The 144,179-nt window shown below is 46.3% G+C and overlaps 2 protein-coding genes and 4 long non-coding RNA genes across 13 annotated transcripts; 3 read left to right on the plus strand and 3 right to left on the minus strand.

Annotated features, from left to right (window-relative positions):
* Window positions 1-34,736: 34,736 nt before the first annotated feature.
* LOC120994245 lies at window positions 34,737-35,542 on the plus strand. The gene is made up of 3 exons (XR_005777368.1): window positions 34,737-35,084; window positions 35,164-35,230; window positions 35,320-35,542. It is a non-coding gene; the product is annotated as an uncharacterized LOC120994245 (long non-coding RNA).
* A 2,218-nt stretch (window positions 35,543-37,760) lies between these two features.
* On the plus strand, window positions 37,761-51,936 carry LOC120996637. The gene is made up of 2 exons (XM_040426696.1): window positions 37,761-38,159; window positions 50,648-51,936. Exon 2 carries the CDS (start codon window positions 50,673-50,675, stop codon window positions 51,798-51,800), a length of 1,128 nt encoding a protein of 375 aa, XP_040282630.1. The 5' UTR covers window positions 37,761-38,159; window positions 50,648-50,672; the 3' UTR covers window positions 51,801-51,936.
* Window positions 51,937-53,533: 1,597 nt separating this feature from the next.
* On the minus strand, window positions 53,534-113,047 carry HPX (hemopexin). Of its 2 annotated transcripts, XM_040426697.1 has the most exons (10): window positions 112,860-113,035; window positions 92,626-92,696; window positions 91,598-91,675; window positions 84,324-84,466; window positions 67,495-67,648; window positions 60,436-60,651; window positions 59,093-59,209; window positions 58,824-58,954; window positions 54,320-54,473; window positions 53,534-53,864 (listed from the first exon to the last, which is right to left on the minus strand). In XM_040426697.1, the coding sequence occupies exons 1-10, from the start codon at window positions 112,922-112,924 to the stop codon at window positions 53,647-53,649; spliced, it is 1,347 nt and encodes a 448-aa protein (XP_040282631.1). In that variant the 5' UTR covers window positions 112,925-113,035; the 3' UTR covers window positions 53,534-53,646. The 2 variants fall into 2 exon arrangements, with proteins under 2 accessions (XP_040282631.1, XP_040282632.1); XM_040426698.1 differs by lacking the exon at window positions 60,436-60,651 and having other exon boundaries at window positions 112,860-113,047.
* LOC120996639 lies at window positions 85,307-88,122 on the plus strand. Of its 5 annotated transcripts, none has more exons than XR_005777824.1 (4): window positions 85,971-86,714; window positions 87,282-87,643; window positions 87,677-87,865; window positions 87,968-88,122. It is a non-coding gene; the product is annotated as an uncharacterized LOC120996639 (long non-coding RNA). The 5 variants fall into 5 exon arrangements; XR_005777825.1 differs by lacking the exon at window positions 87,968-88,122 and having other exon boundaries at window positions 85,973-86,714; window positions 87,282-87,559; window positions 87,594-87,643; window positions 87,677-87,695; XR_005777827.1 differs by lacking the exon at window positions 87,968-88,122 and adding an exon at window positions 85,307-85,630 and having other exon boundaries at window positions 86,162-86,714; window positions 87,282-87,719.
* Window positions 101,670-107,870, minus strand: LOC120996641. Its single transcript, XR_005777831.1, has 3 exons — window positions 107,678-107,870; window positions 103,076-103,084; window positions 101,670-101,680 (listed from the first exon to the last, which is right to left on the minus strand). It is a non-coding gene; the product is annotated as an uncharacterized LOC120996641 (long non-coding RNA).
* On the minus strand, window positions 108,069-112,853 carry LOC120996640. Of its 3 annotated transcripts, none has more exons than XR_005777829.1 (4): window positions 112,338-112,853; window positions 111,636-112,177; window positions 110,856-111,553; window positions 108,069-110,149 (listed from the first exon to the last, which is right to left on the minus strand). It is a non-coding gene; the product is annotated as an uncharacterized LOC120996640 (long non-coding RNA). The 3 variants fall into 3 exon arrangements; XR_005777830.1 differs by lacking the exon at window positions 112,338-112,853 and having other exon boundaries at window positions 108,069-108,355; window positions 108,516-110,149; window positions 111,636-112,210; XR_005777828.1 differs by lacking the exon at window positions 112,338-112,853 and having other exon boundaries at window positions 111,636-112,216.
* Window positions 113,048-144,179: the final 31,132 nt, after the last annotated feature.

Below are 144,179 nucleotides of genomic sequence, written 5' to 3' on the forward strand. Positions count from 1 at the left end.
GTAATGCCCGTCACTACAGAAGGGTCACTTGTGTGCTGTCGTTTCCCCTTATTTATGGGGAGGTTGGTATAAGTCATCTTCATATAATGTAATGTAATGTAATGCTATGTACTTCCCTGTTACTGTGAAATGTGCATTTGCAGGCCTGCTAGGGGTGTCATTCCAGCTCTTAGTCACTAGAGGGAGCTAGGGAGCCCTAGTTTATATAAGGCCCAGTCAGGGAGAGGAATAGCAGAGAGATCTAGACTGTGTTGGAGATCAGACTATGTCTGAGTTAAGTCCAGGCCATGAGCCTGTGAAAGCAGAGCAGGCCTGGAGCCTGCAGACTAGGAGAGGGTATTGCAGTCCCTGTAACCGGGTTCCAGATCCAAGGAGAAGGTTCCCCTCCTGAGTCCATATTTGCAGAAGCAGGAACACCACGGTTAACCAGCCTGGGGAAACTGAGAGAGACAGAGGCAAGTCTGGGAAAGCAAGAGGTACTAAAGACAGCAGAGGAGGTACTTGATAATTACAGACCCAAGGATATACGCCAGAGCTAGGGCATTGGGCCTTGGGGAATAGTTTCCATGTTCCAGGATCAGTCAGGAATAGAGTGCAAGCCGCCTGTACTGCAAGTCCTGTATTTAACCCTCTGAGATCACCTTGCTATATATATTGCCTGCATTAGATGTACCGAAACCAACTGTCTTCAAAGGAACTGCGCTTCCATCTATGTCCATGTATGATGACTACTTAAGATCAAGTAAAATCCAAGTTCTGTTTTATCATCACGTGGTTCCTCAGTTATTCCTGCTATCAGCAAACGGCGTGCCACCGTTCAATTGGCACTGGCGTCACGAACACTACCTATCACTACCTGCCCTTGCAGAGAGTCAGCTGTCCCAGGTTAGTGGTCACGATTGCACTACAACACCCAGGAACACTATTAACCCTAACTTGAGTACGCTGCAGCTCTCTTTTGGCGTCACGAACAGGATGCGCACGCTTTCTAGTGCAAGAAGCGTGAACTTTGTGCCTTATCCAGTTTGCCCTGTGACCAAAGTGACAAATTGCCTGTTTATTTAAAGTGGACTTTGTGGACTGAAAAACATACAAAAAGTGTCCCTAAAACCTCCAAAAAGCGCTGTGCAGTGTTGCGCTATGAAGAGGAAGAAAATCGCCACATCAGAGTGTGTTTTTATGGACTTTTTATCATCCTGCTTGCTGTCACTGAATAGCTGCATCATGGCACCCAAGATGGCCGCCGGTGCCGTTGGACTTCTTCCTGCGCCATCACTGTCTGCAGTGGCGCGAATATTTGGCGCCAAAACCCTCCAAGAGGGAGGAGAAAGCTGCCCTGGGACACCACCCACCTTGATGGATTATAATGTGGCCGCCGTCCCTATTGTGTTATGCCTAGGGGGCGGGCCTGTGACCAGGAGAGATCTGCCCAGCCCGAGGGAGGAGCCGGTGTTTGAGCTGAAAGAAGCTGGTGAGAAGATGGCGACGCCGGACGCTAGCATGCCCGAGCCAGAGCCCATTGGAGAGTGGGGCGCCACTCCACCAGACTCCCCTACACTGGAGCCGCCTGCAAGCGGACCGTCGGCTGTGGAATTGCTGCAGAGAAGGATATACCGGGTGGAAAGACTCGGTTACGCTGGGTGTGTCCAGTGGGTCCCTTTCCCCAGAACCGAAGCAGAAGTGGAAGCTATGCTGGATAGACCCCCTCCAATCAAAATAGTACGGGGAGACGGCTTCCAAATATGGCCTGCTAGGCCAGAACAATTGCTGCTGGAGCCCAGTGATTATTCCTCTGAAGAGGAGTCAGAGGAGTTTGACACACGCCTGTGAGTAGGCCTGCTTGGCCATTTTGCATATCCTCACAGAGACCTTACCTTTGTTGCAGGAACTGTCCCTTACGTTTGCCAGGCTGGTGGAGCTTGCTGCCAGTTCTCCACGGCCGGTGGCATTTTCGTGAAGCCAAGTTGCCACTGTGAACCACTGCTCCCAGTCTGCCCTTTTCTGTTCTCGGGACACCCTGCCTGCATCTGAAGATCCCAGTTGTGCCTTTGATTGCACCTTTTCCCCTTTTAACCCCCATTACAGGTTGAAAGGGCTCTTTTATGTCAGCACCGTTTTAAAAGGTAAGCAGGACTTGCCAGGATAACGTGGCCCTGGTATTGTCAGAGTCCTGTATTGTCATTTTATAGGTGAGCTGCTGACCGTATTTATTAACAGGTGTTATTCAAGTCGATGTGCCCCGAGATGGACTTCCTATGTGCGAGCCTCTGAGATGTTGCTTTTATTATGGACTTATTCATTGTCATGGACTATCCTGGTTATAATGTTACGCTGTGCCAGGTCAGCGCCCCCGTTCCACTCACTATCCTGAGAGAAGAGAACGACGCCCCTTGTCACCACCCTTCACCTTTGCCAATTGGACCTGATATGAACGAAAATGCAGATGAATTACATGTATGTATGCCTGCATGTCTCTTTTTCTGTTTCAGGTGAAAAATTCCAGTTGGGCGACCCATGATGGAGTACGAGGTCGTACTCAGCTTAAAGCAGCGGGGTATGTAGTGTACGGGGACTGTAATGCCCGTCACTACAGAAGGGTCACTTGTGTGCTGTCGTTTCCCCTTATTTATGGGGAGGTTGGTGTAAGTCATCTTCATAAAATATAATGTAATGTAATGCTATTTACTTCCCTGTTACTGTGAAATGTGCATGTACAGGCCTGCTAGGGATGTCATTCCAGCTCTGAGTCACTAGAGGGAGCTAGGGAGCCCTAGTTTATATAAGGCCCAGTCAGGGAAAGGAAGGAGGAGATCAGACTGTGTCTGAGTTAAGTCCAGGCCATGAGCCTGTGAAAGCAGAGCAGGCCTGGAGCTTGCAGACTAGGAGAGGGTATCGCAGTCCCTGGAGGTGCAGCGTACTCAAGTTAGTTTTAGAAATGTTCCTGGGTGTTGTAGTGCAATAGACACTAACCTGGTACGGCTGACTCTCTGCAAGGGCAGGTGATGATGAGAAATGTTCGTGACGCCAGTGCCAATTAAACGGTGGCACGCCGTTTGCTGATAGCAGGAATAACTGAGGAACCACGTGATGTTAAAACAGAATTCAAACTTTAGTAGTCATCATATAGGGACATTGACGGAAGCACAGTTCCTTTGCAGACAGTTGATTTTCAATACAGTTGATGCAGGCAATATATATGTATATAGCAAGGTGACTTCAGAGTGTTAAACACAGGACTTGCAGTACAGGCAGCTTGCACTCTATTCCTGACTGATCCTGGAACATAGAAACTCTTCTCCAAGGCCCAATACCCTAGCTCTGGCGGATATCCTTGGCTTTATAATTATCAAGTACCTCCTCTGTTGTCTGTAGTACCTCTTGCTTTTCTTGACTTGCCTCTGTCTCTCTCTCAGTTTCCTCAGGCTCTAGAAACTTCTGAACTCCCTTCCTAGGCTGGTTAACGGTGGTGTTCCTGCTTCTGCATATATACCCTCAGGAGGGGAACCTTCTCCTTGGATCTGGAACCCGGTTACAGGGACTGCAATACCCTCTCCTGGTCTGCAGGCTTCAGGCCTGGACTTGACTCTGACATTGTCTAATCTCTGGTTAGACTAGACAACAAACCTTAGTTCGACTTTCCCTTCCCTGACTGGGCCTTATATAAACTAGGGCTCCCTAGCTCCCTCTAACGACTAAGAGCTGGAATGACACCCCTAGCAGGCTTGCACATGCAAAGTTCACAATACAGGGAAGTACATAGCATTACATTACATTACATAAAAGATGACTCATACCAACCTCCCCATAAATAAGGGGGGGAACGACAGCACACCAAGTGACCTTTCTGTAGTGACGGGAATTACCGTCCCCGTACACTACATACCCCACTGCTTTAAGCTGAGTACGACCTCGTACTCCATCAGGGACCACCCAACTGGAATTTCTACCTGAAACAGAAAAAGACACATGCAGGCATACTTATATGTAATTCATCTGCATTTACATTCATATCAGGTCCAATTGGCAAAGATGAAGTGTGGTGACAAGGGGCGTCGTTCTCTTCTCTCAGGATAATGAATGGAACTGGGGCGCTGACCTGGCACAGCGTAACATTAACACCAGGATAGTCCATATGTGCACATTGTCTTTAATAGAACAGCAAGAAACAGTAAAACAGTATAAAAGTTCTTGGAGGCTCAAAGAACAAATATGAGTCCGTACCCAGGTACCTTCCTAATAAATCACAGAGGCTCTCATGCGGTGGAGTCCATCTCTGGGCACATTTCCCTTTAAAATAGCAAAAATCTCAGAGGCTCAGGTTCTTTTGAGTCTATCTCCGGGCACGGTTCCTTAATATCAAGTTGCACAATCAAATTGCATAATATTAAATAAGTGCTGTAATACCCCTGATCAACCTGAAAAGGGGGTTAGGGTAAAAGGTGCAACAACGGAACAGGCACAACGTGGTGTGGGATAACAAAAGCAGGCAGGAGATCCTGGAAACAAACTTGGCTTTGTTGACTTTGATATTTCAGTGGCTGTCATCTACCACTGAGCCGTGGATGAACTGGCAGCAGCAACAAAAGACCAGGAAACATAGGACTCCTGTCCTGGAAGGGTTAAATCTTTTTAGCAATCCCTTGGCAAAAAGAACAATCAAAGGCCTAGCAGGCTGTTTCACAGAGGCATGTCGTAACTACCCGGCTCTGCTGGCAAATATGGCCTGTAGTAGTCCTCTACAGGAGGATGTGCCCACATTACAGTGTGAGGGAGCAGCTGCAACGTGAAGGGACCCCTAATAGGTATTGGCCCCATAGGCCTAGGGGTAAACACTCTTGTGGACCGTACCGGTCCCGGCATAATGATTGTGGGTTGTGCTGCATTGGGTACCGCCGCCGCAAGCGGTCCGGTGGGCTCTGTGCAGCAATTCACAGGAATAGTGGGTCTTCTTTGGGGCCTTGGCGGAGCATTATTATCAGACGATGGTTTACGGGTGGTGACAGGCACCCTTACCTCGTCCCCTTTAGGCGGCGTCTGGATCCTGGTGGTGGCAATCTTGCGCAGCTCCCGCAACTTCTCCTCCAGCCGGACAATCTGGTCACCGATGCTTTCCGTGTCGGAATCGCTGTCCTCTGCTGGCGCCGCCGGCGCAGGTACAGTTAACGATGCGTCGGACGCGGCCGCGTCAGGCTCCGGTGGCGCATCGGGTCGCCTTCCTTTATGGAGATTCTCCAGGGTAACACGGAGTCCCTTGAGATTTTCCAAGTCCTGGATTGTCTTCTGCCGACGAGGCAGCTCGGGGGAAGGATAGGGGCTCACCCATTTTTCCAGCACGGTTGGCTGCCAAAATACATTAGGCCCAATGAAGGAGCCCCTCTCTTGGAAAGCGTGATGGGCCGGTTCTGGAGAGCGTCCAGGTTCCCGCTCGCAGCCAGAATAGTCCTCTTCTGCCTCCCAGTCCTCAGGTTCTCTCTTGGGACGGGTCACAGCAGTTGCATATGGGCCTCTCAGGCTCTCGGCAGGGGTGAACTCCACTTCCTCTCCCTCGCGGAGATTATGTAGATGCGCAGGGAGGTAGTCTCTTTTAACAGATCTCCGATTGACGTATAAATCTCTGCCGGTTACATAGTCCTGTATGAACCCGTAGCCACGGGTCTTGTCAAAGGACACCACCAACCCCTTTCTCCTTTCCAGGCGGGGTTGGGTACTGGTGTGGCGCTCATGAATAGTCTTGGTTAGTTCCTCATAGTAAATTTTAGTTTTTGTGTTCCTCTTTATAGCGGCCTCCCAGATTTCTGCCATCAATGAGGACCACTTGAAAGAGGGCTGAAAGAAGTCTCTCCAAGAGCCATAATGGTGCTCTGGTTCTTTCCCCAGTGGCGGGCAGGCGGGTCTCTCCGGTCCCGGAGAGTAGGCCGGTGGAGCCTCCTCTGGCTCGACACCAACGACATCCGTCTTCAATAGCTCAGGCGCAGACATTGTAGCAGAGCAGTCCTCACTCTCCAACATGCTCGATCCTTCTCTGGAGAGCGTCAGGGTGGCGCCCATGAGTTCAGCCAGATCCTCCCATTGCACTGGGAGGCCGCCCCCCAGGTATTCCAGTATATGGAAGGCGGAGTCCATGCTGGCAGACATGCAAATGTCCGGACAGGCTGTGGCGCCTGACCTTGAACCCTTTCCCGCTTTTTCATCAAAAAGGCGCCAACTTTTCCCGCATTTTCGGGATGAAGATGACGCAGCAGTAAATTCAGCAAGCTCAGCGGCCATCTTTTAGCAAGGAACGCTGTCGATTCACTGACAGCAAGCAGGATTGTAGAAAGTCCATAAAACCACACTCCGGTGTGGCGATTTTCTTCCTCTTGATAGCGCAACACTGTACAGTGCGTTTTGGAGGTTTTAGGTACACTTTGGGTATGTTTTTCAGTCCACAAAGTCCACTTTAATAAAACAGGCAATTTGTCACTTTGGTCACAGGGCAACTGTATAAGGCACAAAGTTCACGCTTCTTGCACCATAAAGCGTGCGTATCCTGTTCGTGACGCCAAAAGAGAGGTGCAGCATACTCAAGTTAGTTTTAGAAATGTTCCTGGGTGTTGTAGTGCAATAGACACTAACCTGAGACGGCTGACTCTCTGCAAGGGCAGGTGATGATGAGAAATGTTCGTGACGCCAGTGCCAATTAAACGGTGGCACGCCGTTTGCTGATAGCAGGAATAACTGAGGAACCACGTGATGTTAAAACAGAATTCAAACTTTAGTAGTCATCATATAGGGACATTGACGGAAGCGCAGTTCCTTTGCAGACAGTTGATTTTCAATACAGTTGATGCAGGCAATATATATGTATATAGCAAGGTGACTTTAGAGTGTTAAACACAGGACTTGCAGTACAGGCGGCTTGCACTCTATTCCTGACTGATCCTGGAACATAGAAACTCTTCTCCAAGGCCCAATACCCTAGCTCTGGCGTATATCCTTGGTTTTATAATTATCAAGTACCTCCTCTGTTGTCTGTAGTACCTCTTGCTTTTCTTGACTTGCCTCTGTCTCTCTCTCAGTTTCCTCAGGCTCTAGAAACTTCTGAACTCCCTTCCTAGGCTGGTTAACGGTGGTGTTCCTGCTTCTGCATATATACCCTCAGGAGGGGAACCTTCTCCTTGGATCTGGAACCCGGTTACAGGGACTGCAATACCCTCTCCTGGTCTGCAGGCTTCAGGCCTGGACTTGACTCTGACATTGTCTAATCTCTGGTTAGACTAGACAACAAACCTTAGACCGACTTTCCCTTCCCTGACTGGGCCTTATATAAACTAGGGCTCCCTAGCTCCCTCTAACGACTAAGAGCTGGAATGACACCCCTAGCAGGCTTGCACATGCAAAGTTCACAATACAGGGAAGTACATAGCATTACATTACATTACATAAAAGATGACTCTTACCAACCTCCCCATAAATAAGGGGGGGAACGACAGCACACCAAGTGACCTTTCTGTAGTGACAGGAATTACCGTCCCCGTACACTACATAACCGGGTTCCAGATCCATGGAGAAGGTTCCCCTCCTGAGTCCATATTTGCAGAAGCAGGAACACCACGGTTAACCAGCCTGAGGAAACTGAGAGAGGCAGAGGCAAGTCTAGGAAAGCAAGAGGTACTAAAGACAGCAGAGGAGGTACTTGATAATTACTGACCCAAGGATATACGCCAGAGCTAGGGCATTGGACCTTGGGGAATAGTTTCCATGTTCCAGGATCAGACAGGAATAGAGTGCAAGCCGCCTGTACTGCAAGTCCTGTATTTAACCCTCTGAGATCACCTTGCTACATATTGCCTGCATTAGATGTACCGAAACCAACTGTCTTCAAAGGAACTGCGCTTCCATCTATGTCCATGTATGATGACTACTAAAGATCAAGTAAAGTTCAAGTTCTGTTTTATCATCACGTGGTTCCTCAGTTATTCCTGCTATCAGCAAACGGCGTGCCACCGTTCAATTGGCACTGGCGTCACGAACACTACCTATCACTACCTGCCCTTGCAGAGAGTCAGCTGTCCCAGGTTAGTGGTCACGATTGCACTACAACACCCAGGAACACTATTAACCCTAACTTGAGTACGCTGCAAATATTGCACAGATGTGCCTTAGACTGCCCACAATAAAAGGCCACTCTGAAATGTGCACAGTTTTACCTTACTGGGGGGGGCAGAAAACCAGTCAGTATCTGGTGTGGCCACCATATGCCTCACGCAGTGCAACATATCTCCGTCACATAGATTTGTATCAGGTTGTTGATTGTGGCCTGTGGGATGTTGGTCCGCTCCTCTTCTGTGCGAAGTGGGTGACATGTCCGGTGAGTATGCTGCCATGCAAGAACTGGGATGTTTTCAGCTTCCAGGAATTGTGTACAGATCCCTGCAATATGGGGCCGTGCATTATCAGGCTGCAACATGAGGTGATGGCCGTGGATGAACGGCACAACAATGGGCCTCAGGATCTGGTCACGGGATCTCTGTGCATTCAAAATGCCATCAATAAAATGCCCCTATGTTCGTTATCCATAACATACGCCTGCCCATACCATAACCCCACCGCCACCATTGGCCACTCCATCAGCAAACTGATCACCCACACGACGCCACACACGCTGTCTGCCATCTGCCCTGAACAGTGAAAACCGGGACTCCTCCGTGAACAGAACGCCTCTCCAACGTGCCAGACGCCATAGAATGTCAGCATTTGCCCACTCAACTCGGTTACGACGACGAACTGCAGTCAGGTCCAGACCCCAATGAGGACGACGAGCGTGCAGATGAGCTTCCCCGAGTCGGTGTCTGACAGTTTGTGCAGAAATTCTTTGGTTATACAAACCGATTGTTGCTGCAGCGTCCGGGCGGCTGGTCTCAGACGATTATGGAGGTGGACATGCTGGATGTGGAGGTCCTAGGCTGGTGTGGTTACACGTGGTCTGTGGTTGTGAGGCCGGTTGGATGTACTGCCAAATTCTCTGAAACGCCTTATGGTAGAGAAATGAACATTCATTGCACGGGGAACAGCTCTGGTAGAGATTCCTGCAGTCAGCATGCCGACTGCACGCTCCCTCAAACGTTGCGACATCTGTGGCATTGTGCTGTGTGATCAAACTGCACATTTCAGAGTGGCCTTTTATTGTGGGCAGTCTAAGGCACACCTGTGCAATATTCATGCTGTCTAATCAGCACCTTGATCTGCCACACCTGTGAGGTGGGAAGGATCATCTCGGCAAAGGAGAAGTGCTCACTGACACAGATCTAGACAGATTTGTGGACAATATTTGAGAGTAATGGGTCTTCTGTGTCTGTGGAAAATGTTTCAGGTCTTTGAGTTCAGCTCATGCAAAATGGGAGCAAATCCGTAAGTGTTGTGTTTATATTTCTGTTCAGTGTATATATAGATATAAATGTACTGCTGGATCCCCTGGTATAGTGTATGCTTTCTGTGCACTGCGTCATCTTCTGCCAGTTTCCTGATGTATGTGTATATTACATGTGTGTATATATGTTTGTCTCCTGGCTGTTCACACAACCCGCTAGGTGTTATCTGCACTCCATTCACTGCCGCCACCTGATCGCACTGAACTGTAATACTTCCTGCTGATAACACGAGCGGCGCTGGTTCTGTATCACTGTATGATACTGGGGGAGGGGTGTAAACTTGTCCGAGAATTGAATTCTGCATTTTGCAATTAATTTCTTCATGGCATAGAAGACTGCTGCACATGGGATCCCCTTGGATTGAAACCCATCAGTCGACATTTGTGTGGATTTCGCAGTGCAAGCACTGTCTGAGTAGAGTCTTAGGGTTTGTGCACACAGCAAAATCTGCAATGGATAAAATTGGGGTGAAAATCCACAGAAGGAAAAAACCTTCTTCAGGCCGTTTTCTGTGCTGATATTTTCACACCAGGTTAATCTCATCCAGTTTACTGCTACTGTAACACGCTGGAGATTTCGTACCCACACATCGGTACAGAATTCACGGTGTTCACCTTCTGATGTAGACGGTGATCTGTCTCTTTCATATACTGTATGTCACATTCTACCACCATGAGCCAACCTGTCCAGCGTCTGGTCATCCAGTTTAGGATTTCCCTCAGTCCGTTTTATTTCAGCCCACATTAACCCCTTCAGGACACAGCCTTATTTCACCTTAAAGGGAACCTGTCCCCAGGATTGTGTGTATAGAGCTAAGGACATGGGTTGTTAGATGGCCGCTAGCACATCCGCAATACCCAGTCCCCATAGCTCTGTGTGCTTTTATTGTGTAAAAAAAACAATTTAATACATCTGCAAATTAATCTGAGATGAGTCAGAGCTTGAAAATATGACTCTTCTCTGGTCACACAAGTAAGATATGACTCTTTTATGTTAATTTGCATATGTATCAAATCGTTTTTTTTTTACACAATGAAAGCACACAGAGCTATGGGGACTGGGTATTGCGGATGTGCCAGCGGCCATCTAGCAGCCCATGTCCTCAGCTCTATACCCAAAATCCCGGTGACAGGTTCCCTTTAAGGACCAGGCCATTTTTTGCAAATCTGACCAGTGTCAAAGGGCTTCTGTCACCCCACTAAAGTGCTTTTTTTTTTTTGGGCTAGTTAAATTAGTTATATTGCGATATATGAAAATATAATGGTGTTACTTACTTTGATTCAGCAGTTTCTTCCAAAAACGAACTTTTATAATATGTAAATTAGGTCTCTACCAGCAAATAGGGCGTCTACTTGCTGGTAGCAGCTGCAGAAAACCGCCCCCTCGTCGTGTTGATTGACAGGGTCAGCCGGGATCTCCTCCTCCGGCCGGCCCTGTCGGCATTTCAAAAATCGCGCGCCTGTGTTCATTCGGCGCAGGCGCTCTGAGATGAGGAGGCTCGTCTCCTCAGAACTCCCTCAGTGCGCCTGCGCCGATGACGTCTTCTATTTCGGTGATGTTATCGGCGCAGGCGCACTGAGGGAGTTCTGAGGAGGCGAGCCTCCTCATCTCAGAGCGCCTGCGCCGAATGAAAACAGGCGCGCGGATTTCTGCTGCGGCTACCAGCAAGTAGACGCCCTACTTGCTGGTAGAGACCTAATTTACATATTATAAAACTTCGTTTTTGGAAGAAACTGCTGGATCAAAGTAAGTAACACAATTATATTTTCATATATCGCAGTATAAGTAATTTAACTAGCCCAAAAAAAAAAATCACTTTAGTGGGGTGACCGAAGCCCTTTAAGTGCTGATAACTTTAAAACACTTTGACTTATCCAGGCCATTCTGAGATTGTTTTATCGTCACATATTTTACTTCATGACACTGGTAAAATGAAGTTTAAAAAAAACTTTTTTATTTATAAAAAAATACCAAATTTTCCAAAAATTTGTACAAAATTGCAAATTTGCAAATTTCTATTTCTCTACTTCTATAATACATAGTAATACCTACAAAAATAGTTATTACTTTACATTCCCCATATGTCTACTTCATGTTTGGATAAATTTGGGAATGATATTAAATTTTTGGGGGATGTTACAAGGCTTAGAAGTTTAGAACCAAATCTTGAAATTTTTCAGAAATTTTCAAAAACCCACTTTTTAGGGACCAGTTCAGGTCTGAAGTCACTTTGTGAGGCTTACATAATAGAAACCACCCAAAAATGACCCCATTATATAAACTACACCCCTCAAGGTATTCAAAACTGATTTTACAAACTTTGTTAACCCTTTAGGTGTTCCACAAGAGTTAATGGCAAATGGTGATAAAATTTCAGAATTTAGATTTTTGGGCAAATTTTCCATTTTAATCCATTTTTTCCAGTAACAAAGCAAGGGTTAACAGCCCAAAAAAATGCTATATTTATTGCCCCAATTCTGTAGTTTGCAGAAACACCCCATATGTGTCCGTAAACTGCTGTACGGGCACACGGCAGGGCATAGAGGGAAAGGTGCGCCGTATGGTTTTTGGAAGGCAGGTTTTGCTAGACTGTTTTTTTTGACACCATGTCCCATTTGAAGCCCCCCTGATGCACCCCTAGAGTAGAAACTCTATAAAAGTGACCCCATCCAAGAAACTACACCCCTCAAGGTATTCAAAACTGATTTTATAAACTTTGTTAACCCTTTAGGTGTTCCACAAGATTTAATGGAAAATAGAGATACAATTTCAAAATTTCACTTTTTTGGCAGATTTTCCATTTTAATAATTTTTTTCCAGTTGCAAAGCAAGGGTTAACAGCCAAACAAGACTGTATCTTTATTGCCCTGACTCTGCCGTTTACAGAAACACCCCATATGTGGCCGTAAACTGCTGTACGGGCACACGGCAGGGCGTAGGGGGAAAGGTGCGCCGTATGGTTTTTGGAAGGCAGGTTTTGCTGGACTGGTTTTTTGACACCATGTCCCATTTGAAGCCCCCATGATGCACCCCTAGAGTAGAAACTCCATAAAAGTGACCCCATCCAAGAAACTACACCCCTCAAGGTATTTAAAACTGATTTTATAAACTTTGTTAACCCTTTAGGTGTTCCACAAGATTTAATGGAAAATAGAGATACAATTTCAAAATTTCACTTTTTTGGCAGATTTTCCATTTTAATAATTTTTTTCCAGTTGCAAAGCAAGGGTTAACAGCCAAACAAAACTCTATATTTATGGCCCTGATTCTGTAGTTTACAGAAACACCCCATATGTGGTCGTAAACTGCTGTATGGGCACACGGCAGGGCGCAGAAGGAAAGTAATGCCATACGGTTTTTGGAAGGCAGATTTTGCTGGACCGCTTTGCCCGCCGGCAGATAACAAAGAGGGCAGAGGGGGGGGGGTTAAACATTAAAATAAAGCTTATTTGAAGTTTCTGATCCCCGCGGTCACAGACCGTGGGGATCAGAAGCTTCCGAAACCGCAGCAAACCGCAGGTCTGAATTGACCTGTGGTTTGCTGCGATCACCGACATGGGGGGGTCACAGGACCCCCCGGCGCATTTAGCCAAGGTGCCTGCTCAATGATTTGAGCAGGCACCGGGTTCCGATCACCGCCCGCCGGGTGGCGGTGATCGGAACTATACATGACATATATGTGTCCTTAAGAGGTTAAAATACAGGGCTTTGATGAAAATTCACTCAGTTCATCAACGTCTGTCGCGGTCCCCCAGTGTTTATACAGGCAGTATACTTGGGAGCCATTGAGAACCTTACACAAATCACATCCTGTTTCTTCAAGGTTGCCCAGACCCCACAGGACTTCTCACGTGCAACCTGCCGATTCCATATCTTGTTAGTTTTGGCTGGATCTCATCATGAATGACGCTACAATGTCCTCTGTGCCCCATGTCCCAGGGCGTCTCTGCCTAGAACGTTAAGTAGGGAGAGTTGTGTGGTCTTTCCATCCAGACCCTCATTGTATGCAGGGCTCCAGACTAAAAAAAATATCAAGGAGCCATTGGCCCCTAACCTGAAAAATGTAGGAGCCAAATGAAATTTTTAGTCGTCAAATTTAAAATCCATATAATACAGCTGGGATGCTTGGGAGCCTGGGGTTTCCTAGGTTACAGCCCCCGCAGTTAAAGGGGTAGTGCACTCATTTCCACGGCCTGTCAGACCAGCCAGATCTGCGTTGGTGATCCCTCGGTGCTGAGTCCCGGCTCATCCGCTGCTTGTCGTGGGTTTCTCCATGAAAACGTTTGGCTGCAGTGGCATCAGGACAATCACTGGCCGCAGCGTGAGGGCGGATCTTCACCCAGCAGACGTCTGCAGCGTGTGTCAGCTGGGTGAAAGCGGCAGAGCAGCGGAGGGTCTAGGCGCAAATGGCGACAAGACAACAAAGTCTTGTCGCCATTTTGCAATTCTAAGTCGCATTGGCAACCATTTTGGTCGCCATCTGGAGCTCTGGCATCCGCAAATTGCGGATCCACAAAACAAAACAGATGACGTCCGTATGGCATCTGTTTTTTTTGCGGATCCATTGTAACAATGGATCCGCAAACAATGGATCAGACAATTTCTATCCTTTTGGCAGGGCTAGTTAACGGACATACGGACACGGAAACAAAATACGTTCGTGTGAATGCAGCCTAAGGGTGTATTCACGCGCAGCAGATTTGTTATAGAAATTTCTGTGACCGAAACGCACTTCCAATCATCTGAATGGGGTTGTTCCTGCAGCAGGTGCATAGTTTACCGCCTTCAGTTGAATGAGACAGTCACAGAAATGTCTCCAAGAAATCTGCTACGTGTGAACACGCGCTTAGACACCAGACTTACTGTAAAGGATTTACTAAGATCTTAGGGGGTTCATCAAACTGCTGTAAAGTAGAACTGGCTGAGTTGCCCATAGCAACCAATCAGATTCCACCTTTCATTTTCCAAAGGAGCTGTGAAAAATGAAAGGCAAAATCTGATTGGTTGCTATGGGCAACTCAGCCAGTTCTACTTTACACCAGTTTGATAAATGACCCCCTAAGGGTTTTTCTAGAATCATAAAACCTTGATGAGGCCTCATGCACACGACCGTTGTGTGCATCTGTGGCCGTTGTGCCGTTTCCCGTTTTTTTTTCGCGGACCCATTGACTTTCAATGGGTCCGTGGAAAAATCGGAAAATGCACCGTTTTGCAGCCGCATCCGTGATCCATGTTTCCTGTCCTATTTTTTTGACGGACAACGGTTCACGGACCCTTTCAAGTCAATGGGTCCGTGAAAGAACACGGATGCACACAAGATTGGCATCCGCGTCCGTGATCCGTGGCCATAGGTTACTTTCATACAGACGGATCCGAAGATCCGTCTGCATAAAAGCTTTTTCAGAGATGAGTTTTCACTTCGTGAAAACTCAAATCCGACAGTATATTCTAACACAGAGGCGTTCCCATAGTGATGGGGACGCTTCTAGTTAGAATATACTGAGAACTGTGTACATGACTGCCCCCTGCTGCCTGGCAGCACCCGATCTCTTACAGGGGGCTGTGATCCGCACAATTAACCCCTCAGGTGCTGCACCTGAAGGGGTTAATTGTGCATATCATAGCCCCCTATAAGAGATCAGGGGCTGCCAGGCAGCAGGGGGCAGACCCCCCTCCCTACCCAGTTTGAATATCATTGGTGGCCAGTGCGGCCCCCCCCCGGCCCCCCCTATTGTAATATCATTGGTGGCCAGTGTGCGGCCTCCCCCGGCCCCCCCCCTCCCTCTATTGTAATATCATTGGTGGCCAGTGTGCGGCCCCCCCGGCCCCCCCTATTGTAATATCATTGGTGGCCAGTGTGCGGCCTCCCCCGGCCACCCCCCCTCCATTGTAATTTCATTGGTGGCCAGTGTGCGGCCTCCCCCGGCCACCCCCCCTCCCTCTATTGTAATATCATTGGTGGCCAGTGTGCGGCCCCCCCGGCCCCCCCCTCTATTGTATTAATATCATTGGTGGCCAGTGTGCGGCCTCCCCTCACCCCCCCCCCCCCCCGATCATTGGTGGCAGCAGAGAGTTCCGATCGGAGTCCCAGTTTAATCGCTCTGGGGCTCTGATCGGTAACCATGGCAACCAGGACGCTACTGCAGGCCTGGTTGCCATGGTTACTTAGCAATATTACAATATTAGAAGCATCATACTTACCTGCTGCGCTGTCTGTGACCGGCCGGGAGCTCCTCCTACTGGTAAGTGACAGATCATTAAGCAATGCGCCGCACAGTCCTGTCACTTACCAGTAGGAGGAGCTCCCGGCCGGTCACAGACAGCGCAGCAGGTAAGTATGATGCTTCTAATATTGTAATATTGCTAAGTAACCATGGCAACCAGGCCTGCAGTAGCGTCCTGGTTGCCATGGTTACCGATCGAAGCCCCAGCGATTAAACTGGGACTCCGATCAGAACTCTCCGCTGCCACCAATGATCGGGCGGGGGGGAAGGAGAGGGGAGGCCGCACACTGGCCACCAATGAAATTACAATAGAGGGGGAGGGGGGCCGACGGAGGCCGCTCACTGGCCACCAATGATATTACAATAGACGGGGGGCGGGGGGGGGCCGCACACTGGCCACCAATGATATTACAATAGAGGGGGGGCGACGGAGGCAGCACACTGGCCACCAATGAAATTACAATAGAGGGGGTCGGGGGGGGGGCCGCACACTGGCCACCAATGATATTACAATAGAGGGGGGGCGCACACTGGCCACCAATGATATTCAAACTGGGGAGGGAGGGGGGTCTGCCCCCTGCTGCCTGGCAGCCCCTGATCTCTTACAGGGGGCTATGATACGCACAATTAACCTCTTCAGGTGCGGCACCTGAAGGGTTAATTGTGCTGATCACAGCCCCCTGTAAGAGATCGGGTGCTGCTAGGCAGCAGGGGGCAGTCATGTACACAGTTCGTAGTATATTCTAATTAGAAGCGTCCCCATCACCATGGGAACGCCTCTGTGTTAGAATATACTGTCGGATCTGAGTTTCACGATGTAACTGAAATCCGACGGTATATTCTAACATAGAGGCGTTCCCATGGTGATGGGGACGCTTCAAGTTAAAATATACCATCGGATTGGAGAAAACTCCGATCCTATGGTATATTAACTCCTGACTTTACATTGAAAGTCAATGGGGGACGGATCCGTTTGAAATTGCACCATATTGTGTCAACGTCAAACGGATCCGTCCACATTGACTTGCGTTGTAATTCAGGACGGATCCGTTTGGCTCCGCACGGCCAGGCGGACACCAAAATGACTTTTTTTTTCATGTCCGTGGATCCTCCAAAAATCAAGGAAGACCCACGGACGAAAAAACGGTCACGGATCACGGACCTACGGACCCCGTTTTGCGGACTGTGAAAAAATACGGTCGTGTGCATGAGGCTGTATGCAGGTTTCAGTGTATTATGCGGCAGTGCACACATCACCACTTAGGTGCACCAAAGACTGCAGGTGTCCAGCCTAAACAGTCACCCCCAATTATGCCACCAGACAAGAACATTTTGGGGTGTCATATCCTCTGTGCGGCAGTTGCCCATAGAAACCAGTCAGCCTGCAGCTCAGAGAACATGAACAGTTCTGAATGGTTGCCAAGGGAAACTGCTAACAGTCCTCTCCTACCTGCCGCAGTGAGCGCCTCACACGCCGCCATCTGGAGCTGTCACCGGCTCTCCTCGTGTCCCGATGTGAGCGTGGCGGCCAGGACTTCAGCAGTCACCTTGAAGACGGTGCGGAGGAGGGAGAGGAGAGTGGACACCGCAGACCCGGCACACACCAGGCCATCCTCCGTTATCGCCTCCTGGCCATTTACCTTACTGCCAGGCAGCATAACCGCCCCGACCACAGCGCCCCCTGCAGGCAGGCGCTTACCGATATCCCTCAGTATTTCCTGCAGCTGGAGCTGTGATGCTGGAAGTACCAGCGATTCCGGGCGGCACAGGAAGAATACCAGTCCGAAGCTAACAGTGGGTAGGCTGCGGCCGGTCTGGGCCCGGTTTCTTGCAGTGGTTGTCATGTTTCGGGGTTCCATGCTGCGAGGCCCCCTGTTTAAATATATCTCCTCCATTTACCAGCTCGGCCGGTAAGAACTCCCGCAGAAAGTGTCACCGCCAGTTCTGTGAGAAGGTCTGGCAGACGTTCTTCTCTACCTCTTGTATGAGGTTCTTTGTTTTGGTTTCACTTTCTCATCTCTTTTCCTTCTGCCAGGTGTCACTTATTTCGACTAATCGTCTTCCTTTATATTCCCTCCCATACTGCCTCACTTTGAGGTTTATACTACTTCCTGGATGAAGTGTTCACTGCTGGAGGCTGCTTCTGCTGTTTGCACAAAAAAGTCATTTACTTTTTTGTGTTTGCTTGCTGGCTTGATTCTATGTGACCCTGACTCCCTCCGTATTAAGTGTAGGGAGCCGGTGGTCGTGTCCCCTCACTATTATAGGGTTTTCAGGTGTCACACAGCCTTAGGTACGAGGGCATGCAATCGTCTACCATACAGAGCCTTGCATGGGCATAGCAGTCAGGGAGAGCTCTTAGGGTTTTATAGGGCTCACCTATAAGCTCCTTAGTTTGGGATCAAGCCAGTCGCTCATTTATTTATAAGTTCCAGCTATCTGCAAACTTCATCCGTGACATTATAAACCGCCCTAACCGTCTTAAGCATGGATCCGGTTTCAGCCTTGATTGACCGCATGCAAGGTCTTTCGCTGGAGGTAGCAGATCTCCGTAAAACTGTGTCTCAGTTTCAGGTGACCGGTTCTGCTGGCGTTTATGGAGTTTGTTCCGAGCCTAAGATCTCGCTTTCGGATACGTCCTCCGGGGTAGTGAGAATTTTGTTTGCTTTAGAGAGGCTTGCAAACTCCATTTTCGCCTACTTCCCCATTCCTCTGGTGATGAGGAGCAGAGGGTGGCGATCATCATCTCGCTGCTCAGGGATAACGCTCAGTCTTGGGCCTTTTTTTCCTCCGATCGGTGGATGAATTTTTTGTAGCCCTGGGGCAGATATATGATGACCCGGATCGTATTGCTCTGGCTGAATCTAAACTGCGTCTTTTATGCCAGGGTAAACAGTCAGCAGAGATATATTGTTCAGAATTTCGGAGATGGGCAGCTGATACTGGTTGGAATGATGCTGCACTCCGAAGTCAATTTTGCCATGGTCTTTCGGATGGATTGAAAGATGCATTTTATTTTCATGAGAGACCTGCCTCGTTGGAGTCTGCCATGTCTCTAGCTGTTCGTATTGACAGGCGTCTTAGAGAGAGAGGAGAGACCACTTCTTCCTGTCATATTCAGCCCAAGGACAGTGGGGCTGTCTCATTCAGTGCGCAGGGGTCTCAGTCTGTCTCAATCCCCTCTGAGCAGGAGGCCATGCAGCTGGGTTTGCTTGCCTCTGATAGTAGAGGATTCAGCTCTCAGAGGAGGGTTTGTTTCTGTTGCGGGGGTATAAATCATTTGGCTAATGTTTGCCCCTCTAGGAGATTCATGAAGTTTTCTGAGGGTAATAAAAACAAAAAAAAAACTCTAAAAACTTTCCATTTGCTACTATTGGCAAGGTTGATGCTGAAATTGAAGGTTTGCCGTTTGCTTGTAGTTCCCATTTTCTCCTACCTGCCAGGGTGGCGCTAGACAGCAAGAACATTGTTTTTGAGATTTTTTTAGATGGTGGAGCAGCTGTCAATCTCATTGATAGTCAATTTGCTATAACACATGTTTTCCAGGTATGCACTTTGGGAAAGGATATACCTGTTTTTGCTATCGATTCCGCTCCACTTTCTCAAAGATCGTTAAAGGGCATAGTTCACAATATCCGTTTGACTGTGGGTGACGCTCATGTTGAGGATATGTCATGTTTCGTCTTAAGCGGATTACCTACTACTCTAGTGTTGGGGCTACCCTGGCTCACTAAACATAACCCCACCATTGATTGGCAAGCAAGGCAAATAAATGGTTGGAGTGAGTTTTGCAGAGAGAATTGCCTCACGGCGTCTCTTTCAGAGGTTTCTACCAAGACTGTACCATCATTTCTCTCTGAATTTTTGGATGTGTTTTCCGAGAGTGGTGTCCAGGAGTTGCCCCCTCACCGGGAGTACGACTGCCCTATTAATCTCATCCCAGGCACCAAGCTGCCAAAATCCCGATTATACAATCTCTCCCAACCTGAAAGAGTCGCTATGCGTACTTATATCTCTGAGAGCCTGAGAAAGGGACACATCCGACCCTCGAAGCCATCTGTTGCCGCTGGGTTTTTTTTGTTAAGAAAAAAGATGCTTCTTTAAGACCTTGTCTGGATTTCAGGGAGCTGAACCGTATCACAATTTGTGACCCATATCCGCTTTCTCTGATCCCGGACCTGCTTAACCAGATTGTTGGGGCTAAAGTTTTTTCTAAGTTGGATTTAAGAGGGGCATACAACCTAGTCAGGGTCAGGGAAGGGGACGAATGGAAGACGGCCTTCAATACCCCTGAGGGTCATCTCGAGAATTTGGTTATGCCCTTTGGTTTGATGAATGCTCCGGCCGTCTTCCAACATTTTGTGAACAGCATTTTTTATCATTTAATGGGGAAATTTGTACTGGTGTATCTAGATGACATTTTGATTTTTTCTCCTGATTTCAAGACTCATCGGGACCACCTACGTCAGGTCTTGCTGATTCTGCGGGAGAATAAATTATTTGCTAAACTGGAGAAATGTGTGTTTGCGGCTCCGGAGATTCAATTTCTTGGTTTTCTTCTCTCCGCTTCTGGTTTTTGCATGGACCCTGAGAAGGTCCGCGCTGTGCTTGATTGGGAGCTTCCTGAGAATCAGAAGGCACTGATGCGGTTTTGGGGTTTTGCCAATTATTACAGAAAGTTCATTTTGAATTATTCCTCTGTTGTTAAGCCACTCACTGATATGACTAAAAAGGGGGTAGATTTTTCCTCATGCTCGGTAGATGCGCTTAAAGCCTTTTCTAGTATTAAAGAGAGTTTTGCTTCCGCTCCCATTTTGGTACAACCTGATGTCTCTCTACCTTTTATTGTTGAGGTGGACGCTTCTGAGGTGGGTGTGGGTGCGGTCTTATCTCAGGGTCCCTCTACTGCCAAATGGCGACGTGTGCCTTTTTCTCAAGGAAACTATCAGAGAGAAATTGCGATGTGGGAGATAGTGAGTTGTTGGCCATCAAATTAGCTTTTGAGGAATGGCGGAATTGGTTAGAGGGAGCCAGACACCCTATTACTATGTTTACCGACCATAAGAACCTGGCCTACTTGGAAACGGCCAAGCGTCTGAACCCGAGACAGGCCAGATGGTCTTTGTCTTTTCTAGGTTTAATTTTGTTGTTACGTTCCGCCCTGGGGTTAAAAATGTGAAAGCGGATGCCCTGTCACGTTGTTTTCCGGGAGGGGGGAACTTTGAAGACCCGGGTACCATTTTGGCTGAAGGGGTGGTCGTCTCTGCTCTTTATCCTGATTTGGAGGTAGAGGTTCAGGAAGCCCAGGCAGAGGCTCCTGATCTTTGTCCTTCTGGGAGGTTGTTTGTGCCTCTCGCTTTACGACACAATGTTTTTAAGGAGCACCACGATACTGTCCTTGCTAGGCACCCGGGGAGTAGAGCCACAGTGGATCTCATTGCTCTGAGATTCTGGTGGCCGGCTCTTCATAAGACGGTTGAGGGTTTTGTGGCAGCCTGCAAGACCTGCGCTCGTGCCAAGGTCCCTCATTGACGGCCATCGGGTTCTCTCCTCCCGTTACCCATTCCTTCCCGTCCTTGGACGCATCTGTCCATGGACTTCATTACGGTCCTGCCTCGTTCCTCGGGGAAGACTGTGATTCTGGTGGTAGTGGACCGTTTTAGCAAAATGGCACATTTCATTCCCTTTCCTGGATTACCCAATGCTAAGACGCTGGCGCAAGCATTTGTTGATCATATTGTTAAATTGCATGGCATCCCTTCAGACATCGTTTCTGATAGGGGCACGCTATTTGTTTCCAAAATCTGGAAGGCCTTCTGTTCTCGCTTGGGGATTCGGTTGTCGTTCTCTTCTGCTTTTCACCCGCAGTCGAATGGCCAGACAGAGCGCGTCAATCAGAATCTGGAGACATATCTGCGCTGTTTTGTGGCAGAGAATCAGGAGAATTGGTATTATTTTTTGTCCCTTGCTGAGTTTGCTTTAAATAACCATCGCCAGGAGTCCTCTGATAAGTCACCATTTTTTGGTGCATATGGGTTTCATCCGCAGTTTGGGACATTCTCTGGAGAGGGGTCTTCTGATTTACCTGATGAGGAGAGATTTTCCTCGTCTTTGTCATTTATTTGGCAAAAGATTCAGGGTAATCTGAAGAGGATGAGTGAGAGATATAAGCGTGTGGCGGATAAGAGACGTGTGCCTGGTCCGGACCTGAATGTTGGTGATCTGGTGTGGTTGTCTACAAAGAATATCAAACTGAAGGTTCCCTCCTGGAAGTTGGGTCCTAAGTTTATTGGGCCTTACAAGATCTTGTCCGTCATCAATCCCATTGCCTTCCGTCTTGATCTTCCTCAGACTTGGAAGATCCATAATGTTTTTCACAAGTCCCTATTAAAACCTTATGTCCAACCCACTGTACCCTCCTCTTTGCCTCCTCCTCCGATTATTGTTGATGGTAATCTTGAATTTCAGGTGTCTAGGATTGTGGATTCTCGCATTATCCGCGTTTCTCTTCAGTACCTCGTCATTGGGAGGGTTATGGTCCTGAGGAGAGGATGTGGGTCCCAGTGGTGGACATTAAGGCCACTCGTCTCATTAGGGCTTTCCATAGGTCTCATCCTGAGAAGGTGGGCTCTGAGTGTTCGGAGTCCACCCGTAGAGGGAGGGGTACTGTCACCGCCAGTTCTGTGAGAAGGTCTGACAGACGTCCTTCTCTACCTCTTGTATGATGTTCTTTGTTTTGGTTTTACTTTCTCATCTCTTTTCCTTCTGCCAGGTGTCACTTATTTATACTAATCGTCTTACTTTATATTCCCTCCCATACTGCCTCACTTTGCGATTTATACTACTTCCTGGATGAAGTGTTCACTGCTGGAGGCTGCTTCTGCTGTTTGCTCAGATAAGTCCTTTACTTTTTTGTGTTTCCTTGCTGGCTTGATTCTAGGTGACCCTGACTCCGTCCGTATTAAGTGCAGGGAGCCGGTGGTCGTGTCCCCTCACTATTATAGGGTTTTCAGGTGTCACACAGGCTTAGGTACGAGCACATGCAACCATCTACCATCGAGACCCTTGCATGTGCATAGCAGTCAGGGAGAGCTCTTAGGGTTTTATAGGGCTCACCTATAAGCTCCTTAGTTTGGGATCAAGCCAGTCGCTCGTTTATTTATAAGTTCCAGCTATCTGCAAACTTCATCCGGGACAGAAAGTTCTCCAGCAGATGCTGGCTCTCCGCCCGGTCGCACAGTGGCTGTCCCTATTTTTCTCACCCTATAGAAAAATCCTCCAAGTATCACCTGGACTGCATCTATCCAGTGGGTCTATCCAAAAGAAAAGTGATTGTGCTTGACGGTTATCTAACCGTTACCTTATCAGACTATATACCCCTGATGAATTTGACGGTATCTACTGTCAGAGGAAACGCGTCGGGATTAAAAGATAAAACGACATCTGGCTGCTGATACTTGGAGGATTTTTCTATAGGGTGAGAAAAATAGGGACAGCCACCGATAAGTGGGGTCGCTCCTTCTGGGGTGATTCTCTCGCATTTAGGCGGGAGACCTCTCTGCTTTCAGGCAGGGTTACACTAGTTGTATAGGGATATTCCTCCTGTCCTAGTGTCCCGGGACCCAGAGTGTATGGTACCTAACAACAACTGATGTTACCTTCCAGCACACCAAGCCGCCTCTGGAGACCGTATACAGCCCTATATTTGCCTGGACATCCGGAAAGAAGGACCGTTTATTTCTTACTCAACTAACCGTGAGTTATAAAGATAGAAATAATCCAACTGTATCCTCACCCAGTGTATAGTACCCTCCATATGTATCTGTATATACAGTCTATTACAGCCTGATGCATCATACGCAGTCTAACAATATTATATATGTGGGACCTATTTTTAATTGAAAATTATAAAAGCTAAGTTTTAGTAGGATAATTAACCAGTGAAACAGTATATATATATTCCTACAACATTCTTTAATCAAACCATTACTGTGAATTCAGAAGAAAATAAGCAGAAAGCACAGCTGGAGATACAGTTAAAACTGGCAGAGACACAGCAAGCAGCCGTAAGTTCCCCCAGCGGAACCAGCAGCACTGGGGACTCCAGAAAGGTTCCCTTCAGTGCATTTAAAGCATTTGACGAAAAGGACTGTGAAATTGATGGGTACCTGGCAGACTTTGAGCGCCAGTGTATCCTACATCGAGTACCAGCAGAAGACTGGGTTCCATACTCTCAGGGAAGCTATCTGGCAAAGCAGCGGATGCCTTCCGAGCGGTACCCTGGGAGGACTTTCACAGCTATGCCCGGGTTAAGGAAGCCCTCCTCGCCCGGTATGCAATAACTCCAGAGGCATACCGGCGAAAATTCAGGGATTTACGGAAGCTGGAAAAGGACTCTTACGCAGAATGGGCCTGTCGCCTGCAACAATCAGCTACCCATTGGATCACCAGCTGCCAAGATACAACCCTGGATGACGTCCTGCTAATGGTACTACTGGAGCAGTTCTACGACCACATCCAAGCAGAGGTGAAATAGTGGGTAAGAGACCGCAAGCCCCTTTCCCTAGCAGAGGCTGCCAAATTGGCAGACGAGTATGCAGATACTCGGAGAACTACAGCACCTACTCCAAGAACCCAACCTCCACGTCCCACAGTACCCACAGCTTCAGCGGCCCCCAGGTACTAACAGCCCAAAGTCGTGCTACCAAGAGCCACCCACAACCAACCAAGACCCAGGTAAGCCAACTGACTATACCCTTGACTGTAGCCCCCCTTCCCTGGGATACTCCAGAGGATTTTGGGAAGGAAGTGGGGGGGATCCCACCCCACCGTCAGCCATTACAGGGAAAAAGCTAAGGGAGGGCACGGGGAGTTAGAAAAGGAGCAGCTAGTATGGGAGGAAGGTCGCTTGTATCGTTTTACTGAGACTCGGGTCAATGCACCCGGGCCACAGCAAAAGCGCCAGCTGGTAATACCGAGCAAATACCGGCAAGAGCTATTGCGAGTAGCGCATGATGTCCCGTTAGCTGGACATTTAGGAAGACGCAAGACGTTACACTGGATAACCCAGAACTTCTTTTGGCCTGGGGTATCCGACGACATCCGGGACGTACTGTCAAACCTGTGAAGTATGCCAACGGGTAGGTAAGAGAGGGGATCACCGAAGGCTAAACTGATGCCCCTTCCTATAATAGAGGAGCCCTTTGCGAGGGTTGCAGTGGACATTGTAGGACCCCTAGCGAAGCCTAGTCACTCCGGTAAGCGCTATATACTTACCGTAGTAGACTACGCCACCCGTTATCCGGAGGCCGTAGTCCTCCCAAATATTCAGGCCGAGACAGTGGCGGATGCCCTGGTCAAGATATTCTCTCGAGTGGGATTTCCCAAAGAGATTCTATCAGACCAGGGCACACAGTTCACTGCCGAGGTCACCCAACAACTATGGAAGTTGTGTGGGGTTAACTCGATAACCAACTCCCCGTACCACCCCCAGACCAATGGGCTCTGTGAGCGTTTCAACGGAACGTTGAAACAGATGTTGAAAGCGTTCATAGGAGCCTATAGGGACTGGGAGCGATTCCTGCCGCACTTACTGTTCGCCTACCGGGAGGTGCCGCAGAAATCCACCAGGTTTTCACCCTTTGAACTATTATACGGGAGGCGGGTGAGGGGGCCACTAGATCTCATTAAGGATCACTGGGAAGGTCACACAGAAATAGAAGGGACCCCGATTGTACCATATGTGTTGGAGCTGCGGGACCGCATGGAGGAGTTGACTCAGGCTGTCCAGAACAACCTCCGGGCGGCCCAACGGCACCAGAAAGTATGATATGACAGGAAGGCCAGGTACCGAAGTTTTCAAGTAGGACAGAAGGTGATGGTACTGAGACCCGTCCGTACCGACAAGCTTCAGGCTGCCTGGCAGGGACCTTATAAGGTTATAGGACAGGTATGTGATACAACCTATACTGTAGCTAGCTGTGAGAATGAGGAGGTGAAACGGACATTTCACATCAACATGCTCAAAGCATATCAGGAAAGAACGGAAGAGGTAACTGCCATCTGCGCCCCTGCCGGCGAGGACACAGAGGCACTACCATTACCCGACATGTTAGGGGGTACCCGAGAAACAAGAAAGATAGAGTTAGTCCAGTTAGGGGAACAACTAGCACCCCAGGAGAAAGCTCAGGCAGTCCGCTTACTCGAGTCCAAAAGGGCCACATTCTCCCAAGAACCCGGGTATATCCCACTGACTGTCCACAAAGTGGAAACTCCAGGGCAGACGCCGCTAAGGCAACCCCCTTACCGCATCCCTGAAGCTGTCAGAGATGGGATGCAGAAAGAAATAGAAGAAATGCTCCGGCTAGGGGTAATAGAGCACTCAGAAAGTCCTTGGGCCTCCCCTGTAGTTCTAGTACCGAAGCGGGATGGTACAACCCGCTTATGTGTAGACTACAGGCGACTCAATGACAAGACGGTCACAGACACTTATCCCATGCCTCGGATGGACGAATTACTGGACCGCATATCCATGGGGAGGTATCTGACCACGATCGATCTATGTAAAGGGTACTGGCAGATTCCTCTCGCGGAGGATGCGATCTCCAAATCCGCTTTCATCACCCCGTTCGGCTTATACCAATTCCGGGTTATGCCGTTCGGGATGAAGAACGCCCCGGCCACATCCCAGCGGATGGTGGATCACCTATTAGAGGGTCTCCAGGATTATGCATGTGCCTACCTGGATGATATCGCCATCCATAGCGATACCTGGGAGGCACACTTAGAACATGTAGGGGAAGTATTGGATAGGATTAGGGGGGGCCGGTTTAACCTTGAAGCCAGACAAGTGTCACTTCGGTATGGCAGAGGTACAATACTTGGGCCATCGAGTAGGTTGCGGTAAGCAACGACCGGAACCAGCTAAAGTCGAGGCCGTTGCTAATTGGCCCACTCCCCATACCAAGACACAAGTCATGGCCTTCCTGGGGACAGCCGGCTACTACCAACGTTTCGTACCCGACTACAGCACCCTAGCCAAACCCCTGACTGACCTCACAAAAAAGAAATTACCCCGACAAGTCCTGTGGTCCGCGGAGTGTGAGGTGGCTTTCCAAGCTTTGAAAAATGCTCTAATTAATGCTCCTGTGTTGGCTGCCCCAGATCCTAACAAAAGGTTTATGGTTCACACAGATGCCTCAAGGTTTGTACTGGGGGCAGTATTAAGCCAGGTCGGTGAGGATGGAGGGGAGCACCCGGTGATCTACCTGAGTCGGAAATTGTTGCCAAGAGAAGTCAGTTATGCGCCCATTGAGAAAGAGTGCCTGGCGCTGGTCTGGGCCCTCAAAAAACTCACCCCCCATCTGTATGGCCGTGCCTTCACTCTCATGACTGACCACAACCCCTTGGTCTGGCTCAACTGGGTCTCTGGAGACAATGCTCATTTATTACGGTGGAGCCTGGCCCTCCAACCCTATGATTTCACCATCCATTACCGCCCTGGCAAGCAAAATGGCAATGCGGACAGGCTTTCAAGGCAAACTGATTTACTATCTGACTGAGCCTGAAGCACCGCCAGCCCCTACTAGACCAGTAAAGGTCTAACCGTGTCTGCCGGAGCAGGGAGAAAAAGGGGGGCCATTGTAAAGGATGCCCTTCTATGGTGGTTCGCATGTTTTCCTCTCCCTGCTTAAAAGACTTTCACTAACTTTTGAACCCTGGTCTAATTCGTGCCAGGTTGGGATATGTTACATGTCTATGTGTATTGTAAAGGGTGGGACATTGTATAAGTTGAGTAGTGATGTCTGTTCTATTGTCTGTGTGTATTGGCGATTGCCCTCTGTCCTGAGAGATAATTGAATTACAACTCGGTTGCCTCCAGGACAGAGGACATTGTGTATTGTCCTGCCTGTGATGATTATGTTAACCATTGTGTACCTGTCACGGCCATGGCTATGACCGTGACTCCTGAACCGCATGGGGTTGTCAGCGGTTTTCTTTGGTGTTCAATCACAGGTGAGGGCTGTGGTATTTGCCTCACCTGTGGTTGCCGCTGGCAACAGTATGTATGTGGCAGCGTAGCTCGCTGAGCTGTGCCATTGCAGCTCGCTACGTTGTGCATGCGGTTTTGTGTGATGTGTGTATGTGTGCACTTGCTTTTTATGTTATTGTGTGCACGTCCCCTTTAAGTGGTGTTTTCCCTTCCCTGGTGTTGGAAGGGTTAATCTCCTTCCTAGTGTGTGTGTGCACTGGGTGTGTCCGACTGTGGGGTGTGGCTTCTTGGCCTATAAAGCCTCACAGCTTTTGCAGGCCTGCAGGTTGCTTCAGCCATGCTTAGCTGAGAGCAGCCTCATGTCTTTACTACCTGTCAGTAAGAGCCACCCCTGTGGTCAAAACCATAATGTCGCATTAAGTTATTTCTAGTTATGTGTGATGTCCGTGTGATGTTTTATATGTGATTTTGTGCAGCTATGGATCTGGGTCCCTGTGTGGGGATGCGTTTGTGATCTGCACCCTGCTAACACAGGGATCCAGTCAGCAAGGCTGTGGCAGGTAGGTGGAACTCTTTGTTCACCTGCCATATCCATAGAGCTGTTTATGTTCCCCCTTTTACAGCAGCTTGGCCGTTGAGACTCCTGCTCCTCCGTGTGTAGGAGGAGTGGGCTGTCTTACTCAGCTCCTAGCTTAGGGCCATCTTGAGGGCTAGCAGGGACTTCTAGGTTCCGGAGCATGAGCCCTCCTACCATCAAGGTTGGCTCATGTAGCTAGGAGCCAGGGTCAGGTTAGGGATGCGTTTAGGAGGTGACCTGCTCCCTAATCCTGTCTTCATGGCCAAGCAGCCATAACATCACCGGGCTCCACACGGCTGAGGATTTCCCCCATCCTCAGCCGTGACAGTATGACCACAGTCGCTTCTTACGTGGCGCTCCCTCGAAAGAGGGTAAAGCATGCACCGCTATCTACGGATGGGGTGCATGCGCGTTCTCCGGAGGGAGAGCGTTATGGGGCTTTCACCATTTACGGCGCGGTGAGTGGCATTCCCCGCCATTCCTAGCTCCACGTTGTCCGTGTTGGTGTCCCCTTTTTGTTTGTCTTTCCCCTCCCCCCCTCCCATTGTTTCTTATGCCTCACCAACTTTCCCCTTTTGTTGTTGGGAGGGGCTTTGAGGGGTGGGAGTATGCATTCCTCGAAAGAGGGTGAAGCATGTACCGCCGTCTGTGAAGGGGTACATGCGCGCTCTTCGGAGGGAGAGCGTTCTGGGGGTTTCGCCTCTCAGGGCGCGGTGAGTGGCGTTTCCTCGCCATCCCTTCACCGTTGCCTCGTGTGGCGTCCCCCTGATTTTACTACACGTGGTGTGTGTCTGGTATGCGGTATGCATACCTTCGAAAGAGGGTGCAGCATGCAGTGCCATATCCTTGTGGCCTGCATGCGCGTTCTCCGGAGGGAGAGCGTTCCTGGGGGTTCTCCGTTAACGGCACGGTTGGTGGCTTATTCCCCGCCACCTTACCTTCCGTGTCCGTGTTGGGGATCCCTCGTCCCTCTCCATGTTCCCATCTCTGGTCGTCTGCTGGCAGCACTCCGTAAGTGGTCCGGCTGCGTGCTGGTTAGGAGTGTCTGCTGGCAGCGACTGGAGTGGGGACGTGAGTGGAGAGTCCCCTCGTCCACTCTCAGTGGTTCCATTTCCGTGTCGCTGGTGCGGGCTGCAGGCCTCGTCGGACTGGCTGTGTTGTGTGCTGGGAGAGGATGCAGCTGATAGCGACTTTCTGGGAACCATGTCCTGAGAGTGGACGTCCCCTTCTCTCATCCCCTTGTGTGAGTCCCTCACGTGTTTTTTTTGGTGGGGGGGCTTTGAGGGGTGGGAGTGTCACGGCCATGGCTATGACCGTGACTCCTGAACCGCATGGGGTTGTCAGCGGTTTTCTTTGGTGTTCAATCACAGGTGAGGGCTGTGGTATTTGCCTCACCTGTGGTTGCCGCTGGCAACAGTATGTATGTGGCAGCGTAGCTCGCTGAGCTGTGCCATTGCAGCTCGCTACGTTGTGCATGCGGTTTTGTGTGATGTGTGTATGTGTGCACTTGCTTTTTATGTTATTGTGTGCACGTCCCCTTTAAGTGGTGTTTTCCCTTCCCTGGTGTTGGAAGGGTTAATCTCCTTCCTAGTGTGTGTGTGCACTGGGTGTGTCCGACTGTGGGGTGTGGCTTCTTGGCCTATAAAGCCTCACAGCTTTTGCAGGCCTGCAGGTTGCTTCAGCCATGCTTAGCTGAGAGCAGCCTCATGTCTTTACTACCTGTCAGTAAGAGCCACCCCTGTGGTCATAACCATAATGTCTCATTAAGTTATTTCTAGTTATGTGTGATGTCCGTGTGATGTTTTATATGTGATTTTGTGCAGCTATGGATCTGGGTCCCTGTGTGGGGATGCGTTTGTGATCTGCACCCTGCTTACACAGGGATCCAGTCAGCAAGACTGTGGCAGGTAGGTGGAACTCTTTGTTCACCTGCCATATCCATAGAGCTGTTTATGTTCCCCCTTTTACAGCAGCTTGGCCGTTGAGACTCCTGCTCCTCCGTGTGTAGGAGGAGTGGGCTGTCTTACTCAGCTCCTAGCTTAGGGCCATCTTGAGGGCTAGCAGGGACTTCTAGGTTCCGGAGCATGAGCCCTCCTACCATCAAGGTTGGCTCATGTAGCTAGGAGTCAGGGTCAGGTTAGGGATGCCTTTAGGAGGTGACCTGCTCCCTAATCCTGTCTTCATGGCCAAGCAGCCGTAACATCACCGGGCTCCACACGGCTGAGGATTTCCCCCATCCTCAGCCGTGACAGTACCATGATTATATCACAGGCAGACGGGAGGATGTTATGTGGGTTGTAACCTTTGTGTTATGGGTTAATGTATGTTTGTTGTGGGTGTCTCCCTTGCATGGGAGCAGGGGATAAAAGAAATTGTATTTTTGAATGTGAAGTGCTTCCAGTAAAGTCTTGTTCCAGTATCCAGCTTTGGCTCATATGTGGAATTATTCAGCGCTACCAGCGATTTCTTATTTGGCGAATGGGGGATTCTTCAACTAATTGGAACTAAGGAATTACAAGGCGGTGAGATACAGAGATACCGTCACAATATGTTGAGGAGAAAACTCCAGAGAAGAGAAGGTACAGAGAACAGACATAGGGTACAAAGAGGACAGAGAAGAGAAATAATATGTGGAGAAGAAAACACCAGAGAAGAGAAGGTACAGAGAACAGACATAGGGTACAAAGAGGACAGAGAAGAGAAATAATATGTGGAGAAGTAATCTCCAGAGAGGAGAAGGTATAGAGAACAGACATAGGGTACAAAGAGGACAGAGAAGAGAAATAATATGTGGAGAAGAAAACACCAGAGAGGAGAAGGTACAGAGAACAGACATAGGGTACAAAGAGGACAGAGAAGAGAAATAATATGTTGAGGAGAAAACTCCAGAGAAAAGAAGGTACAGAGAACAGACATAGGGTACAAAGAGGACAGAGAAGAGAAATAATATGTGGAGAAGAAAACACCAGAGAAGAGAAGGTACAGAGAACAGACATAGGGTACAAAGAGGACAGAGAAGAGAAATAATATGTGGAGAAGTAATCTCCAGAGAGGAGAAGGTATAGAGAACAGACATAGGGTACAAAGAGGACAGAGAAGAGAAATAATATGTGGAGAAGAAAACACCAGAGAGGAGAAGGTACAGAGAACAGACATAGGGTACAAAGAGGACAGAGAAGAGAAATAATATGTTGAGGAGAAAACTCCAGAGAAGAGAAGGTACAGAGAACAGACATAGGGTACAAAGAGGACAGAGAAGAGAAATAATATGTGGAGAAGAAAACACCAGAGAAGAGAAGGTACAGAGAACAGACATAGGGTACAAAGAGGACAGAGAAGAGAAATAAAATGTGGAGAAGTAATCTCCAGAGAAGTGAAGGTACAGAGAATAGACATAGGGTACAAAGAGGACAGAGAAGAGAAATAATATGTGGAGAAGAAAACACCAGAGAGGAGAAGGTACAGAGAACAGACATAGGGTACAAAGAGGACAGAGAAGAGAAATAATATGTTGAGGAGAAAACTCCAGAGAAGAGAAGGTACAGAGAACAGACATAGGGTACAAAGAGGACAGAGAAGAGAAATAATATGTGGAGAAGTCATCTCCAGAGAAGAGAAGGTACAGAGAACAGACATGGGATACAAATAAGATAGAGAACAGAAATTTCAGAAGACTTAAAGGTAGGCAGACCATGTCATAGAGCAGCAGGAGATGCTAGCAGAATGCTGGGGTGTATAGGGAGAGGCATTACCAGTAGACAGAGGGAGGCGCTCATGCCGCTGTACAGAACACTAGTGAGACCTCATCTGGAGTATTGTGCGCAGTACTGGAGACCATATCTCCAGAAGGATACTGATACTTTGGAGAGAGTTCAGAGAAGAGCTACTAAACTAGTACATGGATTGCAGGATAAAACTTACCAGGAAAGATTAAAGGACCTTAACATGTATAGCTTGGAAGAAAGACGAGACAGAGGGGAGATGAGAGAAACTGCTAAATACATAAAGGGAATCAACAAGGAAAAAGAGGAGAAGATTTACAAGAAGAAAAACTGCTACAAGAGGACATAGTGTTAAATTAGAGGGGCAAAGGGTTAACAGTAATATCAGGAAGTATTCCTTTACTGAGAGAGTAGTGGATGCATGGAATAGCCTTCCTGCAGAAGTGGTAGCTGCAAATACAGTGAAGGAGTTTAAGCATGCATGGGATAGGCATAAGGCCATCCTTCATATAAGATAGGGCCAGGGGCTATCCATAGTACTCAGATATATTGGGCAGACTAGATGGGCCAAATGGTTCTTATCTGCCGACACATTCTAGGCTTCTATGTTTCTAAATAATATGAAGAGACATGTTACAGACGCAGATGCGGATCCAATGTGTCACTGAACAATTTTGACTTGTGGCTACTCCTAAGGGTGTTAAGTAGGTGCTTAAAATCATTAACTTTATTTAATCTATTTAAAAAAAACAGGAATAAGAAGGTCCCAGTTATCCATTAATCTATTGGCCAATAATGTGATACAATTAAAGACGAGACATACACAAAAATTCAGGGGACCTACCAGGAACAGACAGGGGGAGGGGACCTGACTGGCCCTTCACTTGCCCTATCTAAATCCTCAGCGATGCTACCACCATCTCAGGGGGATGGCTATGGGGAGCCCCTGTGCCCCCACTTATGCCAATCTCTTCCTGGGCTGGTGGGAGGATACAATTGTGTTTCCGGACCACCCTGTCTGGTGGGAAGATAAAATATCGTTTTGGACACGTTACATAGATGACGTGTTCATTATCTGGAAAGGAGGGAGAGAAGAGTTTATTGAGCTTGTCCAGGAACTTAGTGACAACACAATAGGCATGAAATTCACCTTTGAGTTACAACAGGAGGCCATAACTTTCTTGGATGTGAGGATATATAAGTATGGAGATAGGCTTAAGTCAACCATTTTCCGCAAAGAAACAGCTACCAACTCTATTCTTCACTGAAATAGTCACCATACCACACCACAGAAAAGGGGCAGAGAATGAGATATTCTATGGGGAGGCCAAAAATTTGATGAAAAGGTTTCGCGATAGAGGTTACCCCAAACCGGTCCTGGCGGACGCCTTTAAACATGCACAAGAACAAACTCGTGACAACCTACTGGTCCCGCGACGGAGGGATAGTAATGGCCAATCCCCAATTAGGTTGATTTCCATGTTCGATGCAGCAAATCTGCAGGTAAGGGATATCCTTACGAGATATTGGCCAATCTTGTCCATGGACTCAGACCTCTCGGAAGTTGTAACAGACCATCCTAGTATAACATATCAAAAAGGCAGAAGCCTAAGGGACAGGTTGGTCCGTAGTTATTATGTACCACCCAAGACAGCAGGGACATGGTTAGATCGAAAGCCCAATGGTATGTTCAGGTGTGGATCGTGCAAAGCCTGTGAGTTTATCTCCACTTCTAAGCCCATCTTGAGTTCAGTCACAGGGCAGGTCATAGTGATAAGGGACTTCATTAACTGCAGAAGCAAGGGAGCTGTATATATTTGCCAATGCCCGTGCCCGATGGACTATATCGGGAAAACTACTAGAGAGCTACGTAGAAGGGTTTGTGAGCACATCAATGATGTTCTGAAGAAAAATGTCACTCCGGTGGCATCCCATGTATTGGAAGTCCATTATGGGGATCCTAGATGCCTCAAGTTCTCTGTGCTTGAGGTTCTACCTCCATCCCCGAGAGGGGGGGACTGGGATTGGAAGATTTTGTAAAAAGAATGTGAATGGATATATCATTTTTTGATCCCAGTTCCCTCTCGGTTTGAACGAAAGGCTTACATTTGGCTGCGTCTTTTAAGACTGAGACCATCCTTGACCACCCTTGGATTCTTCTGTCTGGTAGGCCCCTCCTCAGTGACTTTATACCCCTAGACCGTGTCCTGGATGTGGGAAACATCCGAAACTTGTTTATCTTATATTGAGGAAGAAAGTTATTCTTCTTCTTTCCTTTTTTATTTTTGCTTTGACCAATTGCCATAAATGGAGATACACATTCTCCCTTTCTTGCCTAGATTTTTTCGACACGCCTTTGTGTGATCACCCGCTAAGGTAATGCAACACCTGGGTAGTAAATCTTTAAATATCTAGTTCATACCCTTTTGCTGTGCACGGCTCCCTTGGCAGGACAGTTTTGCCCACTATTCAGATTGGGGATTTATTATATTATACATGTGGGTACTGCTAAGCTTCTCCCCGGGGGGTACTTACCATCCTTTAATGTATCTGGTGGTCCCTATGGTCTTAGGATAGCCCCCAGACATATATTGTATGGGGTTAATATATTACCATTGAAGTGCTGGTGTTCAGCCTATAATTTCTTATTTAGTTTCCTCACACTAGGGAGCACTTCATTATTATTGTACCAGTAGTCACATGTCTTCTTCATAATATCCTTGTGTGGGGATAAACTGGTGTCCGATATATCTTGAATGCTCAGTGCCTATTATCTGCGTTTGTAAATTGGCTGTGCTGATATCAGGAATGCGCATCTCCACAGCTTGCGTTCCATGGACAGGAAGTCGATGCGTGTCACATGACTCTGTGGAGCGCTAGCAGTACCTTGCATTACGGCCGGTATCTTGGTGACGGAGGTTTGGGTTCCACAGGCGGGAGATTCATGCGTGTCACGCGTGACACCTGACATGTACCTCGTGACATTGCAGGGCGGTGACGTCACCACCTGAGAGCGTATTACATATATTGCATATCGGGGGCGGAACTTTCTCTAATGTCGGGAACTGGGTGTCCTGCTTAAATTGATAGCAGGCATCTGTGTAGCCAGTCCATTGTGACATTGGCGGAGTGGACATTCATGGTGTGCCGTCTTCCACTGTCAGTAGTTGATCTCTCCATGCGATGCCTATGCTTATTTGCTCAGCGACCTTCTGTATCACATGTGCCCTATTTGCAGGACCGCGGATCCCTTACTGGTATCACCACAATCCGATAGGAAACCGTGGGGAACCGTTACCTGACGGGTACGTGATGACGTGTGGCCTATAGACAGGTGTTATTACCATCTTGCACAATGCAACCTCTTAGGTCATATTTTGGTTTTTGTTCACAGATTATCGCCGTGTTTTTTCATCCGACATTACATGGAATTGTATTTTGGCGCATCTTCTGGAAGAAGTGATTAACACACATGGTTGCCACTGCTGCATTTAATATCAATTTCTTATCTGACTTTACATTTACACAACAGTGACACATAAGAATTACCTCCTGAGGAACCCCTATTATAGGGAGAAACGCGTCGAGGTGTCACTTATACGTACTAGACAGCCCCCATGACACTAGTAAACATTAAGGCTATCACTGGGTATGTGATTTGTTATATGTTCATAATAGGGACTACCAGGGAAACTCAGCCTAGGTACGAGGACAGGGGGTCCCTACCACATAGGGTCGTCCCTGGGTGGAGGGTTTAGATAGGGCAAGTGAAGGGCCAGTCAGGTCCCCTCCCCCTGTCTGTTCCTGGTGGGTCCACTGAATTTTTGTGTATGTCTGGTCTTTAATTGTATCACATTATTGGCCAATAGATTAATTGATAATCGGGACCTTCTTATTCCCGTTTTTTTTAAATAGATTAAATAAAGATAATGATTTTAAGGGTATGCTTTTTTGCTGGACCATTGATATTTTTGCTTTAAGGAACTCGATCATATCGATTGCATCATATTGCTGGACTTGTTGTTAAGTAAGTGGACCTCCTGATCTTCACCCTTTGACCCCTCTACAGGTTTCTGGGCTCTGCTACCACTACCTCTTGGAGAAGTCTTCATTCAGTGAATACTGACCCATAGGGGCCAAGAGACACCAGTGCAGAGCACCAAGGGATCAGGCAGGCTGAGGTCAGAGTACGTTCATTGTGATAAACAATCTAAGCTCAAGGTGGGCAGCTGAGGGGGTCAGAACGGAGAACTGGCAAGAGGTCAGGAAGCAATGGGTCAAATGCAGAGACAGGCAGACAAATAAGACTATGGTACAGCTTCGTAAGTACACTAGACAACTAGAACCTACTACTTAGGCACTCTCTCATAGGAGAAGATGCTTTAAGTACCCTAAGGTGGCCAACCATTGGCTGGGGAAATCTGAAGTGTGCACACGTTGGCCCTTCAAGAGATGTAGGGAGTGCATGCCAGCAGCAGAGGTCAAGCAGGTCAGAGCCCGTATGGAAGAATACTTCCCGGATACAGTACTGGGACATGAATCACTGGGGAAACAGGAAAGGGGACCCGGTGAGTGCCCCAGAAACCGTGCCCACCTGAGAAAGTGAGACTGTGGGGGATGGGGGCACAGACCGCCAGTATAGCTAAACATAACACATGAAACTGCACAGAAGAGATGTAGGATAAAGGCAAGAAAGCTCGGATGTGCAGACGTAAAATACAGAAAAGAGTTGTACGATATGGAAAAAAAAGGAAAGGGTAGAGTTATCATTAATATATGGGAGAAAAGTGGCGTAAAAAAGTCACAAACTAAACGGAAAGGCCGCTTTACGTCAACCTTCTGGCTGGTGTACAAATTGGTATAGATGCTTGGACTGCTGGATTCTGCGCCTAATTTATGACATGGTGTACGGCCGGTCTGTGATAAATCTGTCCCGTAGTATTCAAAGAGGAGACATACCGGGAAGGGATGAAATGTAAGGTGGAGGACTCCAAGGTACGTGGAAGAGACATAGGGTACAGAGACAAAAAAGAGCTAGAATGTATGGAGAACATAGGATACAAGGAAGAGACAAAAAAGAGCTAGAATGTATGGAGAACATAGGATACAAGGAAGAGACAAAAAAGAGCTAGAATGTATGGAGAACATAGGATACAGTAAAGAGACAAAAAAGAGCTAGAATGTATGGAGAACATAGGATACAAGGAAGAGACAAAAAAGAGCTAGAATGTATGGAGAACATAGGATACAAGGAAGAGACAAAAAAGAGCTAGAATGTATGGAGAACATAGGAAACAGTAAAGAGACAAAAAAGAGCTAGAATGTATGGAGAACATAGGATACAGTAAAGAGACAAAAAAGAGCTAGAATGTATGGAGAACATAGGATACAAGGAAGAGACAAGAAAGAGCTAGAATGTATGGAGAACATAGGATACAAGGAAGAGACAAAAAAGAGCTAGAATGTATGGAGAACATAGGATACAAGGAAGAGACTACAGGTGAAACTAAAAAAATTACAATATCGTGCAAAAGTCAATTTATTTCAGTAATGCAACTTAAAATTAGAATTTTGTGAAAAGGTTGAATATTCTCGGCTCACAGCGTCCGACACTGGTCATTACTCCGTACCCCCTGAGCAAAGGGGACCTGAGATTGTGACTTTGGGGTTTCATAAGCTGTAAGCCATAATCATCCAAATTATACCAAATAAAGGCTTGAAATATCTCGCTTTGTCTGTAATGAGTCTCATATTAGTTTCACCTTTTTAGTTCCATTACTGAAATAAATGGACTTTGACCGATATTCTAGTTTTTCGAGTTTCACCTGTATGACTACAGGGAAGAAACATACAGAGAACAGACATAGGATACAGAACAGAGTTGCTACACACCGGGAAGAGTCATAGCATATGATGAAGAGGAATAAGATATGGAGATTCAGAGGAGTTCTGTAAGATACAGAGATACAGATTCCTGGCCTGACACTCATCCTCAGCAACGTGACAGCAGCATGGTCAGAAGCTTTCTATCTAGGGTGGATGTAGTTCTGTGACATTGCTGTCGGTATGTTCTCAATGTCACCTTCTCATAGGGTATGTTGTGAACGACAACCAATCAAAGCCTGGTCTATTGTTTTACTGGTATCGCCCGCCTGAGGGCTCTGATAAGCTTTGGATAAGAAACTAAGAAACAGAAGCAAATAGCAAAATACAGACAACTCGTTCACGAAACAGGTGAGATGTGTTTTCTACATACAGCATACGGGAAAACCAGTGTGCTGGACTAGAGCAGATGTAGTCCATACAGACAGGTGAGCTGTGGATGAGGACTGTAGACAGGTGAGGTGTATATCATGGTTATATAGATGTAGTCCATACAGACAGGTGAGATGTGGATGAGGACTGTAGACAGGTGAGGTGTATATCATGGTTATATAGATGTAGTCCATACAGACAGGTGAGATGTAGATGAGGACTGTAGACAGGTGAGGTCTATATCATGGTTATATAGATGTAGTCCATATAGACAGGTGAGATGTAGATGAGGAATGTAGACAGGTGAGGTCTATATCATGGTTATATAGATGTAGTCCATACAGACAGGTGAGATGTGGATGAGGACTGTAGACAGGTGAGGTGTATATCATGGTTATATAGATGTAGTCCATATAGACAGGTGAGATGTGCATAGGGACTGTAGACAGGTGAGGTCTATATCATGGTTATATAGATGTAGTCCATATAGACAGGTGAGATGTATTTGAGGACTGTAGACAGGTGAGGTCTATAACATAGTGATATAGATGTAGTCCATACAGACAGATGAGCTGTGCATAGGGACTATAGACAGGTGAGGTGTATATCATGGTTATGTAGATGTAGTCCATACAGACAGGTGAGATGTGGATGAGGACTGTAGACAGGTGAGGTCTATATCATGGTTATATAGATGTAGTCCATACAGACAGATGAGCTGTGCATAGGGACTGTAGACAGGTGAGGTCTATATCATTGTTATATAGATGTAGTCCATATAGACAGGTGAGATGTATTTGAGGACTGTAGACAGGTGAGGTCTATAACATAGTGATATAGATGTAGTCCATACAGACAGATGAGCTGTGCATAGGGACTATAGACAGGTGAGGTGTATATCATGGTTATGTAGATGTAGTCCATACAGACAGGTGAGATGTGGATGAGGACTGTAGACAGGTGAGGTGTATAACATGGTTATATAGATGTAGTCCATACAGACAGGTGAGATGTGGATGAGGATTGTAGACAGGTGAGGTCTATATCATGGTTATATAGATGTAGTTCATACAGACAGGTGAGATGTAGATGAGGATTGTAGACAGGTGAGGTCTATATCATGGTTATATAGATGTAGTCCATACAGACAGGTGAGATGTGGATGAGGACTGTAGACAGGTGAGGTGTATATCATGGTTATATAGATGTAGTCCATACAGACAGGTGAGATGTAGATGTGGACTGTAGACAGGTGAGGTCTATATCATGGTTATATAGATGTAGTCCATACAGACAGGTGAGATGTAGATGAGGACTGTAGACAGGTGAGGTGTATAACATGGTTATATAGATGTAGTCCATACAGACAGGTGATCTGTGCATAGGGACTGTAGACAGGTGAGGTGTACATCATGGTTATATAGATGTAGTCCATACAGACAGGTGAGATGTGGATGAGGACTGTAGACAGGTGAGGTCTATATCATGGTTATATAGATGTAGTCCATACAGACAGGTGAGATGTAGATGAGGACTGTAGACAGGTGAGGTCTATATCATGGTTATATAGATGTAGTCCATACAGAAAGGTGAGATGTAGATGAGGACTGTACACAGGTGAGGTCTATATCATGGTTATATAGATGTAGTCCATACAGACAGGTGAGATGTAGATGAGGACTGTAGACAGGTGAGGTCTATATCATGGTTATATAGATGTAGTCCATACAGACAGGTGAGATGTAGATGAGGACTGTACACAGGTGAGGTCTATATCATGGTTATATAGATGTAGTCCATACAGGCAGGTGAGATGTGGATGAGGACTGTACACAGGTGAGGTCTATATCATGGTTATATAGATGTAGTCCATATAGACAGGTGAGATGTACAGTACAGACCAAAAGTTTGGACGCACCTTCTCATTCAAAGAGTTTTCTTTATTTTCATGACTATGAAGGCATCAAAACTATGAATTAACACATGTGGAATTATATACATAACAAACAAGTGTGAAACAACTGAAAATATGTCATATTCCAGGTTCTTCAAAGTAGCCACCTTTTGCTTTGATTACTGCTTTGCACAGTCTTGGCATTCTCTTGATGAGCTTCAAGAGGTAGTCCCCTGAAATGGTTTTCACTTCACAGGTGTGCCCTGTCAGGTTTAATAAGTGGGATTTCTTGCCTTATAAATGGGGTTGGGACCATCAGTGGCGTTAAGGAGAAGTCAGGTGGATACACAGCTGATAGTCCTACTGAATAGACTGTTAGAATTTGTATTATGGCAAGAAAAAAGCAGCTAAGTAAAGAAAAATGAGTGGCCATCATTACTTTAAGAAATGAATGTCAGTCAGTCAGCCGAAAAATTGGGAAAACTTTGAAAGTAAGGGCTATTTGACCATGAAGGAGAGTGATGGGGTGCTGCGCCAGATGACCTGGCCTCCACAGTCACCGGACCTGAACCCAATCGAGATGGTTTGGGGTGAGCTGGACCGCAGAGTGAAGGCAAAAGGGCCAACAAGTGCTAAGCATCTCTGGGAACTCCTTCAAGACTGTTGGAAGACCATTTCAGGGGACTACCTCTTGAAGCTCATCAAGAGAATGCCAAGAGTGTGCAAAGCAGTAATCAAAGCAAAAGGTGGCTACTTTGAAGAACCTAGAATATGACATATTTTCAGTTGTTTCACACTTGTTTGTTATGTATATAATTCCACATGTGTTAATTCATAGTTTTGATGCCTTCATAGTCATGAAAATAAAGAAAACTCTTTGAATGAGAAGGTGTGTCCAAACTTTTGGTCTGTACTGTAGATGAGGACTGTAGACAGGTGAGGTGTATATCATGGTTATATAGATGTAGTCCATACAGGCAGGTGATCTGTGCATAGGGACTGTAGACAGGTGAGGTGTATATCATGGTTATATAGATGTAGTCCATACAGACAGGTGAGATGTGGATGAGGACTGTAGACAGGTGAGGTCTATATCATGGTAATATAGATGTAGTCCATACAGACAGGTGAGATGTAGATGAGGACTGTAGACAGGTGAGGTGTATATCATGGTTATATAGATGTAGTCTATACAGACAAGTGAGCTGTAGATGAGGACTGTAGACAGGTGAGGTGTATATCATGGTTATATAGATGTAGTCTATACAGACAAGTGAGCTGTAGATGAGGACTGTAGACAGGTGAGGTGTATATCATGGTTATATAGATGTAGTCCATACAGACAGGTGAGATGTAGATGTGGACTGTAGACAGGTGAGGTCTATATCATGGTTATATAGATGTAGTCCATACAGACAGGTGAGATGTGGATGAGGACTGTAGACAGGTGAGGTGTATAACATGGTTATATAGATGTAGTCCATACAGACAGGTGAGATGTGGATGAGGACTGTAGACAGGTGAGGTGTATATCATGGTTATATAGATGTAGTCCATACAGACAGGTGAGATGTAGATGAGGACTGTAGACAGGTGAGGTGTATATCATGGTTATATAGATGTAGTCCATACAGGCAGGTGAGATGTGGATGAGGACTGTAGACAGGGGAGGTCTATATCATGGTGATATAGATGTAGTCCTTGCAGACAGGTGAGATGTGGATGAGGACTGTAGACAGGTGAGGTCTATATCATGGTAATATAGATGTAGTCCATACAGACAGGTGAGATGTAGATGAGGACTGTAGACAGGTGAGGTGTATATCATGGTTATATAGATGTAGTCTATACAGACAAGTGAGCTGTAGATGAGGACTGTAGACAGGTGAGGTGTATAACATGGTTATATAGATGTAGTCCATACAGACAGGTGAGATGTGGATGAGGACTGTAGACAGGTGAGGTCTATATCATGGTTATATATATGTAGTCCATACAGACAGGTGAGATGTGGATGAGGACTGTAGACAGGTGAGGTGTATAACATGGTTATATAGATGTAGTCCATACAGACAGGTGATCTGTGCATAGGGACTGTAGACATGTGAGGTGTATATCATGGTTATATAGATGTAGTCCATACAGACAGGTGAGATGTGGATGAGGACTGTAGACAGGTGAGGTCTATATCATGGTAATATAGATGTAGTCCATACAGACAGGTGAGATGTAGATGAGGACTGTAGACAGGTGAGGTGTATATCATGGTTATATAGATGTAGTCTATACAGACAAGTGAGCTGTAGATGAGGACTGTAGACAGGTGAGGTGTATATCATGGTTATATAGATGTAGTCCATACAGACAGGTGATCTGTGCATAGGGACTGTAGACAGGTGAGGTCTATATCATGGTTATATAGATGTAGTCCATATAGACAGGTGATCTGTGGATGAGGACTGTAGACAGGTGAGGTGTATATCATGGTTATATAGATGTAGTCCATACAGACAGGTGATCTGTGCATAGGGACTGTAGACAGGTGAGGTGTATATCATGGTTATATAGATGTAGTCCATACAGACAGGTGAGATGTGGATGAGGACTGTAGACAGGTGAGGTCTATATCATGGTAATATAGATGTAGTCCATACAGACAAGTGAGCTGTAGATGAGGACTGTAGACAGGTGAGGTGTATAACATGGTTATATAGATGTAGTCCATACAGACAGGTGAGATGTAGATGAGGACTGTAGACAGGTGAGGTGTATATCATGGTTATATAGATGTAGTCCATACAGACAGGTGAGATGTAGATGAGGACTGTAGACAGGTGAGGTCTATATCATGGTTATATAGATGGAGTCCATACAGACAAGTGAGCTGTAGATGAGGACTGTAGACAGGTGAGGTGTATAACATGGTTATATAGATGTAGTCCATACAGACAGGTGAGATGTAGATGAGGACTGTAGACAGGTGAGATCTATATCATGTTTATATATATGTAGTCCATACAGACAGGTGAGATGTGGATGAGGACTGTAGACAGGTGAGGTCTATATCATGGTTATATAGATGTAGTCCATACAGACAGGTGAGATGTGGATGAGGACTGTAGACAGGTGAGGTGTATAACATGGTTATATAGATGTAGTCCATACAGACAGGTGAGATGTGGATGAGGAATGTAGACAGGTGAGGTGTATATCATGGTTATATAGATGTAGTCCATACAGACAGGTGAGATGTGGATGAGGACTGTAGACAGGTGAGGTCTATATCATGGTTATATAGATGTAGTCCATACAGACAGGTGAGATGTAGATGAGGACTGTAGACAGGTGAGGTGTATATCATGGTTATATAGATGTAGTCCTTGCAGACAGGTGAGATGTGGATGAGGACTGTAGACAGGTGAGATGTATAACATGGTGATATAGATGTAGTCCATACAGACAGGTGAGATGTGGAAGAGGACTGTAGACAGGTGAGGTCCATATCATGGTTATATAGATGTAGTCCTTACAGACAGGTGAAATGTAGATGAGGACTGTACACACGTGAGGTGTATATCATGGTAATATAGATGTAGTCCATATAGACAGTTGAGATGTAGATGAGGACTGTAGACATGGGAGGTCTATATCATGGTTATATAGATGTAGTCCTTGCAGACAGGTGAGATGTGGATGAGGACTGTAGACAGGTGAGGTGAATAACATGGTTATATAGATGTAGTCCATACAGACAGATGAGATGTGGATGAGGACTGTAGACAGGTGAGATCTATATCATGGTTATATAGATGTAGTCCATACAGACAGGTGAGCTGTAGATGAGGACTGTAGACAGGTGAGGTGTATATCATGGTTATATAGATGTAGTCCGTACAGATTGGTGAGATGTAGATGAGGACTGTAGACAGGGGAGGTCCATATCATGGTTATATAGATGTAGTCCTTGCAGACAGGTGAGATGTGGATGAGGACTGTAGACAGGTGAGGTGTATATCATGGTTATATAGATGTAGTCCATACAGACAGGTGAGATGTGGATGAGGACTGTAGACAGGTGAGGTCTATATCATGGTTATATAGATGTAGTCCTTGCAGACAGATGAGATGTGGATGAGGACTGTAGACAGGGGAGGTCCATATCATGGTTATATAGATGTAGTCCTTGCAGACAGATGAGATGTAGATGAGGACTGTAGACAGGTGAGTTCTATATCATGGTTATATAGATGTAGTCCATGCAGACAGGTGAGATGTGGGTGAGGACTGTAGACAGGGGAGGTCTATATCATGGTTATATAGATGTAGTCCATACAGACAGGTGAGATGTGGATGAGGACTGTAGACAGGTGAGGTCTATATCATGGTTATATAGATGTAGTCCTTGCAGACAGGTGAGATGTGGATGAGGACTGTAGACAGGTGAGGTGTATATCATGGTTATATAGATGTAGTCCATACAGACAGGTGAGATGTGGATGAGGACTGTAGACAGGTGAGGTCTATATCATGGTTATATAGATGTAGTCCTTGCAGACAGGTGATTTGTGGATGAGGACTGTAGACAGGGGAGGTCCATATCATGGTTATATAGATGTAGTCCATACAGACAGGTGAGATGTGGATGAGGACTGTAGACAGGTGAGGTGTATATCATGGTTATATAGATGTAGTCCATACAGACAGGTGAGATGTGGATGAGGACTGTAGACAGGTGAGGTCCATATCATGGTTATATAGATGTAGTCCTTGCAGACAGATGAGATGTGGATGAGGACTGTAGACAGGGGAGGTCTATATCATGGTTATATAGATGTAGTCCATACAGACAGGTGAGATGTGGATGAGGACTGTAGACAGGTGAGGTGTATATCATGGTTATATAGATGTAGTCCATACAGACAGGTGAGATGTGGATGAGGACTGTAGACAGGTGAGGTCCATATCATGGTTATATAGATGTAGTCCTTGCAGACAGATGAGATGTGGATGAGGACTGTAGACAGGGGAGGTCTATATCATGGTTATATAGATGTAGTCCTTGCAGACAGATGAGATGTAGATGAGGACTGTAGACAGGTGAGTTCTATATCATGGTTATATAGATGTAGTCCATGCAGACAGGTGAGATGTGGATGAGGAATGTAGACAGGGGAGGTCTATATCATGGTTATATAGATGTAGTCCATACAGACAGGTGAGATGTGGATGAGGACTGTAGACAGGTGAGGTCTATATCATGGTTATATAGATGTAGTCCTTGCAGACAGGTGAGATGTGGATGAGGACTGTAGACAGGTGAGGTCCATATCATGGTTATATAGATGTAGTCCTTGCAGACAGATGAGATGTGGATGAGGACTGTAGACAGGTGAGGTGTATATCATGGTTATGTAGATGTAGTCCATACAGACAGGTGGGATGTAGATGAGGACTGTAGACAGGTGTGGTGTATAACATGGTTATATAGATGTAGTCCATACAGACAGGTGAGATGTAGATGAGGACTGTAGACAGGTGAGGTGTATATCATGGTTATATAGATGTAGTCTATACAGACAAGTGAGCTGTAGATGAGGACTGTAGACAGGTGAGGTGTATATCATGGTTATATAGATGTAGTCCATACAGACAGGTGATCTGTGCATAGGGACTGTAGACAGGTGAGGTCTATATCATGGTTATATAGATGTAGTCCATATAGACAGGTGATCTGTGGATGAGGACTGTAGACAGGTGAGGTGTATATCATGGTTATATAGATGTAGTCCATACAGACAGGTGATCTGTGCATAGGGACTGTAGACAGGTGAGGTGTATATCATGGTTATATAGATGTAGTCCATACAGACAGGTGAGATGTGGATGAGGACTGTAGACAGGTGAGGTCTATATCATGGTAATATAGATGTAGTCCATACAGACAAGTGAGCTGTAGATGAGGACTGTAGACAGGTGAGGTGTATAACATGGTTATATAGATGTAGTCCATACAGACAGGTGAGATGTAGATGAGGACTGTAGACAGGTGAGGTGTATATCATGGTTATATAGATGTAGTCCATACAGACAGGTGAGATGTAGATGAGGACTGTAGACAGGTGAGGTCTATATCATGGTTATATAGATGTAGTCCATACAGACAAGTGAGCTGTAGATGAGGACTGTAGACAGGTGAGGTGTATAACATGGTTATATAGATGTAGTCCATACAGACAGGTGAGATGTAGATGAGGACTGTAGACAGGTGAGATCTATATCATGTTTATATATATGTAGTCCATACAGACAGGTGAGATGTGGATGAGGACTGTAGACAGGTGAGGTCTATATCATGGTTATATAGATGTAGTCCATACAGACAGGTGAGATGTGGAAGAGGACTGTAGACAGGTGAGGTCCATATCATGGTTATATAGATGTAGTCCTTACAGACAGGTGAAATGTAGATGAGGACTGTACACACGTGAGGTGTATATCATGGTAATATAGATGTAGTCCATATAGACAGTTGAGATGTAGATGAGGACTGTAGACATGGGAGGTCTATATCATGGTTATATAGATGTAGTCCTTGCAGACAGGTGAGATGTGGATGAGGACTGTAGACAGGTGAGGTGAATAACATGGTTATATAGATGTAGTCCATACAGACAGATGAGATGTGGATGAGGACTGTAGACAGGTGAGATCTATATCATGGTTATATAGATGTAGTCCATACAGACAGGTGAGCTGTAGATGAGGACTGTAGACAGGTGAGGTGTATATCATGGTTATATAGATGTAGTCCGTACAGACAGGTGAGATGTAGATGAGGACTGTAGACAGGGGAGGTCCATATCATGGTTATATAGATGTAGTCCTTGCAGACAGGTGAGATGTGGATGAGGACTGTAGACAGGTGAGGTGTATATCATGGTTATATAGATGTAGTCCATACAGACAGGTGAGATGTGGATGAGGACTGTAGACAGGTGAGGTCCATATCATGGTTATATAGATGTAGTCCTTGCAGACAGATGAGATGTGGATGAGGACTGTAGACAGGGGAGGTCCATATCATGGTTATATAGATGTAGTCCTTGCAGACAGATGAGATGTAGATGAGGACTGTAGACAGGTGAGTTCTATATCATGGTTATATAGATGTAGTCCATGCAGACAGGTGAGATGTGGGTGAGGACTGTAGACAGGGGAGGTCTATATCATGGTTATATAGATGTAGTCCATACAGACAGGTGAGATGTGGATGAGGACTGTAGACAGGTGAGGTCTATATCATGGTTATATAGATGTAGTCCTTGCAGACAGGTGAGATGTGGATGAGGACTGTAGACAGGTGAGGTGTATATCATGGTTATATAGATGTAGTCCATACAGACAGGTGAGATGTGGATGAGGACTGTAGACAGGTGAGGTCTATATCATGGTTATATAGATGTAGTCCTTGCAGACAGGTGATTTGTGGATGAGGACTGTAGACAGGGGAGGTCCATATCATGGTTATATAGATGTAGTCCATACAGACAGGTGAGATGTGGATGAGGACTGTAGACAGGTGAGGTGTATATCATGGTTATATAGATGTAGTCCATACAGACAGGTGAGATGTGGATGAGGACTGTAGACAGGTGAGGTCCATATCATGGTTATATAGATGTAGTCCTTGCAGACAGGTGAGATGTGGATGAGGACTGTAGACAGGGGAGGTCTATATCATGGTTATATAGATGTAGTCCATACAGACAGGTGAGATGTGGATGAGGACTGTAGACAGGTGAGGTGTATATCATGGTTATATAGATGTAGTCCATACAGACAGGTGAGATGTGGATGAGGACTGTAGACAGGTGAGGTCCATATCATGGTTATATAGATGTAGTCCTTGCAGACAGATGAGATGTGGATGAGGACTGTAGACAGGGGAGGTCTATATCATGGTTATATAGATGTAGTCCTTGCAGACAGATGAGATGTAGATGAGGACTGTAGACAGGTGAGTTCTATATCATGGTTATATAGATGTAGTCCATGCAGACAGGTGAGATGTGGATGAGGAATGTAGACAGGGGAGGTCTATATCATGGTTATATAGATGTAGTCCATACAGACAGGTGAGATGTGGATGAGGACTGTAGACAGGTGAGGTCTATATCATGGTTATATAGATGTAGTCCTTGCAGACAGGTGAGATGTGGATGAGGACTGTAGACAGGTGAGGTCCATATCATGGTTATATAGATGTAGTCCTTGCAGACAGATGAGATGTGGATGAGGACTGTAGACAGGTGAGGTGTATATCATGGTTATGTAGATGTAGTCCATACAGACAGGTGGGATGTAGATGAGGACTGTAGACAGGTGAGGTGTATAACATGGTTATATAGATGTAGTCCATGCAGACAGGTGAGATGTGGATGAGGACTGTAGACAGGGGAGGTCTATATCATGGTTATATAGATGTAGTCCATACAGACAGGTGAGATGTGGATGAGGACTGAAGACAGGTGAGATCTATATCATGGTTATATAGATGTAGTCCTTACAGACAGGTGAGATGTGGATGAGGACTGTAGACAGGTGAGGTCTATATCATGGTTATATAGATGTAGTCCTTGCAGACAGGTGATTTGTGGATGAGGACTGTAGACAGGGGAGGTCCATATCATGGTTATATAGATGTAGTCCATACAGACAGGTGAGATGTGGATGAGGACTGTAGACAGGTGAGGTGTATATCATGGTTATATAGATGTAGTCCATACAGACAGGTGAGATGTGGATGAGGACTGTAGACAGGTGAGGTCCATATCATGGTTATATAGATGTAGTCCTTGCAGACAGATGAGATGTGGATGAGGACTGTAGACAGGGGAGGTCTATATCATGGTTATATAGATGTAGTCCATACAGACAGGTGAGATGTGGATGAGGACTGTAGACAGGTGAGGTGTATATCATGGTTATATAGATGTAGTCCATACAGACAGGTGAGATGTGGATGAGGACTGTAGACAGGTGAGGTCTATATCATGGTTATATAGATGTAGTCCATACAGACAGATGAGATGTGGATGAGGACTGTAGACAGGGGAGGTCTATATCATGGTTATATAGATGTAGTCCTTGCAGACAGATGAGATGTAGATGAGGACTGTAGACAGGTGAGTTCTATATCATGGTTATATAGATGTAGTCCATGCAGACAGGTGAGATGTGGATGAGGAATGTAGACAGGGGAGGTCTATATCATGGTTATATAGATGTAGTCCATACAGACAGGTGAGATGTGGATGAGGACTGTAGACAGGTGAGGTCTATATCATGGTTATATAGATGTAGTCCTTGCAGACAGGTGAGATGTGGATGAGGACTGTAGACAGGTGAGGTCCATATCATGGTTATATAGATGTAGTCCTTGCAGACAGATGAGATGTGGATGAGGACTGTAGACAGGTGAGGTGTATATCATGGTTATGTAGATGTAGTCCATACAGACAGGTGGGATGTAGATGAGGACTGTAGACAGGTGAGGTGTATAACATGGTTATATAGATGTAGTCCATGCAGACAGGTGAGATGTGGATGAGGACTGTAGACAGGGGAGGTCTATATCATGGTTATATAGATGTAGTCCATATAGACAGGTGAGATGTGGATGAGGACTGAAGACAGGTGAGATCTATATCATGGTTATATAGATGTAGTCCTTACAGACAGGTGAGATGTGGATGAGGACTGTAGACAGGTGAGGTCTATATCATGGTTATATAGATGTAGTCCTTGCAGACAGGTGAGATGTGGATGAGGACTGTAGACAGGTGAGGTGTATATCATGGTTATGTAGATGTAGTCCATACAGACAGGTGGGATGTAGATGAGGACTGTAGACAGGTGAGGTGTATAACATGGTTATATAGATGTAGTCCATGCAGACAGGTGAGATGTGGATGAGGACTGTAGACAGGTGAGATCTATATCATGGTTATATAGATGTAGTCCTTGCAGACAGGTGAGATGTGGATGAGGACTGTAGACAGGTGAGGTGTATATCATGGTTATGTAGATCTAGTCCATACAGACAGGTGAGATGTGGATGAGGACTGTAGACAGGTGAGGTCTATATCATGGTTATATAGATGTAGTCCTTGCAGACAGGTGATTTGTGGATGAGGACTGTAGACAGGGGAGGTCCATATCATGGTTATATAGATGTAGTCCATACAGACAGGTGAGATGAGGAATAGGATAGGTTAGTATCTTCTGCTGCAGATTGCATATTTCGCCCGGTGATGCAGACTCTTGTTTGTGGCACTGCCAGTTTAAACATTCGGTACTGATACCGAGAAGTGGTCACTAACATGTTACATCTATGACATCTGCAGTTCCACTGTCTATTCTTCACTGTGCATCTTTCCATTGAATCTTTCGGTAAATTCTTTATTTCAGTGAGGAAGCCATCGAATCAATGACTCAATGAATAAGTTATGATACCATACTGTGTTCTTTTGATTATTACATGTTTTCATGATATTTTCTGTTTTCTGTGAAGGCTCACCGGAACATTGGACGTCGTCATGACTTTATTCACTAAGGCATGGGAATCGGTAGGATTTCTCCAGACAATTAACTCTGTGGTTCTGGGGCTGGTGGCTCAGGTGAATGACTCTGCAACAACAGAGGAAATCGAGTTTGTCAGGAAGACCTTGGAGTCTATTGACCGGCAGCTGGCAATTGGAAAGGGCTTGATGAGAGACTCTAATGTCACCAGGTGTGAGGATGACATCGTAGTTGTGTACCAGCAGCTGGCTGCCATTGTCCGGGCAGGAAAGTCTTACAAAGAGAAAGAGAAGGAGGTGTTCATCCAATATGTGTACGACTACAAGATCGATAGACAGCTGAATGCACTGTACAATCGACTTCTCGGAGTCTCCGTCCTGGCAGACCATGTCACTCTACTACAGCAGGTCATAAGAGACCACCACCCACGCCGCTGGGAGATGATTGCCTTCTGCCAGCAGGTGAACTTTGTATTAGCCACTGGCCTGCTTTGCCTTTTTGTCCATGGATCTCTCACAGGAAGAGACACCCAGCTCATGATGGGCAGATGGACGGACAAAATGTCTGCTCTGTATAAGAGAATGGAGGACACCTCTAGAGATTGTGCTGCATACTTCAAGGAGCAAGCCCAGGAGGATGTTGAGAAGTATTTGCCTCTTCATGAGTCATTAACAGATGAAGAAAAAGCATTGGCCATACTGAAGATGCTGGAGAAAAATTATGACTGGCTACGCTGGGCAGTGATGATCTCTCGTTCACCAGTAGATAAGGCAGGAGGGGTCTTGGTGAAGGGAAGCTACATCTCTGTTCGGGGAGAATGTGGTACTCAGGTGGTGCTGAGTTATAGTGAGAACCCAGTCTCCCTGGACAAGGGAAAGATAAATCAACTCATTGGTGAGCTAGAGTGGAAAATCCCAAACCCGCCTCCAGACGTTTATGCCAACATTGAAGCCGATCCTAGCTACGCCAAGAGATACCTTGCCCAGCGTATGCTCAACAAGTTGTTAGAGGGCCTCAGCAAGGGAGTCACCATACACACTGTGCCAGGAAAACTAGAGATGAGCGGGAATTTCCCACCGGCCTCCTATGTCTTGTATGAGTATAAGCACCGGATGGCATCTGGTACGGTGTGCCTCTTTGGCTGAAGGTTCTCCAGCATGTTACATACATATATGTTGACAGTTGTATCCTCTCTTTCTTATTAGGGTCTTGATCTTTACAATAAAACACAGTGTACACATCATAGTCTTGTCCTTTGTCTAGTTTTTGTTTTGAGAGTACTGGTTCCCGAGAGACAGGAGGACGAGGCACTGGAGACATCAACGCCTCGGGGCAACAAAGGCTGAAAACAGGACTGGGCATCAGAGGTCACAGACGTGTCCATAGATTCATGGCAGTCTTCATATGGGGAAATATGACAGGCTGCTTGTTGTGGCTTTGCCCCCATCGCTTTTGTGTGGTAAGAGCTGGTCCATATTGCCCTTAAAGCCTTCTGTATAGAGGAGAAGGCTCTTCACCCCATCTGTGAGTCACAATGTGTGTAATATTACATGATGGCACTGCACCATGACAGTATGTCACAGCGACAGGGGACAACTGTATCGGTGGCTGTTCACATGGCAGAATGGTAGCATGATGTCTGCCTCCTATTGTTGTCAATGGGAGGCAGAGCTGCAGTTTGCGGTCTGGCGGTTTTAGGTCTGGGCTACACTGCCACTTTTTGTAGCTCGACTGATTTTAACCTTTGAATGTCAGCTGCAGTCCACAAGAATGCATTCATTCCGACTGCCGCTGTAGTTGAATAGTTAAAAACAATCAGTCGCACTACAAAAAGTCACCCTAAAGCCGCGAACACGTGCAGAAAGGACATGTACCTTCTTGGCGAGGGGTCCGGGCACCACTCTGGCCATTCCGTGGAGCCAAGCCTCAAGCGGGTCTGTGGCATTCAACATGGACAATGGTGGCGGTTCCTGCTCCTGGTGTGTCAAACCCCTCAGGTGACGTGGTCAATAGTGGCATCTGAGCGGTTAGACAGAGGGAGCTGCCACCTTTCGGGGCCCCACAAATGCAATTATAGGGTGCCTAGAATCTGTCATGGCACCAGGGGTCCTTCTGAGGATGGTCCGGCCACAGTCCATAGTACAAGCCATCAAAAGATCGCAGCTTCAAATCCCCTCAAAATAGTAAAAACACTTGAATAAAGCTCTAGAAATACTGTGTGTAAAAAAACGTCAATATAAAAAAAAATCCCTGATCCCCATTTCACACATAAAAGCATCGACGTGCCGCCTCTGTAATCAGCCAGCGTCTTAAAGGGGTTTTCTGAGATATTTGAACTGTGGATAGCCTTTCAGCAGGGGCCCGGGCCCCCACTGATCAGATACTGATCACCGATCCAGAGGATAGATGATCAGTTAAAATATTTTGGAAAACCCCTTTAAATTATCCCATTATTTAACCCACGAGGTGAACGTCTCAAATAAACCTCGTAATGCCAGAACTGTCATTCTTTGGGTCACACGGCCTCTCCAAAACATTGATAAAAAAAATGATCTAAGGTCTTATGTAATCTAAAATGGCATCGTCCATGCGAAAAGCGAGCGCCGCGGGCCATAGAGAAATGCAAAAGTTACGTTTGAACGCGGCGGCACAAAGCAATCGTCTTTCTACCCGAGTTGTAAAAGATAAAAGCCATATGAATGTGATATGGCCGCTGAATAAAGTCACCACCGCGCAGTGAACACGATGAAAACTAATCCCTAACAACAATGGCGGAATCACATCTCTCATCCCACACAAAATGGCAGCGTCCTGAAGGGGTTAAGATGCACTGCAGGACGCACCGGGTTTACAGGTCTGCGCTTTATTGTATGGATTATTGTAAGGTGGATGCTGAAGGTCCAGCACAGTGGAAGCAATGTATTACAATCTCATGTCCACTATGGGGACATCACGTCTGTCTTCTCCGATGAGACCCCTCAGGACATGACTCTAGCAGTCCAGGAAGTACGAGGCAATGTTCCCGGGGGCCGGAGCCACCTTGGACGAGAGCAGTTCCTCCACATTCTTGTAGTGGTAGAAGGTCTGACCATGGAAGAGATACAAGCCGTGTGTGTTACACATAGCACTGTCCACATCGGCGTGGATGATGGTCCTGTCTTCTCCAGAGCGCTTGCGCATGTTCAGGTCCACCAGAATAAGCTTGTTCCCTAAACAGAAGTGAAGGCCGGTTAGTGGATGCACACAATGACTGCTGGACCTCAAACCTTACATGGGCCTTCAAGCTTGACTTTGCAGCTGTCTGTAACCTACGTGCCAGCACATGTGAACCGTGATCCTGAGTGACATCCTCTTACTGTAGTCACCTCCAGAGCTGCGTTCAGACATCTGCTGGGACCAGACAGCCCCCCTCTAGGGCGCCTACACATGGTAATAAGTCATAACATCTAAATGACCCAAGGTTAAGGAGACGCCTATCCTTTATAGGATGTAAGGAGGCCTCGCTCTCTACAGAGGTGTCATGGTGCTTGTTGGACATCACAGTCACATATTCCGCTAAAATGACGGATCTTGGACTCAACATAGTGTAGAGACAAGACAATGAAGCTGTGGTGGTGGATAAGTACCTACCTGCCCCGGTAATATAATACATGCAGACACTTACCCCTGAGGAGATAGAGGTCACTGGAGTGGGGGCAGGTGAAGGCGGCATCTACTGCAGTCACCCCGCTCACCTCCCACTCCTCCTGTATGGGCTTCGGATACCCGAGAACCGGGATGTACATTTGATCCGATATGTAGACGATGACCTGGGAACCCTAAGAGAAGAGCAGAGGAGTCACTCATGATCTCGAGACCTGGGCGCCAAGTCTCCCATTACATTGTAGAAACTGTCTGCCCCATCACTCAGCTTTAGGGCCTGTTCACATGGGGCGGACTTTCCATCGGCGTTGCCATAATAAGCTGCCTCCCCCTCCTGCAGCATTGTCCCCCTCCTCCCCTTCCACAAGGACATGTAGATGACACTGTCCGCCAATACTGAGTTCTGGTGAAGACCGCCAGGCACATGGTAATGCGGCAGGGCGTACGCCGTATCCCGTGAGCCACCAAGATGTACACAGCTTTGGATGGCCGTGATGTGGCTCCCGCACAACAACATCTGAGAAAATTCATTGAAGGGGCTTTGTGGGATTTTCATACTGATGGTCTATCCTCAGGATAGGTCCTTAATATGAGATTGGCAGGAATCCAACTCCCAACACTTCCACCAACCACAGCGCCATCCATTGAACAGTGGCTGTACTTGGTATTGCAGCCCAGGCTCATTCACTTGAATGGGGCTGAGCTCCGGCTAGGCAGTGTGACCGAGGTGCTCCCCAGAACCCTGCAGCCTCTTCACACAGCTGATTGGGGGGCGCTGGGACAGACTTCTCATCACACGGGGGGTCGGCAGTGATGAGAAGTGATGAGAAGTCTGTCACTGCCGACCCCCCGTGTGATGAGAAGTCTGTCACTGCCGACCCCCCGTGTGATGAGAAGTCTGTCACTGCTGACCCCGTGTGATGAGAAGTCTGTCACTGCCGACCCCCCGTGTGATGAGAAGTCTGTCACTGCCGACCCCCCGTGTGATGAGAAGTCTGTCACTGCCGACCCCCCGTGTGATGAGAAGTCTGTCACTGCCGACCCCCCGTGTGATGAGAAGTCTGTCACTGCCGACCCCCCCGTGTGATGAGAAGTCTGTCACTGCCGACCCCCCCGTGTGATGAGAAGTCTGTCACTGCCGACCCCCCCGTGTGATGAGAAGTCTGTCACTGCCGACCCCCCGTGTGATGAGAAGTCTGTCACTGCCGACCCCCCGTATGATGAGAAGTCTGTCACTGCCGACACCCCGTGTGATGAGAAGTCTGTCACTGCCGACCCCCCGTGTGATGAGAAGTCTGTCACTGCCGACCCCCAGTGTGATGAGAAGTCTGTCACTGCCGCCCCCCCCGTGTGATGAGAAGTCTGTCACTGCCGACCCCCCGTGTGATGAGAAGTCTGTCACTGCCGACCCCCCGTGTGATGAGAAGTCTGTCACTGCCGACCCCCCCGTGTGATGAGAAGTCTGTCACTGCCGACACCCCGTGTGATGAGAAGTCTGTCACTGCCGACCCCCCGTGTGATGAGAAGTCTGTCACTGCCGACCCCCAGTGTGATGAGAAGTCTGTCACTGCCGACCCCCCCGTGTGATGAGAAGTCTGTCACTGCCGACCCCCCGTGTGATGAGAAGTCTGTCACTGCCGACCCCCCGTGTGATGAGAAGTCTGTCACTGCCGACCCCCCCGTGTGATGAGAAGTCTGTCACTGCCGACCCCCCGTGTGATGAGAAGTCTGTCACTGCCGACCCCCCGTGTGATGAGAAGTCTGTCACTGCCGCCCCCCCGTGTGATGAGAAGTCTGTCACTGCCGACCCCCCGTGTGATGAGAAGTCTGTCACTGCCGACCCCCCGTGTGATGAGAAGTCTGTCACTGCCGACCCCCCCGTGTGATGAGAAGTCTGTCACTGCCGACCCCGTGTGATGAGAAGTCTGTCACTGCCGACCCCCCGTGTGATGAGAAGTCTGTCACTGCCGACCCCCAGTGTGATGAGAAGTCTGTCACTGCCGACCCCCCATGTGATGAGAAGTCTGTCACTGCCGACCCCCCGTGTGATGAGAAGTCTGTCACTGCCGACCCCTTGTGATGAGAAGTCTGTCACTGCCGACCCCCCGTGTGATGAGAAGTCTGTCACTGCCGACCCCCCGTGTGATGAGAAGTCTGTCACTGCCGACCACTTGTGATGAGAAGTCTGTCACTGCCGACCCCCCGTGTGATGAGAAGTCTGTCACTGCCGACCCCCCGTGTGATGAGAAGTCTGTCACTGCCGACCCCCCGTGTGATGAGAAGTCTGTCACTGCCGACCCCCCGTGTGATGAGAAGTCTGTCACTGCCGACCCCCCCGTGTGATGAGAAGTCTGTCACTGCCGACCCCCCGTGTGATGAGAAGTCTGTCACTGCCGACCCCCCGTGTGATGAGAAGTCTGTCACTGCCGACCCCCCGTGTGATGAGAAGTCTGTCACTGCCGACCCCCCGTGTGATGAGAAGTCTGTCACTGCCGACACCCCGTGTGATGAGAAGTCTGTCACTGCCGACCCCCCGTGTGATGAGAAGTCTGTCACTGCCGACCCCCCGTGTGATGAGAAGTCTGTCACTGCCGACCCCCCGTGTGATGAGAAGTCTGTCACTGCCGACCCCGTGTGATGAGAAGTCTGTCACTGCCGACCCCCCCGTGTGATGAGAAGTCTGTCACTGCCGACCCCGTGTGATGAGAAGTCTGTCACTGCCGACCCCCCGTGTGATGAGAAGTCTGTCACTGCCGACCCCCCGTGTGATGAGAAGTCTGTCACTGCCCACCCCCGTGTGATGAGAAGTCTGTCACTGCCGACCCCGTGTGATGAGAAGTCTGTCACTGCCGACCCCCCGTGTGATGAGAAGTCTGTCACTGCCGACCCCCCGTGTGATGAGAAGTCTGTCACTGCCGACCCCCCGTGTGATGAGAAGTCTGTCACTGCCGACCCCCCCGTGTGATGAGAAGTCTGTCAATGCCGACCCCCCGTGTGATGAGAAGTCTGTCAATGCCGACCCCCCGTGTGATGAGAAGTCTGTCACTGCCGACCCCCCGTGTGATGAGAAGTCTGTCACTGCCGACCCCCCGTGTGATGAGAAGTCTGTCACTGCCGACCCCGTGTGATGAGAAGTCTGTCACTGCCGACCCCCCGTGTGATGAGAAGTCTGTCACTGCCGACCCCCCGTGTGATGAGAAGTCTGTCACTGCCGACCCCCCCGTGTGATGAGAAGTCTGTCACTGCCGACCCCCCGTGTGATGAGAAGTCTGTCACTGCCCACCCCCGTGTGATGAGAAGTCTGTCACTGCCGACCCCCCGTGTGATGAGAAGTCTGTCACTGCCGACCCCCCGTGTGATGAGAAGTCTGTCACTGCCGACCCCGTGTGATGAGAAGTCTGTCACTGCCGACCCCCCGTGTGATGAGAAGTCTGTCACTGCCGACCCCCCGTGTGATGAGAAGTCTGTCACTGCCGACCCCCCCGTGTGATGAGAAGTCTGTCACTGCCGACCCCCCGTGTGATGAGAAGTCTGTCACTGCCGACCCCCGTGTGATGAGAAGTCTGTCACTGCCGACCCCCCGTGTGATGAGAAGTCTGTCACTGCCGACCCCTGAGAGAGAGCGTCCTTACAGTGTATACATATTATATAAACCCATAACTGCTATTTATTTTTTACACAAAAGAAAAGTGGCAAAAAAATAGCAAAAATCTCCAGAAAAAAAACGGAGCCCAGTTGCTGATCAGTGACATACGCTCTGATTAGCGTTCGGCGGTCACAGAAAAATAGGAAAAATCCAAAAAAGTCACAAGGTGGAGGGGGAGGGGGATGAGAAAGAAGGGATCACTGCAGCAGTTCTTCTTTCACAGGAGAAGCACTGAGTGTAGCTGTGGAGGTGCACTACAAGTCCCAGCAAGCCAACCAGCAGCACAGAACCTCTCTGCAGGAAGTCACCGGCTAGAGGTTCTTCCGCCCCCTCTGCTGCTATAGCGCTGCCATAGGCTGGAACATTGCTCCAAGCACTGAGGTCCCCTACTGACCTATGGGTGACTGGTTCAGCACCAGTCACCGCCGTCCCCCCATTACTGGTTCCCACCATGCAGGAGCTGCTGTCAGTGCAGACCAGCCAATTACGGCGATTGAGGCTGCAGGGGGGCAATAAAACTTCCCGGGTTCCTTAGGTAAGATGGCTGCTCTGCCCAGCGATTACGCGCAGTGACCAGGTTTCAGTTGCGCTGTACATGTATTGCGCATGCCGTGAAGGGGTTAATAAATAAGGCTCATTATGGATTATCATCGGCTGATGCCGAGCACCGCCTGTCCACCACCTTTCAGCTAATACACGTTGTGGGGTTCAGAACAGATCAGTCATGGATGGCCCTATCCAAAGACCTAGGGTGGTCTCCTTGATGGGCCAAGAGCTGACCTCTTTCTGGTGACCTCTTATCTATCCTGCATCCAATGCTGCACGTGGTCTGCTGAGGATGTCCTCCGCTCCATCACCCCCAACAGCAGTGCCAACATACCTGAATAAAGTACATTCGGTTCTCGTGGTTGAAAACGGCGTCCACCGTACCCTGCAAGTTTTTCCAGGTGTGACTGAGAGGCCAGGCATGCCACCCATCCTTACTGGTGTCCAGCCGGAAGAACCAGCCCCCTGGAATAAGGCAAGACTATCAATGGCGGAGGTGATGACAGTCCTGAGCGCCAATGTCCATCCTCACAGACCCACAACCATAGCATCGCCTATGTGGGTCACTTCATAGGCTCAATCATCCCCTTCCCATTAGATTACCTCGGTATGCGTAGGTCCAGGACTTGTCATCAGAGCTGAAAGCCTCAAAAGATCTATTGCTGCAGCGGTCCTTGATGGACATAAGGGTGGCATTCTGCCGGGCAGCGTGTCCATGTCCTGGGTGCAAAAACATGGAATCACGTTAGTCACGTTACAATAAAGTGGCACTAATCATCCTCATTTCTGAATAATATATAGATGATAGGGATTGGCAGCGCTTGACCTGATGTTCTAGAAGTCTGACTGATCCATCTCTATTGAAGTGACATCTACCTGGCTGCTTCTATAACATGTGGTCTACCAGGACATGTATACCATAGTGCAGAACAATATAGTAGCATCGTCTAGCTTTACTGTGGGGCTCTTGGGTTCATCCTCCCAAAGAGAGGTCATCTTCTCCCTTTAGATCTAGGAGAGCAGGTCCTGCGGAATTTTGACAGTCTGGAGATCAGGTCTACCTTCTGGAGGGCCTCCACACGCATCCTCTGCTCTCTCCACAACTAGGAAAGCCTGAGGAGCAGGCCCTGCTAACTGGGGGATGGAATTATGACAGTCTGAGGATCAGGCCGAGGTTCTCTACACTCCATCCTCTGCCCCTTCCAGATCTAAGAAAACACCCCTAGAGAGAGAGGGTCTCCACACCCCATCATCTGCTTTCTCTGGATCTAAGAAAGCCCAGCTGGAGAAAGAGTCTCCACACCTGAAAATCCTGAAAAAACAGAAAAGAAGGCCCTGCTAACCGAGGAACAGAATTATGACAGCCTGGGGATTGGGTCTACCTACTCGCGAGGGTCCCTCCACACACCATCCTCTTCTCTCCCTCACTATCTAGGAAAGCCTGAAGAGCAGGCCCTGCTCACCAGGAGAGAGAGGCCTGGACTGGGATGGACTAGTGTATGGATACTGCGGTTGAGCACGTGCTATAGTCGTGCCTCTACCTTAATATTTAGGTGGCCATGAGGTGCAGGGTGCTCCACTACGTCCCTAACGTGCAGAGGTGGCTGTGGACCGAGATTTATCTATATGCAACCGGCTGTTTCATTTGATTTCACAGTAGTAATGGTGGGCCACCGCAGAAGTCATCTTAATCATCAGATTAAGGGTTAAATCCATTTACTGTATGGATTGAGAAAATTTTTGGAACCTGAAAAAATGCAGATCTGAACCCGCAAAATGTCAATGCTAACCGTGTAAATCCAATGGTTCTTACTCTAGACTGTGGCTAGAAGACTGAGGAGGTCCCTCACATGAAGACACCAACATGATGGCCAACTTGACCAATGTGGTCTCTCTGCTCAATAACTAGATGCAAATGTTCCTCCACCTCAACCGCTGAAACTCACCTCTACCGGGACACCGGACAAAGTAATCTCTGGTGTCCAGTGGTCGTGGGGACAGAACCTGCCCGCTCACTGGGTCAAATCTCGTAAAGTTGATGCCATTAAAGCAGTAATATCTTCCCAGCCACCGGACAGTGGCCGTGCAGTTCCCGAGGGCGGCCCATTGACGCTGCTTTATCGGAGGCTCCTCCTGAGCGCTGTAGATATATACATGGCCACCTGAAGAAAGGAAAGAGGTCACACCCCCTTATTACACTGTATTGTCCCTGGTGTCTACGAGTCCTATACTGTTTAGTCTGTGATGTCGCAGAGGTCACACCCCCTTATTACACTGTATTGTCCCTGGTGTCTAGGAGTCCTGTGCTGTTCAGTCTGTGATGTCACAGAGGTCACACCCCCTTATTACACTGTATTGTCCCTGGTGTCTAGGAGTCCTGTGCTGTTCAGTCTGTGATGTCAGAGAGGTCACACCCCCTTATTATACTGTATTGTCCCTGGTGTCTAGGAGTCCTATACTGTTCAGTCTGTGATGTCGCAGAGGTCACACCCCCTTATTACACTGTATTGTCCCTGGTGTCTAGGAGTCCTATACTGTTCAGTCTGTCATGTCAGAGAGGTCACACCCCCTTATTACACTGTATTGTCCCTGGTGTCTACGAGTCCTGTACTGTTCAGTCTGTGATGTCGCAGAGGTCACACCCCCTTATTACACTGTATTGTCCCTGGTGTCTAGGAGTCCTATACTGTTCAGTCTGTGATGTCGCAGAGGTCACACCCCCTTATTACACCGTATTGTCCCTGGTGTCTAGGAGTCCTGTGCTGTTCAGTCTGTGATGTCAGAGAGGTCACACCCCCTTATTATACTGTATTGTCCCTGGTGTCTAGGAGTCCTATACTGTTCAGTCTGTGATGTCAGAGAGGTCACACCCCCTTATTACACCGTATTGTCCCTGGTGTCTAGGAGTCCTATACTGTTCAGTCTGTCATGTCAGAGAGGTCACACCCCCTTATTACACTGTATTGTCCCTGGTGTCTACGAGTCCTGTACTGTTCAGTCTGTGATGTCGCAGAGGTCACACCCCCTTATTACACTGTATTGTCCCTGGTGTCTAGGAGTCCTGTACTGTTCAGTCTGTGATGTCGCAGAGGTCACACCCCCTTATTACACTGTATTGTCCCTGGTGTCTAGGAGTCCTATACTGTTCAGTCTGTGATGTCAGAGAGGTCACACCCCCTTATTACACTGTATTGTCCCTGGTGTCTAGGAGTCCTATACTGTTCAGTCTGTGATGTCACAGAGGTCACACCCCCTTATTACACTGTATTGTCCCTGGTGTCTAGGAGTCCTGTACTGTTCAGTCTGTGATGTCACAGAGGTCACACCCCCTTATTACACTGTATTGTCCCTGGTGTCTAGGAGTCCTGTGCTGTTCAGTCTGTGATGTCGCAGAGGTCACACCCCCTTATTACACTGTATTGTCCCTGGTGTCTAGGAGTCCTGTGCTGTTCAGTCTGTGATGTCGCAGAGGTCACACCCCCTTATTACACTGTATTGTCCCTGGTGTCTAGGAGTCCTATACTGTTCAGTCTGTGATGTCAGAGAGGTCACACCCCCTTATTACACTGTATTGTCCCTGGTGTCTAGGAGTCCTGTGCTGTTCAGTCTGTGATGTCGCAGAGGTCACACCCCCTTATTACACTGTATTGTCCCTGGTGTCTAGGAGTCCTGTACTGTTCAGTCTGTGATGTCGCAGAGGTCACACCCCCTTATTACACTGTATTGTCCCTGTTGTCTAGGGGTCCTATACTGTTCAGTCTGTGATGTCGCAGAGGTCACACCCCCTTATTACACCGTATTGTCCCTGGTGTCTAGGAGTCCTATACTGATCAGTCTGTGATGTCGCAGAGGTCACACCCCCTTATTACACTGTATTGTCCCTGGTGTCTAGGAGTCCTATACTGTTCAGTCTCATGTCGCAGAGGTCACACCCCCTTATTACACTGTATTGTCCCTGGTGTCTAGGAGTCCTATACTGTTCAGTCTGTGATGTCGCAGAGGTCACACCCCCTTATTACACTGTATTGTCCCTGTTGTCTAGGGGTCCTATACTGTTCAGTCTGTGATGTCGCAGAGGTCACACCCCCTTATTACACCGTATTGTCCCTGGTGTCTAGGAGTCCTATACTGTTCAGTCTGTGATGTCAGAGAGGTCACACCCCCTTATTACACTGTATTGTCCCTGGTGTCTAGGAGTCCTGTGCTGTTCAGTCTGTGATGTCACAGAGGTCACACCCCCTTATTACACTGTATTGTCCCTGGTGTCTAGGAGTCCTGTAGTGTTCAGTCTGTGATGTCGCAGAGGTCACACCCCCTTATTACACCGTATTGTCCCTGGTGTCTAGGAGCCCCGTGCTGTTCAGTCTGTGATGTCACAGAGGTCACACCCCCTTATTACACTGTATTGTCCCTGGTGTCTAGGAGTCCTGTAGTGTTCAGTCTGTGATGTCGCAGAGGTCACACCCCCTTATTACACCGTATTGTCCCTGGTGTCTAGGAGCCCCGTGCTGTTCAGTCTGTGATGTCACAGAGGTCACACCCCCTTATTACACTGTATTGTCCCTGGTGTCTAGGAGTCCTGTAGTGTTCAGTCTGTGATGTCGCAGAGGTCACACCCCCTTATTACACCGTATTGTCCCTGGTGTCTAGGAGCCCCGTGCTGTTCAGTCTGTGATGTCACAGAGGTCACACCCCCTTATTACACTGTATTGTCCCTGGTGTCTAGGAGCCCCGTGCTGTTCAGTCTGTGATGTCACAGAGGTCACACCCCCTTATTATGAACGCCCCGGGCAGTGCTCCAGTTGTCACTCCATGGCGGCGCTGTCGGCAATGTGCCTTTTCCATGGCACCAAACCTGACTTATATGGGAGCTGCTCGTCCTATCAGGGAGCAGAGGCGTTGGACCAATCAGGTGCGGCTCCAGTGTCACATGCTCTCGGCTGACCCCAGGTGCCTGTGATTGGTTCTGTGGCCTCTTGTATTGGACTTCTGTTTGGATTGATCCCGACCTCGCTGCTGCTATTTATGATCCGCTGGTTCTGACCCCGTCTGGTATTTGACTATGTGACTGTATCTGGTCTTGGTTCTGATGAATTGCTCTGGTTTCGATTCTGGCCTGATTTCGACTTTGCTTCTGGATTCTGATCCATTCCTGGGTTTGCCGGTCATTTCCCTCAGCACCTAGTCAGGAAGGGACCGCCACCCAGCTGGGGGCCTCCGCTTGGGATGGATCGTGCCTTTAGGTAGGTACAGTGGTGCGGGCGAGTTCAGGGCTCCACCATTCCTACCAAGACAAAATCACAGGCCTTACCATTGTGGCATCATGGATCCAATGTGGACCTTCGTGGACCAAATGCATGGTCTTACTCACTGATCCAGGGCCTTGCAGAAAGGGCTTAACACCAGGAGACTGTGATGTCTCCATCCCTTGTGACAGGTCCATCACAGCTCCTCAATCCCCGGGTGATTGGAAGCAATCCGTGTTGTTTCAGGAAAGCTACAGATGATATTGTCTCCTTAGACCTCCCTCCTCGAGATCAGAGCAGCAGAAAGTAGGGGACATTATCTCTGTCCTGCATGGAGATCCCCAGGAATGGGCCTCCTCTTCCTCCTCAGCCATCATCTGCTGAAATGGTCTTCTCTGTATGACGAACCCGACTGAGTGGCGTCTGCAGAATCCAGATCTGTCCAGGACTATTGTGTGGACCTCCACATGGAATGACCCGGCCCCGAGAGGTCAGTTTTGTCAGGGTTTGTCTCACTTCAGTAAGTGGCATTTATCGTGTAGAGGAAGTGAATAGAAGCCACTTACTAATATATTGTTATTCTCCATGTTGCCTCCTCTGCTGGCTGTATTCATTTTTTCCATTACATTAGACACTGCTCGTTTCCATGGTTACAGACCACCCTGTAATCCATCAGTGGTGGTGGTCGTGCTTGCACAATACAGGAAAAAGCACCATCCTATGTGCGCTCCCATGGTCCCCGCCACCAGAGAGGCTGACGCTTTTTCCTATAGTGTGCAAGCAAGACCACCACTAATGGATTGCAGGGTGGTCTGTAACCATGGAAACGATCCATCAGTGGTGGTGGTGGTGCTTGCACACTATAGGAAAAAGCGTCAGCCTCTCTAGTGGCCGGGATCACGGGAGCGCACACAGGATGGTGCTTTTTCCTATATTGTGCAAGCACGACCACCACTGATGGATTACAGGGTGGTCTGTAACCATGGAAACGAGCAGTGTATAATGTGATGGAAAAAATGAATCCAGCCAGCAGAGGAAGCAATATGGAGAATAACAATATATTAGTAAGTGGCTTCTATTCACTTCCTCTACATGATAAAGCCCTTTAAGGACCTGGTAATGAGTTACCCTCCGCCTGACTCTCTTGACGAGGCGATGAAAATGCACAGTCCCCAATGCACGCAACGGCCACGCAACGGCTGTGTGCATGAGGCCTAACTGATCGAATAACGGAAGCCTAATTCTTGGCCTAATGGAGAAGACGATGCTGATGTTCTCCTGGGTCCGTCATGGCTCCAGCATAATCCAGTTGTAATGAGTTGGAGAAATGGGGCCCAAATGTCCCCATACCTACGTGCACTGCTGGTCTGGAGATGGGGCAGGCTCCCGAATAGGTCTTCTATCTAACACCGGTATGGACTCTCCTCCGCCGCTCAGACTGTCTGATTGCACCAGTGACTTATTGCCTGGTGTAAAATCTCCTAAAGCGAGGATCTATCATCTCTGGACCTGGATGACGAGCCCCGAGGGATTCTATCCAGGACCGTTTACAGAAGGGTAGATCTCCAACGGGGACTCAGACCATGCATAGATCATAGGAGCGCTCCCTTTACCACTAATCCTGGACTTGTTGAACCCAATTCTGGGCTCAGTGGTGACCTCAGGGGGACCGCGTTTAGTAGCCCAGAGGGTCCTTGTGAGTACCTGGTCATGTCATTTGGGTTAAGCAATGCTCCTCTGTCTTCCAGAATTTGGTGAACGGTATTTTCAAGGAATGTCCGGCAGATTTCTTGTATATCTTGATGATAGATTCATTTATTCCCTGGACATATCAGAACGGTCTTACCGATACTTTGTGATACCCTGTATGTCAAACTGGAAGAATGTGTTTTCGGGGTTCAAGAGGTGCCCTTTCTTGGGAATATTCTTACCGCAAAGGCTTTTCAGATGGACTTTACCAAGGTCCAAGCTATTATAGACTCCTCTCTGAGAGCATTGCAACGCTTTCTTGGATTTGCGAACTATTACTGAAAATGTATGAACTTGTGGTAATAGCGCAGCCTGTGACTGACATGACTAAGAAGGGAGCGGACCTTCTCCATTGGCATCCAGAGGCGACTGCAGCCTTTCACTTGTTGATAAGATGTTCTCTGGAGGCCCCTGTTGTGACCCAGCCAGACCAGTCTAAGCCATTTGAGGTGGTGGCGGGAGCCGTGTTGCCCCATGGAATGTCGTCTTATACTCATCTTTGACCAAGGGGGTAATTTACAAGCAGATATACGCCACTTTTTGCTGCAGATTGGCGCACAAACATAATCTGCTCCACAATCTGGAACTTTTCCCTGCTCACGCCAGGTCTAAAGACAGGGGAAATGACGTGGGCGGGCAGGCTGGCCCATCTTATCATTTTCTACACCTGTTTTAGGCAGACAAAATGGTCTAAATCTACTTCAGCAAGGGAGCAGACGTAGATTTAGACCGGCGGTGAGTTATGTAGAGGCCGACGTCTCTACCCAAACTAGATGCATCCCCCACCAGCTAAAGGGGTATTAAGACCAGCGTCTTAATAACTAAGTGGTCCTTGGAAGAATGGCGTCACCTTCCTGAAGGACTTCAACATCAGATAACGGCTCTGACTGACCACAAGAATTTGACGTTTTTAGAATCTACAAAACCTTTCGATCCGACAAAGGCTCGGGGGGGGGGGGAACTATTTTTCGCTCAATTTAATTTTGTTATGACGTTTAGGCCTTGTCTAGGAGTTTCTGTGCCAGTTCTTCCCTGGATTCTTATCCAGAACCATTTTGCCTGAAGGTATTGTCATCTCCACTATCTCTTCGGATTTGACATGAGATCAGAGCCAATTAGGATCAGGCCATGAGAATCTTCCGGAAGGTAAGATATTTGTCCCTAACCAGTTCCATCTACGCCTCCTGGGAGAGCTTCATGGTTCTTTGTTGAGAGGACGTCCATGTATTACTGGTGGCCCGCTAGGTCTACAGACAATTCTGCATACGTATCTGTGTGTGAGGTTAGTGCTTGTTCCAAGACCCCCAGGACACGTCCTGCTGGTGAGCTCTGTCCACGGACTCCCCGTTCTATGGATTTTATCACTGATTTGCCACCTTCACAGGGGACAAACTGATTTATGGGTCATTGTGGATAGATTTAGCAAGATGTGCTATTTTGTTCCTCTCAGCCAACTGACCAATGTGAAAGTGTTGTCCTCTCCGCACATTGACCATGTAGTCCGTCCGCCTCCATGGTATCCCTGAGGACATAGTGTCGGATCCTGTGGTGCAATTTGAAGACTTTTTCCAGAAACCAATGGTCAGACAGAACAGCTAAACCAGTCTTCAGAGCAGTATGTGAGGAGAAGTATCTCTGACCGTCAGTCTGATTGGCTCTCATGGGGCTTTGGCAGAGTTCTTCATACACAACCATGAGAACAGTTCTACTGATACCTTGCCGTTCTTCTCTAATTCCACCCACGACGTTGCTCTTTTTTTGTCACCCTGTTCTGATAATCCAGAGGTGGCGAACACTGCAGATAAACTGTGCACAGTCTGGGCTCAGGTCCAATCCAACCTGAGAAGATCCCGGTGAATACAGAAGAAGGGGCTGATAATAAACGTTCTCAGGGATCTGTAGTTACTGCAAGGCGTAGATCTCTACAACAAATACTCGATGGAAGGAACCTTCTGGTAAACTCGCTCCTCCATAAACCCAATAATCTAGATTAACATTGCAGATTCTCACCTTTAAAAAATAGGATGCTGTCGGTCCTGCACTCGCCCCGGTGACACTCCACCGCAGCATCCAGGTTATCCGGAACGCCAGGAAACTCCTGACTAATGAGACGAGGGTAACCCATCACCAACTGTCCTTCAAAGTAACTCCAGACTAGTGAACCCTGAAATACATCAAGACGGCAGGAAAACTAAGAATGTGTAAAGGATGCTGAGAAAGAAACTTCTGAGTATAACGGTATATGGAGGAACGGTATATAGAGGAACAATAACGGTATATGGAGGAACGGTATATAGAGGAACAATAACGGTATATGGATAATCGGTAACGGTATATGGAGGAACAATAACGGTATATGGAGGAATGGTAACGGTATATGGAGGAACGGTATATAGAGGAACAATAACGGTATGTGGAGGAACGGTATATAGAGGAACAATAACGGTATATGGAGGATCGGTAACGGTATATGGAGGAACGGTATATAGAGGAACAATAACGGTATATGGATGATCGGTAACGGTATATGGAGGAACAATAACGGTATATGGAGGAACGGTAACGGTATATGGAGGAACGGTATATAGAGGAACAATAACGGTATGTGGAGGAACGGTATATAGAGGAACAATAACGGTATATGGAGGATCGGTAACGGTATATGGAGGAACGGTATATAGAGGAACAATAACGGTATATGGAGGAACGGTATATAGAGGAACAATTAACGGTATATGGAGGTACAATAACGGTATGTGGAGGAACGGTATATAGAGGAACAATAACGGTATATGGAGGATCGGTAACGGTATATGGAGGAACGGTATATAGAGGAACAATAACGGTATATGGAGGAACGGTATATAGAGGAACAATTAACGGTATATGGAGGAACAATAACGGTATGTGGAGGAACGGTATATAGAGGAACAATAACGGTATATGGAGGAACAATAACGGTATGTGGAGGAACGGTATATAGAGGAACAATAACGGTATATGGAGGAACAATAACGGTATGTGGAGGAACGGTATATAGAGGAACAATAACGGTATATGGAGGAACAATAACGGTATATGGAGGAACGGTAACGGTATATGGAGGAACGGTATATAGATGAACAATAACGGTATATGGAGGAACGGTAACGGTATATGGAGGAACGGTATACAGAGGAACAATAACGGTATATGGAGGAACGGTAGAAGTATATAGAGGAACAATAACGGTATATAGAGGAACGGTAACAGTATATAGAGGAACGGTATATAGAGGAACAATAACGGTATATAGAGGAACGGTAATTGTATATAGAGGAACGATAACTGTATATAGCGGAATGGGAACTGTATTGGTACCAGTGTATAGAGGAACAGTATTAGTAATGTTATATAGAGGAACTGTATATAATGTACTGATCGCTGACTGTACTGTATTGTATATAATGTACCGATCACTGACTGTACTGTATATATAATGTACCGATCGCTGACTGTACTGTATATATATATATATATATATATATATATAATGTACCGATCGCTGACTGTACTGTGTATATATATATATATATATATAATGTACCGATCGCTGACTGTATTGTATATATATATATAATGTACAGATTGCTGACTGTACTGTATATATAATGTACCGATCGCTGACTGTACTGTATATATATATATAATGTACCGATCGCTGACTGTACTGTATATATAATGTACCGATCGCTGACTGTACTGTATATATATATATATATATATAATGTACCGATCGCTGACTGTACTGTATATATATATATATAATGTACCGATCGCTGACTGTATTGTATATATATATATATAATGTACCGATCGCTGACTGTACTGTATATATAATGTACCGATCGCTGACTGTACTGTATATATATATATATATATTACCGATCGCTGACTGTACTGTATATATAATGTACCGATCGCTGACTGTATTGTGTATATATATATATATATATTACCGATCGCTGACTGTACTGTATATATAATGTACCGATCGCTGACTGTACTGTATATATATATATATATATATAATGTACCGATCGCTGACTGTACTGTATATATATATATATATAATGTACCGATCGCTGACTGTATTGTATATATATATATATATATATATATGTATATAATGTACCGATCGCTGACTGTATTGTATATATATATATATATATATAATGTACCGATCGCTGAATGTACTGTATATATAATGTACCGATCGCTGACTGTACTGTATATATATATATATTACCGATCGCTGACTGTACTGTATATATAATGTACCGATCGCTGACTGTATTGTGTGTATATATATATATATTAACGATCGCTGACTGTACTGTATATATAATGTACCGATCGCTGACTGTACTGTATATATATATATATATATATATATATATATAATGTACCGATCGCTGACTGTACTGTATATATATATATATATAATGTACCGATCGCTGACTGTATTGTATATATATATATATAATGTACCGATCGCTGACTGTACTGTATATATAATGTACCGATCGCTGACTGTACTGTATATATAATGTACCGATCGCTGACTGTATTGTGTATATATATATATATATATATATATTACCGATCGCTGACTGTACTGTATATATAATGTACCGATCGCTGACTGTACTGTATATATAATGTACCGATCGCTGACTGTACTGTATATATATATATATTACCGATCGCTGACTGTACTGTATATATAATGTACCGATCGCTGACTGTATTGTGTATATATATATATATATATATATATATATATTACCGATCGCTGACTGTACTGTATATATAATGTACCGATCGCTGACTGTACTGTATATATATATATATAATGTACCGATCGCTGACTGTACTGTATATATATATATATATAATGTACCGATCGCTGACTGTATTGTATATATATATATATATATATATATAATGTACCGATCGCTGACTGTATTGTATATATATATATATATAATGTACCGATCGCTGACTGTACTGTATATATAATGTACCAATCGCTGACTGTACTGTATATATAATGTACCGATCGCTGACTGTACTGTATATATATATATATATATATAATGTACCGATCGCTGACTGTACTGTATATATATATAGTGTACCGATCGCTGACTGTATTGTATATATATATATATATATATAATGTACCGATCGCTGACTGTACTGTATATATAATGTACCGATCGCTGACTGTACTGTATATATAATGTACCGATCGCTGACTGTATTGTGTATATATATATATATATATTACCGATCGCTGACTGTACTGTATATATAATGTACCGATCGCTGACTGTACTGTATATATAATGTACCGATCGCTGACTGTACTGTATATATATATATATATACATATATATATATTGTGAGACAGTGACAGGTCTCACTCAGGTTAGAGGCAAGGAAGGGGTGGATAGTTCGGTCCACACCCCTATTCCACCACAGGCGAGACCAGCTGGAAGTAATCAGGCTGGCATAAGGCACCTCCAAGAGTGTCAGAGAGGGGTAGTGTGTTACCTGTGGACAGAGGCCTGGAGGCTCGGTGTGGTCCAAGCCAGGAGGGCTGAGAGACCACTATTCCCCATGTGTGCTGAGACACTGGACTGGAGGCTGTGGGACATTGGCTGAGAAAGCCGCTTGTGTTCACAGGGTGTGAACTGTGACTTTAGGTGAGTCAGGAAACTCTGTGTTAGTTAGAGCCTGGACGGGCAAGTGTTTATTATTTTATGTGGATGTCACATGTGTTAGGTGAAGCTGCGACTTCATGATGACCTGTATTGGTTGGAGTGTGCACAATAAATGCACGGTTTGGACCTGAAACCTGGTGCCTGGCAAAGATATTTGTGTGAATGACCCCCGGAGAAGAGCTAACCCCTACAATATATATAATGTACCGATCGCTGACTGTACTGTGTATATATAATGTACCGATCGCTGACTGTATTGTGTATGTATGTATATATATATATAATATATATATATATATATATATACACACACAATACAGTCAGCGATCGGTACATTATATATACAGTACAGTCAGCGATCGGTACTATATATATATATATATATATATATATATATACACAGTACAGTCAGCGATTGGTACATTATATATACAGTGCAGTCAGCGATCGGTACTATATATATATATATATGCAGTACAGTCAGCGATCGGTACATTATATATACAGTACAGTCAGCGATCGGTACTATATATATATATATATATATACAGTACAGTCAGCGATCGGTACATTATATATACAGTACAGTCAGCGATCGGTACTATATATATATATATATATATATATACAGTACAGTCAGCGATTGGTACATTATATATACAGTACAGTCAGCGATCGGTACTATATATATATATATATATACACACACACAATACAGTCAGCGATCGGTACATTATATATACAGTACAGTCAGCGATCGGTACTATATATATATATATATATATATATATACACACAGTACAGTCAGCGATTGGTACATTATATATACAGTACAGTCAGCGATCGGTACTATATATATATATATATATATATATACAGTACAGTCAGCGATTGGTACATTATATATACAGTACAGTCAGCGATTGGTACATTATATACACAGTACAGTCAGCGATCGGTAATATATATATATATATATATATATATATATACACACAATACAGTCAGCGATCGGTACATTATATATACAGTACAGTCAGCGATCGGTACTATATATATATATACACAGTACAGTCAGCGATTGGTACATTATAAGCTCAGAGTCCTGTCTACAAATGCTCGCAGTTTAGGTAAAAAAATCAATGAACTTGGGTCAATAATGGCATCTGAGAATGTAGATTTAGTGGCTGTTACGGAGACATGGTTTAATGAAAGAAATGACTGGGACATAACCATACCAGGGTGCTCTTTATACAGAAGAGACAGAGAAGGCAAGAAAGGAGGAGGAGTGGCCCTGTATGTGAAAGATAGCATTAAATCTAACCTAATACAAGTTGGTGAGGCCAACATAGAGTCAGTTTGGGTTACATTGCAGTTTGCTAACCATGCAGTAACTCGTGTAGGTGTGATATATAGACCACCTGGTCAAGTTAAAGAACTAGATGATCTACTAGTTGAAGAAATAGCTAAAATGACAATAAAAGGAGAAGTTATCATTATGGAGATTTCAATCTTCCAGATATAAACTGGAAAACCAAAATAGCAAGTTCTACCAGGAGTACAGATATTCTAAATTCCCTACTGGGGTTATCTCTACAACAAGTGGTTGAGGAGCCAACCCGGAGGGAGGCCATTTTGGATTTGGTATTCACAAACGGGGATTCGGTATATGATGTCATTGTAGGCGAAACCTTGGGATCTAGTGATCACCAGTCAGTGTGGTTTAATATAAGAACTGTGAAAGAGTCCCACCACACAAAAACAAAAGTTTTAGATTTTAGAAAAACAGACTTTTCAAAAATGAAATTAGTCATAAATGAGTCCTTATCAGACTGGAACGGATTACATGGAGTCCAGGAGAAATGGGACTACTTAAAAGGTGCATTATTGAAGGCAACAGAAAATTGCATTAGACTTGTCAGTAAAAGCAAAAAAAGGAGGAGACCACTGTGGTACTCAGCAGAAGTGGCCCAAATCATTAAAAATAAAAAGCTAGCATTTTGTAATTATAAAAAAACCCAGAGCAATGAAGATAAGGAAATCTACAAGATTAGGCAGAGAGAGGCCAAGCAAGTTATAAGAACTTCTAAAGCGCAGGCAGAAGAAAAACTAGCTCAGTCTATGAAAAAAGGGGATAAGACATTCTTCAGATATATAAATGAAAAAAGGAAATTAAAACAAGGAATAACTAAATTAAAAACAAAGGACGGAAGGTATGTAGAAGAGAATAAAGGGCTAGCCGACTGCCTTAATGAATACTTCTGTTCAGTTTTTACAAAAGAAAAAGGAGAAGGACCTCCACTAGAAAGAATGACTAATAAATCGTTTGATGCATGTATCTTTACAGAGGAAGATGTTCTAAGTTTGCTGTCTAAGGTGAAGACAAATAAGTCACAGGGGCCTGATGAGATACACCCAAAATTATTAAAAGAGCTTAGTGGTGAGCTGGCAAAACCGTTAACAGATTTATTTAACCAATCATTAGTAACAGGAGTCGTCCCGGAAGATTGGAAATTGGCAAATGTCGTGCCCATTCACAAGAAAGGTAGTAGGGAGGAATCGAGCAACTATAGACCAGTGAGTCTGACATCAATAGTAGGCAAATTAATGGAAACCCTATTAAAGGATAGGATTGTGGAACATCTAAAATCCCATGGATTGCAAGATGAAAAACAACATGGGTTTACTTCAGGGAGATCATGTCAAACAAATCTTATAGATTTTTTTGACTGGGTGACTAAAATAATAGACGGTGGAGGTGCAGTAGACATCGCATATCTAGATTTTAGTAAGGCTTTTGACACTGTCCCACATAGAAGACTTATCAATAAACTGCAGTCTTTGAGCATGGACTCCCATATTGTTGAGTGGATTAGGCAGTGGCTGAGTGACAGACAACAGAGGGTGGTAGTCAATGGAGAACATTCAAAACAAGGTCATGTTACCAGTGGGGTTCCACAGGGATCTGTACTGGGACCAATTTTGTTTAATATCTTCATAAGTGATATTGCAAAAGGCCTCGCTGGTAAGGTTTGTCTTTTTGCTGATGACACAAAGATATGTAACAGGGTTGATGTTCCTGGAGGGAAACGCCAAATGGAAAAGGATTTAGGAAAACTAGAAGAATGGTCAGAACTCTGGAAACTGAAATTTAATGTGGATAAGTGCAAGATAATGCACCTGGGGCGTAAAAACCCAAGGGCAGAATATAGAATATTTGACACAGTCCTGACCTCAGTATCTGAGGAAAGGGATTTAGGAGTAATTATTTCAGAAGACTTAAAGGTGGGAAGACAATGTAATAGAGCAGCACGAAATGCCAGCAGAATGCTTGGATGTATAGGGAGAGGTATAAGCAGTAGAAAGAGTGAAGTGCTTATGCCGCTGTACAGAACACTGGTGAGACCTCACTTGGAGTATTGTGCGCAGTACTGGAGGCCATATCTCCAGAAGGATATAGATACTCTAGAGAGAGTTCAGAGAAGAGCTACTAAACTAGTACATGGATTGCAGGATAAAACTTACCAGGAAAGGTTAAAGGACCTTAACATGTATAGCTTGGAAGAAAGAAGAGACAGAGGGGATATGATAGAAACTTTTAAATACATAAAGGGAATCAACTCGGTAAAGGAGGAGAGCATATTTAAAAGAAGAAAAACTACCACAAGAGGACACAGTTTTAAATTAGAGGGGCAAAGGTTTAAAAGTAATATAAGGAAGTATTACTTTACTGAGAGAGTAGTGGATGCATGGAATAGCCTTCCTGCAGAAGTGGTAGCTGCAAATACAGTGAAGGGGTTTAAGCATGCATGGGATAGGCATAAGGCCATCCTTCATATAAGATAGGGCCGGGGGCTATCCATAGTATTCAGTATATTGGGCAGACTAGATGGGCCAAATGGTTCTTATCTGCCGACACATTCTATGTTTCTATGTTTCTATGTTTCTATATATACAGTACAGTCAGCGATCGGTACTATATATATATATATATATATACAGTACAGTCAGCGATCGGTACATTATATATACAGTACAGTCAGCGATCGGTACTATATATATATATATATATATATATACACAGTACAGTCAGCAATTGGTACATTATATATACAGTACAGTCAGCGATTGGTACATTATATACACAGTACAGTCAGCGATCGGTAATATATATATATATATATATATATACACACACACACAATACAGTCAGCGATCAGTACATTATATATATATACAGTACAGTCAGTGATCGGTACATTATATATACAGTATAGTCAGCGATCGGTAATATATATATATATATTACCTATCGCTGACTGTACTGTATATATAATATACCGATCGCTGACTGTACTGTGTGTATATATATATATATATTACCGATCGCTGACTGTATATATAATGTACCGATTGCTGACTGTACTGTGTATATAATGTACCAATCGCTGACTGTACTGTATATATAATGTACCAATTGCTGACTGTACTGTATATATATATATATATAAAGTACCGATCGATGACTGTACTGTGTATATAATGTACCAATCGCTGACTGTACTGTATATATAATGTACCAATCGCTGACTGTACTGTGTATATCTATATATATATATATTGTACTGATCGCTGACTGTAGTGTGTGTGTATATATATATATATATATATATATAATGTACTGATCGCTGACTGTACTGTATTGTATATAATGTACCGATCGCTGACTGTACTGTATATATAATGTACCGATCGCTGACTGTACTGTATATATATATATATATAATGTACCGATCGCTGACTGTACTGTGTATATATATATATATATATATAATGTACCGATTGCTGACTGTACTGTATATATAATGTACCGATCGCTGACTGTACTGTATATATATATATATATAATGTACCGATCGCTGACTGTACTGTATATATAATGTACCGATCGCTGACTGTACTGTATATATATATATATATATAATGTACCGATCGCTGACTGTACTGTATATATATATATATATATAATGTACCGATCGCTGACTGTATTGTATATATATATATAATGTACCGATCGCTGACTGTACTGTATATATATATATATATATATATAATGTACCGATCGCTGACTGTATTGTATATATATATATAATGTACCGATCGCTGACTGTACTGTATATATAATGTACCGATCGCTGACTGTACTGTATATATATATATATTACTGATCGCTGACTGTACTGTATATATAATGTACCGATCGCTGACTGTATTGTGTATATATATATATATATATATATATTACCGATCGCTGACTGTACTGTATATATAATGTACCGATCGCTGACTGTACTGTATATATATATATATATATATATAATGTACCGATCGCTGACTGTACTGTATATATATATATATATAATGTACCGATCGCTGACTGTATTGTGTATATATATATATATATATATATAATGTACCGATCGCTGACTGTATTGTATATATATATATATATATATAATGTACCGATCGCTGACTGTACTGTATATATAATGTACCGATCGCTGACTGTACTGTATATATAATGTACCGATCGCTGACTGTATTGTGTATATATATATATATATATATATATATATTACCGATCGCTGACTGTACTGTATATATAATGTACCGATCGCTGACTGTACTGTATATATATATATATATTACCGATCGTTGACTGTACTGTATATATAATGTACCAATCGCTGACTGTATTGTGTATATATATATATATATTACCGATCGCTGACTGTACTGTATATATAATGTACCGATCGCTGACTGTACTGTATATATATATATATATATAATGTACCGATCGCTGACTGTATTGTATATATATATATATATATATATATATATATAATGTACCGATCGCTGACTGTATTGTATATATATATATATATATAATGTACCGATCGCTGACTGTATTGTGTATATATATATATATATATAATGTACCGATCGCTGACTGTATTGTATATATATATATAATGTACCAATCGCTGACTGTATTGTATATATATATATATATAATGTACCGATCGCTGACTGTACTGTATATATAATGTACCGATCGCTGACTGTACTGTATATATAATGTACCGATCGCTGACTGTATTGTGTATATATATATATATATATATTACCGATCGCTGACTGTACTGTATATATAATGTACCGATCGCTGACTGTACTGTATATATAATGTACCGATCGCTGACTGTATTGTGTATATATATATATATATATTACCGATCGCTGACTGTACTGTATATATAATGTACCGATCGCTGACTGTACTGTATATATAATGTACCGATCGCTGACTGTACTGTATATATATATATATATACATATATATATATTGTGAGACAGTGACAGGTCTCACTCAGGTTAGAGGCAAGGAAGGGGTGGATAGTTCGGTCCACACCCCTATTCCACCACAGGCGAGACCAGCTGGAAGTAATCAGGCTGGCATAAGGCACCTCCAAGAGTGTCAGAGAGGGGTAGTGTGTTACCTGTGGACAGAGGCCTGGAGGCTCGGTGTGGTCCAAGCCAGGAGGGCTGAGAGACCACTATTCCCCATGTGTGCTGAGACACTGGACTGGAGGCTGTGGGACATTGGCTGAGAAAGCCGCTTGTGTTCACAGGGTGTGAACTGTGACTTTAGGTGAGTCAGGAAACTCTGTGTTAGTTAGAGCCTGGACGGGCAAGTGTTTATTATTTTATGTGGATGTCACATGTGTTAGGTGAAGCTGCGACTTCATGATGACCTGTATTGGTTGGAGTGTGCACAATAAATGCACGGTTTGGACCTGAAACCTGGTGCCTGGCAAAGATATTTGTGTGAATGACCCCCGGAGAAGAGCTAACCCCTACAATATATATAATGTACCGATCGCTGACTGTACTGTGTATATATAATGTACCGATCGCTGACTGTATTGTGTATGTATGTATATATATATATATTATATATATATATATATACACACACAATACAGTCAGCGATCGGTACATTATATATACAGTACAGTCAGCGATCGGTACTATATATATATATATACACTGCTCAAAAAAATAAAGGGAACACAAAAATAACACATCCTAGATCTGAATTAATTAAATATTCTTCTGAAATACTTTGTTCTTTACATAGTTGAATGTGCTGACAACAAAATCACACAAAAATAAAAAAATGGAAATCTAATTTTTCAACCCATGGAGGTCTGGATTTGGAGTCACACTCAAAATTAAATTGGAAAAACACACAACAGGCTGATCCAACTTTGATGTAATGTCCTTAAAACAAGTCAAAATGAGGCTCAGTAGTGTGTGTGGCCTCCACGTGCCTGTATGTCCTCCATACAACGCCTGTGCATGCTCCTGATGAGGTGGCGGACGGTCTCCTGAGGGATCTCCTCCCAGACCTGGACTAAAGCATCTGCCAACTCCTGGACAGTCTGTGGTGCAACGTGACGTTGGTGGATAGAGCGAGACATGATGTCCCAGATGTGCTCAATTGGATTCAGATCTGGGGAACGGGCGGGCCAGTCCATAGCATCAATGCCTTCGTCTTGCAGGAACTGCTGACACACTCCAGCCACATGAGGTCTAGCATTGTCTTGCATTAGGAGGAACCCAGGGCCAACCGCACCAGCATATGGTCTCACAAGGGGTCTGAGGATTTCATCTCGGTACCTAATGGCAGTCAGGCTACCTCTGGCGAGCACATGGAGGGCTGTGCGGCCCTCCAAAGAAATGCCACCCCACACCATTACTGACCCAATGCCAAAGCGGTCATGCTGGAGGATGTTGCAGGCAGCAGAACGTTCTCCACGGCGTCTCAAGACTCTGTCACGTCTGTCACATTGCTCAGTGTGAACCTGCTTTTATCTGTGAAGAGCACAGGGCGCCAGTGGCGAATTTGCCAATCTTGGTGTTCTCTGGCAAATGCCAAACGTCCTGCACGGTGTTTAGCTGTAAGCACAACCCCCACCTGTGGACGTTGGGCCCTCATATCACCCTCATGGAGTCTGTTTCTGACCGTTTGAGCAGACACATGCACATTTGTGGCCTGCTGGAGGTCATTTTGCAGGGCTCTGGCAGTGCTCCTCCTGTTCCTCCTTGCACAAAGGCAGAGGTAGCGGTCCTGCTGCTGGGTTGTTGCCCTCCTACGGCCTCCTCCACGTCTCCTGATGTACTGGCCTGTCTCCTGGTAGCGCCTCCATGCTCTGGACACTACTCTGACAGACACAGCAAACCTTCTTGCCACAGCTCGCATTGATGTGCCATCCTGGATAAGCTGCACTACCTGAGCCACTTGTGTGGGTTGTAGACTCCGTCTCATGCTACCACTAGAGTGAAAGCACCGCCAGCATTCAAAACATCAGCCAGGAAGCATAGGAACTGAGAAGTGGTCTGTGGTCACCACCTGCAGAACCACTCCTTTATTGGGGGTGTCTTGCTAATTGCCTATAATTTCCACCTGTTGTCTATCCCATTTGCACAACAGCATGTGAAATTGATTGTCACTCAGTGCTGCTTCCTAAGTGGACAGTTTGATTTCACAGAAGTGTGATTGACTTGGAGTTACATTGTGTTGTTTAAGTGTTCCCTTTATTTTTTTGAGCAGTGTATATATATATATACACAGTACAGTCAGCGATTGGTACATTATATATACAGTACAGTCAGCGATCGGTACTATATATATATATATATATATATGCAGTACAGTCAGCGATCGGTACATTATATATACAGTACAGTCAGCGATCGGTACTATATATATATATATATATACAGTACAGTCAGCGATCGGTACATTATATATACAGTACAGTCAGCGATCGGTACTATATATATATATATATATATATACAGTACAGTCAGCGATTGGTACATTATATATACAGTACAGTCAGCGATCGGTACTATATATATATATATATATATATATATATATACACACACACAATACAGTCAGCGATCGGTACATTATATATACAGTACAGTCAGCGATCGGTACTATATATATATATATATATATATACACAGTACAGTCAGCGATTGGTACATTATATATACAGTACAGTCAGCGATCGGTACTATATATATATATATATATATATATATATATATATATACAGTACAGTCAGCGATTGGTACATTATATATACAGTACAGTCAGCGATTGGTACATTATATACACAGTACAGTCAGCGATCGGTAATATATATATATATATATATATATACACACACACAATACAGTCAGCGATCGGTACATTATATATACAGTACAGTCAGCGATCGGTACTATATATATATATACACAGTACAGTCAGCGATTGGTACATTATATATACAGTACAGTCAGCGATCGGTACTATATATATATATATATATACAGTACAGTCAGCGATCGGTACATTATATATACAGTACAGTCAGCGATCGGTACTATATATATATATATATATATATACACAGTACAGTCAGCGATTGGTACATTATATATACAGTACAGTCAGCGATTGGTACATTATATACACAGTACAGTCAGCGATCGGTAATATATATATATATATATATATATACACACACACAATACAGTCAGCGATCAGTACATTATATATATATATACAGTACAGTCAGCGATTGGTACATTATATACACAGTACAGTCAGCGATCGGTAATATATATATACACACACAATACAGTCAGCGATCGGTACATTATATATACAGTACAGTCAGCGATCGGTACTATATATATATATATATATATATATATATATACACAGTACAGTCAGCGATTGGTACATTATATATACAGTACAGTCAGCGATCGGTACTATATATATATATATATATATGCAGTACAGTCAGCGATCGGTACATTATATATACAGTACAGTCAGCGATCGGTACTATATATATATATATATATACAGTACAGTCAGCGATCGGTACATTATATATACAGTACAGTCAGCGATCGGTACTATATATATATATATATATATATACAGTACAGTCAGCGATTGGTACATTATATATACAGTACAGTCAGCGATCGGTACTATATATATATATATATATATATATATACAAACACACAATACAGTCAGCGATCGGTACATTATATATACAGTACAGTCAGCGATCGGTACTATATATATATATATATATATATATATACACAGTACAGTCAGCGATTGGTACATTATATATACAGTACAGTCAGCGATCGGTACTATATATATATATATATATATATATATACAGTACAGTCAGCGATTGGTACATTATATATACAGTACAGTCAGCGATTGGTACATTATATACACAGTACAGTCAGCGATCGGTAATATATATATATATACACACACACAATACAGTCAGCGATCGGTACATTATATATACAGTACAGTCAGCGATCGGTACTATATATATATATACACAGTACAGTCAGCGATTGGTACATTATATATACAGTACAGTCAGCGATCGGTACTATATATATATATATATATATACAGTACAGTCAGCGATCGGTACATTATATATACAGTACAGTCAGCGATCGGTACTATATATATATATATATATATACACAGTACAGTCAGCGATTGGTACATTATATATACAGTACAGTCAGCGATTGGTACATTATATACACAGTACAGTCAGCGATCGGTAATATATATATATATATATATATATACACACACACAATACAGTCAGCGATCAGTACATTATATATATATATACAGTACAGTCAGCGATTGGTACATTATATACACAGTACAGTCAGCGATCGGTAATATATATATACACACACAATACAGTCAGCGATCGGTACATTATATATACAGTACAGTCAGCGATCGGTACTATATATATATATATATATATATATATATATACACAGTACAGTCAGCGATTGGTACATTATATATACAGTACAGTCAGCGATCGGTACTATATATATATATATATATATATATACAGTACAGTCAGCGATCGGTACATTATATATACAGTACAGTCAGCGATCGGTACTATATATATATACAGTACAGTCAGCGATTGGTACATTATATATACAGTACAGTCAGCGATTGGTACATTATATACACAGTACAGTCAGCGATCGGTAATATATATATATATATATATATATATACACACACACAATACAGTCAGCGATCAGTACATTATATATATATATACAGTACAGTCAGTGATCGGTACATTATATATACAGTATAGTCAGCGATCGGTAATATATATATATATATATATATTACCGATCGCTGACTGTACTGTATATATAATATACCGATCGCTGACTGTACTGTGTGTATATATATATATATATTACCGATCGCTGACTGTATATATAATGTACCGATTGCTGACTGTACTGTGTATATAATGTACCAATCGCTGACTGTACTGTATATATAATGTACCAATCGCTGACTGTACTGTATATATATAAAGTACCGATCGCTGACTGTACTGTGTATATAATGTACCAATCGCTGACTGTACTGTATATATAATGTACCAATCGCTGACTGTACTGTGTATATATATATATATATATATATATATTGTACTGATCGCTGACTGTAGTGTGTGTGTATATATATATATATATATAATGTACCGATCGCTGACTGTACTGTATATATAATGTACTGATCGCTGACTGTATTGTGTGTATATATACAGAACAGACCAAAAGTTTGGACACACCTTCTCATTCAAAGAGTTTTCTTTATTTTCATGACTATGAAGACATCAAAACTATGAATTAACACATGTGGAATTATATACATAACAAACAAGTGTGAAACAACTGAAAATATGTCATATTCCAGGGTCTTCAAAGTAGCCACCTTTTGCTTTGATTACTGCTTTGCACACTCTTGGCATTCTCTTGATGAGCTCCAAGAGGTAGTCCCCTGAAATCGTCTTCCAACAGTCTTGAAGGAGTTCCCAGAGATGCTTAGCACTTGTTGGCCCTTTTGCCTTCACTCTGCGGTCCAGCTCACCCCAAACCATCTCGATTGGGTTCAGGTCCGGTGACTGTGGAGGCCAGGTCATCTGGCGCAGCACCCCATCACTCTCCTTCATGGTCAAATAGCCCTTACTTTCAAAGTTTTCCCAATTTTTCGGCTGACTGACTGACCTTCATTTCTTAAAGTAATGATGGCCACTCGTTTTTCTTTACTTAGCTGCTTTTTTCTTGCCATAATACAAATTCTAACAGTCTATTCAGTAGGACTATCAGCTGTGTATCCACCTGACTTCTCCTCAACGCAACTGATGGTCCCAACCCCATTTATAAGGCAAGAAATCCCACTTATTAAACCTGACAGGGCACACCTGTGAAGTGAAGACCATTTCAGGGGACTACCTCTTGAAGCTCATCAAGAGAATGCCAAGAGTGTGCAAAGCAGTAATCAAAGCAAAAGGTGGCTACTTTGAAGAACCTAGAATATGACATATTTTCAGTTGTTTCACACTTGTTTGTTATGTATATAATTCCACATGTGTTAATTCATAGTTTTGATGCCTTCATAGTCATGAAAATAAAGAAAACTCTTTGAATGAGAAGGTGTGTCCAAACTTTTGGTCTGTACTGTGTGTGTATATAATATATATATATATATGCACTGTATATATAATGTACCGATCGCTGACTGTACTGTGTGTGTGTGTATATATATATATATAATGTACCGATCGCTGACTGTACTGTACATATATAATGTACCGATCGCTGACTGTACTATATATATAATGTACCAATCGCTGACTGTACTGTATATATATATATAATGTACTGATCGCTGACTGTACTGTATATATAATGTACTGATCGCTGACTGTACTGTACATATATAATGTACCGATCGCTGACTGTACTGTATAATGTACCGATCGCTGACTGTACTGTATATAACGTTGTACCCAGCATATTGAGGTCGTGGACGTTGCGTCTCACCTTGAACAGGTAGGTTCTCTGATGTTCTAGGGCTCTGTTCTCATTGTGGTTCCTGAATGCAGCATCTACAGGTCCAGTCATTCCAGGAAAGGTCTTATTGAGATGTTGTGTTGGTCCCTGGAATCCCATCCACACAGAATCCCCTGAAAGTGAAGAACATCAGTCCCTGAACCACAACATCAGCCCTCCCGCTCCTGACACTGTTCTGCGGCCACCTCTGTGCAGTGACCGAACCGTGAGTGTAGTACCGCGCAGAGGAGCAGTGTGCAGAGCGGTAGCACACAGAGGAGCAGTGTGAAGAGAGGTAGCGCACAAAGGAGCAGTGTGTGTGCAGAGCGGTTTGTGTGCAGAGGAGCGGTGTGTGTGCAGAGCAATAGTGTGCAGAGGAGTGGTGTGTGAAGAGCGGTAGTGTGCAGAGGAGCAGTGTGTGTGCACAGCGATAGTGTGCAGAGGAGCGATAGTGTGCAGAGGAGCGATAGTGTGCAGAGGAGCGGTAGTGTGCAGAGGAGCAGTAGTGTGCAGAGGAGCAGTAGTGTGCAGAGGAGCAGTAGTGTGCAGAGGAGCAGTAGTGTGCAGAGGAGCAGTAGTGTGCAGAGGAGCAGTAGTGTGCAGAGGAGCAGTAGTGTGCAGAGGAGCGGTAGTGTGCAGAGGAGCGGTAGTGTGCAGAGGAGCGGTAGTGTGCAGAGGAGCAGTAGTGTGCAGAGGAGCAGTAGTGTGCAGAGGAGCCGTTTGTGTGAAGAGCGGTAGCGCGCAGAAGAGGGGTGTGTGTGCGCAGAGAGGTAGCGCTCAGAGGAGGGGTGTGTGCGCGCAGAGAGGTAGCGCTCAGAGGAGGGGTGTGTGTGCGCAGAGAGGTAGTGCTCAGAGGAGGGGTGTGTGCGCGCAGAGAGGTAGCGCTCAGAGGAGGGGTGTGTGTGCGCAGAGAGGTAGTGCTCAGAGGAGGGGTGTGTGTGCGCAGAGAGGTAGTGCTCAGAGGAGGAGTGTGTGTGCGCAGAGAGGTAGCGCTCAGAGGAGGGGTGTGTGTGCGGAGCTGTGTGCACAGAGGAGGGGTGTGTGTGCGCAGAGAGGTAGTGCTCAGAGGAGCGGTGTGTGCGCAGAGAGATAGTGCTCAGAGGAGGGGTGTGTGTGCGGAGCTGTGTGCACAGAGGAGGGGTGTGTGTGCGCAGAGAGGTAGTGCTCAGAGGAGAGGTGTGTGCGCAGAGAGGTAGTGCTCAGAGGAGCGGTGTGTGCGCAGAGAGGTAGTGCTCAGAGGAGGGGTGTTTGTGCGCAGAGAGGTAGTGCTCAGAGGAGGGGTGTGTGTGCGCAGAGAGGTAGTGATCAGAGGAGGGGTGTGTGTGCGCAGAGAGGTAGTGCTCAGAGGAGGGGTGTGTGTGCGCAGAGAGGTAGTGCTCAGAGGAGGGGTGTGTGTGCGCAGAGAGGTAGTGCTCAGAGGAGGGGTGTGTGTGCGCAGAGAGGTAGTGCTCAGAGGAGGGGTGTGTGTGCGCAGAGAGGTAGTGCTCAGAGGAGGGGTGTGTGTGCGCAGAGAGGTAGTGCTCAGAGGAGGGGTGTGTGCACAGAGAGGTAGTGCTCAGAGGAGGGGTGTGTGTGCGCAGAGAGGTAGTGCTCAGAGGAGGGGTGTGTGCACAGAGAGGTAGTGCTCAGTGGAGGGGTGTGTGTGCGCAGAGAGGTAGTGCTCAGAGGAGGGGTGTGTGTGCACAGAGAGGTAGTGCTCAGAGGAGGGGTGTGTGTGCGCAGAGAGGTAGTGCTCAGAGGAGGGGTGTGTGCACAGAGAGGTAGTGCTCAGAGGAGGAGTGTGTGTGCGGAGCTGTGTGCACAGAGGAGGGGTGTGTGTGCGCAGAGAGGTAGTGCTCAGAGGAGCGGTGTGTGCGCAGAGAGGTAGTGCTCAGAGGAGCGGTGTGTGCACAGAGAGGTAGTGCTCAGAGGAGGGGTGTGTGTGCGCAGAGAGGTAGTGCTCAGAGGAGGGGTGTGTTTGCGCAGAGAGGTAGTGCTCAGAGGAGGGGTGTGTGTGCACAGAGAGGTAGTGCTCAGAGGAGGGGTGTGTGTGCGGAGCTGTGTGCACAGAGGAGGGGTGTGTGTGCGGAGCTGTGTGCACAGAGGAGGGGTGTGTGTGCGCAGAGAGGTAGTGCTCAGAGGAGGGGTGTGTGCGCAGAGAGGTAGTGCTCAGAGGAGCGGTGTGTGCGCAGAGAGGTAGTGCTCAGAGGAGCGGTGTGTGCGCAGAGAGATAGTGCTCAGAGGAGGGGTGTGTGTGCGGAGCTGTGTGCACAGAGGAGGGGTGTGTGTGCGCAGAGAGGTAGTGCTCAGAGGAGAGGTGTGTGCGCAGAGAGGTAGTGCTCAGAGGAGCGGTGTGTGCGCAGAGAGGTAGTGCTCAGAGGAGGGGTGTTTGTGCGCAGAGAGGTAGTGCTCAGAGGAGGGGTGTGTGTGCGCAGAGAGGTAGTGATCAGAGGAGGGGTGTGTGTGCGCAGAGAGGTAGTGCTCAGAGGAGGGGTGTGTGTGCGCAGAGAGGTAGTGCTCAGAGGAGGGGTGTGTGTGCGCAGAGAGGTAGTGCTCAGAGGAGGGGTGTGTGTGCGCAGAGAGGTAGTGCTCAGAGGAGGGGTGTGTGTGCGCAGAGAGGTAGTGCTCAGAGGAGGGGTGTGTGTGCGCAGAGAGGTAGTGCTCAGAGGAGGGGTGTGTGCACAGAGAGGTAGTGCTCAGAGGAGGAGTGTGTGTGCGCAGAGAGGTAGTGCTCAGAGGAGGGGTGTGTGCACAGAGAGGTAGTGCTCAGTGGAGGGGTGTGTGTGCGCAGAGAGGTAGTGCTCAGAGGAGGGGTGTGTGTGCACAGAGAGGTAGTGCTCAGAGGAGGGGTGTGTGTGCGCAGAGAGGTAGTGCTCAGAGGAGGGGTGTGTGCACAGAGAGGTAGTGCTCAGAGGAGGAGTGTGTGTGCGGAGCTGTGTGCACAGAGGAGGGGTGTGTGTGCGCAGAGAGGTAGTGCTCAGAGGAGCGGTGTGTGCGCAGAGAGGTAGTGCTCAGAGGAGCGGTGTGTGCACAGAGAGGTAGTGCTCAGAGGAGGGGTGTGTGTGCGCAGAGAGGTAGTGCTCAGAGGAGGGGTGTGTTTGCGCAGAGAGGTAGTGCTCAGAGGAGGGGTGTGTGTGCACAGAGAGGTAGTGCTCAGAGGAGGGGTGTGTGTGCGGAGCTGTGTGCACAGAGGAGGGGTGTGTGTGCGGAGCTGTGTGCACAGAGGAGGGGTGTGTGTGCGCAGAGAGGTAGTGCTCAGAGGAGGGGTGTGTGCGCAGAGAGGTAGTGCTCAGAGGAGCGGTGTGTGCGCAGAGAGGTAGTGCTCAGAGGAGGTGTGTGTGTGCGGAGCTGTGTGCACAGAGGAGGGGTGTGTGTGCGGAGCTGTGTGCACAGAGGAGGGGTGTGTGTGCGCAGAGAGGTAGTGCTCAGAGGAGGGGTGTGTGTGCGGAGCTGTGTGCACAGAGGAGGGGTGTGTGTGCGGAGCTGTGTGCACAGAGGAGGGGTGTGTGTGCGCAGAGAGGTAGTGCTCAGAGGAGCGGTGTGTGCGCAGAGAGGTAGTGCTCAGAGGAGGGGTGTGTGTGCGGAGCTGTGTGCTCAGAGGAGGGGTGTGTGTGCGGAGCTGTGTGCACAGAGGAGGGGTGTGTGCGCGCAGAGAGGTAGTGCTCAGAGGAGCGGTGTGTGCGCAGAGAGGTAGTGCCCAGAGGAGGGGTGTGTGTGCGCAGAGAGGTAGTGCTCAGAGGAGGGGTGTGTGTGCGCAGAGAGGTAGTGCTCAGAGGAGGGGTGTGTGTGCGCAGAGAGGTAGTGCTCAGAGGAGGGGTGTGTGTGCGCAGAGAGATAGTGCTCAGAGGAGGGGTGTGTGTGCGCAGAGAGGTAGTGCTCAGAGGAGGGGTGTGTGCACAGAGAGGTAGTGCTCAGAGGAGGAGTGTGTGTGCGCAGAGAGGTAGTGCTCAGAGGAGGGGTGTGTGTGCGCAGAGAGGTAGTGCTCAGAGGAGGGGTGTGTGTGCGCAGAGAGGTAGTGCTCAGAGGAGGGGTGTGTGTGCGCAGAGAGATAGTGCTCAGAGGAGGGGTGTGTGTGCGCAGAGAGGTAGTGCTCAGAGGAGGAGTGTGTGTGCGCAGAGAGGTAGTGCCCAGAGGAGGGGTGTGTGTGCGCAGAGAGGTAGTGCTCAGAGGAGGGGTGTGTGCACAGAGAGGTAGTGCTCAGAGGAGGGGTGTGTGTGCGGAGCTGTGTGCTCAGAGGAGGGGTGTGTGTGCGGAGCTGTGTGCACAGAGGAGGGGTGTGTGTGCGCAGAGAGTTAGTGTTCAGAGGAGGGGTGTGTGTACGCAGAGAGGTAGTGCTCAGAGGAGGGGTGTGTGTGCGCAGAGAGGTAGTGCTCAGAGGAGGGGTGTGTGTGCGCAGAGAGGTAGTGCTCAGAGGAGGGGTGTGTGTGCGCAGAGAGGTAGTGCTCAGAGGAGGGGTGTGTGTGCGCGCAGAGAGGTAGTGCTCAGAGGAGGGGTGTGTGCGCAGAGAGGTAGTGCTCAGAGGAGGGGTGTGTGTGCGGAGCTGTGTGCACAGAGGAGGGGTGTGTGTGCGCAGAGAGGTAGTGTTCAGAGGAGGGGTGTGTGTGCGCAGAGAGGTAGTGCTCAGAGGAGGGGTGTGTGTGCGCAGAGAGGTAGTGCTCAGAGGAGGGGTGTGTGTGCGCAGAGAGGTAGTGCTCAGAGGAGGGGTGTGTGTGCGGAGCTGTGTGCACAGAGGAGGGGTGTGTGTGCGCAGAGAGGTAGTGCTCAGAGGAGGGGTGTGTGTGCGCAGAGAGGTAGTGCTCAGAGGAGGGGTGTGTGTGCGCAGAGAGGTAGTGCTCAGAGGAGGGGTGTGTGTGCGCAGAGAGGCAGTGCTCAGAGGAGGGGTGTGTGTGCGCAGAGAGGTAGTGCTCAGAGGAGGGGTGTGTGTGCGCAGAGAGGTAGTGCTCAGAGGAGCGGTGTGTGCGCAGAGAGGTAGTGCTCAGAGGAGGGGTGTGTGTGCGCAGAGAGGTAGTGCTCAGAGGAGGGGTGTGTGTGCGCAGAGAGGTAGTGCTCAGAGGAGGGGTGTGTGTGCGCAGAGAGGTAGTGCTCAGAGGAGGGGTGTGTGTGCGCAGAGAGGTAGTGCGCAGAGGAGGGGTGTGTGTGCGCAGAGAGGTAGTGCTCAGAGGAGGGGTGTGTGTGCGCAGAGAGGTAGTGCTCAGAGGAGGGGTGTGTGTGCGCAGAGAGGTAGTGCTCAGAGGAGGGGTGTGTGTGCGCAGAGAGGTAGTGCGCAGAGGAGGGGTGTGTGTGCGCAGAGAGGTAGTGCTCAGAGGAGGAGTGTGTGTGCGCAGAGAGGTAGTGCGCAGAGGAGGGGTGTGTGTGCGCAGAGAGGTAGTGCTCAGAGGAGGGGTGTGTGTGCGCAGTGCGGTAGCGCGCAGAGGAGCGGTGTGTGTGCGCAGAGAGGTAGTGCTCAGAGGAGGGGTGTGTGTGCGCAGTGCGGTAGCGCGCAGAGGAGCGGTGTGTGTGCGCAGAGAGGTAGTGCTCAGAGGAGCGGTGTGTGTGCGCAGAGAGGTAGTGCTCAGAGGAGGAGTGTGTGTGCGCAGAGAGGTAGTGCCCAGAGGAGGGGTGTGTGTGCGCAGAGAGGTAGTGCTCAGAGGAGGGGTGTGTGCACAGAGAGGTAGTGCTCAGAGGAGGGGTGTGTGTGCGGAGCTGTGTGCACAGAGGAGGGGTGTGTGTGCGCAGAGAGTTAGTGTTCAGAGGAGGGGTGTGTGTACGCAGAGAGGTAGTGCTCAGAGGAGGGGTGTGTGTGCGCAGAGAGGTAGTGCTCAGAGGAGGGGTGTGTGTGCGCAGAGAGGTAGTGCTCAGAGGAGGGGTGTGTGTGCGCAGAGAGGTAGTGCTCAGAGGAGGGGTGTGTGTGCGCGCAGAGAGGTAGTGCTCAGAGGAGGGGTGTGTGCGCAGAGAGGTAGTGCTCAGAGGAGGGGTGTGTGTGCGGAGCTGTGTGCACAGAGGAGGGGTGTGTGTGCGCAGAGAGGTAGTGTTCAGAGGAGGGGTGTGTGTGCGCAGAGAGGTAGTGCTCAGAGGAGGGGTGTGTGTGCGCAGAGAGGTAGTGCTCAGAGGAGGGGTGTGTGTGCGCAGAGAGGTAGTGCTCAGAGGAGGGGTGTGTGTGCGGAGCTGTGTGCACAGAGGAGGGGTGTGTGTGCGCAGAGAGGTAGTGCTCAGAGGAGGGGTGTGTGTGCGCAGAGAGGTAGTGCTCAGAGGAGGGGTGTGTGTGCGCAGAGAGGTAGTGCTCAGAGGAGGGGTGTGTGTGCGCAGAGAGGCAGTGCTCAGAGGAGGGGTGTGTGTGCGCAGAGAGGTAGTGCTCAGAGGAGGGGTGTGTGTGCGCAGAGAGGTAGTGCTCAGAGGAGCGGTGTGTGCGCAGAGAGGTAGTGCTCAGAGGAGGGGTGTGTGTGCGCAGAGAGGTAGTGCTCAGAGGAGGGTTGTGTGTGCGCAGAGAGGTAGTGCTCAGAGGAGGGGTGTGTGTGCGCAGAGAGGTAGTGCTCAGAGGAGGGGTGTGTGTGCGCAGAGAGGTAGTGCGCAGAGGAGGGGTGTGTGTGCGCAGAGAGGTAGTGCTCAGAGGAGGGGTGTGTGTGCGCAGAGAGGTAGTGCTCAGAGGAGGGGTGTGTGTGCGCAGAGAGGTAGTGCTCAGAGGAGGGGTGTGTGTGCGCAGAGAGGTAGTGCGCAGAGGAGGGGTGTGTGTGCGCAGAGAGGTAGTGCTCAGAGGAGGAGTGTGTGTGCGCAGAGAGGTAGTGCGCAGAGGAGGGGTGTGTGTGCGCAGAGAGGTAGTGCTCAGAGGAGGGGTGTGTGTGCGCAGTGCGGTAGCGCGCAGAGGAGCGGTGTGTGTGCGCAGAGAGGTAGTGCTCAGAGGAGGGGTGTGTGTGCGCAGTGCGGTAGCGCGCAGAGGAGGGGTGTGTGTGCTCAGAGTGGTGGCGCACAGAGGAGCGGTACACAGAAATGACCAAAATCGGTACCGCCTCAGCTGAAGGTAGGGACTAAACTAAGCAGGATCCTAACTGCTCAGACTGCAGAGCAGCCCTAGGCCGGGGCAGATGGGTGACCGTGCTGCCTGATATCAGGGAGGAGACACTATAGAACTCTGAGCCGGAGCTCCGCCCGCAGTATCTGCACGCGTGCGGCTGAAGTCAGAGGACCCCTTTAAATCTCAGAAAACCCCTTTAACAGCACCTCCTAGGACCGGGCACCGCTGTGGACACACCATCTGCTTCATTATGGGGGACTTCCGCTGAGGATGGCGGTCGGTCCGGACACTGACTTACCTCTGAAGTAATGCATGACTCCTTTATCATCCAGAGTGATGGCGCCGAACCCTTCACCTGAGCAGCGGTCCGCCGTCCCTGAGGAGACAAAACCAATGCAGCTCACCTCACAGGCGGCACTATATCAGTGATGTCATCAGCAGGGGCGGGGCTGTGACTACCTCTCATATAATATACAGGCAGGTGGTCAGCAGTAATAGTGGATCTCATGTCATTCTCTCAGTGATGTCATCAGCAGGGGGCGGGGCTGTGACAACCTCTCATATAATATACAGGCAGGTGGTCAGCAGTAATAGTGGATCTCATGTCATTCTCTCAGTGATGTCATCAGCAGGGGGCGGGGCTGTGACAACCTCTCATATAATATACAGGCAGGTGGTCAGCAGTAATAGTGGATCTCATGTCATTCTCTCAGTGATGTCATCAGCAGGGGGCGGGGCTGTGACAACCTCTCATATAATATACAGGCAGGTGGTCAGCAGTAATAGTGGATCTCATGTCATTCTCTCAGTGATGTCATCAGCAGGGGGCGGGGCTGTGACAACCTCTCATATAATATACAGGCAGGTGGTCAGCAGTAATAGTGGATCTCACGTCATTCTCTCAGTGATGTCATCAGCAGGGGGCGTGGCTGTGACAACCTCTCATATAATATACAGGCAGGTGGTCAGCAGTAATAGTGGATCTCACGTCATTCTCTCAGTGATGTCATCAGCAGGGGGCGGGGCTGTGACAACCTCTCGTATAATATACAGGCAGGTGGTCAGCAGTAATAGTGGATCTCATGTCATTCTCTCAGTGATGTCATCAGCAGGGGGCGTGGCTGTGACAACCTCTCATATAATATACAGGCAGGTGGTCAGCAGTAATAGTGGATCTCATGTCATTCTCTCAGTGATGTCATCAGCAGGGGGCGGGGCTGTGACTACCTCTCATATAATATACAGGCAGGTGGTCAGCAGTAATAGTGGATCTCACGTCATTCTCTCAGTGATGTCATCAGCAGGGGCCATTGTTTCTGCACTCACCTGGCAGGCTGTAGGCGGGGTCAGGGGCGGAGTGCAGGTTTGTACCGGTGTCATTGTGTCTCCCCTTTATCCTGTAATAGAGGAGATGCAGGTGGATGCTCTGCCATCTGTCGGCGGATTGCTAGCATTACACGGGACGTTTCCAGCTCTCACCAGCAGATGGCGGCAGAAGATAAAGGGCGGGAGCTCCAGGGTCTCACGTGACCTCATGTCTCACGCTGAACAGAGCCCCCCCCTTCCATGAGGGGTCCAGCAGAGGTACATGTGTGTGCACTGTATGTACTAATGTGTGTGCACTGTATGTACTAATGTGTGTACACTGTATGTACTAATGTGTGTGCACTGTATGTACTAATGTGTGTACACTGTATGTACTAATGTGTGTGCACTGTATGTACTAATGTGTGTACTGTATGTACTAATGTGTGTGCACTGTATGTACTAATGTGTGTACACTGTATGTACTAATGTGTGTGCACTGTATGTACTAATGTGTGTGCACTGTATGTACTAATGTGTGTGCACTGTATGTACTAATGTGTGTACTGTATGTACTAATGTGTGTACACTGTATGTACTAATGTGTGTGTACTGTATGTACTAATGTGTGTGTACTGTATGTACTAATGTGTGTGTACTGTATGTACTAATGTGTGTGCACTGTATGTACTAATGTGTGTGCACTGTATGTACTAATGTGTGTACTGTATGTACTAATGTGTGTGCACTGTATGTACTAATGTGTGTGCACTGTATGTACTAATGTGTGTGCACTGTATGTACTAATGTGTGTGCACTGTATGTACTAATGTGTGTGCACTGTATGTACTAATGTGTGTGCACTGTATGTACTAATGTGTGTGCACTGTATGTACTAATGTGTGTGCACTGTATGTACTAATGTGTGTGCACTGTATGTACTAATGTGTGTGCACTGTATGTACTAATGTGCGTGCACTGTATGTACTAATGTGCGTGCACTGTATGTACTAATGTGTGTGTACTGTATGTACTAATGTGTGTGCACTGTATGTACTAATGTGTGTGCACTGTATGTACTAATGTGTGTACTGTATGTACTAATGTGTTTACTGTATGTACTAATGTGTGCACTGTATGTACTAATGTGTGTGCACTGTATGTACTAATGTGTGTGTACTGTATGTACTAATGTGTGTGCACTGTATGTACTAATGTGTGTGCACTGTATGTACTAATGTGTGTGCACTGTATGTACTAATGTGTGTGTACTGTATGTACTAATGTGTGTACTGTATGTACTAATGTGTGTGCACTGTATGTACTAATGTGTGTGCACTGTATGTACTAATGTGTGTGCACTGTATGTACTAATGTGCGTGCACTGTATGTACTAATGTGCGTGCACTGTATGTACTAATGTGTGTGTACTGTATGTACTAATGTGTGTGCACTGTATGTACTAATGTGTGTACTGTATGTACTAATGTGTTTACTGTATGTACTAATGTGTGCACTGTATGTACTAATGTGTGTGCACTGTATGTACTAATGTGTGTGTACTGTATGTACTAATGTGTGTGCACTGTATGTACTAATGTGTGTGCACTGTATGTACTAATGTGTGTGCACTGTATGTACTAATGTGTGTGCACTGTATGTACTAATGTGTGTGTACACTGTATGTACTAATGTGTGTGCACTGTATGTACTAATGTGTGTACACTGTATGTACTAATGTGTGTGCACTGTATGTACTAATGTGTGTGTACACTGTATGTACTAATGTGTGTGCACTGTATGTACTAATGTGTGTACACTGTATGTACTAATGTGTGTGCACTGTATGTACTAATGTGTGTGCACTGTATGTACTAATGTGTGTACACTGTATGTACTAATGTGTGTGCACTGTATGTACTAATGTGTGTGCACTGTATGTACTAATGTGTGTACTGTATGTACTAATGTGTGTACACTGTATGTACTAATGTGTGTGCACTGTATGTACTAATGTGTGTACACTGTATGTACTAATGTGCGTGCACTGTATGTACTAATGTGCGTGCACTGTATGTACTAATGTGTGTGCACTGTATGTACTAATGTGTGTACACTGTATGTACTAATGTGTGTGCACTGTATGTACTAATGTGTGTGCACTGTATGTACTAATGTGTGTGTACTGTATGTACTAATGTGTGTGCACTGTATGTACTAATGTGTGTGCACTGTATGTACTAATGTGTGTGCACTGTATGTACTAATGTGTGTGCACTGTATGTACTAATGTGTGTGCACTGTATGTACTAATGTGTGTGCACTGTATGTACTAATGTGTGTGTACTGTATGTACTAATGTGCGTGCACTGTATGTACTAATGTGCGTGCACTGTATGTACTAATGTGTGTGCACTGTATGTACTAATGTGTGTGCACTGTATGTACTAATGTGTGTGCACTGTATGTACTAATGTGTGTGCACTGTATGTACTAATGTGTGCACTGTATGTACTAATGTGTGTGCACTGTATGTACTAATGTATGTGCACTGTATGTACTAATGTGTGTGCACTGTATGTACTAATGTGTGTGCACTGTATGTACTAATGTGTGTACTGTATGTACTAATGTGTGTGCACTGTATGTACTAATGTGTGTACTGTATGTACTAATGTGTGTACTGTATGTACTAATGTGTGTGCACTGTATGTACTAATGTGTGTACACTGTATGTACTAATGTGTGTACTGTATGTACTAATGTGTGTGCACTGTATGTACTAATGTGTGTACTGTATGTACTAATGTGTGTGCACTGTATGTACTAATGTGTGTACACTGTATGTACTAATGTGTGTGCACTGTATGTACTAATGTGTGTGCACTGTATGTACTAATGTGTGTGCACTGTATGTACTAATGTGTGTACTGTATGTACTAATGTGTGTACACTGTATGTACTAATGTGTGTGTACTGTATGTACTAATGTGTGTGTACTGTATGTACTAATGTGTGTGTACTGTATGTACTAATGTGTGTGCACTGTATGTACTAATGTGTGTGCACTGTATGTACTAATGTGTGTACTGTATGTACTAATGTGTGTGCACTGTATGTACTAATGTGTGTGCACTGTATGTACTAATGTGTGTGCACTGTATGTACTAATGTGTGTGCACTGTATGTACTAATGTGTGTGCACTGTATGTACTAATGTGTGTGCACTGTATGTACTAATGTGTGTGCACTGTATGTACTAATGTGTGTGCACTGTATGTACTAATGTGTGTGCACTGTATGTACTAATGTGTGTGCACTGTATGTACTAATGTGCGTGCACTGTATGTACTAATGTGCGTGCACTGTATGTACTAATGTGTGTGTACTGTATGTACTAATGTGTGTGCACTGTATGTACTAATGTGTGTGCACTGTATGTACTAATGTGTGTACTGTATGTACTAATGTGTTTACTGTATGTACTAATGTGTGCACTGTATGTACTAATGTGTGTGCACTGTATGTACTAATGTGTGTGTACTGTATGTACTAATGTGTGTGCACTGTATGTACTAATGTGTGTGCACTGTATGTACTAATGTGTGTGCACTGTATGTACTAATGTGTGTGTACTGTATGTACTAATGTGTGTACTGTATGTACTAATGTGTGTGCACTGTATGTACTAATGTGTGTGCACTGTATGTACTAATGTGTGTGCACTGTATGTACTAATGTGCGTGCACTGTATGTACTAATGTGCGTGCACTGTATGTACTAATGTGTGTGTACTGTATGTACTAATGTGTGTGCACTGTATGTACTAATGTGTGTACTGTATGTACTAATGTGTTTACTGTATGTACTAATGTGTGCACTGTATGTACTAATGTGTGTGCACTGTATGTACTAATGTGTGTGTACTGTATGTACTAATGTGTGTGCACTGTATGTACTAATGTGTGTGCACTGTATGTACTAATGTGTGTGCACTGTATGTACTAATGTGTGTGCACTGTATGTACTAATGTGTGTGTACACTGTATGTACTAATGTGTGTGCACTGTATGTACTAATGTGTGTACACTGTATGTACTAATGTGTGTGCACTGTATGTACTAATGTGTGTGTACACTGTATGTACTAATGTGTGTGCACTGTATGTACTAATGTGTGTACACTGTATGTACTAATGTGTGTGCACTGTATGTACTAATGTGTGTGCACTGTATGTACTAATGTGTGTACACTGTATGTACTAATGTGTGTGCACTGTATGTACTAATGTGTGTGCACTGTATGTACTAATGTGTGTACTGTATGTACTAATGTGTGTACACTGTATGTACTAATGTGTGTGCACTGTATGTACTAATGTGTGTACACTGTATGTACTAATGTGCGTGCACTGTATGTACTAATGTGCGTGCACTGTATGTACTAATGTGTGTGCACTGTATGTACTAATGTGTGTACACTGTATGTACTAATGTGTGTGCACTGTATGTACTAATGTGTGTGCACTGTATGTACTAATGTGTGTGTACTGTATGTACTAATGTGTGTGCACTGTATGTACTAATGTGTGTGCACTGTATGTACTAATGTGTGTGCACTGTATGTACTAATGTGTGTGCACTGTATGTACTAATGTGTGTGCACTGTATGTACTAATGTGTGTGCACTGTATGTACTAATGTGTGTGTACTGTATGTACTAATGTGCGTGCACTGTATGTACTAATGTGCGTGCACTGTATGTACTAATGTGTGTGCACTGTATGTACTAATGTGTGTGCACTGTATGTACTAATGTGTGTGCACTGTATGTACTAATGTGTGTGCACTGTATGTACTAATGTGTGCACTGTATGTACTAATGTGTGTGCACTGTATGTACTAATGTATGTGCACTGTATGTACTAATGTGTGTGCACTGTATGTACTAATGTGTGTGCACTGTATGTACTAATGTGTGTACTGTATGTACTAATGTGTGTGCACTGTATGTACTAATGTGTGTACTGTATGTACTAATGTGTGTACTGTATGTACTAATGTGTGTGCACTGTATGTACTAATGTGTGTACACTGTATGTACTAATGTGTGTACTGTATGTACTAATGTGTGTGCACTGTATGTACTAATGTGTGTACTGTATGTACTAATGTGTGTGCACTGTATGTACTAATGTGTGTGCACTGTATGTACTAATGTGTGTGCACTGTATGTACTAATGTGTGTGCACTGTATGTACTAATGTGTGTACTGTATGTACTAATGTGTGTGCACTGTATGTACTAATGTGTGTGCACTGTATGTACTAATGTGTGTGCACTGTATGTACTAATGTGTGTGCACTGTATGTACTAATGTGTGTGCACTGTATGTACTAATGTGTGTGCACTGTATGTACTAATGTGTGTGCACTGTATGTACTAATGTGTGTGCACTGTATGTACTAATGTGTGTGCACTGTATGTACTAATGTGTGCACTGTATGTACTAATGTGTGTGCACTGTATGTACTAATGTGTGTGCACTGTATGTACTAATGTGTGTGCACTGTATGTACTAATGTGTGTGCACTGTATGTACTAATGTGTGTGCACTGTATGTACTAATGTGTGTACTGTATGTACTAATGTGTGTGCACTGTATGTACTAATGTGTGTGCACTGTATGTACTAATGTGTGTGCACTGTATGTACTAATGTGTGTGCACTGTATGTACTAATGTGTGTACACTGTATGTACTAATGTGTGTGCACTGTATGTACTAATGTGTGTGCACTGTATGTACTAATGTATGTGCACTGTATGTACTAATGTGTGTGCACTGTATGTACTAATGTGTGTGCACTGTATGTACTAATGTGTGTACTGTATGTACTAATGTGTGTGCACTGTATGTACTAATGTGTGTACTGTATGTACTAATGTGTGTACTGTATGTACTAATGTGTGTGCACTGTATGTACTAATGTGTGTACACTGTATGTACTAATGTGTGTACTGTATGTACTAATGTGTGTGCACTGTATGTACTAATGTGTGTACTGTATGTACTAATGTGTGTGCACTGTATGTACTAATGTGTGTGCACTGTATGTACTAATGTGTGTGCACTGTATGTACTAATGTGTGTGCACTGTATGTACTAATGTGTGTACTGTATGTACTAATGTGTGTGCACTGTATGTACTAATGTGTGTGCACTGTATGTACTAATGTGTGTGCACTGTATGTACTAATGTGTGTGCACTGTATGTACTAATGTGTGTGCACTGTATGTACTAATGTGTGTGCACTGTATGTACTAATGTGTGTGCACTGTATGTACTAATGTGTGTGCACTGTATGTACTAATGTGTGTGCACTGTATGTACTAATGTGTGTACTGTATGTACTAATGTGTGTACTGTATGTACTAATGTGTGTACTGTATGTACTAATGTGTGTGTACTGTATGTACTAATGTGTGCACTGTATGTACTAATGTGTGCACTGTATGTACTAATGTGTGTGCACTGTATGTACTAATGTGTGTACTGTATGTACTAATGTGTGTGCACTGTATGTACTAATGTGTGTGCACTGTATGTACTAATGTGTGTGCACTGTATGTACTAATGTGTTTACGTGTCGCGTGTGTTTATGTTTGTAACCGTTCAGTCTGTACATGTGAAGTGCATATCATTGATTATCTGGCGCTTGCGCGGGGTCAGCCACTTCTTGATACAGGCGCGAGGATCTGAGCGCCATTGTGCCACGCCGTGATGAGAAGACATGTGGGGTGTCCCCCTATGCTGGGCTTAGTGCCGGGGCAGACTGATGGGTGGGAGGGTGAAGGTGACGGCAGGTGTCCGGCCTCCACCGCCTGCTGCATATGGGGCTGAGCACTAGGCCTGCACGATATATATCGCCAAAGCAATCGTATCGACCCAAAAATACTACGATTATTTCCCCCCTCGCCTATGACAGCACCCATGGATAGCATCCGCCCCCTTCCTCAGGACAGGAAACAGGAAGCACAGCTTCTTCAAAAGGGAGGTACAATCCCCAACATGCCAGTTCTGTTTCCTGTCCTAAGGGACAGGGTGGATGCACAGCATGAAGAGACAGAGCTGCGGGAGCCCCTTGGTTTTGTTACCCGTGGGAGGAGGGCCTACCCGAGCGGCGTAAGCCTTCCTTGGAAGCCGCTGCTGAAGCCTGGACCTCTGGACTCCCCCTCGTTCCGGTCACTCCCCCGTCGGGGTCGCCCTGTGTGTCCCCAGCACGGCGAACCGCTGCGGCCGTGCTGTATGTTCGGCTGCGGTCTGGCGTTCGCGTGGAGCGCGACGCCATCACTTCCGGGTAGGTCAGGCCGGCGCTGACGTCATTAGTTGGCGCCGGATCCTGGCCTCCGGATTCTGCAGAGGGAGGAGGCGTGGCCTTGGGCCGGAAGAGGAGGGTGCCGGTACGCGCCCGGCAAGTTCAAATCCAGCCAGCTCTCACTGCAGGCTGGTGTTTTGGCCTGCAGTGACCTCCATAGACGAAAGCCAGTGGCAGAAAATGGAGCCCACACAGCGCGCAGAACCCACTGAAACCACCAACGATTCCTTGGTACCGGTGGGGGTAAGAGGGGTGAATGCCCTGTTTTTTTTTTTCATTCATTTCAGATCTTGATGGGAGTCTTTGTTTATTTTATGTGTTTAGACTTCCAAAGAGAAAAGGGGGTCAAGGTCCAAGGAGCGGGGCTGTGCTATTTGCAAAGGAAAGCTACCGTCCGGTTGGGGTAAACCTGCCTGCCAGGCCTGCGTGAGCAAATTGTTGGAGGATGAGGCCCCTTCTCTCTTGTCAAGTCTAAAAAAGATTATCAAGGATGAGGTTAAAGAATCAGTGAAGAAGTCCTTGAGTAATCTACTTGAAGATCGCCCTTGCACTTCCACTGCTGTCTCTAATCCCGCTTCAAGTGATCAGGAGTTGTTATCGGGATTAGAGGAGGAAGGAGAACTTCCGTCCTCGGATCACTCTCAGGATGAGCAACTGGCAGGGAGACCTCTGTTCCTTCCAGAGAACATTAATTCCCTAGTCGGGATCGTCAGGGCAACTATGGGGCTTGACGATCAGGTAGAACCCCAGTCCATGAGAGATTCCATGTTCGAGGGCTTAGGGCCTAGGAGGCTGAAGTGTTTTGATCTACATGAAAACATAACTTCAGTTATTAAGAGTGAATGGAGTAGGCCAGATAGAAAATTTTTTGTGCCGTCTGCCTTAAAAAGGAAGTATCCCTTCGAAGATAAAGCCTCAGCTGACTGGGATAGAGCCCCGAAGCTAGATGCTCCGGTAGCAAAAATCTCTAAGAGAGCAGCACTCCCGTTTGAAGACTCGGGTACTCTGAAGGATCCAATGGACAGAAGAGCCGAGGTTTATTTAAAGAAGAACTGGGAGGCGACAGCTGGCTCATTCAGGCCCGCTATAGCCGCCACTTCTGTTGCTAGGTCTTTAAAGGTTTGGATGAAAGAGATGGAAGAGCAAATAAAGATGGGAGCACCCGTGGAACAATTGCTCTCGTCATTTCCAACTCTGTATAGTGCCATGGACTTTTTAGCAGATGCCTCAGTGGACTCCCTGAAGCTGTCAGCGAGAGCCGCAGCTCTTTCAAATTCCGCCCGCAGAGCGATTTGGTTAAAGGACTGGAAGGGAGATGCGGGTTCAAAGGCGAAATTGTGTGCTATTCCCTGTCAGGGGGAATTCCTCTTCGGGCCCACGTTGGACGATCTGCTGGAAAAGGCTTCTGACAGAAAGAAGGGTTTCCCTTCTATGTATCAGCAGCCTCCTAAAAAGCCCTTTCGTTCTCAGGCATCCAGATTTAACTTCAAGAGAAGAGAAGCTCCCAGACAATCTGGTAACGCGGCTAGAAGGAACAAGGGGTTTCTTTTTTCAGGAGGAGAGGCCTCTAAAAAACCTCCGCAATGACGCCAAACCCCCGGTTGGAGGTCGTCTCTCCCTCTTTGCAGAGCAGTGGCGGAAGATCTCGAACAGCCCTTGGATTCTTTCAATCATTTCAGAGGGCTATTGCCTGAACTTCCTAAGAACTCCTCCAGAGAGATTCGTTTTGACGGACTATCGCTCCAGCCCAGAGAAGCTAGAAGCATTAAGTCTGGAGATTTCGGATTTACTGAAGAAAGGGGTCCTGCAGGAGGTCCCAGCTCAAGAGAGGGAGACGGGATACTATTCAACGCTTTTCCTTGTAAAGAAGCCAAATGGCACCTTCCGTACTATAATAAATCTGAGGTTGCTCAACAAATACCTGGTGTACGAGAGGTTTCGTATGGAGACTATCAGTTCCATAATCCCAAATTTATTTCCAGGCTGCTACATGGCGACCCTGGATCTCAGGGACGCTTATTACCACGTTCCAATCCATCCCAGTCACCAGAGGTATCTAAGAGTAGCAGTTCAGTTCCCGGACAGACTCCTTCATGTACAGTTTCGGGCCCTGCCGTTTGGGTTGTCTCAGGCACCCAGGCTTTTCACAAAGATTGTAGCAGAGATGATGGCTCATCTGAGGGAGAAGGATCTGATTGTCATTCCCTATCTAGACGATTTCCTCCTTCTCTCTCGGGAACCAGATCAATTAATCAATCAGATTTCCTGGTTCAGGGAGGTGCTGGTGAAGTTGGGTTGGGAGTTAAATCTCCAGAAATCCAATCTTGTGCCAAGCCAGATATGCACCTTTCTGGGGCTACTCCTCGACTCCCAGAAACAAACGTGTTTTCTTCCAACACGAAAAATTTCTCTGCTAGTCTCCAGGGTTCAGGACATGGTAGCCCGCCACTCCATCTCTTTAAGAGAGGCTATGTCAGTTCTAGGCCTAATGACGGCCGCAATCCCGGGGGTGGAATGGGCCCACTTCCACTCAAGGTCACTTCAATTGCAGATCCTGGGGGTTTGGGACAAAGATCCCCAATCCTTGGATTCTCTCTTTTTCCTTTCAACCCAAACGTTAAACGATCTAGAATGGTGGACGGTACCTTCCAACCTTCAAAAAGGAGTCCCTTGGTCAAGGAAGGATTCCCTTACTCTGACTACAGATGCAAGCCCTTGGGGTTGGGGAGCTCACACAGATTCTCTACTTCTGCAGGGGCAGTGGAATCAGGAGATAGTTCCCAAATCTCACAATTTCAAGGAGCTTCTAGCGATCCTCATAGCCTTGAAGAGGAGCCTCCACCTCTTAAAAGGCAGAAATATTCTGGTCTACTCAGACAACATGACGGCAGTAGCCCATATCAATCGTCAGGGGGGGACCAGATCTCCAGACCTAATGTCCCTCACCAAAGAGATTTTCGAGTTAGCAGAGGTTTTCCTTCCATCAATCAGAGCAGTACACTTAAAGGGAAAGGAGAATGTGACGGCGGATTTTTTGAGCAGGCATTGTGTTCGACAGGGGGAATGGTCCCTGAATCAACAGGTCTTCAGCGACATTGTGGCTCTTTGGGGTCTCCCGGTGGTAGATCTCTTTGCCACAAGGGGAAACAGAAAAGTGAAAAGTTTCTTCTCTCTGTCCCCATTAGAGCGGCCCACGGCGGTGGACGCATTGGCCCAATCATGGAAAGTAGGCCTCCTGTACGCCTTCCCTCCTATAAAGCTACTCCCAAGGGTCCTGAGGAAGATTCGGGAGGAGAAGGCCCTAGTAATTACTATAGCCCCCTTTTGGCCCAGGAGGGTCTGGTTTTCCTGGCTAAGGAGGATGTCAGTAGCGGATCCCTGGGTACTTCCTGTCTTCCCGGGGCTACTAGTGCAGGGGCCGATACTTCATCCAGAATTAGAGAGCCTGCACTTGACAGCCTGGCTGTTGAGAGGCGGATCCTAGAGATGAAGGGTCTCTCTGGGGAAGTGATAAACACCCTCTTGTCCAGTAGGAAAGCTGTCACTTCTAAGATCTATTTGAGGGTTTGGAGGGCCTTCCTTAGATTTGCAGATAAGCCAGTTAATGTCTTGGAGCCCCCCGAATTGCCTTTAGTCCTTAACTTCCTCCAGGAGGGCTGGAATAAAAAACTGAGGCCTAGTACTTTGAAGGTTCATATCTCTGCCTTAAGTGCTCTCTTTGAGTATAAGTTAGCAGACCACCCCTGGATTAAAAGATTTGTAATTGCAATTTCTAAACTTGCTCCCGTCCAGAAGTCTAGAGTTCCCCCCTGGGATCTAAATTTAGTCTTATCTGCCTTAACCAGGGATCCCTTTGAGCCTATTGAGGATATCTCAATAAAGATCCTAACCTATAAATTAGTTTTTTTGCTAGCCATTACTTCAGCTAGAAGAGTGAGTGAGATATCGGCCTTCTCAATCGAGAGACCATATCTTAATATCTTAGAATATAGGGTTATTTTATCTCCTGACCCTGCCTTCCTTCCAAAGGTTTCATCATCCTTTCACCGGTCTCAAGATATAGTTTTGCCTTCCTTCTGTTCCTCACCCAGGAATCAGAAGGAAAGGGAATTCCATTGCCTCGATGTTAGAAGGTGTCTAATTCAATACCTTTCTGCCACTCAGGACTGGAGGTCGTCCTCTAAACTGGTGGTTTCTTTTCAGGGACAGAAGAAGGGCTCCCCTGCTTCCTCTCAGTCCATTGCCAGATATATAAAACAAGCCATTTATCTTGCATATTCCTCTAAAGGGGTTCCTCCTCCTGCCGGGTTTGGAGCACACTCAACAAGAGCGGTGTCTACATCCTGGGCAGAAAGAGCTTCCGCTTCTATTGACCAGATTTGTAGAGCTGCTACGTGGAGCTCTTCTCATACCTTCTTTAAGCACTATAGACTGCAGCTTCCTTCACAGGAAGGTTTAGGGTTTGGGCGTAAAGTCCTCCAAGCAGTTGTCCCACCCTAGATAATCTCGCCTAGATATCCATGGGTGCTGTCATAGGCGAGGGGGGAAATATAGGATTACACTTACCGGTAATCATTTTTCCTTGAGCCTATGACAGCACCCGCCTAATACCCTCCCAAATAAAAAATTAATAAAAAAAATAAAAAAAATAAAAATAAAAAAAATAAAATAAAATAAAAAAATATATAGATATAGATATAGAGATGTACGTGTGTGTTTGCATATACTTCTATATACACACGGATATAAGCATTTGTTCTGTTGTAGATTTGTTGCGGTGTAGTCTGGTTTTTGTCTCCTTAGTTCTTGGAATAGGACTGGCATGTTGGGGGTTGTACCTCCCTTTTGAAGAAGCTGTGCTTCCTGTTTCCTGTCCTGAGGAAGGGGGCGGATGCTATCCATGGGTGCTGTCATAGGCTCAAGGAAAAATGATTACCGGTAAGTGTAATCCTATATTTTTTGCTTTATAAGACGCACTGTGCTTCTCATAAAGCGATGGTTGACTTTTTACGTGGCTGACACTGATGTATCGCCGACCGCTATACTGCACAGCGCGGCCGGTGATACATCAGTTACAGAGGGGGGAGGGATGGAGGCAAGTCGCGGCGGGCCCCGCGCACATAGCGGTCTTTGTATGTAAAGTCTTTCTTTACCGCTGAAGCAACCGCTCTCCTATTGATAAAACCGCCAGCCTCTGCGCTCACTATGAATGCTCTGCAGCGAGCGGGCGGCCGGCGCATGACGTCAGTCAGTCACAGTCACTCAGTCAGTCACAGTCAGTCACTCAGTCAGTCACAGTCAGTCAGTCAGTCACTCACTCAGTCACTCACTCAGTCACTCAGTCAGTCACTCAGTCAGTCACTCAGTCAGTCACTCAGTCAGTCAGTCACAGTCAGTCAGTCACAGTCAGTTAGTCAGTCACAGTCAGTTAGTCAGTCACAGTCACTCAGTCACAGTCAGTTAGTCAGTCACAGTCACTCAGTCACAGTCACTCACTCCCTCAGTCAGTCACTCAGTCAGTCACAGTCACAGTCAGTCACTCAGTCAGTCACTCACTCAGTCAGTCACTCAGTCAGTCACAGTCAGTTAGTCAGTCACAGTCACTCAGTCACAGTCAGTCACTCAGTCAGTCACAGTCACTCAGTCACAGTCAGTCACAGTCAGTCAGTCAGTCAGTTAGTCACTCAGTCAGTCACAGTCACTCAGTCACAGTCAGTCAGTCAGTCACTCAGTCAGTCACAGTCAGTTAGTCAGTCACAGTCACTCAGTCACAGTCAGTCACTCAGTCAGTCACAGTCACTCAGTCACAGTCAGTCAGTCAGTTAGTCACTCAGTCAGTCACAGTCACTCAGTCACAGTCAGTCACAGTCAGTCAGTTAGTCACTCAGTCAGTCACAGTCACTCAGTCACAGTCAGTCAGTCAGTCACTCAGTCAGTCACATTCAGTTAGTCAGTCACTCAGTCAGTTAGTCAGTCACAGTCACTCAGTCACAGTCACTCACTCAGTCAGTCACAGTTAGTCACTCAGTCAGTCAGTCACTCAGTCAGTCACTCAGTTAGTCAGTCACTCAGTCAAAGTCAGTCACAGTCACTCAGTCAGTCACAGTCAGTTAGTCAGTCAATCAGTCACTCAGTCAGTTGGTCACTCAGTCAGTCACTCAGTCAGTCACTCAGTCAGTCACTCAGTCAGTCACTCAGTCAGTCACTCAGTCAGTCACTCAGTCAGTCAGTCAGTCACTCAGTCAGTCACTCAGTCAGTCACTCAGTCAGTCAGTCAGTCACTCAGTCAGTCACTCACTCAGTCAGTCAGTCACTCAGTCAGTTAGTCACTCAGTCAGTCAGTCAGTCACTCACTCAGTCACTCAGTCAGTCAGTCACTCACTCAGTCACTCAGTCAGTTAGTCACTCAGTCAGTTAGTCACTCAGTCAGTTAGTCACTCAGTCAGTCAGTCACTCACTCAGTCACTCAGTCAGTCACTCAGTCAGTTAGTCACTCAGTCAGTCAGTCAGTCAGTCAGTCACTCAGTCAGTCACTCACTCAGTCACTCAGTCAGTCAGTCACTCAGTCAGTCAGTCACTCAGTCAGTCACTCAGTCAGTCAGTCACTCAGTCAGTCAGTCACTCACTCAGTCACTCAGTCAGTTAGTCACTCAGTCAGTTAGTCACTCAGTCAGTCAGTCACTCACTCAGTCACTCAGTCAGTCACTCAGTCAGTCACTCAGTCAGTCACTCAGTCAGTCACTCAGTCAGTCACTCACTCAGTCAGTCACTCAGTCAGTCAGTCACTCAGTTAGTCAGTCACTCAGTCAGTCACAGTCAGTCAGTCACTCAGTCAGTCAGGCTCCTCCCACTTCTTTAATGAAGCAGGAGCCTGACTGACTGTGACTGACTGACTGTGACTGACTGAGGTCATGCGCCGGCCGCCCGCTCACTGCAGAGCATTCATAGTGAGCGCAGAGGCTGGTGATTTTATCAATAGGAGAGCGGTTGCTTCAGCAGTAAAGAAAGACTTTACATACAAAGACCGCTATGTGCGCGGGGCCCGCCGCGACTTGCCTCCACCCCTCCCCCCTCTGTAACTGATGTATCGCCGGCCGCGCTGTGCAGTATAGCGGTCGGCGATACATCAGTGTCAGCCACGTAAAAAGTCAACCATCGCTTTATGAGAAGCACAGTGCGTCTTATAAAGCAAAAAACAATTGCAGCATTTTTGGGTCAGCCAAATCGCCATATCGCATTCTCTGTCCCCTTACCTCCAAAACCGTCACATGGACCCCAAAATGGTACTGATGAAAATGGCAACTACTTCTTCTTACACCCCGAGATTAGCGCCCTGAGGGGGGCACCTAGTATAATGGGGTCACTTCTCACAGGAGTCCACGCTCCAGGAGGTGGTCTGTAGGTGCCCATACAGCAGGTGACGCCCATCTTTATGACATTTCTGGCACCTGTTACATGTGGGGAGGAATTACATTTTCCCTTAGCACCGTCTGCTGTGCAAAGTACCCGTCTGACTAAATACTCACTACACCCCTAGGTAAGTGCCTTGAGGGGTGAAAATTCCAAAATGGGGTGACTGGTCTGGAGTTCTTACTGTACTGGTACCTCAGGGGCGGTGCAGAGATGACTAGGTGCCTGAAGACCCTTCTATCAGAATCTGGCGCTCCTTCCCTCCTGAGCCCTTCTGTGTGCCCACATAAGAATGGCTTTTTGGAAAATATGAGAAATTGCTGAAAAACGTATAACCTGTCTAAAATCCCCAAAAGATGAAAGTGGAGACGCGGTCGATGTCGGACGTCAGCTACTGGTGCAGCGATTCCTGCCGCGAGCAGTAAACGTAATATTATCAAGGTTTTTCTATATTTTCCTGCATGTGTTTAATTATAACTGCACAATATTAGGAAAATGAAGACGTGGCGGCCAAGACGTCTTGTGCCAGTTACAGAGGCCGGGTGCAGTCCACGCCATGGCGGCACAGCGTAGAACGGTACAGTATGAGGCTGAGCGGTGAGTGTTTGTACCTGTATGGTCCAGTCCCCCTCCCCCGCAGACTGCAGCCGTCAGCAGCTCCTTCCTCCCCCGAGGAGACCACCAGGACCCCTTTACTACTCACAGAATAACTTTATTGTCCCTCTTGTTATGAACACAGACAAGTTTTTCACTCTTTTTTTGACTTGTGTTGTTTTTTTTGTGATTATGGTTTATTATATTTACCTCATTTCTCAAGTTTTTTGCGCTAGTGTAATAGCCATATAACAGTTCTTGTGTATATAAAATGTGCCCCCACCTGGTAGGGCGCCACGTCCCTGATCATCAAACCATTACAACCAGTTATACCACAGAGGAGTACACCTCATCACTATATACACTACTACTACCCTATACCGCTATATAACCGCCATGTCATACCAGTAACACAGAGGAGTACACCTCATCACTATATACACTACTACTACCCTATACCGCTATATAACCGCCATGTCATACAAGTAACACAGAGGAGTACACCTCATCACTATATACACTACTACTACCCTATACCGCTATATAACCGCCATGTCATACCAGTAACACAGAGGAGTACACCTCATCACTATATACACTACTACTACCCTATACCGCTATATAACCGCCATGTCATACCAGTAACACAGAGGAGTACACCTCATCACTATATACACTACTACTACCCTATACCGCTATATAACCGCCATGTCATACCAGTAACACAGAGGAGAACACCTCATCACTATATACATTACTACTACCCTATACCGCTATATAACCGCCATGTCATACCAGTAACACAGAGGAGTACACCTCATCACTATATACACTACTACTAACCTATACCGCTATATAACCGCCATGTCATACCAGTAACACAGAGGTGTACACCTCATCACCATATACACTACTACTACCCTATACCGCTATATAACCGCCATGTCATACCAGTAACACAGAGGAGTACACCTCATCACTATATACATTACTACTACCCTATACCGCTATATAACCGCCATGTCATACCAGTAACACAGAGGTGTACACCTCATCACCATATACACTACTACTACCCTATACCGCTATATAACCGCCATGTCATACCAGTAACACAGAGGAGTACACCTCATCACCATATACACTACTACTACCCTATACCGCTATATAACCGCCATGTCATACCAGTAACACAGAGGAGTACACCTCATCACTATATACACTACTACTACCCTATACCGCTATATAACCGCCATGTCATACCAGTAACACAGAGGTGTACACCTCATCACTATATACACTACTACTACCCTATACCGCTATATAACCGCCATGTCATACCAGTAACACAGAGGAGTACACCTCATCACTATATACACTACTACTACCCTATACCGCTATATAACCGCCATGTCATACCAGTAACACAGAGGAGTACACCTCATCACTATATACACTACTACTACCCTATACCGCTATATAACCGCCATGTCATACCAGTAACACAGAGGTGTACACCTCATCACTATATACACTACTACTACCCTATACCGCTATATAACCGCCATGTCATACCAGTACCACAGAGGAGTACACCTCATCACTATATACACTACTACTACCCTATACCGCTATATAACCCCCATGTCATACCAGTAACACAGAGGAGTACACCTCATCACTATATACACTACTACTACCCTATACCGCTATATAACCGCCATGTCATACCAGTAACACAGAGGAGTACACCTCATCACTATATACATTACTACTACCCTATACCGCTATATAACCGCCATGTCATACCAGTAACACAGAGGAGTACACCTCATCACTATATACACTACTACTACCCTATACCGCTATATAACCGCCATGTCATACCAGTAACACAGAGGAGTACACCTCATCACTATATACACTACTACTACCCTATACCGCTATATAACCTCCATGTCATACCAGTAACACAGAGGAGTACACCTCATCACTATATACACTACTACTACCCTATACCGCTATATAACCGCCATGTCATACCAGTAACACAGAGGAGTACACCTCATCACCATATACACTACTACTACCCTATACCGCTATATAACCGCCATGTCATACCAGTAACACAGAGGAGTACACCTCATCACTATATACACTACTACTAACCTATACCGCTATATAACCGCCATGTCATGCCAGTACCACAGAGGAGTACACCTCATCACTATATACACTACTACTAACCTATACCGCTATATAACCGCCATGTCATGCCAGTAACACAGAGGAGTACACCTCATCACTATATACACTACTACTACCCTATACCGCTATATAACCGCCATGTCATACCAGTAACACAGAGGAGTACACCTCATCACTATATACACTACTACTACCCTATACCGCTATATAACCGCCATGTCATACCAGTAACACAGAGGAGTACACCTCATCACTATATACACTACTACTACCCTATACCGCTATATAACCGCCATGTCATACCAGTAACACAGAGGAGTACACCTCATCACTATATACACTACTACTACCCTATACCGCTATATAACCGCCATGTCCTACCAGTAACACAGAGGAGTACACCTCATCACTATATACACTACTACTACCCTATACCGCTATATAACCGCCATGTCATACCAGTAACACAGAGGAGTACACCTCATCACTATATACACTACTACTACCCTATACCGCTATATAACCGCCATGTGATACCAGTAACACAGAGGAGTACACCTCATCACTATATACATTACTACTACCCTATACCGCTATATAACCGCCATGTCATGCCAGTAACACAGAGGAGTACACCTCATCACTATATACACTACTACTACCCTATACCGCTATATAACCGCCATGTCATACCAGTAACACAGAGGAGTACACCTCATCACCATATACACTACTACTACCCTATACCGCTATATAACCTCCATGTCATACCAGTAACACAGAGGAGTACACCTCATCACTATATACACTACTACTACCCTATACCGCTATATAACCGCCATGTGATACCAGTAACACAGAGGTGTACACCTCATCACTATATACACTACTACTACCCTATACCGCTATATAACCGCCATGTCATACCAGTAACACAGAGGAGTACACCTCATCACTATATACACTACTACTACCCTATACCGCTATATAACCTCCATGTCATACCAGTAACACAGAGGAGTACACCTCATCACCATATACACTACTACTACCCTATACCGCTATATAACCGCCATGTCATACCAGTAACACAGAGGAGTACACCTCATCACCATATACACTACTACTACCCTATACCGCTATATAACCTCCATGTCATACCAGTAACACAGAGGAGTACACCTCATCACTATATACACTACTACTACCCTATACCGCTATATAACCGCCATGTCATACCAGTACCACAGAGGAGTACACCTCATCACCATATACACTACTACTAACCTATACCGCTATATAACCGCCATGTGATACCAGTAACACAGAGGAGTACACCTCATCACTATATACACTACTACTACCCTATACCGCTATATAACCCCCATGTCATGCCAGTACCACAGAGGAGTACACCTCATCACTATATACACTACTACTACCCTATACCGCTATATAACCGCCATGTCCTACCAGTAACACAGAGGAGTACACCTCATCACTATATACACTACTACTACCCTATACCGCTATATAACCGCCATGTCATACCAGTAACACAGAGGAGTACACCTCATCACTATATACACTACTACTACCCTATACCGCTATATAACCGCCATGTCATACCAGTAACACAGAGGAGTACACCTCATCACTATATACACTACTACTACCCTATACCGCTATATAACCGCCATGTCATACCAGTAACACAGAGGAGTACACCTCATCACTATATACACTACTACTACCCTATACCGCTATATAACCGCCATGTGATACCAGTAACACAGAGGAGTACACCTCATCACTATATACACTACTACTACCCTATACCGCTATATAACCGCCATGTCATACCAGTAACACAGAGGAGTACACCTCATCACTATATACACTACTACTACCCTATACCGCTATATAACCGCCATGTCATACCAGTAACACAGAGGAGTACACCTCATCACTATATACACTACTACTAACCTATATCGCTATATAACCGCCATGTCATGCCAGTACCACAGAGGAGTACACCTCATCACTATATACACTACTACTAACCTATACCGCTATATAACCGCCATGTCATGCCAGTAACACAGAGGAGTACACCTCATCACTATATACACTACTACTACCCTATACCGCTATATAACCGCCATGTCATACCAGTAACACAGAGGAGTACACCTCATCACTATATACACTACTACTACCCTATACCGCTATATAACCGCCATGTCATACCAGTAACACAGAGGAGTACACCTCATCACTATATACACTACTACTACCCTATACCGCTATATAACCGCCATGTCATACCAGTAACACAGAGGAGTACACCTCATCACTATATACACTACTACTACCCTATACCGCTATATAACCGCCATGTCATACCAGTAACACAGAGGAGTACACCTCATCACTATATACACTACTACTACCCTATACCGCTATATAACCGCCATGTCATACCAGTAACACAGAGGAGTACACCTCATCACTATATACACTACTACTACCCTATACCGCTATATAACCGCCATGTCATACCAGTAACACAGAGGAGTACACCTCATCACTATATACACTACTACTACCCTATACCGCTATATAACCCCCATGTCATGCCAGTACCACAGAGGAGTACTCACAGTGGGTAGGGCAGGACCAGGGGCAGCAGGCAGAGCAGAGCACAGGGTATGGCGCAGTCCCTCATGTTGACCGTCCGCTGGCTGCTCGGAGCACTCTCCCTCTCTTTATATCACAGTCTCTTCCTGCAATCTGATTGCACAATCACCTCCCGGCAGCCGGTGAGTCCAACACGACCTCTGAGCCAAGTTACTTCACTGCTTCCCGGCAGATCCTGAACCTGCCCCTCACCTGGGGATGATGGGGGTGATGAGCATCGGCCAGTGGTCTCCTCATCTCATACTGGGGTCTTTACAGCCGATTCTTTTATATTAGTCGTCTTCTGTGTGTAGTATCATAGAGCCGTCACCTCCAGCTGGCTTCTGTGTGTGGTATCATAGAGCCGTCACCTCCAGCTGGCTTCTGTGTGTGGTATCATAGAGCCGTCACCTCCAGCTGGCTTCTGTGTGTAGTATTATAGAGCCATCACCTCCAGCTGGCTTCTGTGTGTAGTATCATAGAGCCGTCACCTCCAGCTGGCTTCTGTGTGTAGTATCATAGAGCCGTCACCTCCAGCTGGCTTCTGTGTGTAGTATCATAGAGCCGTCACCTCCAGCTGGCTTCTGTGTGTGGTATCATAGAGCCGTCACCTCCAGCTGGTTTCTGTGTGTAGTATCATAGAGCCGTCACCTCCAGCTGGCTTCTGTGTGTAGTATCATAGAGCCGTCGCCTCCAGCTGGTTTCTGTGTGTAGTATCATAGAGCCGTCGCCTCCAGCTGGCTTCTGTGTGTAGTATCATAGAGCCGTCACCTCCAGCTGGCTTCTGTGTGTGGTATCATAGAGCCGTCACCTCCAGCTGGCTTCTGTGTGTGGTATCATAGAGCCGTCGCCTCCAGCTGGCTTCTGTGTGTAGTATCATAGAGCCGTCGCCTCCAGCTGGCTTCTGTGTGTAGTATCATAGAGCCGTCACCTCCAGCTGGCTTCTGTGTGTAGTATCATAGAGCCGTCACCTCCAGCTGGCTTCTGTGTGTAGTATCATAGAGCCGTCACCTCCAGCTGGCTTCTGTTTGTAGTATCATAGAGCCGTCACCTCCAGCTGGCTTGTGTTTAGTATCATAGAGCCGTCGCCTCCAGCTGGCTTCTGTGTGTAGTATCATAGAGCCGTCTCCTCCACGCTCCGCCGCCGTCCTCCTCCACGCTCCGCCGCCGTCCTCCTCCCCGCTCCTCCGCCGTCCTCCTCCCCGCTCCTCCGCCGTCCTCCTCCCCCCACTATCTTCATTGGTGTATCTTGTCTTCCTGCATATTTATTTACACTTCCTGCAATGTGTGTATTCCTATTTCCTCATAATTGACTGTTTAAGTGTAATGTGCCTGGTTCACCAGCAGGTGGCGGCAATGTGTGCAGTGTTAGTTTCTCTGGAGAGGAACCTTCTGGTTCCATTCCAGCCCTCTCTAAAGAGGAAGGAGTTAGTTAGTTAGTAAGAGGTCAGTCTAGCTTGCCCATCCCAAGGGGGCTGTGAGTTGGCCAGCAGAGCTCTGTCTGCTCTGCTGGGCTCACAGGCCTTGCCGGTGAGGTCTACATGGTTGCATGTCCCCTTCTGGACTTGCATTGCCTAAATCCAAGCTAAAATAAGCTTGAAGCCAGGAAGAAGTTCCTAGGATTAAAGTAAGAGACAGAATACAGACAGCTAAAGTACCCTAAGCAAAGTTCCAGCAGAAGAGGAAAAGTTCCTATTCAACCCAGCCAGCATAGCAGAGCTGAGAGAGTATAGATGTAGCAAAGCTGAGAGTGTCAGAAGTTAAGCCAATACCTGCTGATGATGAAGATAAAGCCTGGAAACTGTTTAGATTACCGTTTATTCAAATAAACCTGTGTTCAACGTTAATACAAAGTCTGGACTCCGTTTATTCTATTTTTTCATCACCCAAGTTACACAACCCCCTTTTTGCACTGCTTCGGACAACTACGTTTGGGAACCAAGGATATCCAGGTTGGAGCACCGTGACACGTGCATACAACACCTTCAGAGACTGTAGGCCCCTCTACACCACTCTGGCAATTCTACACCTGGATACCAACAGTGTCATCTACTAAAGGGGACTCCATGTCCTCCTTGCTTAACTGCAACTGGCGTCACGACTACTTTCTCTGTAAGAGGGACATATATCGTATAAACCTCCTAAAGGGTTAAGGGATCCCCCAGACGCCTGGGAGGAGTTCGCTGCATTTGCCACCATCTAGCACAGGGATGAGGGAATCGATTCCAACCAGTTTGTCTCATTAGCAGGAGTTCTTCACCTGTGAGGGGCTGTCTACACAGATGAAGAAGTGCCCACCTGCCTTTTCAGTGACGGGGTCGAACATCTGGCCCAGCCCTGCCAATCAAAGCTCTGTGCCACCGCTCCGAGTAGTGCCAGAGCTGAATGTGGCTTCAGGAGCTGCCACTGTGCATGTTGCACTACACTTCCAGGTAGCATTGGAGCTGCAGTCACCGCTCCCTCAGCAGCACAGGGCCGGGTTAGATGTCAAACCCTGTCAATGAACCGGCAGGCGGGCGCTTCTTCATCTGTGCGGACAGCCCCTCATAGGTGAAGAACTCCCGCTAATTAAACACACTGATTTGTTAAAATCGATTCGCTCATTCCTAGTCCAGCATTCCTCTCCCCCATTGTCCAGCATTGATCCTCTCCTCTGTCCAATGTCTTCACCATCTAGTGTTGTTCTTCTATATTGTCCATTATTGTTCTCCTTCACTGTCCAGTTTTGCTATGTGCCATCTAGGATTGTTCTCTACACTATCCAGACCTCTTCTCGAGTTTTTCTCCTTCACAGTCCAGTGCTGTTCTCGGCAACAGTCTTGCAGCATTCTCCTCCACTGTCCACCATTTCCTCCTCCAGGTCTAGCCTGTTTCTTCTACACAGTCCAGCATTGTTCTCCTGCACCATCCAGTAATGTCTCCTCCACCAACCTGTGTTGCTATCTACCTTCCAGCAGTGTTCTCCTCAACTTCCAGTGTTCTCCAGTATTGTTCTCCGCCATCCAACTTTGCTTTCTACCATCCAGCATGTTTTCCCTTCATCATGAAGCATTGTACTTCTCCAGCATCCAGTGTTATTCTCCTTTACCATCGAGTATTGTTTTCTAGCATCCAGCATTGTTCTCCTCCACCATCCAACATTGTTGTCCTCTACCATGCAGCATTGGTCTCCTCTACCAACATCCAGTCTCCACCTTTCTATTATGCTGTAAAGATGGTTGCAGTTGTTTTTAGTCATTTCTTTTTGGTAACTATCATTTTGGTTAGTTGTAGAATTGGAAGAACTAGTAGAAGAAATTGGTGAAGTTTTGACCCCCTCCCTTGCCTCGGTATGAGTGACTGTAAGCCATTTCTCAATGAGTCCATTGTTTGCCCAAGCTGACCTTTTTTACCTGGATGATTTGTCTGGGATTTTTTTTTTCTCCATGTTCCGCATTCATGTTGTAGTTTCTGGCACCGGATCTCAACGTCTGAGGCTCAATAGATTAAGTGTTCAATCTGAAATGCTTTGAATACTTTGAGTGATTAATACATTTTTCATTACTGTTTGTCTTGGGATTTGTGCTGTTTTTAGTGTCAAGTTGTTCTAGACTAATGGTCTTTCACCCCCTCACTACCACAGATGTGGACCCCAGTCTCCCCATTATCACCAGTCCATGTCTTGGTTACTGGTTTTCTCAAATTTTAAATATTCCCTCAGTGTGTGATACATAAGAAGTGCCTACACCCCAGAATCAAAGCCCTTATACCAAAGCCTGATGTTCAAGGCTCTCATATTGTCATCCTCCCAAGATAGAAATCTGGCCAGGAAAGAAGATATGGAGATGCGGCACAGCAAACTAATTGAGAAGGTTGAATTCCTCAATGAGGTCACTCCTGGTCTGGAGATGTAGCATGACATATTACTGGAATAAAGAGAGAAGGATGGACTCCTCCATGAGGTCACTCTTGGTCAGGACATGTAGCATGACATATTACTGGAATAAAGAGAGAAGGGTGGACTCCTCCATGAGGTCACTCTTGGTCAGGACATGTAGCATGACATATTACTGGAATAAAGAGAGAAGGGTGGACTCCTCCATGAGGTCACTCCTGGTCTGGAGATGTAGCATGACATATTACTGGAATAAAGAGAGAAGCGTGGAGTCCTCCATGAGGTCACTCCTGGTCTGGAGATGTAGCATGACATATTACTGGACTAAAGAGAGAAAGGTGGAGTCCTCCATGAGGTCACTCCTGGTCTGGAGATGTAGCATGACATATTACTGGAATAAAGAGAGAAGGATGGACTCCTCCATGAGGTCACTCTTGGTCAGGACATGTAGCATGACATATTACTGGAGTAAAGAGAGAAGGGTGGACTCCTCCATGAGGTCACTCCTGGTCTGGAGATGTAGCATGACATATTACTGGAATAAAGAGAGAAGGATGGACTCCTCCATGAGGTCACTCTTGGTCAGGACATGTAGCATGACATATTACTGGAGTAAAGAGGGAAGGGTGGACTCCTCCATGAGGTCACTCCTGGTCTGGAGATGTAGCATGACATATTACTGGAGTAAAGAGAGAAGGGTGGGCTCCTCCATGAGGTCACTCCTGGTCTGGAGATGTAGCATGACATATTACTCCAGTAAAGAGAGAAGGGTGGACTCCTCCATGAGGTTACTCCTGGTCTGGAGATGTAGCATGACATATTACTGGAGTAAAAAGAGAAGGGTGGGCTCCTCCATGAGGTCACTCCTGGTCAGGATATGTAGCATTCTGGTGGCTTGTAGGTGGATACATGGAGTTGTCTACGCAATATTTTCTTCTTTTCCAGTCTTCAGTAAAGGTAATTTATTTCAGAATTTTATGAAAGATAAAAAATCCACTGTCTTAAATTCAGCTTCGGAATGTGGAACTTTCCATTCAGTATGTGGCAAAAAATGTCAGTGTGAATGGGCTTCTATGTGGAGTGTTGTGATCAGCAGCGAGCTAGAAGGGGGACACCATTACAGTACCTACAGTGATTGGAGCTCTACCCCAGGAGATGGCCTCCATCATCCCAGTGATGCCCTCTGAAGCCACTGCCGTGTCATGGGTGTAGGTATGAACCACTGCTCCTCAATGTTCTGACACTGATAAAGTAGAGGCGGCATCTGCACGTGAGTGGGGTGTTTGCTATGGTATTATGTATTATGGAGGCATTGTGTGGCAGTATTATGGAGGCACTGTGTGGCGGTATTATGGATGTACTATGTAGCAGTATTATGGAGGCACTGTATGCCACTATTATAGAGGCATTGTGGGGCAGTATTATGGAGGCATTGTGTGGCAGTATTATGGAGGCATTGTGTGGCAGTATTATGGAGGAATTGTGTGGCAGTATTATGGAGGAATTGTGTGGCAGTATTATGGAGGCATTGTGTGGCAGTATTATGGAAGAACTGTATGCCACTATTATGGAGGAATTGTGTGGCAGTATTATGGAGGCATTGTGTGGCAGTATTATGGAGGCATTGTGTGGCAGTATTATGGAGGCATTGTGTGGCAGTATTATGGAGGCATTGTGTGGCAGTATTATGGAGGCATTGTGTGGCACTATTATGGAGGCATTGTGTGGCAGTATTATGGAGGCATTGTGTTGCAGTATTATGGAGGCATTGTGTGGCAGTATTATGGAGGCATTGTGTGGCAGTATTAGGGAGGCATTGTGTGGCAGTATTATGGAGGCATTGTGTGGCAGTATTATGGAGGCATTGTGTGGCAGTATTATGGAGGCATTGTGTGGCAGTATTATGGAGGCATTGTGTGGCAGTATTATGGAGGCATTGTGTGGCAGTATTATGGAGGCATTGTGTGGCAGTATTAGGGAGGCATTGTGTGGCAGTATTAGGGAGGCATTGTGTGGCAGTATTATGGAGGCATTGTGTGGCAGTATTAGGGAGGCATTGTGTGGCAGTATTAGGGAGGCATTGTGTGGCAGTATTATGGAGGCATTGTGTGGCAGTATTATGGAGGCATTGTGTGGCAGTATTATGGAGGCATTGTGTGGCAGTATTATGGAGGCATTGTGTGGCAGTATTATGGAGGCATTGTGTGGCAGTATTATGGAGGCATTGTGTGGCAGTATTATGGAGGCATTGTGTGGCAGTATTAGGGAGGCATTGTGTGGCAGTATTAGGGAGGCATTGTGTGAAAGTATTATGGAGGCATTGTGTGGCAGTATTATGGAGGCATTGTGTGGCAGTATTATGGAGGCATTGTGTGGCAGTATTATGGAGGTATTGTGTGGCAGTATTATGGAGGCATTGTGTGGCAGTATTATGGAGGCATTGTGTGGCAGTATTATGGAGGTGCTGTATGCCACTATTATGGAGGAATTGTGTAGCAGTTTTATGGAAGAACTGTATGCCACTATTATGGAGGAATTGTGTAGCAGTTTTATGGAAGAACTGTATGCCACTATTATGGAGGAATTGTGTGGCAGTATTATGGAGGCATTGTGTGGCAGTATTATAGAGGAATTGTGTGGCAGTATTATGGAGGCATTGTGTGGCAGTATTATGGAGGCATTGTGTGGCAGTATTATGGAGGCATTGTGTGGCAGTATTATGGAGGCATTGTGTGGCAGTATTATGGAGGCATTGTGTGGCAGTATTATGGAGGCATTGTGTGGCAGTATTATGGAGGCATTGTGTGGCAGTATTATGGAGGCATTGTGTGGCAGTATTATGGAGGCATTGTGTGGCAGTATTATGGAGGTGCTGTATGCCACTATTATGGAGGAATTGTGTGGCAGTATTATGGAGGAATTGTGTGGCAGTATTATGGAGGCATTGTGTGGCAGTATTATGGAGGCATTGTGTGGCAGTATTATGGAGGCATTGTGTGGCAGAATTATGGAGGAATTGTGTGGCAGTATTATGGAGGCATTGTGTGGCAGTATTATGGAGGTATTGTATGGCAGTATTATGGAGGCACTGTATAGGACTATTATGGAGGCATTGTATGGCAGTATTATGTGGGCACTGTATAGGACTATTATGGAGGTATTGTATGGCAGTATTATGGAGGCACTGTATAGGACTATTATGGAGGCATTGTATGGCAGTATTATGTGGGCACTGTATAGGACTATTATGGAGGCATTGTATGGCAGTATTATGGAGGCATTGTGTGGCAGAATTATGGAGGCATTGTGTGGCAGTATTATGGAGGCATTGTGTGGCAGTATTATGGAGGCATTGTGTGGCAGTATTATGGAGGCATTGTGTGGCAGTATTATGGAGGCATTGTGTGGCAGTATTATGGAGGCATTGTGTGGCAGTATTATGGAGGCATTGTGTGGCAGTATTATGGAGGCATTGTGTGGCAGTATTATGGAGGCATTGTGTGGCAGTATTATGGAGGCATTGTGTGGCAGTATTATGGAGGCATTGTGTGGCAGTATTATGGAGGCATTGTGTGGCAGTATTATGGAGGCATTGTGTGGCAGTATTATGGAGGCATTGTGTGGCAGTATTATGGAGGCATTGTGTGGCAGTATTATGGAGGTGCTGTATGCCACTATTATGGAGGAATTGTGTAGCAGTTTTATGGAAGAACTGTATGCCACTATTATGGAGGAATTGTGTGGCAGTATTATGGAGGCATTGTGTGGCAGTATTATGGAGGCATTGTGTGGCAGTATTATGGAGGCATTGTGTGGCAGTATTATGGAGGTGCTGTATGCCACTATTATGGAGGAATTGTGTGGCAGTATTATGTGGGCACTGTATAGGACTATTATGGAGGTATTGTATGGCAGTATTATGGAGGCACTGTATAGGACTATTATGGAGGCATTGTATGGCAGTATTATGGAGGCACTGTATAGGACTATTATGGAGGTATTGTATGGCAGTATTATGGAGGCACTGTATAGGACTATTATGGAGGCATTGTGTGGCAGAATTATGGAGGAATTGTGTGGCAGTATTATGGAGGCATTGTGTGGCAGTATTATGGAGGCATTGTGTGGCAGTATTATGGAGGCATTGTGTGGCAGTATTATGGAGGCATTGTGTGGCAGTATTATGGAGGCATTGTGTGGCAGTATTATGGAGGCATTGTGTGGCAGTATTATGGAGGCATTGTGTGGCAGTATTATGGAGGCATTGTGTGGCAGTATTATGGAGGAATTGTGTGGCAGTATTATGGAGGCATTGTGTGGCAGTATTATGGAGGCATTGTGTGGCAGTATTATGGAGGCATTGTGTGGCAGTATTATGGAGGTGCTGTATGCCACTATTATGGAGGAATTGTGTAGCAGTTTTATGGAAGAACTGTATGCCACTATTATAGAGGAATTGTGTGGCAGTATTATGGAGGCATTGTGTGGCAGTATTATGGAGGCATTGTGTGGCAGTATTATGGAGGCATTGTGTGGCAGTATAATGGAGGCATTGTGTGGCAGTATAATGGAGGCATTGTGTGGCAGTATTATGGAGGCATTGTGTGGCAGTATTATGGAGGCATTGTGTGGCAGTATAATGGAGGCATTGTGTGGCAGTATTATGGAGGCATTGTGTGGCAGTATTATGGAGGCATTGTGTGGCAGTATTATGGATGTACTGTGTAGCAGTATTATGGAGGCATTGTGTGGCAGTATTATGGAGGCATTGTGTGGGAGTAATATGGAGGCATTGTGTGGCAGTAATATGGAGGCATTGTGTGGCAGTATAATGGAGGCATTGTGTGGCAGTATTATGGAGGCATTGTGTGGCAGTATTATGGAGGCATTGTGTGGCAGTATAATGGAGTCATTGTGTGGCAGTATTATGGAGGCATTGTGTGGCAGTATTATGGAGGCATTGTGTGGCAGTATTATGGAGGCATTGTGTGGCAGTATTATGGAGGCATTGTGTGGCAGTATTATGGAGGCATTGTGTGGCAGTATTATGGAGGTGCTGTGTGCCACTATTATGGAGGAATTGTGTGGCAGTATTATGGAGGCATTGTGTGGCAGTATTATGGAGGCATTGTGTGGCAGTATTATGGAGGCATTGTGTGGCAGTATTATGGAGGCATTGTGTGGCAGTATTATGGAGGCATTGTGTGGCAGTATTATGGAGGCATTGTGTGGCAGTATTATGGAGGCATTGTGTGGCAGTATTATGGAGGCATTGTGTGGCAGTATTATGGAGGCATTGTGTGACAGTATTATGGAGGAATTGTGTGGCAGTATTATGGAGGAATTGTGTGGCAGTATTATGGAGGCATTGTGTGGCAGTATTATGGAGGCATTGTGTGGCAGTATTATGGAGGCATTGTGTGGCAGTATTATGGAGGCATTGTGTGGCAGTATTATGGAGGCATTGTGTGGCAGTATTATGGAGGCATTGTGTGGCAGTATTATGGAGGTGCTGTATGCCACTATTATGGAGGAACTGTATGCCACTATTATGGAGGAATTGTGTGGCAGTATTATGTGGGCACTGTATAGGACTATTATGGAGGCATTGTATGGCAGTATTATGTGGGCACTGTATAGGACTATTATGGAGGCATTGTATGGCAGTATTATGGAGGCATTGTGTGGCAGAATTATGGAGGCATTGTGTGGCAGTATTATGGAGGCATTGTGTGGCAGTATTATGGAGGCATTGTGTGGCAGTATTATGGAGGCATTGTGTGGCAGTATTATGGAGGCATTGTGTGGCAGTATTATGGAGGCATTGTGTGGCAGTATTATGGAGGCATTGTGTGGCAGTATTATGGAGGCATTGTGTGGCAGTATTATGGAGGCATTGTGTGGCAGTATTATGGAGGTGCTGTATGCCACTATTATGGAGGAATTGTGTGGCAGTATTATGTGGGCACTGTATAGGACTATTATGGAGGTATTGTATGGCAGTATTATGGAGGCACTGTATAGGACTATTATGGAGGCATTGTATGGCAGTATTATGTGGGCACTGTATAGGACTATTATGGAGGTATTGTATGACAGTATTATGGAGGCATTGTGTGGCAGTATTATGGAGGCATTGTGTGGCAGTATTATGGAGGCATTGTGTGGCAGTATAATGGAGGCATTGTGGGGCAGTATTATGGAGGCATTGTGTGGCAGTATTATGGAGGCATTGTGTGGCAGTATTATGGAGGCATTGTGTGGCAGTATTATGGAGGCATTGTGTGGCAGTATTATGGAGGCATTGTGTGGCAGTATTATGGAGGCATTGTGTGGCAGTATTATGGAGGCATTGTGTGGCAGTATTATGGAGGCATTGTGTGGCAGTATTATGGAGGCATTGTGTGGCAGTATTATGGAGGTGCTGTATGCCACTATTATGGAGGAATTGTGTGGCAGTATTATGTGGGCACTGTATAGGACTATTATGGAGGTATTGTATGGCAGTATTATGGAGGCACTGTATAGGACTATTATGGAGGCATTGTATGGCAGTATTATGTGGGCACTGTATAGGACTATTATGGAGGTATTGTATGGCAGTATTATGGAGGCACTGTATAGGACTATTATGGAGGCATTGTGTGGCAGTATTATGGAGGCATTGTGTGGCAGAATTATGGAGGAATTGTGTGGCAGTATTATGGAGGCATTGTGTGGCAGTATTATGGAGGCATTGTGTGGCAGTATTATGGAGGCATTGTGTGGCAGTATTATGGAGGCATTGTGTGGCAGTATTATGGAGGAATTGTGTGGCAGTATTATGGAGGCATTGTGTGGCAGTATTATGGAGGCATTGTGTGGCAGTATTATGGAGGCATTGTGTGGCAGTATTATGGAGGCATTGTGTGGCAGTATTATGGAGGCATTGTGTGGCAGTATTATGGAGGCATTGTGTGGCAGTATTATGGAGGCATTGTGTGGCAGTATAATGGAGGCATTGTGTGGCAGTATAATGGAGGCATTGTGTGGCAGTATTATGGAGGCATTGTGTGGCAGTATTATGGAGGCATTGTGTGGCAGTATTATGGAGGCATTGTGTGGCAGTATTATGGAGGCATTGTGTGGCAGTATTATGGAGGCATTGTGTGGCAGTATTATGGAGGCATTGTGTGGCAGTATTATGGAGGTGCTGTATGCCACTATTATGGAGGAATTGTGTGGCAGTATTATGTGGGCACTGTATAGGACTATTATGGAGGTATTGTATGGCAGTATTATGGAGGCACTGTATAGGACTATTATGGAGGCATTGTATGGCAGTATTATGTGTGCACTGTATAGGACTATTATGGAGGCATTGTATGGCAGTATTATGGAGGCATTGTGTGGCAGAATTATGGAGGAATTGTGTGGCAGTATTATGGAGGCATTGTGTGGCAGTATTATGGAGGCATTGTGTGGCAGTATTATGGAGGCATTGTGTGGCAGTATTATGGAGGCATTGTGTGGCAGTATTATGGAGGCATTGTGTGGCAGTATTATGGAGGTGCTGTATGCCACTATTATGGAGGAATTGTGTAGCAGTTTTATGGAAGAACTGTATGCCACTATTATGGAGGAATTGTGTGGCAGTATTATGGAGGCATTGTGTGGCAGTATTATGGAGGCATTGTGTGGCAGTATTATGGAGGCATTGTATAGGACTATTATGGAGGCATTGTATTGCAGTATTATGTGGGCACTGTATAGGACTATTATGGAGGTATTGTATGGCAGTATTATGGAGGCACTGTATAGGACTATTATGGAGGCATTGTATGGCAGTATTATGGAGGCATTGTGTGGCAGAATTATGGAGGAATTGTGTGGCAGTATTATGGAGGCATTGTGTGGCATTATTATGGAGGCATTGTGTGGCAGTATTATGGAGGCATTGTGTGGCAGTATTATGGAGGCATTGTGTGGCAGTATTATGGAGGCATTGTGTGGCAGTATTATGGAGGCATTGTGTGGCAGTATTATGGAGGTGCTGTATGCCACTATTATGGAGGAATTGTGTAGCAGTTTTATGGAAGAACTGTATGCCACTATTATGGAGGAATTGTGTGGCAGTATTATGGAGGCATTGTGTGGCAGTATTATGGAGGCATTGTGTGGCAGTATTATGGAGGCATTGTGTGGCAGTATTATGGAGGCATTGTGTGGCAGTATAATGGAGGCATTGTGTGGCAGTATTATGGAGGCATTGTGTGGCAGTATTATGGAGGCATTGTGTGGCAGTATTATGGAGGCATTGTGTGGCAGTATTATGGAGGCATTGTGTGGCAGTATTATGGAGGCATTGTGTGGCAGTATTATGGAGGCATTGTGTGGCAGTATTATGGAGGCATTGTGTGGCAGTATTATGGAGGCATTGTGTGGCAGTATAATGGAGGCATTGTGTGGCAGTATTATGGAGGCATTGTGTGGCAGTATTATGGAGGCATTGTGTGGCAGTATTATGGAGGCATTGTGTGGCAGTATTATAGAGGCATTGTGTGGCATTATTATGGAGGAATTGTGTGGCAGTATAATGGAGGCATTGTGTGGCAGTATAATGGAGGCATTGTGTGGCAGTATTATGGAGGCATTGTGTGGCAGTATTATGGAGGCATTGTGTGGCAGTATAATGGAGGCATTGTGTGGCAGTATTATGGAGGCATTGTGTGGCAGTATTATGGAGGCATTGTGTGGCAGTATTATGGATGTACTGTGTAGCAGTATTATGGTGGCATTGTGTGGGAGTAATATGGAGGCATTGTGTGGCAGTAATATGGAGGCATTGTGTGGCATTATAATGGAGGCATTGTGTGGCAGTATTATGGAGGCATTGTGTGGCAGTATAATGGAGGCATTGTGTGGCAGTATAATGGAGGCATTGTGTGGCAGTATTATGGAGGCATTGTGTGGCAGTATTATGGAGGCATTGTGTGGCAGTATTATGGAGGCATTGTGTGGCAGTATTATGGAGGCATTGTGTGGCAGTATTATGGAGGCATTGTGTGGCAGTATTATGGAGGTGCTGTATGCCACTATTATGGAGGAATTGTGTGGCAGTATTATGGAGGCACTGTATAGGACTATTATGGAGGCATTGTATGGCAGTATTATGTGGGCACTGTATAGGACTATTATGGAGGTATTGTATGGCAGTATTATGGAGGCACTGTATAGGACTATTATGGAGGCATTGTATGGCAGTATTATGTGGGCACTGTATAGGACTATTATGGAGGCATTGTGTGGCAGTATTATGGAGGCATTGTGTGGCAGTATAATGGAGGCATTGTGTGGCAGTATAATGGAGGCATTGTGTGGCAGTATTATGGAGGCATTGTGTGGCAGTATAATGGAGGCATTGTGTGGCAGTATTATGGAGGCATTGTGTGGCAGTATAATGGAGGCATTGTGTGGCAGTATAATGGAGGCATTGTGTGGCAGTATTATGGAGGCATTGTGTGGCAGTATAATGGAGGCATTGTGTGGCAGTATTATGGAGGCATTGTGTGGCAGTATTATGGAGGCATTGTGTGGCAGTATTATGGAGGCATTGTGTGGCAGTATTATGGATGTACTGTGTAGCAGTATTATGGAGGCATTGTGTGGCAGTATTATGGAGGCACTGTATGCCACTATTATGGATGTACTATGTAGCAGTATTATGGAGGCATTGTATGCCACTATTATGGAGGCATTGTGTGGCAGTAATATGGAGGCGCTGTATGCTACTAGTGTTGGACGAACATCGGCCGGGACGATTCGCGAACGCCCATTCACTTTAATGGCAGGCGAACCTGACAAACCTTCAGGTCATATTTGCAGCCACCAAATACAAGCTATGAGAGCACAAATCGTCCCCCAACATGGACAGTGACCAGAGGGGGATCATTGGCAAAAATTCTCACAAAAAATATGTATTTTAATCGGGCCATTTTTATGCGTCTTAAAGGGAAACTTTCAAAAATGTGCTCATCTGGAGCCTAGAAGAATGTTATTTCCTATGGGTTTGATGTATATAAATGTGCAGCGCTCCACGGTTTTGTATCCTGCAGAGTCCATAAAAAAAATGCAGACGTTAACGTATATGTTTTTTTCTACAATGGATATGTATAGAGAACGGACGCCACTGTACGGCATCAGTCTGAGGCATCTGGTAACGCAGACATTTTCGGTCTACATTAAATGGATGGTACAAATAGGATGTGAACCCAGTGTCCGAATAAGCCCCAGTACACAGCGGAGCAGCGGAGAGGGGAGGCCGCCATGTACTGACAGAGGTGGTCCTGGTGGTCAGGGGTGAGGACTGTGCTTCCCAAGGATCATTTTCTACTGGGAAATACAGGGCGCAGTATAATACACTAGAATCTATATAATATAACGATATTAGCCCTACCCCCGAATAATAATACAATTAGGGGGTCATTTATTATATAGAAATACGTCTATGTTAGGCTCATCTCTGACACAGATTGTGGCGCAAAGGTCCTTAGCAAAGCAATCTGCATATTTTTCCCGCTCATGCCAGGTCTAAGAAAGGATGGCGTGGGCAGGGAAAGGGATACAGTTATGGCCATCCAGATATTGGATACCACCGCCATACAGTGACCGGATAACACCGCCGTACAGTGATCGGATAACACCGCCGTACAGTGACCTGATAACACCTCTGTACAGTGACCGGATAACACCTCTGTACAGTGATCGGATAACACCGCCGTACAGTGACCAGATAACACCGCCGTACAGTGACCGGATAACACCGCCGTACAGTGACCGGATAACACCGCCGTACAGTGACCGGATAACACCGCCGTACAGTGACCGGATAACACCGCCATACATTGACTGGATAACACCGCCGTACAGTGACCAGATAACACCGCCGTACAGTGACCGGATAACACCGCCGTACAGTGACCGGATAACACCGCCGTACAGTGACCGGATAACACCGCCATACATTGACTGGATAACACCGCCGTACAGTGACCGGATAACACCTCTGTACAGTGATCGGATAACACCGCCGTACAGTGACCAGATAACACCGCCGTACAGTGACCGGATAACACCGCCGTACAGTGACCGGATAACACCGCCGTACAGTGACCGGATAACACCGCCATACATTGACTGGATAACACCGCCATACAGTGACCGGATAACACCGCCGTACAGTGACCGGATAACACCGCCCTACAGTGACCGGATAACACCGCCGTACAGTGACCGGATAACACCGCCATACAGTGACCGGATAACACCGCCCTACAGTGACTGGATAATAGTGTATAAGAGGGCACAGTACAGGGAATGACTAGGGACACTGCACAGGGTGTGGTAAGAGGGCACAATGCAGGGTATAAGGGGGCACAGTACGGAATGAGGGGCACAGTACTGGGTAGAGGGCACAGTCACATGATCCTGTGAAAGAAGGTCCTTATGGTGAATGCGGTTCATACGCCACCATAATGAGAGGCAGAGGAGTGAGACTGGGGTGTGACAATATAGCTAGAGATAAATGTAACTGTCGGCCAGTACAGGCCCCAAATATTAGCCAACAGGCGTTCACCTGACAGCAAAGAAGGGCCATTCTTTGTCCTGGGTGGTGGCGGATATGTGTGGGCTGGCATGAGGAAATTCAATTACACGTGGTCGTCACATGTGTTGAATTCCTCCGAGATCCATGACTCATTCATTTTTAGAAATGTGAGGGAGTCCACACTGTCATGAGCTAGGCAAGTGCGCTTATCGGTCACGATCCCCCCTGCTGCGCTGAACGTCCTTTAGGACAAGACACTTGACGAGGGGCAAGCCAAGAGTTCAATGGCAAATTGTGCCAGCTCTGGCCACAGTGCAGTGCAGGACCGGTGTGGCTCTTGGCCTCCAGGTACAAGAGCCGCAGCACAGCATGGAAGCGCCTCATCTGGCACGTCGAATAGGTTCTGGGAAGCTTGGGGGGCGCAGCGGAAGAGGCGGTAGCAGTGGAAAAGGAGCAGTCAGCCGAGGAGGAGACAGAGGATGGAGTAGGAGGAGGAGAAGAAGAGGCAGGCCTGCATGCAATCCGTGGCGGTAACACCAAATCCACACGGGTGCCACGGGTTACATGCTTGACGGCCGTCAGAAGGTTCACCCAGTGGGCAGTAATAGTTATGGACCTTCCCTGCCCGTGTCTGTGGTCAGATGTATCTTGGCACCGACACTGTGTGCCAGACATATATTACCTTGCTGCTGAACGTGGCCATATAGCTCTGGGATGCCCTTCTGGGAGAAATATTTCCTTCCTGGGACCTTCCATTGCGGTGTGCTAATGGCCACAAATTTTCTAAAGGCCACCGAGTCCACTAGTTTATATGGCAGTAGTTGGCGGGCTAGCAGTTCCGACAAGCCGGCGGTCAGCCATTGGGCAAGAGGGTTATCCGGCGTCATCATTTGGGCCACGGAAGCCTGCCTTCTGCCAGATGAACGCGACGACAGCAGGGTGGAAGGTGGAGTGGAGGACAAATGGGAGGAGATAAGAGAAGGAGAAGAGGCTGGACGGGGAGCGCCGGGAGTGTGACTTTGTGGGTTCTGACGGTGTTGCTCCCACTGGGCTCGGTGATGGGAGGCCAGGTGCCTTCTTAAGGCGTCGTCCCTAGGTGAATGTTGGGCTTACCGCGACTTATGCGTTGACAGCACAGGCTGCAGATGGCAACACTATTGTCAGCAGCGGACACGTTAAAAAAAGCCCACACTGCGGAGCCAAGTGCCGGCGTCCTGGGAGCGCCAGATGTGACCGTGCATGGTGGATGGCTCGCTCCAGATACATTTGCAGTCTGCTTTTTGCCTCCTGTGCACTGCAAATTCTGCCTGCTTCTCCTCCCTATCTGCTGCTCCGTCTCTCCCTCTGAACTCCCCTCCTCTTCCTCTCTTGTGGGCACCCACGTGACGTCCATCGACACGTCATCATCATCACCTTCACCACCACTCACATTAGAGATCTCGGAGTAGTCAGCAACAGCGGGGACCACCCTCCTTGGGCTGATCTGGGTACTGTCGTCAGACCGCTGGGTTGCGGCCATTGCTACCTCCTCTTCCTGATCCGATGCCAAGAATGGCTGCTCATCAGTAAGGTCTGGGAATGGATGGGAACATAATTTCTCTGACTCGAGCGGAGGGGCTATGTTGGTGGTGTCTTTGGGGGTGCACACAGCAGAGAGTGAGAAGGGTGCAGATACAGAGGATGAGGAGGGTGCAGAAGCGGAAGGCTGAGTGAGTCACTCAACCAAGTCTGGTGCGTCCTTTGACGTAATCGCACGCACCTTCTCCAACTTCCCACTTAGGCTCCGGCCTGGTGCACCTGCCCGACCCCTACCACCCCCGAGGAGCGGCCTCTTCCTCTGCCTGTCATTTTCAAAATGACTCTGTGACAAAGTCCCTATAGAAGAGCAGTATTTGTGGAAGCTGATATCTGGCAGGCCTCAATCAGTATTTTCTGGAAGCATACAAATGCACTATAATGTACTGTCTATGTTAGAAAGTATATTATAAGTATATCGCACCCCTCAGTATGTCACACCTATCGATAGCACACCTATACCAGTCCTTAAAAGGACGCTGTATGCCACTACTATGGAGGCGCTGTATGCCACTATCTACGTCTTGTTTCATTTGCTGTTGTATTTCTATAAAACATCACTTTTTTTGGTCCATTCCCTTAAAAACACAATATAAACTAGTGCTCATTAAACTATGACAGATATAACTCTGTGTCCAGGGTTCGCTCCCTCTTTAGCTCCATATGCCGCTGCTGTTTGTGTTGCTTCACAGCAGTTACATTGTATCAATGTCAACTACAGCCTGGTATGGCGGCTTGTCACCTTGTTCCTGGTATGGCGGCTTGTTGTCACCTTGTTCCTGGTACGGCGGCTTGTTGTCACCTTGTTCCTGGTACGGCGGCTTGTTGTCACCTTGTTCCTGGTACAGCGGCTTGTTGTCACCTTCTTCATGGTACGGCGGCTTATTATTACCTTGCTCCTGGTATGGCGGCTTGTTATTACCTTGCTCCTGGTACGGCGGCTTGTTGTTACCTTGTTCCTGGTACGGCGGCTTGTTGTTACCTTGTTCCTGGTACGGCGGCTTGTTGTTACCTTGTTCCTGGTACGGCGGCTTGTTGTTACCTTGTTCCTGGTACGGCGGCTTGTTGTCACCTTGTTCCTGGTATGGCGGCTTGTTATTACCTTGTTCCTGGTATTGCGTCTTGTTGGTACCTTGTTCCTATTTCCATATTCGCTATAATTGGCTCCTATATCTGGAGCTCCCTCACTGCCACGGAGCCTAAACTCACACACACACATACACCCTGCGTCCTGACATTTTTCGCCGGACACCCAGTGTCTTGAGGGGATTGTGCAGGTGTGTGTGTTGAGGGCGGGGACCATCTTTTAAAGATCCGTATCACAGTGATGTAATTCGGGCTGCCTATAGTATAGTTTATTAGCTTTTGCCACACCTCCCTCGTTTCAATAGGTTCACGCGCGCTAGGAGTTTCTCCTCCAGCCGCGTCTCCAAACCCGCCATGTATCACACAAGTTTGCGCGTGCGCGCCAACTTAGAAAGAAAGTCTCTCCAAACAGTGAGTATTCGGGGAGGGACTGTGCAGGCGTGTGGAGTTTGAAGTATTTTCCTCATTCTGTAGGATAGATGGGCGCAGGCGCATCAACTCGAAAAGAGTTTTCTATGACCCCCCAAGGTGCGCAGGCGCAACAACTTAGAAGAATTCCTTCATTAACCCACCGTCACAGGGTGGGGCGCATGCGCGATAATTTTGGAAATAGGTATATTATAGCATTCTGATGCAGCAGTTTAGGTACTTGGTACTTGTAACGGTCCGTTTCAGCAGACAAGGGGTTAAAATCCGTTTAGGCGATATGCCCCTTTCTGAGAGACAGGCACAGCTACTGCAGGATACACCAAACTCCCGAACTGGATACAAAGTAGCACTCCAAACTGGAACCTCACGAATAGCTGCTAGCAGACGAACAGGAATCAGCTTACACTCCTGGCAATCAGCCTCTAACAGCATACAGCGGATCCCCCCAATAACGAGACAAGGCTCCGTGTTGAGGGTCAAGCAGTGGTCTGACTGTACTTCACGTACAGCCTCTTTTATTCATAAACCACAAACATAGTACTGCCCACAGGGGTTTGAAATACAACCAATCAGTAATTTACAACACATACAATGTAACTACAGCAACCAATCGTTCACACCCCCAGAGGACCAGAATGAAGATTGTGACATAGGACAGATACAACATATCCCCACAATGCATCATGGTTCCCTCCCCTCTGTCCCGGAGACAACCGAGGCATAATCCAATTATCTCTCAAGACAAAGAGAAGTCACCAATACACATGTGCAGACAATAGGACAGACATCACCCTTTAAACACACAATGGGACAATGGCACAATAGAAACACACCCAGCATTTCCTCCCAAGCTGACAAGTTACACTTATTATAAATTGTTACAACTTTGTGAGTTTACATTGGCCATACATATAACTAACATCAATTTAAACAGTATAACTTGGGGACAAACCTATCCAAAATTCACTTGAATAGGTTCAGGGGTTTAAAAGTTAGTATATGGCCCATAATCCAGGGGCAAGAGGCCAGCAGCCAGTCCTCTCCAAAACCCAGTGGCGAGGTTGGTTTCGCCACACATCTCCCCCCCCCCAGGGAAGACTAACCAGGTACCTGACCTCACGCCGGTCGGTACCTGAGTTAGTCTGGAAGCCCACCCACAACCCAATACTGGACCTGTTGCATTTGGTAGCCTGTCTCTGTCCAGTGAGTCCACCAAGGTTATGTTGGAAGCTGGTACTCCCGGTCTCTGTGTTGCTCCCTGGCTTGGAGTCTGGTTGTTGGAGGGGGAGACCGACTGTCTCTACCCCCTGTGCTGTAAGTGCAGAGACCACGGTCCCATCTGCACTGTTGTGGGGCTTACTGTCTCCCCCTGGTGCGTTAAGCTGCCGCTGGGGAGAGGGGGTAACGAGCTCCTCTCCCATACATACTTCCAGCCGCTGGGGAGGGCGACCGACCGTCTCCGCTCCCAATACAGTGCCCTGCTGCTGGGGAAAGGAGACTGGGCTCTCTATTCCCTGCTGGACACTCTGCCGCTGGGGAATGGAGACTGGGCTCCCAATTCCCAAAAAATCACTCTGCTGCTGGGGGGCAGGAACAACTACCTCTGCCCCCTGTACCTCAGCCTGCCGCTGGGGAGGGAGGACGCTGCTCTCCTCTCCCTGCACTTCACACTGCCTTCCCGGCCTATCACTCTGCTGCTGGGGGGCAGGAACAACTACCTCTGCCTCCTGTAACTCAGCCTGCCGCTGGGGAGGGAGGACGCTGCTCTCCTCTCCCTGCATTTCACACTGCCTTCCCGGCATATCACTCTGCTGCTGGGGGGCAGGAACAACTACCTCTGCCCCCTGTAACTCAGCCTGCCGCTAGGGAGGGAGGGCGCTGCTCTCCTCTCCCTGCATTTCACACTGCCTTCCCGGCATATCACTCTGCTGCTGGGGGGCAGGAACAACTACCTCTGCCCCCTGTAACTCAGCCTGCCGCTGGGGAGGGAGGGCGCTGCTCTCCTCTCCCTGCACTTCACACTGCCGCTGGGGAATGGAGACTGGGCTCCCAATTCCCTGCAGGACCGGTGGAGAGACCTCGGTCCCATCTCTACCGGCCACCTGGGGTCCTTCCCAGTAACACTCTACAATATCTGCCCAGCTGAATGGGTCTGGATCTTGGTCTGTAACCTTACCGTCCTGCTGAGCCTTCTCAATGGAGTGGAAGAGATCTCGGTAGTCCTGCTCCAGTTCCCACTCCAGGGTTGCTAGGTGAGCCAGGTCTTGCTCTACCTCATGGGGGTCATCCCACTCATGCCTAGCCTCCCTCTCATAGAAAATGTCCTGAAGTCTGGACTGTGCAGGGCTCCCGAAGTCAGGCTCTGCAAAGGACTCCCATAACAAGCCAGGACCATCAAACGCCTCTCCCTCTGGCTTGTCATGTTCGGCTGTCCAGGGTATATACTGTGCCATATACCATTAAAGCGCCTGGTAGGCATCCTCCAGCCATAGCTCCTGCCATACCCGGTGCTCTAGATCCTTCACCCATTCCTCCAGGGGCTGCTCTCCCAGGAAGGGCATCCGCAGGGCCACTTGCTTCTGCAACCGCTGCTCTTCACTGGGGAGACTCTCACCCCGCTGGTATTGTACATTATCCAGGGCCTGGTACCAGATGCCTTTCCTTAATGCATCCCGGCCATCCAGGTCCTCCTCCTCGTATAACACTGCTGGTTCCATCCTGTTGCTTTTAGGGTCGCTGTACTGGGACATGCGTTGCCCTTAAATTGTAGAATCCACAGAAATGGTGTCTCCTGTAGCTGTCCTTCTGGCTGTGGGAACGATCCCGCTGCTTGCCACCAATGTAACGGTCCGTTTCAGCAGACAAGGGGTTAAAATCCGTTTAGGCGATATGCCCCTTTCTGAGAGACAGGCACAGCTACTGCAGGATACACCAAACTCCCGAACTGGATACAAAGTAGCACTCCAAACTGGAACCTCACGAATAGCTGCTAGCAGACGAACAGGAATCAGCTTACACTCCTGGCAATCAGTCTCTAACAGCATACAGCGGATCCCCCCAATAACGAGACAAGGCTCCGTGTTGAGGGTCAAGCAGTGGTCTGACTGTACTTCACGTACAGCCTCTTTTATTCATAAACCACAAACATAGTACTGCCCACAGGGGTTTGAAATACAACCAATCAGTAATTTACAACACATACAATGTAACTACAGCAACCAATCGTTCACACCCCCAGAGGACCAGAATAAGGATTGTGACATAAGACAGATACAACATATCCCCACAATGCATCATGGTTTCCTCCCTCTGTCCCGGAGACAACCGAGGCGTAATCCAATTATCTCTCAAGACAAAGAGAAGTCACCAATACACATGTGCAGACAATAGGACAGACATCACCCTTTAAACACACAATGGGACAATGGCACAATAGAAACACACCCAGCATTTCCTCCCAAGCTGACAAGTTACACTTATTATAAATTGTTACAACTTTGTGAGTTTACATTGGCCATACATATAACTAACATCAATTTAAACAGTATAACTTGGGGACAAACCTATCCAAAATTCACTTGAATAGGTTCAGGGGTTTAAAAGTTAGTATATGGCCCATAATCCAGGGGCAAGAGGCCAGCAGCCAGTCCTCTCCAAAACCCAGTGGCGAGGTCGGTTTCGCCACAGTACTAGATACATCTAACAATGGGTGGCTTTCTCTATATTCTGAGTTTCCACCATTGTGTATAGATTTACCAGGACGGAAGCTTTCTGTATTCTAACTGATCCCAGAAGATCCAGTGAAGCTGTCATCAAACTAAAGGATACAGCTGTTAATGAGAACACTGTCATAGCCAGCCTTATACACCAGCATACACCACGATTCAGGTATAAGGCGGTAGAATCCTTCTTCTACACCAAGGGCTTCAATTTTATGAACACAATAACTTTGTTTTCACACTTTTGCGGTTCTTACTCATGATTTTTTTATGTTTGATGGACAATTTTATTTACAGACAAATGGCACCGCTATGGGGACGGTTTGTGCACCAAGTTTTGCTCATTTATCTCTAGGGTGGTGGGAAGATAAATATGTTTTCACTGAGCGCAATTCATTTTACACTGATCACATTTTATACTGGGGAAGGTACATGGATGATATGGACGGCACAGAATCGGATTTTGTTCAGTTCACTGATAACTTCAACAGAAATGACATGGGCCAATCATTTACAGCAGAAATCCGGAAGAAAAGTCTGAACTTTCTGGATTTAAAACTAAATCTGGGACCTGATGGCGGTGTAAACAGTGAGGTATATAGGAAGTCCACCGCAACCAACAGCTTTCTCCATTGGGAGAGCTGTCACCCACGGCCTCTTAACCCCTTAAGGGCACAGCCCTATTTCACCTTAAAGACCCAGCCATGTTTTGCAAATCTGACCAGTGTCACTTTAAGTGGTGATAACTTTAAAACGCTTTGACTTATCCAGGCCGTTGTGAGATTGTTTTTTCGTCACATATTGTACTTAATGACACTGGTAAAATGAAGTTAAAAAAAAAAATATTTTATTTATAAAAAAAAATACCAAATTTACCAAAGATTTGTAAAAAATTGCACATTTCCAAGTTTTATTTAAATTTGGGACCAACCTGGGTAAGGTTATTTAACTATACTATTTACAAATGCCTAACTAGGCAATAGAACCTGTCTTGACCCAGGTATAAATTAATACTTCACTTTTAATATAATTCGCTAAAAATTGAAATGTACTAGACGTGTGCAATTACACTCTTTAATTGAAATTAGACAAGACCAAGAAATAATAAATTAAAAACACAATGCACCTCTGCATTGATGGTGTTGTGTCGGTCTCACTGTTTAATTAATAGGGCGACCACTGCTGGGCACTGAGTTGGCTGTAACGGTCCCCCACGTTGCTGCTTTCTCCTATCAGCAAAGCCCTATGTATGTAGAGGGATTAATCACTACTCCCCTACTAGCTTATCAAGTTGTCATCACAACTAATTTTTGTTACAAGTGAGCCACACATGGTGCTGTGGTAGTGTCATCCTCTCGGTGGAGTTACTAGTAGCAAATTGTGCATAACCATACAAGGTGGTAGATAGTGCACATTTCTCACACTTTCACTGTGCACTGCATGCCACTCACAGTGCAGAGGTGCATTGTGTTTTTAATTTATTATTTCTTGGTCTTGTCTAATTTCAATTAAAGAGTGTAATTGCACACATGTCTAGTACATTTCAATTTTTAGCGAATTATATTAAAAGTGAAGTATTAATTTATACCTGGGTCAAGACAGGTTCTATTGCCTAGTTAGGCATTTGTAAATAGTACATTTCCAAGTTTCAATTTCTCTACTTCTATAATACATAGTGATACCTCCAAAAATAGTTATTACTTTACATTCCCCATATGTCTACTTCATGTTTGGGTCATTTTGGGAATGATATTTTATTTTTGGGGGATGTTACAAGGCTTAGAAGTTTAGATGCAAATCTTGAAATTTTTCAGAAATTTTCAAAAACCCAATTTTTAGGGACCGGTTTAGGTCTGAAGTCACTTTGTGAGGCTTACATAATAGAAACCACCCAAAAATGACCCCATTCTAGAAACTACACCCCTCAAGGTATTCAAAACAGATTTTACAAACTTTGTTAACCCTTTAGGTGTTCCACAAAAATTAATGGAAAATAGAGATACAATTTCAAAATTTCGTTTTTTTGGCAGATTTTCCATTTTAATAATTTTTTTCCAGTTACAAATCAAGGGTTAACAGCCAAACCAAACTCAATATTTATAGCCCTGATTCTTTAGTTTACAGAAACCCCCCATATGTGGTCGTAAACCGCTGTACGGGCACACGGCAGGGCGCAGAAGGAAAGGAATGCCATACGGTTTTTGGAAGGCAGATTTTGCTGGACTGTTTTTTTGACACCATGTCCCATGTGAAGCCCCCCTGATGCACCCCTAGAGTAGAAACTCCATAAAAGTGACCCCATTTTAGAAACTACGGGATAGGGTGGAAATTTTGTTGGTACTAGTTTAGGGTACATATGATTTTTGGTTGCTCTATATTACACTTTTTGTGAGGCAAAGTAACAAGAAATAGCTGTTTTGGCCCCGTTTTTATTTTTTGTTATTTCCAACATTCATCTGACAGGTTAGATAATGTGGTATTTTTATAGAGCAGGTTGTCACGGATGCGGCGATACCTAACATGTATACTTTTTTTTTATTTACGTAAGTTTTACACAATGATAGGGTATGATTTTTGCGGGATAAGATGACGGTTTTATTGGCACTATTTTGGGGTGCGTGTGACTTTTTGATCGCTTGCTATTACACCTTTTGTGATGTAAGGTGACAAAAAATGGTTTATTTAGCACAGTTTTTATTTAAAATTTTTTACGCTGTTCATCTCAGGGGTTAGGTCATGTGTTATGTTTATAGAGCCGGTCGATACGGACGCGGCAATACCTAATATGTATACATTTTTTTATTTATGTAAGTTTTACACAATAACAGCTTTTTTAAAACAAAAAAATTTTCTCAGGTAGGGGCTAATTTTTTGCAGGATGAGGTGACGGTTAGATTGGTACTATATTGGTGGGCAAACGCCTTTTTGGTCGCTTGCTGTTGTACTTTTTGTGATGTAAGGTGACAAAAAAATTGTTTATTTAGCACAGTTTTTATTTTTTACGGTGTTCATCTGAGGGGTTAGGTCATGTGATATGTTTATAGAGCCGGTCGATACGGATGCGGCGATACCTAATATGTCTACTTTTTTCCCCCCTATTTTTTACCAATTTTAACTTTATTTGGGGAAAATGAAATTTTTGTTTATTTTTACTTGAAACTTATTATTTTTTTGGAGGAAAACTTTTTTATTTTTTCAACTTTTTTTTTCACTTAATTTTTTTTCCCACTTTGGGACTTGAATTTTTGGAGGTCTAATCCCATTACAATGCTTTCCAATACTTCTGTATTGGAATGCATTGGCTGTATGAGTAATACTGTGTGCATTACTCATACAGCTTCCGGCCTGTGAGATCCAGGGGGCTGCATCTCACAGGCTCGTCACCGGAAGGCAGCGCGATGCCTTCCTTAGACATCGCTCTGCCTTTCATGCCATCGGGTCCCCCCTACAGCCGCATGGGGACCCGATGGCACCGCCACACACCGCCGCAAACCGCAGACCTGCGGTTTGTGGCGATCGCCGACACGGGGGGGTCACGGGACCCCCCCGCGCATTTAGCCAAGGTGCCTGCTCAATGATTTGAGCAGGCACCGGGTTCCCATCACCGCCCGCCGGGCGGCGGTGATCGGAAATACTCATGACGTACCAGTACGTCATGAGTCCTTAAGGGGTTAAGAGACATCCCAGTGGGCCAATATCTGAGAGCCAAAAGAAATAGTATGAATGAATCAGCATTTGAGGAGGAAAGTAGATTATTGTATCAAAGGTTCCTAGCCAGAGGCTATCCTAAGAAGACACTATATAAAGCCTATAGTAGAGCAAAAAATACAGATAGTCTATTTCAGAGGAAAGAACTGAGAAAGGAAAAAACATGCTGCATAGGAACATATGATTGACAATATCAAAGAGTATATGGAATTCTTGGCATATCCTGAGGGCGGACAAAGACCTTAGAGACATGGTACCCATGAATCCATCAATAACATACAGGAGTGGGAACAACCTAAAAGAGATGATGGTACAGAGCCATTTTCAGAGGAAAAAATTTACAAAAACCTGGCTGTCAACACAGGGCTCATTTCTCAGCATTTTCCAAATATATGTCCCCTAAAAAGGAATTTGTAAATCCAATTGATGGGAAGACCTATACCATAAAGGACTATATTAACTGTAAAACAACTGGAGTAGTATATGGGATCCAATGCGAATGTCCTAAAATGTATGTTGCGAAGACAACTCAAGAATTGAGAAGAAGGATCTCTAAACATCTTAGTAACTTGAACACCAATGAAGAAACCCCCCTGTCAGAAGACATAGATAAGTACCATAGAGGCAGTGCCTCAGGCCTCAGCATCTGGGGGATACAAGGAGTAAAGGCAGACCCTAGACATTGACTGGAGACTAAGTGCATCCATCGCCTAAAATCTCCGTCACCAACTGGAATAAATGAGGGTTTTACATCTTCTTCATTTCTGGAAGATAATGGAACAGCACTTCTCTCATTTACATAAGAGTATATCAAATAAACACAATAGAAAGAATTCTTTATTCATAACTAATATGGACAGATAAGGGACCATCGAGATAGTAAGTGACAAAGTGAAAAGAAAAGGAAAGATGATAACACTCACCATAGAGATGGAAGTGCGTCTTATCCCCGGGACCCACAGATGAGTGAAACTTGCTGAACACCTTTGCAAGATCCCACTTTTGACCTATTCCTAAAGAATAAGCAGGATAGGGATATGAATTATACAGATCTTAATATTCAATCAGTGCAGCAAAAACCTCAGATCAGTTAGAATACAGAAAGCTTCCGTCCTGGTAAATCTATACACAATGGTGGAAACTCAGAATATAGAGAAAGCCACCCATTGTTAGATGTATCTAGTACCAAGTACCTAAACTGCTGCATCAGAATGCTATAATATACCTATTTCCAAAATTATCGCGCATGCGCCCCACCCTGTGACGGTGGGTTAATGAAGGAATTCTTCTAAGTTGTTGCGCCTGCGCACCTTGGGGGGTCATAGAAAACTCTTTTCGAGTTGATGCGCCTGCGCCCATCTATCCTACAGGATAAGGAAAATATTTCAAACTCCACACGCCTGCACAGTCCCTCCCCGAATACTCACTGTTAGGAGAGACTCTCTTTCTAAGTTGGCGCGCACGCGCAAACTTGTGTGATACAAGGAGGGTTTGGAGACGCGGCTGGAGGAGAAACTCCTAGCGCGCATGAACCTATTGAAACGAGGGAGGTGTGGCAAAAGCTAATAAACTATACTATAGGCAGCCCGAATTACATCACTGTGATACGGATCTTTAAAAGATGGTCCCCGCCCTCAACACACACACCTGCACAATCCCCTCAAGACACTGGGTGTCCGGCGAAACATGTCGGGACGCAGGGTGTATGTGTGTGTGTGAGTTTAGGCTCCGTGGCAGTGAGGGAGCTCCAGATATAGGAGCCAATTATAGCGAATATGGAAATAGGAACAAGGTACCAACAAGACGCAATACCAGAAACAAGGTAACAACAAGCCGCCGTACCAGGAACGAGGTAACAACAAACTGCGATACCAGGGACAAGGTAACAACAAGCCGCCATACCAGGAACAAGGTAATAACAAGCCGCCGTACCAGGAACAAGGTAACAACAAGCCGCCATACCAGGAACAAGGTGACAACAAGCCGCCGTACCAGGAACAAGGTAACAACAAGCTGCCATACCAGGAACAAGGTAACAACAAGCCGCCATACCAGGAACAAGGTGACAACAAGCCGCCGTACCAGGAACAAGGTAACAACAAGCCGCCATACCAGGAACAAGGTAACAACAAGCCGCCATACCAGGAACAAGGTAATAACAAGCTGCCGTACCAGGAACGAGGTAACAACAAGCTGCCGTATAAAGAACATGGTAATAACAAGCCGCCCTACCGGGAACAAGGTAACAACAAGCTGCCATACCAGGAACAAGGTAATAACAAGCTGCCGTACCAGGAACGAGGTAACAACAAGCTGCCGTACCAGGAACAAGGTAACAACAAGCCGCCGTACCAGGAACAAGGTAACAACAAGCCGCCGTACCAGGAACAAGGTAACAACAAGCCGCCATACCAGGAACAAGGAAACAACAATCTGCCATACCAGGAACAAGGAAAAAACAAGCCGCCATACCAGGAGCAAGGTAATAACAAGCCGCCGTACCAGGAAGAAGGTAACAGCAAGCCGCCGTACCAGGAGCAAGGTAACAACAAGCCGCCGTACCTGGAACAAGGTAACAACAAGCCGCCTTACCAGGAACAAGGTAACAACAAGCCGCCGTACCATGAAGAAGGTAACAACAAGCCGCCATACCAGGAACAAGGTAACAACAAGCTGCCGTACCAAGAACGAGGTAACAACAAGCCGCCGTACCAGGAACAAGGTAACAACAAGCCGCCGTACCAGGAACAAGGTAACAACAAGCCGCTGTACCAGGAACAAGGTAACAACAAGCCGCCATACCAGGAACAAGGAAACAACAATCTGCCATACCAGGAACAAGGAAACAACAAGCCGCCATACCAGGAGCAAGGTAATAACAAGCCGCCGTACCAGGAAGAAGGTAACAGCAAGCCGCCGTACCAGGAGCAAGGTAACAACAAGCCGCCGTACCTGGAACAAGGTAACAACAAGCCGCCTTACCAGGAACAAGGTAACAACAAGCCGCCGTACCATGAAGAAGGTAACAACAAGCCGCCGTACCAGGAACAAGGTAACAACAAGCCGCCGTACCAAGAACAAGGTAACAACAAGCCGCCATACCAGGAACAAGGAAACAACAAGCTGCCATACCAGGAACAAGGAAACAACAAGCCGCCATACCAGGAGCAAGGTAATAACAAGCCGCCGTACCCGGAAGAAGGTAACAGCAAGCCGCTGTACCAGGAACAAGGTAACAACATGCCGCCGTACCAGGGACAAGGTAACAACATGCCGCCGTACCAGGAGCAAGGTAACAACAAGCCGCCGTACCAGGAACAAGGTAACAACAAGCCGCCGTACCAGGAACAAGGTAACAACAAGCCGCCGTACCATGAAGAAGGTAACAACAAGCCGCCGTACCAGGAACAAGGTAACAACAAGCCGCCGTACCAGGAACAAGGTAACAACAAGCCGCCGTACCAGGAACAAGGTAACAACAAGCCGCCGTACCATGAAGAAGGTAACAACAAGCCTCCGTACCAGGAAGAAGGTAACAACAAGCCGCCATACCAGGAACAAGGTAACAACAATTATGTGGGCACTGTATAGGACTTTAAGGAGGCATTGTATGGCAGTATTATGGAGGCGCTGTATAGGACTATTATGGAGGCATTGTGTGGCAGTATTATGTGGGCACTGTATAGGACTATTATGGAGGTATTGTATGGCAGTATTATGGAGGCACTGTATAGGACTATTATGGAGGCATTGTATGGCAGTATTATGTGGGCACTGTATAGGACTATTATGGAGGTATTGTATGGCAGTATTATGGAGGCACTGTATAGGACTATTATGGAGGCATTGTGTGGCAGTATTATGTGGGCACTGTATAGGACTATTATGGAGGTATTGTATGGCAGTATTATGGAGGCACTGTATAGGACTATTATGGAGGCATTGTATGGCAGTATTATGTGGGCACTGTATAGGACTATTATGGAGGTATTGTATGGCAGTATTATGGAGGCACTGTATAGGACTATTATGGAGGCATTGTATGGCAGTATTATGGAGGCATTGTGTGGCAGTATTATGGAGGCATTGTGTGGCAGTATTATGGAGGCATTGTGTGGCAGTATTATGGAGGCATTGTGTGGCAGTATTATGGAGGAATTGTGTGGCAGTATTATGGAGGCATTGTGTGGCAGTATTATGGAGGCATTGTGTGGCAGTATTATGGAGGCGGTGTGTTTTACATTTTTTTCGCTGTGTATTTTGAAATCTTTACACATGTATTTGGATATTACCGCACCACTTTCCCTTGGCAGGGGCCCCACACATGTTTTACTCCGGGGCCTCTTTTGACCTCCGGTCTCCATATAGATAAAGATGAGGGACGGTCTTACAGGATGGCCGTCGGATGTTTCCAGCATTTCGTGCTCCTGACTTCTCGAAATCCATGTTTTTTGTTTTCCTTTAAATGTAAATGTAGAATTTTAGTGTGATTACGTTTTTGCCAAGAACTGTGCGTTCTGCGAGCCATGTGTACACACGCCTGGTGACCCCGCGGCCATATTTACTCATCAAATGTCCGGTCATAGGACCAGAGTCCAAAGGAGAAGCTGAGGGAGCGGTAAGATAACAACCGTCATACAGGACTGTCTAAGAGGCAGCAGGAGATTGTGGAGGCGACTGCTCTAAACTGTACACTGTGGAGGTCACAGCTCTGTACTGTGGAGGTCACAGCTCTGTACTGTGGAGGTCACAGCTCTGTACTGTGGAGGTCACAGCTCTGTACTGTGGACTGTGGAGGTGACAGCTCTGTACTGTGGACTGTGGAAGTCACAGCTCTGTACTGTGGAGGTCACAGCTCTGTACTGTGGAGGTCACAGCTCTGTACTGTGGAGGTCACAGCTCTGTACTGTGGAGGTCACAGCTCTGTACTGTGGACTGTGGAGGTCACAGCTCTGTACTGTGGACTGTGGAGGTCACAGCTCTGTACTGTGGAGGTCACAGCCCTGTACTGTGGAGGTCACAGCTCTGTACTGTGGACTGTGGAGGTGACAGCTCTGTACTGTGGAGGTGACAGCTGTGGACTGTGGAGGTCACAGCTCTGTACTGTGGAGGTCACAGCTCTGTACTGTGGAGGTCACAGCCATGTACTGTGGAGGTCACAGCTCTGTACTGTGGAGGTCACAGCTCTGTACTGTGGAGGTCACAGCTCTGTACTGTGGAGGTCACAGCTCTGTACTGTGGAGGTGACAGCTCTGTACTGTGGAGGTCACAGCCATGTACTGTGGAGGTCACAGCTCTGTACTGTGGAGGTCACAGCTCTGTACTGTGG

The sequence above is a fragment of the Bufo bufo genome, chromosome 3 (assembly GCF_905171765.1).
Source record: "Bufo bufo chromosome 3, aBufBuf1.1, whole genome shotgun sequence".
Lineage (NCBI taxonomy): Eukaryota > Metazoa > Chordata > Amphibia > Anura > Bufonidae > Bufo > Bufo bufo.

Bases quoted from the DNA above. Each gene is read 5' to 3' on its own strand.
- LOC120996637 (XM_040426696.1), top strand. From the start codon at position 50,673: ATGACTTTATTCACTAAGGCATGGGAATCGGTAGGATTTCTCCAGACA.
- HPX (XM_040426697.1), bottom strand. From the start codon at position 112,924: ATGAGGGACTGCGCCATACCCTGTGCTCTGCTCTGCCTGCTGCCCCTG. The intron at 58,955-59,092 runs GTAATCTAATGG...GCCTTATTCCAG, and splicing joins CTGGACCTACGCATACCGAG to GGGGCTGGTTCTTCCGGCTG. The intron at 54,474-58,823 runs GTATGTTGGCAC...CTCTTCTCTTAG, and splicing joins ACCGAATGTACTTTATTCAG to GGTTCCCAGGTCATCGTCTA.